The sequence below is a fragment of the Strix aluco genome, chromosome 2, assembly GCF_031877795.1.
Source record: "Strix aluco isolate bStrAlu1 chromosome 2, bStrAlu1.hap1, whole genome shotgun sequence".
Classification (NCBI taxonomy): Eukaryota; Metazoa; Chordata; class Aves; order Strigiformes; family Strigidae; genus Strix; species Strix aluco.
In genome coordinates, this window is record NC_133932.1 from 114,331,388 (window position 1) to 114,475,566 (window position 144,179).

General features: G+C 42.7%; 1 protein-coding gene across 1 annotated transcript; it reads left to right on the forward strand.

Moving 5' to 3' along the window:
• The first annotated feature begins 54,333 nt into the window (after positions 1-54,333).
• UBL3 (ubiquitin like 3) lies at positions 54,334-112,280 on the forward strand. Its single transcript, XM_074815892.1, has 5 exons — positions 54,334-55,294; positions 101,703-101,811; positions 105,455-105,541; positions 110,027-110,104; positions 110,507-112,280. Exons 1-5 carry the CDS (start codon positions 55,268-55,270, stop codon positions 110,557-110,559), a joined length of 354 nt encoding a protein of 117 aa, XP_074671993.1. The 5' UTR covers positions 54,334-55,267; the 3' UTR covers positions 110,560-112,280.
• Positions 112,281-144,179: the final 31,899 nt, after the last annotated feature.

Genomic DNA, 144,179 nt, shown 5'->3' on the forward strand with positions numbered 1-144,179 from the left:
TAAAGGACAGCAGAGCCGGGGAGCAAACTTTTCTGGCTTTGCCCAGAGGCAATTCTCTGATTTTCATTTCCAGATTTCATGCGTTACTCTAAGGGGAAGGTCCTGAGTCAGGTGCTGTTTGCTCCAGGGCCAGCTAGAGACAGGAGGATTTCTTCTTGCTGTGACTACTGCATATGGGTATTTACTATTTGATGTTTAATCCAACAGAAACATGCATAAATGTAATTATGGTAATAATGATAAAAACCAAACCCAAACGACAGAACACAAGAAGACACCAAATTAGTCTGAAATTAGTCAGATTGTCAAAAATGAGAAAAATGCTAGATGTCAGTGGAGTCTCAATTCCCACCCACCTCAGGTTGATGCAGGTTGACAGTCTGTAATTGCACCGTGACACACCAGTTTGTTCGCAGGGCTGGGGTGGGGGTTTTCAGGAGGAGGGAGGTGGCAGGAGAGGAGAAGCAAGCTTCCTGATGTGGGGCTGCTGAGCATGGCCAGCAGTGATGGTCACCCCAGGGCCCAGCTCCAGCGCAGAGTCCTCTCCTGCACCAGCCATGGGTCTGTGTCTGGGACCTTCAACTCCTTTGCTTATCGTCTTTCTGCCTTTACCATCCACCTCCAGTGCACGGCTTGGTCTTGTGCACCCAGGTAATCCCTGCACAGGCTTTTTAATGATTAATTTCCTCACAGGTGCTTCTGCGATGCTGCATCGTGACAGCAATCTGCAGCCACTAATGATTCTGTCTCCTCTGTCCCCTTGCAGGGTCAGGCAAGCCTTCCCTCTCAGTTTTGCAGCAGGGGAGCTGGGGTCGGTCTGCCCATCATATCTGGGACACTCAGGACAGGATATTTTCAGTGTGCAGAGCACATTTTGGTGCAGCTGTGTGTGCCTAGCCCTCCTCAAAATCACATGTCCGTCTCACTGCTTACTGGGTGTCTGGGAGATGGGCAGGTCGGGTCATCTTTGGGTTGATGGGCTGGTGACATTGCTTAGAAACACCACAAGTTCAGCAAGGGCAGAGCCCTGTTCCTTGGAAGAGCCATCAGCTTCTTTAACTGGTCACTTTAGCAAGTCACTGCCCCTCTTCCCCTTTCAGTCCCCTTCTTCTCAATTGCATCACGCAGGCAGGGATCCTGCAGGCAGGAACCTTTCCTGTGCACAGCCCAGACATGTTCTCAGATCATCATTTCGCCTGTAACAGATGAGAACAAGGGTCTCAGCTCCAGTATGTGACCATGTAATTAATTTTCCTCATGCACAGGTTAAATGAAATCTGCACAAGCAACTTTACCTGGATGCTGCTGAAGTACAGCTAAGCAAGAGTGATAATATATTGCGTTTGTGTGCCTTAGACTAGCTATTGGTTATATCATATACCATGCTGGTAGAAACATGTTCTGAAGGATGAAACTAGTGGTTTAAAATGCTGATTTATCAGTTTTTCTGAGTACTTTGATTACTTTTTGTTTTCTGTTTGCACAGTACCATCTAAATCCAGCTTTCCCTCAGGTCTTAAACCGCAAAAACTGCAAACAAGTCCCACTTATATGGAGGCCCAACCCTTCAAAATGTTCTTCAAAAGCATGGCTGCTATGGCGGAAAGACTACAGATGATCCTCACTGTCCAAGCAATGATGCTGACCTTCATCAGTCCTCCCAAAGCAAGGAGAAACACTCTGGCATCTTCCCCATCTCCAGCTCTTCCACGGTGGTGATTTCATGGTGCACTTCATCAAGCCATCAGTTTAGCAGGAGAATTATCCACTGTGTAATGATACCTTCCAGCCTGGTGACAGCAGTCTTTCTGCACTTTCTTGTAGTGGTGTAAAGGCCACAGATGGGTCATTGGGATGTAGCTTTTTGAAAGCTAGTGGACAAACTCCTGCTGAAAAACAGCAGACCTCATCTGACAAAGCCATAGGCCACCCTGTTAATGGATGCCTGGATGAGGACTCTGGTATGAGACTGGGTGGAGACAGGCACTGTGTGGGTATAAATATATATAGGATAAATATGAAATTACTTTGTAGTGGGGACAGGTGAATAGAATGTAAAGAAAATCATGTTGATTACTGTCTACCCTTGGATCAGACCCAAGGAGCCCCTGTCACTCAGGGTGCTCCAGCTGACTACCAACCAGTGGTCCAGCCAACCTCTCCTGCGGACCCGGCTCTTCAGTCACAGATGAAAGGCTGCTTGGAGCTTCACACTGCCCCTAGAAACAAACCCACCCCTTTTTCTTAGGAGAAAATCCTCTCACCTTCCCATCTCCAAGCATTATTGATTTTCAGCTTATGCAGGGAGCAGTTTTTGATATTCCTGCAACACCTTTTTGGCAACATTGATGTCCCTCAGGAAGGGAGGCTGGGTGCAGTCATCCCCTGACCTGACAGTAAGCAGTATCTTTAGCAACTTCTTTAGTGCTTAACTAAGGGATAAACATCTCCTGCGAGATGCTCTCTCCTCTTAACATAATAATGTTCAATGCTTCAGTGCAACAGTACCTTAATACCATCACAAGGATGGATCCTTGTGATGAATCAAATGCTGTGGCCATCCTGATGCAAAATATTCAGGATAAACTCACTGATGGGGCTCTGCATGGTGCAGGCAGTGATGGACGGGTATCCTCAGCTCTTCCAGTGCCAGTGTGTCCCTCCGAGTGACCCTGCACTGCGCTGACCTGGCATTAACAGCGGTGGACTTTGCAGCCTCTCCATAAATTCAACTTTTGGATGAATGAGTAAACTGGCAGCTGTTCTTTATTTGTGAACATTGAGACATTGCTGGGGCTGGGCTGAGCCCAGCCGTGATGGTAATTGACCACATTAGGATGACGGAGGTGTTGGGGTGACTGACCTCCAACCCCAATGTTCGAGGGGTGCCAAGGCAGTAACTGGGGAGCGGGAGCTGTGGGAATCCACCTCACCTAGCCAGAGATGTACAAAGAACACATTCAGGTGTTGTGAGCAGCTTGTGTGTGCTCTGAATGTCCTGTGCCAGACACATCAGCAGCTGTAATGGTTTATAAATTTATTTCCTATGATCTTTCTTTGGCTAGTCTGTGAGGCTGCATGGCAGAGGGACTCTGGAGTGGTAATGGTGGGAGGCGATCCCGGGTCACTGCCAGCCCTACCTTGGGCACACAAGGGTGCAATGAGTGTGCAAAGTGGCCCAGCTGGCTGCACACCCACAGCCATGGCGGGGAGCACCCTGCACCTGTGTGTCCCTGGCCTGGGTTTGGTTCGTCCAGCATGTTGATTTTTTTTGTTGTTGCTCTGGGCACACTAAAACAGTTCAATATAAAGAAAATGAGGATCAAAATGAGAATTGAATCTTGGGGGGATTTTCCTGCCCCAGATCTGAGCAGTGGCTGAAAGGGGAAGCAGCTGAGGCTTGCTGCTGCTGCTGCTGCTGCTGCCACTGCTCTCTGGGGAGCAGCCGTGAACGATCCCCCTACTAACCACCCCTGAAACCCACTCCCAAAAGCAGGAGTATCCTGATCCTCCTTTTGGCTGCAGGAAACATTTTCATGGAGAGGTAGTTGAGGGCAGAGGTGTAAGGAACAAGTGAGTCAGTGGTTCTCTGCCATGGCAGCCCTTTGCCATGAATCAAAAGCCATGGCAAGCGTGTAACAGGGACAATGAGCGTACTCTTCACACACACTTCCTTTCTTGAAATTAAAAGCTTAAAATAGCTTTTGCTGCTGTGGTGGAAAGCCTTGGTGGCCCCACAGGTGCACTGCCATGCCTGGACCCTGGTGATTCAGTGGTCCACCACTCATGGTAGCCATGGCTCCTCTTCCTCACTGGTGAAGCACACCAGTGGGAGCCCACTTCGTCCTGCTGGGGCTTTGGTTTAAGCAGATGGATGTAATCTACTAAAACCAGTGCAATGGTGAGCCCAGAGATGGAGCAAAGGGGAGTCCCTAAAGAAAAGAGAGCAGCTGTCACTGCCGCTGCTTACCCTGCTGCTGCTGTCCCACCACATGAGGTTGGCCAGGATGGGTGCCGGGGCCCAGCTCCAGAGACATCCGAGCATCACTTCCACTAAGCAGCTTTCCTTACAGCTCCCTATGGCAGGGATCAGCACTGCGGATGAGCTGAGGCCGCCTGTGCGGTGCAGGGTCTGGGGGCACCATGTCTGGTTGAGGGTTCAGCAAAGTCCTTCTTAGCAGGGAGCTGTGGGCAGCTCTGGCCTTGCAGAGAGCAGGGAGACCACAGCCTGGTGCCCCATTCGGCATGGCCATGGGTCTCTGCTGGCTCTCTTCCCACTGCCACAGCCATTTAGTCCCTTCCCAAGGGAGCCAGAAAGGCTCTTGCAGTGGGTGCTTGGTGTATCGCATCCTCCCTGGGCTCTGTCTGGCCTGGAAACAGGGGTGTGTGCTTAGCCTGCAGCTCCCCATGCAGTGCCAACCTGCCCAGTGACCCCACTGTTACCCTGAAAGCCCCTTTTCTGATAGCACAACCAAAGGGTAAATAGTAAAACATGGGCAGCTTTTATTTTTCTTGTTTTATTTTTATTTTTTTGCAGGGCACGACTGTCTTGTACTGTGTGCTGCATGGTGCAAACAAAATAGATGTTATTCAGGGCTGCAGGGCTGCCTGGCGGGGAGCATCTTGGGGTTGGCTCTACAGTGCAGCAGCTGTCTGTCTGTCTGTCTGTCCATCTCTGGAGCTGCTTGCAGCTACGTCCAGCATGGGAGGCCTCTGGCAGTGATGCCACAGCTTAGCTGGACCAGCAGGGGTCCAGCCCAGCTCGAAGGTAATGGGGAGGAGCTGAGGCCCTGACCAAGCTGGAAGCTCATGGTGGATGAGGAATTGCCCTTCTGCCTTGGCTTTTGTGACTTGCCCTGCATGGGTGCCAGGGTGTGCAACCTAGCACAGGGCTTAGGCCCTGTCCCTGCATGCTGCCAAGGCAGCTGAGAAACCACATGCCCCATGTGCTAGAGTAAATCTGAGGTGTAACAGCGTCTTGCTCAGGGCTGGGGGTGGAGATGCCCTGCCTGCCTCATCCTGACCATCCCAACACTCATTAGGGTGTCCCCCACATATCCTGCCCACAGGTGATAGCAGCTCCAGCCCCAGAGCTTGGGCTGGGGGTGGCTTTTGCTGGCATAGACTGAGGAGGGGACCCAGGGGCCAAGAGCAGTACCCAGGGGAGGTGTAACCCAAACCTGTCAGGGTTAGGCACCCTCAACCCCAGCCAGGCCAGAGGCAGCACTCAGCCCTGGGATGTGGTGGTGGTGCTGGCACTGGTGTGCGCTGCTGCCAGGCCCAGTAGAACTTCCCACCTCCCAGGACACCTGCCTGTCCCTGTCATGTCCTGGCTCCATGCGGGACAGGGCGTCATCCCAGCACCCACAGAGGTGTGCACCCACCAGCACCATGGCTATGAGCATTTTAAGGAGCAAGGGACCAGATGTCCCCTTTTCCCAAGCTGCCTTTTGTGGCTTCAGGGATGTTCATGACAGTCAGCACCAAAATTTTAATTTCTGCAGGTACTGAGCCCTGCCATCCATTTAACACAGCCCACAGCTCCGTCACCTGGTGAAATGATGCCACCTCCAATGGGTAATGGTTGTGGCAATGATGGCGTGATGTGCCCTGCCTTCTGCCCCTCTCACGGAGACACTAGTTAAGATGTTTAATGGGGGGACAGTCTTACTTCAGACCAGATAAGCAGCAAATTTGGCTTCCAGGGAGGTGTGGCAGGTTGTGTGTGGTGTGATCATCCCTCCCCTTGGCCGCACATGCAAATATTTAAAACTGGGTGATGATGAGTTTTTGGTGTAGCCCTGAGGCATTTCTTATTTGCTTTGCGGTAGCAAACACTCATGTCTGACAAGAAAATCTCTTTTGATAGTTTCAGGTTTTTAGCAGCACACCTTTGGCATTTCCCAAGGGCCTTGGAAAAGCTAATCCTAACATCCCAGGTTTCAGCTACCACCCACCACATGTGAATGCTAGGTAGTTGGAGGTGGCACATACTCTTGTCCTTCCACCTTTTTTCTACCAGGAGAAAAGCCCAGGCCCAGGAAACACCTCTTGTCAGGGAAGGGAACAGTGCTAGGCAGATGATGAGGACTCAGAAATCATCACTCTTCCTTTAAAGGAGGGGACTTAAAGCCATGCCTGGGTGATGCACTGCCCCATGCATCCTGAGAGGGGGACACAGGAGTGTGGATCACTTCATGCAGAGACATCTCACTAGTCCAATGCAAAGGCCAGGCTAGTTAGCAGACTGCCACAAAGCCAAGAAAACAAAATATTCACCCTGTCATCTGTTTTGGCTTCCCTCAAGCTGCCTTGGAACATCTGTGACACTTGCATCTCCCACTAAAATGCTGATTTTTTTTTTCCGTCAGGCACCTGGAGCTGGTTCCTGGGTGCCAAGCCAACTCATAAGTCACTGTTTAATTTGGTGTGGGACATGGCGGAGCGGTGCACGGTGGGACCGGGACGACCCGACCCCACTGAGACTGCGCACATGGGGAGAGGAGCATGCTGGAAAGGTAAAATGCATGAAAGGACAAAAAACAGGTGAGGAAAGCAATATGGGACTTTTCAGTACCTGTCCGTGCCCCTGGCATCATTCTGTTAAGATAGCAAGAGTCAAAGATATTCTTAGCAAGCAGAGCAAGCTGATAGAGCTGACAGCAGAGCTGGAGCTCAGACATGGTCTCCCCAACCATGCCTGGCTGATGCTTGGCTCTCAGGCACCCAATGCCAAAGCAAATCCTCCATTAATGCATGTAGGAGTCTGGGCAGCGCTGGGAGAAAGTTAGTGCAGACAGAAGAATGCAAGGACGAAGACAAGGCCAGCAAAATAAGGCTGGCAAAAACACACAAGATAGCAGATAAGTGAGAAACACCTGTGGTCAGCAAAAGCACACAAGTCTGAGCAAAACAGGGTATGAGATAAGGGAGTTTTGGCAAGTTTTGGGCTTTATGTGCTAATTGCAATTAACCAATGCAAATGCTTGTAGAGGCGCGTGAACAGCGCGTGTAGATAACCTGTAGCCTATTAGAAGATAGATGAGCGCATGTACGGAACTTAGTAGAGTATAAATGTAACCAGAAAAGGAATAGTATATAACTATAATAAAAAAGATGGACGACCTGATCATCACATTGGTGTTGCGTCGTTTCTGTTCCCGCACGGAGAAATAAGGACCCCGGCTAATGGTGACTCCGACAAATGCATGGTGGGCTCACGCCTCCACCTGGGACATTTCTGGAAAGAAAATGGTGGGTTTATTGGGGGGAGAGGAGGCACACTGGGGGTTGTCCCAGTACAGTGTGGTGTGGCTGCTCCCACATACAACGTGGTGTGGCTGCTCCCACACAGTTCCTCCTCTTTCCCCATCCAGCCTGGAGCCATCACCCCCAGCACTTTCCTGACTCACTCACCTGCACAATCCACCCCCTCCCACCCTGCTCCCGCAGAGCTGCAGTGCGAGGATGCACGTTTAGCAGAGGTGTGATGCTAATAACAAGGCGTAGGGTAATGTAAACAGGAAATCCTGCCACGAGGCACCTCTGGCACTTAATCAGGCTTTCAGAGCCAACCATCACCCCAAAGAAATGGAGCAGCCCTATATCCGCTTGTAATGTCAGGTGGGAACATTGCTGTGGGGGTGACACAGGACTGTGCCTGACCCGGCTGCTCTGATTTGGCAGCCGTACCCTCATGAAAGTGAATGTGAGTGGGACTCAGATGCCTGGCAAATCCAAAGGAGAAAAGTTGACTTGCCAAAACTATTTAGTCTGTTCAAGGCAGAGTAATAGATGCTTGTCTGAGTTGTGTCTACTATTAGTGGACCTGTTCCAGAATGGTAGGAGATGTGATGAAAAAAAAGTGCTTCCATTTTAATAACTAATTAAACAGGCTAACTCAGCCAGGGACCGCGCAGTGGAACAGAATCCAAAACTTAAAAGAAATAGAGGTAGCTATTGCCTGAAGCCTTAGCAGTGAATGAGTGATAGAGCAAAAACATCTGTCCCTTGGAAGAAGGTCAGAAAAGGCTGATAGTCCTCTTCCAAATGGAGAAAAACCTCTCCAGACCAGGAAATAAAACTGCTCCCATTGGACCTGTGCCGCCCAGCCCTCGACAAGCCAGCCAGTGTGGTGGCAGATGCTCCGTCTGCTGCTGTGGTTCAGGCATATGGCTGCGTGTGGGCTACAGTGGTCGGAGGTTAGCACGAAGCTGGGGGGATGCTGTGCTGCTGTGAGAGCGGCCAGACTGCCCCAGCCCAGCCCCAGCCCTTCTTGTGGTGTTACTGGTTTATTAAATCATCGACTGGGCTGACAGCTCCCCAGCTTCCTCGTGGTTTTGCCTGCAAAGTTGGCTTAAATCCTGGCCTTGAAAAAGGCTGGGAGCATGGCATGTGAAGATGTGCAGTTCTCAGCACATTTGTTGGGGAAAACCAGGCCTTTTCCATGAATGTTTGGGTCATCACACAGCCTCCCTCATTATATTATACCTGCACTAGGGATCATGCTCACCTGGGTTTTCTGATGTTGCATTGATACCAGCTTTTTGTGCAGCTTTCCCCAGTGCAATTTGTACAAACCTGGTTAGCTGGGTCACCTCGCTGCCACAGTGGGCTGAAATTGGTCAGTAAGGTCAAAAATTACTCCAGAGAGGAGCAGAGAGGCAGGAACAGATGCTCACGCATGTACACACCCACAGGAAAGCAGGCTGGAAGTGCAGAGTGCGGTGCCGGGGTGCTGGGGTGCATCTGCTGGTGCAGGGGGCACCAGGCCAGGGGCGTCCAGCAGCAGCAGCCACCAAGGTCATGGGCAGAGAGCTCATCCCACCTGGTTTTGCATCCAGGACTGTGCAGCTAAATCAGGTGGAAAAAATTGCCTCAGCAGGTGCATTTCACAGCAAAACCTGTTTTTTGTTTTTTGGGTTTTTTTTATTCTGACAGGTTCCTCAGGCAAATCTGGAACAACACAGACAGTTTGAGCTGGATACAGTTTATGCTTAAAGTGGGCAGTCATCTCTCCAGTGATAGTGTCTCATATCTCTCTGTGAGCACAGCTGCCACGCAGAACAATAAATCTTTCAGATGGAAGTACTTGGGGTGGACCTAAATTTACCTTCCTTTCTTCAAGCCTCTCAGCTGCGCAGCAGCAACTCCTAACACTACTCCCAGCCCAGTTATCCGTGTGCAGAGCCTTTTCAGGATACTAAAGCCAGGCTGCCTTGGGTCATATTTACTCCTGCTAGTTTGGGATGAGGCAGAGATAAAGCAACTCTCCCTGTGGGAGTCTTGCACATGTTTATTTATTAAAGGAGGCCATTCGGCATGCCACTGCAGCTGGGCCATGCTCGTCTCCAGGAGGGATTTGTAGCATCCGTTTGACCCACGGATGCACATGGAGCAACCCCGGCACAGCCCCGCTGCAGTGGAGGACTGAAGCCACCCCCAGAGCTGCTCCGGAAAGGATGTTGGAAAGAAATTCAGCGCTGGGAGCAGTGTGTGCATGTTTATTCCACAATAATCCACAGTGTGCTGGTTTTGGTGCTTTGGGCTCTTGGAGATGGGGTTTGCTCAGCAGCCTCTTCTGACCTCCGGGCTGCCAGGGTAACAGCTTCTCTCCTCTTATCTCAGCTGATGCTATCACTTGTTCCTCCCATGCCCACAGACACATGTCATGTGGTAAAAACTCCCTCTGGGGGAAGCCGCCTTCTCAGCCCGGCATGATCCTTCACCTCAGAGCGGGAAGGGAAGGGGTCAGAAATAGATGCTTCTCTCCCTTTTAAAACATCTTTGACCCAAAAAAGCCTGCACGGTATCCTGCCCTTTGATCTGTATATGAGATCTGGCAAAGGAAGATTTCAGCTTAAACCCCTCTTAGCCCAAAGCACAGTGCTGGACTCTGTAAATCTGAACTGTCCTGCTGCTGGCTCCCTCTCACCCTGGCATCTCTTTGGCGTACAGGGACAAGGGCAGGTGTGGCCCTGCAAATAGGGGTTTGCCTTCTTCCCTTTTGCTGAGTGGGAGACACCGATTCTGTGAAAACCGCATCCTCATGAAACTGGTCTTTGGACCAGAGCTGGATACCCAGGTCATTGCCTGTTTTGCCACAGAAAAAGTCCCTGATAGTTGTACACGTGTGCCTGCATGCACACAAACACACCCTCTCGTGTGCACTCTTTCTGCTGTGACACTTAGGATTTTTCCTTCCATGCTGGTATTTTGCTGAGCTCAAATGGCCCTGGCAGAGGGAGCCTTAGCAGCATCATGCCCGAAGGGACCCAGAGCTGGCAGCAGGAGCCGAGGAGGGAGGAACAGTGGAGGAGCTGCAGCACAGCTTTCTGCTGGCCGACAAGATGAGTCATTTGGGCTCTTCCATTCTCTTTACCTTTCAAAATAAGGTGGTGAGTAAGCCTTGTAATACTCAGCTTAAAAGACAACTCTGCAGTTAAAAAAAGTAGATGGCAGGTTTGCTATATATACTTCTTATTGCTGTTTTCCTGTGTGCCATAATTGCTTGGTGTATGTGTCCAAGACAAACAGCTAAGAAATGGAAATATTGGTTTCCTGAGCATATTGTGTGCAAGGCAGGCGTGGGGCGGGGCAGTCAGGGGGCAGGTGGGCAGATTCACTCCTCATTACCCACCTAGTGATCAATAAAGTCTCCTAAGATGCTGAGGCAATGTTCAAACATCCCAAGCAGATGGGCTGAGTGGCTTTTCTGTGCAACAGGATTTTGGAGAGCAGCCAACCATCTGGGCTCAATAGCCCTCCTGCAACACACAGGTGAGACTCAGGGCCAAGGGCTTGCTCTGGTCTCTTGATTATAAAGGATGCAGCATCCCAGAGGATTTGGGTGAAGGTCTGATGATGGCAGGACTGAGCCTGGAGTGAAGGTACATCCTGTGCTTTGTGAAATTAACTCTCAGGCTGCAGCTGGTGGGAGCAGGACCCAAGAGATGGTCACCTTGTCCGGGGTGCTGCCAGCTGTCTGTAGAGAAACCTCCCAGGGTTGGGTCTCTTTCTCTCTATGTATATCCCATGCAATGTGCGGATCCTTCTCGGGTTTCTCCTGGTGCATTACTTTGGAGAGATGTGGGTTTGTGTTCCCTTGGTCCTGGCTTTGTTCTCGATTTGGCAGGGGTAAAAATAGTAAAAGAGAGAAAGGGGGCTTGTGGGAATGGTCTCCTTTTCATGGTGCATCACTCAGCACAGAGGCTGGAGGCAAACCCCCACCAGTCCAAAGAGCCCAGGACCAAGTCACTTCTGAGGTGACCCCTTTGCAACAAAACACCTGCACGGAAGAGCTGCCAGGGCCTCGGAGCTGGAGGTGGCAGCACCCTGTGTGTCTCCTGCCTCCCATGCCCAGCCCCGGCTGTTGGGTGAGGAGTAGAAACCCTTTGCTCCCCGCCCCGCCATGACTCACGGGGTGCCCGCTCTGCTGCAACCATTTCAACATGCACTGTTGTCTGACCTGTTCTTTGGGCAGGTGTCCCCTCAGGAGGTCCCTGGTGCTCCAGCGTCACTTGCAGACCACCCTGCCTAGCACGGGACAGCGGCTCACAGACCACTGCAGTTCTCCTCCTAATGCCCTGTGCCAGACCTTGTCCCTGAGCTCCATGGGGACGCTCTGTGACCAGCTATGGTTGCTCTAGCACCCCCTGTACAACACAGAAACAGGGCACAAGTGTTGCAGAGATACCTCTTTAATTGCTCTGAAAACTACCCCTCCAAATTCATGATCATCCTCTGACCTGTCCGGACAATCATGATGCTATTTTTGCCGTATCTGGATCTGTGCTGCAGTACGTCATATGAATACGGCTTGTCACCGTGATAGCTCTCTTCCTTCCTAATCTCTCATCACTGTTGATGGTTGCACATAAAAGAGTGACTCCTTTCCTGTGACAGAGAAGTGCCATACCTAAAGAATTAGTTTCAGGCAATCCACGGGAGATTCTTCCTGGCAGCTGTGAGTTACCCCCTTTTACACTCCAGTCCTTAAGCCCACTGTTCTGGCTCTCTGGTGTCACACAGAGGAGACTTCCAGGCTCCCTTTTATCTTCCTCTGCTACCCTTCTGGAGGTTTGGTGCTCAGAATCACATGGGAGTTTGCAGGAGCTGAGCACTGCTTTGGAGAAGCAGGGGAAAGCTCCTGGCAGCAAAGACCAACCAAGGGGAACCACCACGAGAGCTCTTTGGGCTTTTGCAGGAGCTGTAGGAGCCAAGAGGAGTGTGTCTGAGTGTCCATGGTTTCAGCTGCTGCCTCAGGTGGTCGCTGGGCTGTCTGGCCATGATCACCATCCCAGAGGGTTTGTGTGAAGCACCCGTGGCATGGGGCAGCCGTGCTCACCATGCCATATTGCCATCTGCAATATTTGTAGAGATCCATGTTGTGGGATCTGTTGGGAGGTGGTGCTGGGGTTCAATCACCCGAGACTCCTCACCACCTCAAACAGCTGTTTACTCCCAGGCCTGCCTCATTCACAAGGCAGTAAAGAGCTGCGGGCATTTGTGCCATGCCTATGCCTACATCTTCGGTGTGGCTGCCAGGACACTTGGTGTTCAGAGAATCACCAACTGGTGAGACACAAAGGACTCCCTGGGTTTGCGCTTGGCAGGAGGCTGAGTGGAGCTCCAGGACTTCTTCCAACACCTCAGAAATGCCATAGTCCCCCTGATACAAAAAGCTTATCTAGAATAAACATGTTCTGCTGGTGGGAACCTGTTTTTTGAAAGCTCGTGGGTTAACTCTGTGTCACATCAGGGGACATCTGTCCCTCTGTGGCTGGTGCAACCCTCTGCCACCTGCTTGTCTAGTTTGAAAGAAATGAACCCATATACGTGCCCATGTCTAACCTGGGTCAGATGTGCCCAAATAGGCGATTTTGCTGAATTTAATGATGACAGAGCTGCAGGCTGGGACTGCCCACCCTCGGGCAGAGCATCTTATCCCTGCGAGATGGCATGTGCTCTTTTCGAGAAACCCTTGGGTTTCCAAAGATATGAGAGCAGCCAGAAACACTACCCTCTAAAGAAATTATGGGGTCAATAACCTTTTGGAAGAGAGGGAGACTTGAATCTGAATCACATCCCTGAGAGGTTTCAAGAAAGAAAATGAGTATAAAGGCTGCTGTGAGTGGAGTTTCCACCCTGTGAAGGCAGCCTGAGGGCCTGGGGCACACAAAAGCACCAGGGGAGTTTGTAGCAAAGCAGTGGGAATAAAACAGCTTCCTTGCAGGGGGCAGCGCCCTTGGCTGGCTCAGTAAAAGGACCTCGTGGAGAGTGGGTGCCAGGCCTTTTATCTTCATGTATGTTTGTAGTGATAAGGCTCTGGTTCTTGAGAATATCCAAGATCAAGTGTGAAAATCAAAAGAAGGCTTTATTTCAGTTCCAGGGTAAAAGCAAATAAAATGGCCACCCTGCCATAATGAGTGAGCATTATCATCCTTAAACTAGGTAGCTCCAGCTCTTTGCTTTCACACAGCAAAGGAAAACCTATATTTGATATGTGGGTGGCTAGGGGGACAGAAGTGTCCTGTGAGAATTTGAAAACTCTTAAGGAAAAAAAAAAAGGGGAAAGCTTGTGTTAGGTTTAGAATAAACAATGCTTAGCTATATTTTGCAGTTTGTGTTATTCTCAGGCACAATCAGCAGCAGACTCATCAGACTGAATCATTTCAGAGCTGTGCTCAAGACTGCTGCTTTACTTTTTATTGCCATCAGGATTTGAACAGAAAAACACATTTACTCTTCCTTTTACTTTATGTCCACATCTCTCTCATACTGGGGATCCCAAGAGTGCACACAGCACCCCAGATACAGCCTCATGGATACCAAGCAGATGGGAATTATCATTTCCCTCAATGTGCTGGGTACACTGTTGCTGATGTAGCCCTGTGGCCAGACCTCACCCCCCACTTAGCAGACCTCTAAACAAGAAATAATGTGTTAATCACAGAATTTGGAGGGAAAATGCCATCACTCATAAGAGTTCCTTAAATATTTGACTTCTCAAGAAGCCTAAAATCTGTATTTGCTTAGAATAAGACCAAGAAGATGACTTGAGAAATGAGAAGGAAGGAAGGGGGTATTCAGCCTCAGTGAAAGGTATGGACAAATATTCACTGGAGGTATTAAACAAGTATAGTTTCCATTCAGGTCAAGGACTGCCTAAGGCTTCAGTGGAAAAAAACTAGTCCAGTCATCAGGATGGGCAGTGTTAGACCTGTATGCTCTTGCCCCAAAGTCCAGGCTGCTGCCCCCCAGAGCACCAGAGGAGCCAGCCTGGGAAGTGGTGAAGCTCATGTGCCCTTCCCCTCCTGCCCCTCGAAGCATTACTAACCCACAGAAAGCAGGGTCATCCTCCTTTTCTGCACAAACATCTCAGCACGTGCAGGAAACATCCACCTGAGCCCTGGGCTCTTGCATTCCCATCACTGCCTACTAGTGCTTGTGGCACAAAGTCTTGGGCTGCATCGGTCTTCCCAACAACAACTCCTTGCAAAAACATCTCTCTTCCCTGTGCTGTCTCTTAGTTTTAATCTGTGCCCCAAACATATTTTACCAGCTAGGCTTTCAGCTCACATATGGCATGGTGGCCAGCTGGTGGTGGTAAGGTTGCCACATAGACAAGTTCATGGCATGTAGCAGAGTCTGTCCTGGGACCCCCAGCATCCTGAGGGGGGACAGTCGTGGGAGGAGATAGTGGACCCCCCCTGCCTAGGAAAACATGGTGCTGCCGGGAACAGTAGCCTTTTGGAGAGTTTCCCCCATGCTTAACCCATGCTAAAAGCCCCATCATGCAGAGCACTTTTGAAGTGCTGCCTTGTCTTGTTTCAAACTACTCCATTGCCATCACCTTCACTGTTGTGTCACTGCTAGAAACCTGGCTGGGCTACAGTAGCCATGGATTGTGCTGGCTGGGGGTGCACAGCCTTTACAAGCAGATGGATATCCTGACCAGCCAGTTCACAAACACACACCCTTTTTCTCCTTTGCTCTTCATCAAGCTTCAACAAACCCATGCCCACTGACATGGCTTCTTGCTGATGGCTGATCTCCCATGCACCCTCCTCTCCCATCACAGCTTGGACAAAAATTGCAGAGAGGGAGGCAGGGAAGGTCAGGCACATTTTGTTACCTGCTTGGTTACATGAAAGCATGAGTACGGCAAAGTCTGCACCTCATATCACCACCTTCCCTTCCTCGCTGGATCCCTCACATCACCCCAAAGCTCCCCAGCACTGCTCGCTAAGTCACTTGAAAGCCTTCTCACAACTTGTACCCATTCAGCTAATGGGGGGATGTGGCTGCCTTGCTGTCATCATGTGCTGTGTGCTGCACATCGTGACTCATGTCTGACTGCCCTCTAGTAAAGGCATCAAAATGCTCCAGGCAGGTTCTGTGCTGACCCTCTAATTCCCATGCCTCACTCTTGGGGTGGCTGCAGTTTTCCAGTACTGTTTGCAGGCTGCTAGTTTGAGGTGGATGCTGTTAAGAGGGTGCCTGGATGTACAAGTGTCGTTGCTGAACAGCTTACGGTTGCCATAGAAATCTAGGACACGTAAATCTGGCTGATAATCATCTCCTTCCCACCCTTTCATTCTTTTCTGCACTAAGTAAAGGAAACTGCACAGCTAGACCTGCTTTTCTGAGGGGCTAGACTGAAAAATCTTGGCTGTCAAGTGCTGGTTTCAGATGTTGATGCTGCACGTAGCCATGTGTGTGCTGACAGACAAAGGTAACACTCAGGGAACAGACCTGCTCCAGAATGGGTGATGGACAAAAGCTGGAGAAGGCTTCTGCTCAGCTGGGACCTTATACTGCTGCAGGCAACACAAGGTGGAAGTGAGGTCAGACCCTGGTTTTACTATGCACCGTCTCTTCACCCCCAAAATACGTGAGCTTGTAACAGCAGAAATAGTCTTTCCTAATTAATGTTCCATCTTTGTGTCCACAAAGCTCTGCCAGATATTTCATGACAAATACTGTTTGCACTTTACAGCATGCTATGATATGATCTTTAAGTGTATAAATTTGATTTCCTCCCGTAGATCCTGGATAAGAGCAATATAAGGTCTCATTCACCTTCAGAAATGACAACTGCTTGACTCGTGGCACATGCCCCAGTGCTACTGATTTTTAAGCAGTCATGCTAGTATTACTCTTGCTGCAGTTGTGTTTATAACATGCCTGTTCCTTTTGCTTTGAAAGAGCAAGATCAGGGCACAAATAATTGCACAGCAAAGAAATAACTGTTCAAACATTTTACCAAAGATCATAACAGAAGTGTTTAAGAAAGTGTTGAAGTGTTAAGAATTTAAAGAAATGGGGCTTCCTGCCACAGCCAGAATTATCTCCCCCTTTTTTGGTTGCATGATGTCCTCCCAAAATGGAGCCCTGACCAAACCTGGTGGTTGTTGCAATGTGAGCCGCAGCTGAAACATCCAAGAGGAGGAAGACCTTTGCCTTTCTGAAAACTTTGCTTTTTCTCACCCAAGCCCAGAAGCCACCCTCTGCTCACCTTAGTGAGTCTTCCCTCATGTGAGTGCTGCCATTAATGTCAGAGGAAATGAGTACATCCCCATCAGCGTGGGAAAGCCTTGCACAACTAGGCCTAAATATAAACCAGACATTAAAAATAAAGTCTCCAGTGAATATAATTGTGATAGCTCGGGGACACAGCCAGTTCATGTTAATGTCGGGAGGTATTGGTTCCCTGGCCATCTCCTGTCTTCCCCTCAAATCAAACAGCATCATCAAATTCAGCCCATGGCTGAAAACTAGGATTTTTCTGAATTAAATTGGTGTTTCAAAAGTGCTGTTGTTTAAGATGATGAGCAGCGTGGCTCCTCCCTGTGTAGGGGCAGTCAGCCTGATGTCTGGCAGCTGGTGGGATGCTCGTGGGCACCAGAGCTCATACCTGCACCACGTACACCCAGCGTGCTGGGCTCCATCAGAGGGCGGAAATTCAGGTAATTACCTCCCTGAGAGCAAGACTTCCAGAGCGTATAATTGAGCTCAAATTAAATTGCTCATCAACAGGTAATCAGCTGGTCCACTTGATCTGCTAATAGTCATAGCTGACGCTTTCCTGTGCCTGTGTTTTGTTCTTTGACACGTTCCAGAATTTAAAGTCAAGGTGGGGAGCAATGATCAGTCCATCCTGCATGCCAAAGCCTGGCTTCAAACTCCCGCCTTATAATATCTTTAAATGGCTTTGAGTTGGAGGGTTCAAGTACACACCATGGGTAAGATTGCTCTGGCCCATCCTTTTTCTGACACTCCTCCAGTAGGAGTCATTGCTTCCCAGACAGCTTTCTAGGTAACCCAGCTGCTGATCTGGCACAGTATGGTCATTTTTGCAATACACCAAAATGTCTGCAGTGATGATGCTTGAGCTTTCTTGTATAGCACTTGCAGGGTATAAACTGACAGCAGCAACACATGGATCTAATCCTGTGAGATGCTGTGGGCCTCTGAGGATGTGCTGATGCTCTCACCTGCTGCTGGTGACTTCAGGAGATGCTCCACACCTTATGAGACACAGGCAGCTGGCCAGGCTCTTAAAAAAACCCCTTCCAAACATTAAAACACTGCGTCGGTTTGTGGCCTGAGTTTCAGAGGGTTTATAGGTGTCAGTATTGGGACCAGTGTTGTTTAATATCTTTGTCAGCAACATGGACAGTGGGATTGAGCCCACCCTCAGCAAGTTTGCCGACGACACCAAGCTGTGTGATGTGGTCGACACACTGGAGGGAAGGGATGTGCCATCCAGAGGGACCTTGAGAGGCTTAAGAAGTGGGCCCATGTGAACCACATGAAGTTCAACAAGGCCAAGTGCAAGGTCCTGCACATGGGTTGGGGCAATCCCAAGCACAAATACAGGCTGGGCAATGAGTGGATTGAGAGCAGCCCTGAGGGGAAGGACTTGGGGGTGTTGGTTGATGAGAAGCTCAACATGACCCGGCAATGTGCACCTGCAGCCCAGAAGGCCAACCATATCCTGGGATGCATCAAGAGAAGTGTGGCCAGCAGGTTGTGGGAGGTGATTCTCCCCCTCTACTCTGCGCTTGTGAGACTCCACCCGGAGTGCTGTGTCCAGCTCTGGGGCCCCCAGTGTAAGAAAGACATGGACCTGTTTGAGTGGGTCCAGAGGAGGCCATGAAGATGATCAGGGGGCTGGAGCACCTCCCCTGTGAGGACAGGCTGAGAGAGTTGGGGTTGTTCAGCCTGGAGAAGAGAAGGTCCCAGGGAGACTCTGTAGTGGCCTTCCAGTACTTAAAGGGGGCTACAGGAAAGATGGGGAGGGACTCTTTATCAGGGAGTGTAGTGATAGGACAATGGATAATGGCTTTAAACTGAAAGGGGGTAGATTTAGATTAGATATAAGGAAGATGTTCTTCACTGTGAGGGTGGTGAGACACTGGAACAGGTTGCCCAGAGAAGCTGTGGCTGCCCCCTCCCTGGCAGTGTTCAAGGCCAGGTTGGACGGGGCTTTGAGCAACCTGGTCTACTGGAAGGTGTCCCTGCCCATGGCAGGGGGGTTGAAACTAGATGATCTTGAAGGTCCCTTCCAACCCAAACCATTCTATGATTCTGTAATTTTAATACCTTTCACACTGGTTTCAGTGAGAGAAATATCATCCCGCAGGGTGGTGGTTTGCAGGAAAATTGGTGTGGCTTGCCTGTGCATCCAGGCAGAGTTTCAAAGGCAATGGACATCAAAGGAAAAGGTTTCAGACAAAGCCACAGCACCAGGTTCTAGACACGTTAATAATTTAGAAACAGTCAAATGTAAGAATAGTCAAATGCAGGAACTGAAGGAGTCACAGGGCTTTGAAGGTGAGTACAGCCCAAGGCAGGAGGCAGGCACCAAGGCAGGGAGAAGGCTTTTGCTGCCTGGCTTTCTTTGGCTGCTTGCCAAGGGAGGCAATGGATGGTCCTCCCTTTCCAGAGGGCCTGGAAGCATAATGCATATGGGTGAGCACGTCTTTGGGAATAAAAATCTCTGATTTTTGCTGGGTGTGTATGCAGAGCCTTCAGAAAGTCATGAGTACATAGACTATGGCCCGCTGCCATTCATTTTGTGCATGTGTGTGACCTGAGCCTGAGTATGCTGAGCATGCCCAGCTGATAAAAGGCATTTTTCTGGGTGATGTTTAATGATTGTTAATAAATATTATTAGGGGGATGTAATGTTTCTTTGGAAATAAAGGATTTTTAATCAAGCTTTAATTACCGTGTGCCACAGATCTTCCGTTAACTGAAAATAATGAATTTCAGTGTGAATTGTATTCTTAGGTGACTAATGGGATATTGGAAAACTCACTTGGTGATTTTTAGGGATGAGTGAGAGAGGGTGTAAACAAAAGGCCTGTCAGAAAAGCACTTGTAATCATTCAGCACTGGCTGCATGAAGAGATGAAAATGGGAATCTGAAGTGGAGCTCCTTTATAAAGCTATCTCACAATATTAAGGTATAAATTTTAGAGGCAGCCCACGTAATGGCTTTAAGTTTCGAGTCACATGTATGATCCATTTTTAATGGCACTATTTTTGCTGTGGTGCTTCTGACAAATGGTCAGAGAAATGTCAGTCTTCACAGTCCATAAAATTAGCAAAATCCCCCTAATAAAGCTAAAAGCAAGAGACATTTTCTGAACCTGTAGGGGCCAGAGCAGTCCAGGGTGTGAGGCATGGCTCAGGCTCTCCAGCACTGTGGGGATGGCTCTCCATGGCACAGGAGGACCTCTCCAGGTCCTTGTGCCACAGCACTTGCTCCTACTGGGTGTGCACATCCACAGCTTCTTTGGGTAACCTGTCCCAGCATCTCACCACCCTCATAGGAAGGAATTTCTTCTTTATATCCAATCTAAAACTACCCTCTTTCAGTTTAAAACCATAAAAAGTCTTTGTCTTTCTTATAATCCTCCTTTAAGTATTGAAAGGCCACAATAAGGTGTCCCCAGAGCCTTCTCTTCTTCAGGCTGAACAACCCCAACTCTCTCAGCCTGTCCTCATAGGGCAGGTGCTCCAGCCCCCTGATCATCTTCATGGCCTCCTCTGGACCCACTCAAACAGGTCCATGTCTTTCTTACACTGGGGGCCCCAGAGCTGGACACAGCACTCCGGGTGGAGTCTCACAAGCGCAGAGTAGAGGGGGAGAATCACCTCCCACAACCTGCTGGCCACACTTCTCTTGATGCATCCCAGGATATGGTTGGCTTTCTGGGCTGCAGGTGCACATTGCCGGGTCATGTTGAGCTTCTCATCAACCAACACCCCCAAGTCCTTCCCCTCAGGGCTGCTCTCAATCCACTCATTGCCCAGCCTGTATTTGTGCTTGGGATTGCCCCAACCCATGTGCAGGACCTTGCACTTGGCCTTGTTGAACTTCATGTGGTTCACATGGGCCCACTTCTTAAGCCTCTCAAGGTCCCTCTGGATGGCACATCCCTTCCCTCCAGTGTGTCGACCACATCACACAGCTTGGTGTCGTCGGAAAACTTGCTGAGGGTGCGCTCGATCCCACTGTCCATGTCGTTGGTGAGTGTGGTGGTTTAGCCCCTGCCGGGGTCTGAGACCACGCGGCCGCTGCCCCTCCCCCACAAAGGGAGTGAAATACAAAGCCCCGAGACTGAAATAAGGAAAGGTTTAATACAACAGTGCAATAGCAACACAACCAACAACAACAATAACAGTAATAGTGATAGCAATTAACAGAGCAAAATAGCTACCAAATACAGCAGTTTGAAGCACGATGTACAAAACCACGAGTGCACCACGCTCAGCGCCAGGAAAAATGTGACCTGCCAGGATGTGACGTCCGCATGGTATCTGAATAACCTGGCTAGAGCCCCCCCCACTGCTGGGGAAACTTAACCCTATCCTGGTTAAACCAGGACAGTGAGGATATCAAATAGTATTTGTCCCAGTACGGACCCTTGAGGGACACCACTTGTTACTGATTTCCATTTGGACATTCAACCATTGACTATAATGTGTTGGACACAGCCATCCAGCCAATTCCTTATCCATCTAACAGTCCATCCATCAAACCCACATCTCTCCCATTAGGGGCAAGAATGTTGTGGGGGACAGTATCAAAGGCCTCACGGAAGTCCAGGTAGATGACATCTGTAGCTATTCCCTTGATGACTGATGCAGTCACTTCATCGTAGAAGGCCACTAGGTTAGTCAGGCATGATTCGCCCTCGGTGAAACCACAGAAAGTGTCTGTGCCCATGGTATACAGATGGAGCTTTTGGGGTGAGGGTTTCCCTTAGAGTAGCTGCAGCAGGGCAGGATGCATGATGTCAGAGGGTGAGGTGTTGAAGAGTCCCAGAGCTGGTGGATCAGTGAGGCAGTGGATGTTGCAGCTTCCTGCTGCAACTGGCTGCTCCAGACCACACAGAGGTCCCTCGTGGCCTCCTTGGACTTGAGCTGAGACTCGCTTTGCCAATGCAGTCTTATAACATCGTAATTGCTGTCTTCTTCTTCAAGCACCAACAGAACACTAGTGTCTTTGAAACAACCCAGTAGAGACCCTGCCTTCACTGCAAGGCTTGCACAGTGCAAATGTGCCATCAGTCCTGGGCTGAGCCCGGGGTGCCAGCAGCCTGCACAAGGTGCTGTGCATTGCCATGCCAGGCACAGAGTAAGCCCCCAGGAAGGAAGGCCAGGCTGGGGGCAACAGAGGGAAATGTTTACTCAGCACGTAATCTAGAAGTTCCTTAAGGTATGGCCTACACACACACATACTTTTATATATACATACTTATACAGATCTCAAATCCAAAGTTGAAGTGCAAAAGCTCTTTAAATCTAAAGATTTAAAGACTCCTACTAGGAGCGATGTTGATGAGGGAGAAGAGAGAAAATAAAAGTTTGCCCTGGCTGGGGGAGAAAAAATGCAAAAGAGTCATCATGGGGATGCCCTGTGTCAGCTGCTTCTCCTTTCCCAGACTTTTTGTCTACACATGAATAGCAGTCAGTGTCAGTGAAATGGGGCCACTCTGCCTCTTCGCCACCATGGTCCCTAATGTCCTCTGCTCATGGACTGCCCCTTGATGCACAGCACAGCAGCAATCCTGCCACCTCACACTATTGCAATAAAGATAACATGAAATAACAGAAAATGAAGCTTGGGTCAATAACTACTGATCAGAAGTAAATGGAAGGGGAATTCGGAGAGGACTGCTGTCAGGTAATACAGCCAAGAGCTGATGCTTCAGGAAATATTCATCAGGGAATGTGGGTTTTTTCCTTCTCTTTTCTTTTTCTCTTCATCTTTTTTATTGATCTGCAAGGGGAGAGAGTTCTGTGGCTGTGATATCTGAGAGCTGGTGGTATTGCACACCTTTATCTGCAGCCCCCATCTCTGTAATTGTTTCTGGCTTCCTCTGTACTGCATCTTGGGCTTTCTCCGGGACACCTTCCAGCCATCTGAAATTAAAGCTGCTTCTTCATCAGCCCTTCACCTGAGCTCCTTGCTTCCACTACTAAACAGCATTTTTCTCAGCATCCTGAATTGATTCATCGGAGGTCAGGTGTTTCAGCTGGAAAAAGCCATTGGTGGCGAGGCTGTTCACCTGTTCACCTTCGGCCTCAGCCCTCCTCCTGTTTCTGTATCAGTATCTGTATGCTCAGAGCCAAAGGAGGGGAAAATGTTACCCTGCTCCTTGTGCCTTCTCCCCTCCTCTCTAACCCTCCATCCTCCATGTCTGGCTGGTGTGGGCCTGCAACAGATGGCTGCTCAGTTTGCATCAGCGTTCAAACCCAGGGACACCAGTATTTCCCAGGCAAAGTGGTAACCGGACGCAGAGATTAGCTCTGGCACATCTCCACGTTTAAATGAACTTCTCCTAATTAGGGAAATTGCCTGCAGTGACAATTCAGATAGATCCTCCCTGGAATTATATTCATAAACTTCTCATGCACTGCATTACAATTTGAGCCACAAGCTCAGCATGAGCTCCAAGCTCCTGCTCACTCCCACCTCTGCTGTGGTGGCCAAGTCAGTGCCCAGGATTTACGCCCTTTCACACCTTCTTTGCTCACTGGATGATGCTCACCTTTTTGGCTGGAGATGTTCAGGTTCCTCTTCCCCCACCTCTCAATGGTTATTCTAATGCCACCAAAACCATCACTCCACACCTAAACTTTTATTATCCACCACCCCCTGCTCAAATCCCACTGAAATCTCTACCAGGCCAACTCATGATGAAACTTTCCCTACCTCCTTTTACTAAATGTGCATGAGTTGTAGGAGACCTTATGGAAGAACAGCTTAAGGGGTCTGTGTGTTTACATATTGCCACATTTTTGCTCAAAACAGACTCTTTTGGGATATGGTGAAGACTGTGCTCTGAGACAAATTAAGTCTGGGAAAAAAGAAAGAAAACCAACCAAATTAAGCTTGCTGAATTTTACAGTAAACCACTGCAAGTCTGAGGCATGACGTAAAAGGTGGGGTTTTCAAAGGGCCCTGAGGGAAGCAGACCTGGGGCTGACACTGAATTTAATTTGCTCTATGCTGAAGGAGCCCGCTTTGAAGAAATGCCCATATGCATACTGATCCCTCAAATAGATGTTTTACCAGGTTTAGCAAAAATCACATGCTCCAGAGCAACCAGGGATTCCTCATGCTGGATGGAGAGCAGCATCCAGTGAAGGGGTCACTCCACCCTGGTGCATGGTGGGGACTCCATAAGCACCATGGCTTATCTTTGAATAGAGATATTACTTCTTCTCAGGAGATATAAGGGGAATTTCTCAGTGTACACAGACAAGAGAAAACATTTTCAGAACAGAAAAAAAACACCCCAACCCTCAACAAATTGCAGATGAAATCTATGTAAGAACAGGAAATGAATTTTCTGTTAATAATCCTTAAGGTTAACAAACTCCTAAGAACCAGAGGGTGAGAACGTTGCCCGACTCTGACATCTGCCCTCCAAAGTGCTTTTTATTTTATGTCATTTTTTAGTTGAATGGATTTTTCTTTTTCTGTTCTTTGAATTGTGGGTGATGCTTTGGACAGCCTAAAGAGGCACTGAATTAAAACGAGCTGGAATTGGAAGAGAACTGAGGGAAAAGTGGAGCTTTCCTGGTTTGAGAATATTTCTTTTTAATGTGGGAAGAGACAAACCAAACAGGTGGAGTTCCCTGCAAAGGAAAAGACACCAAAACCTAATTCAAGTCCTGGCTTCAAAGCCTGGTTCCTTATCTAAGCAGCAGGATTTGTCATCACAAGTACGGTCACACAGAGAGCAATAGAATAATGAGTGAAAATGTATTTAGCGCTTTTAATACAGTGTTGTCAATCTGAATTACTGCATCTTGAATTCCAGTGTCTGGAGCTTTTGTTAAGGACCAAGACACTGCAGCTGTGCAGCTTTAGCAGCATTGCAGCTTCTCATTCCAGATTCTTCTTTCTCTCTTAGATGTGGGGAAAGAAAGCCTGAAACCCCAAGTCCTGAAGATCAGGCTCCAAAAAGCTTGTGAAAGTTGTCTGACTGCTGTGGATTTTGGGGGCAACCAGATGAGCGTCTGGGGCTGGCCAGCATGAGACATGAAGCAGCATCCAGGGAAGGTGAAGCATCTTCATCACCCCTTAGCACGGAGGAGGCGCCAAGTGGCCACGCAGCCATGCTGCAGGAGCTTGGACACCACAGTGCCATCCTCAGGGTGTGTGCTCTCCCTTACAGCCTTGCTGGCTCTGTCTGCAACTCCTGCCCATTTTTTCTGCCTTTGAGGAGCAAATCCACCACCCTCCCTTCTACAAGGACCTCACCCCAGGCTCCTGCCTGGGTGTTGAGGCAGTGTGGGGAGGGCTGCTGCAGAGGGCTGCAGGGCTGGTGAGGGCTCCCACGCCACCTGCATCTAAAGAAATTTGGAGTTTTGCACTGGCTTATTAGAAAAGCAGGTTGTCACAATGTGTTGGAGCTCAGAAGGTCCCTGTCACTCTCGATGAGTCTGGGCCAGCTCTGAGTTTCGCTGTGCCTCCACACAGATCCGTTGCCCAGAGTCTAGCTGAGCATCTCAGTTTCACTCCAACCTTTGGCTTCATGGTTTCAGGTAAAGAGTGAAATCATGCACTGTAACCAAAAAGCAAAATAAAGAGAGTGCCACGTACAGGATTTTTTTCAAATAGAAGGAATTTATATCAACTTTGTGATGGGAAGGAAATGGCCAGATATTGGTGGCTGGCAATCCTGCCTTTACCTACATTTGTCCCAAAAGCAGGATGACATGAATGTGTTGGAGGGGACTCTTAAGCCTGAGGATGAAGTTTTGCCTCCATGCAGGAAGGGAGGGAGTAGGGTGTCTGTCCTGCCTCAGGCAGACCTTTGCTTCTCCAGTGACATCCAGATGCTGTTTTGGGGGCTGTGTATCAATGACAGTGTCTCTCCCAGGTAACAATGTCTCTATGCAACCAGGCAGAGCTTGCGAGCTGTCATGCAAGGGCCTTGTCTCTCCCCCGAGTACTTTTGCCTGAGTTTGCTTTGTGATTGGATCCTTGTTTGGTGGCAGAATTTAATTTAATTAAATTCTAAATTTGTCTGGAAATTAATCCAGTTCCTCCAAGCACCAGCTATTTGCAAAGAAATAATGGCGTCCTGGGTTAGAGTAACTCTGGGCCCCGTGATTAGATCGCCAGCCCTCCCTCTTGCTTCACACGACACATGATGAACACGGCATTATAATGTCAATATACTCGGTACACTTTTCAAACCCACTGAGTAAACACTCGCTGAGAGTGCGCACCAGATAGGCTTGCTTGCCAAGGGCTGTTGCCTCTTTCCTTAGCTGTGTTTAGTGAGTACATGGTTTTGTTTAAACAGGAAAACACATTAAGAGGCACTTCATCTTTGAGTGTTCCTGTCTATGTTGCCTGCATTCCTGGCTGGGATGTTTAATATATATTAAGTGCAATGTGCTTGTGGGACCCTCTGATTAAAATGCCAGCAGGCCAACAACGCCACGCTGGAGTAATCGGGGTGACTACTTAACTAAGAAAAGGCCAGTTATGTTCAGTTTTTCACCACGTTTCTTTTTCCTTAGGTTTCATGTCCGTTGTCCGATAGTCCATATGCTTCCCATAGAGCCCCTGGTGGCCACAGGGTTGGCACCTGGGTTAAAATCCACAGTCACGATTTTCAAGCATCACTCCTGGGGTTGGGGTTGGGTTCCTTTAGCTTGCACCATGTGAAAGCTGACTTGCCTCAGACGATCATCTGGGTTTCTCATGCAGCCAGGACCAGTGCCTGGTCAATGAGCCAATGCTCTCCCCATGACCGTCTTTCTGTGCTGACCGTGGACAGGCACAGGATGGCTTATGGAGGAGGCAGGATTCTGGATGTGTGAATCCCAGCTAAGGTTGCTCTATATTCAGATGCTCAGGTTGAGAGGGGTCAAGGTGCCTGGCCTTTGCAGGTCTGCTCAGCACCAAATCTGGTGCCCTTACAGCGCGTTGAGTTGAGCAAAGACACTCATCATCAGGCCAGGCTCTCATCCTGATTAAATTTATAGTGGAAACCTAGTTTTATTCTCTTCTGCTCAATGGGTAATACAGATTTACAGCAGTTCAAGGCTTGCCCAAATGTGAAAATTTATAGATGCAGCTATTCCAGAAGAATTACGCCGAAACCAGTTCTTGACTATTACACCAAAACCACATTCCTCCATGATGTCCTGAAACAGATACTTTGGCTGTATGTAAGAAGCTGTCTCCTTACCTTACTGAATTTGAGTCCCCAAGCATCAGATCCACAGTCCCACAAACATCTCGGTCTGCAAAGAAGACAGCAGACCTGTTTTCTTTTGCCTGCTAAGCATGTCCTGGGAAGGATTTCTGTCTGCTCCACCTTCATCCCCAGAAGACCCCCTGCCCTGGCCCAGTGATTAGTGATGGTCCTGAACTCACTTGGCACTAAGTGAAACCCTTCCAAGAGCTCCCACTATGAAAGTATGGAGAGGGTCTCACACAATTTTCTCTGAGTTTAGCTACTGGGGATGAGACATAGGTTGTATCTGTAAAAAAAAAAAAAAATACAGAAAGAAGAAAAGAAAACACAGCCACTGACTCTTTCTAATGTCTTTCCTCTCTTCTCATGGGCCTGTTCTGGGATAATTATCTCAAACAGTCAGATTTTCTCATCTCCATCCAATGCTCTTCCATGCAGCCTGAGACACTTCTCACCTTCAATCATTTTTTTTCCCTAGTAATTAAAAAAGAATCCCTCTAGTACAAAAGGGAGATTATTTTGCTTCCTCATTAGATGAGGTTGTTGAAGTGGTTTTCCATTAGATGTGCCATACCCAGCACTAAAGTTAACAACTGCTTTTTTTGGTTCCGTATCTTCTTCCCAGCATGTGTTGCAGGTGCCAGAGACCTCCTTCCTCAGTCCAAGGTTGATGTGTCCTTGTGGAACATCAGGGACACAGCGATTTAAAGGACTGTCCAGAAATCTAAGTTGTGCCTTAACACTTTCTCCAAGTGATTACAACATACAAGGCAGATTGAACTAAACTAGGGGGAGAAAAGGGCACCAGACCTGGAGATAAGCATACCCATATTTATATCAAAATAAATACTTGGAATAACTTAACAGAGCTTATCCTGGAGAACATGTAGAACAATTTTCTGGATACATTTCCAGGAGGAAACAAATCAGGCCAACAAAATCCATTTACACATCTTTTTAGGACAGGTGTGGGGAAAGACTTTGGAAATGAGGAAGGATCTATTTGCTTGTCCTATAAAGATAAATATTTTAGGGTTAGTGGCTCTGATTGTCAGCACCTCAGCTGAAAGATTGCACAGGGGCCCATTTGCCAATAATGATGATCGAGTTACAGGATTACAAATCCCTGCCCATGAGAAAACCAAGCAAGGAAGGTGGTACTGTATGGCATCTCCCTGTGTGCCTGTGCAGATCCAGGCAGTGCTCTAGTACTGCGCAAACATTGTTGTTAGTTACAAAAGCAAAGTGCCCCACAAAGAACCAGTACTGGGTGAACCAGTTGACCAAGGAAATGGAGACTGTTGTAAGGAGAAACTTGAGGACTGTGGTGTACCCCAAGAAAGGCCAAGAGGAGCTGTCACTTCCCTCTGTAAATGCCTGAGAGAGGAGGAAAAGCTATTTAAGGTAAACACTGGCATCAGAAAATAAATTATAACCTGTCTCCACAACAACTCCAGCTGCAGAGGGATGATCACTCACCATCAGAGTGTGATGTCCTGTGAAGTCCCTGAGCTCCCCAGGGCAGTCGTGGAGGCTGGGAACCCTTTGGTGAGCTTCAGCCTGGAGCTGCTGGTACGTGGCGGTCACTGCTGGGCAGGGGCTGGCCCGTTACTGCAGTACTCCCTCCAATGAGGGAATTGTGGAGCAGAGTAACGTCTGCTTATGGCACTGAACAACCAGCCATTGTTCTGGGGTTTCCAGCCCGCAGGGATCCCTGAGATAAGCTGCTGGCTGAAACCAGATCCTGGACACTGATGATGCCTGCAACGTCCATCAGACAATAAAATCAATTGATCTCGTTATCATGGAGGCGAAAAAACCCAGAAGGATTAGTCCTGGGAATTACGCCCCAGTCACATCTCTATTCCAAGACAGAAGTGAGTCTCATGTGTGAAAATAATGTAGCACAGCAAGGGATGGCCAGTTTGCAACATTGGAGCAAGTGGGGACAAAGCCCAGAAGAAGCAGTGACCGGAGACATTGCATCTGGCAAACCCCAGTGAGTCGTGCAGCCCCTGAAGGTGCCAAGGGAGTGGGTAGAGAAATGGCAGGAGGCGATGCAGCAAGGGTTACCCCCAGAGACCACCCTGTGCCCCAGGACAGCCTGCAGCCCTGGCTGGGGCTGGTGGCCACCTCCCGGCCAGCATCCCCCCGGGGGAGAGGAGCCTCCTGCCCACGCACAGGATCTTTCCTCTAACTTTCCTCAATTTAAATCTGGTTTTATACTGACAACTGGTCTAAACAGGTCTGATAGCCTGCAGTTAAATCCTGGCCCTAGGATTTCTGGTGGCCCAGATAGAGTTGTCAGAGGAGATTGCAGTGACCCCATTTATTCCCTGGTTAGCAGTAGCAAGAACGGTATGTCCATGTCAATTCAGCTATATCCATCTCTGCTGCTAAATTTTCTCTCTGGAGGAATCTAAATATTCATTTCCCCTTGCCACTCACAAGGGGTTGCTCAGAGCTGGGATAGCCTCACTGATGTCCATGGATTGCTGGGTTAGAAGGAAAATAGTCCCAGGAAGGTTGGCTGTGCCTGGGTTTTCCACATACTCCACCTGGTTTGCATGATGGGATTTGTGGTTTTTGTGAATGTGTGGCAGTGCTGGGGTTTGCTCGGGCCTTCGAGGGCTGCTTTATCTCGCAGGGACCATGGCAGCACCTGCGGGGAGATTGGCAGGGCTCTGTCGGGAAGGAGCCCCCTGGAGCTACAGGAGATCATCTGCTGGAGCCCACTAGGCTCTGCCCAGTGGAAGGAGCCTCCAGGTCCCAGGACAGCCAGTGCCTCCTTCAAGCACAGTGCACTGTACACCAGGGCCCGGGTTAGGCTGGGTAACACCTTTTACAGGGCACCAGCAGAGATGCTTTGCCACTCCACAAAGTGTCCAAAGCTTTTTTTGTCCATGTATACTCATGTTAAGTATCGTACAGCCCAAGAGTAAAGAAGGCAGGATCATTTCTTCAGTCACAGTCAGGGTCCTGAATGGGGATTGAACACATGTTTAAAAATGTGATGTAAAAGTCATTATTTGCATCCAGAGTGATTACATATAGTACCACTAGATATATTTATAAACTGAATAAAATACTGTGCTTTCATTTAAATTAACTCAGAATTGCTCAGAAAATGGGAGAGATGAGGGCAGTTAATAAGCAGAATGAACTAACATTAATGAAAAGGGAGTAAGAGTCCTTTCAGACATATATTTAGACAAACTAAGGGGAGGATGATGAAGGAGAAAATAACTGATAAAACACTAAGGAATTAAATTAGTGGGAACTAACTAATAACTGAGATCTGACTTTTTTCAACTTTCCTCTAGCAAAGAAACATGGCTTGGCCTCCAAGACACCATGAAGTAGGTCACCAAGATTTGAGGGATTGTGTTTCTGGAACTCCTAAATCCGGAGTCAGATTTTCCAGGTCTCTGATGCCGCAATCAGGAGTTACTTGACAGAAAGAGCTGTACAAAACAAAACATTTCAAGAAGAGTGAGGTTATAAGGGGCTTGCCTTGCTCAGTCGGAGCTGACAGACATTGCAAAAGACCTTGCCACCAGTTTATTATTAGTGGTACTGCAGCAGTCCCAGGACCATGTCAAATAAATAGGGAGAGCCTGGAGGTTTTGAACTCTGAGCAGACCAACACGGAGCACAGAGGTGAAGGGACTTGCCCAAGGTCAGAGTGCAGGTTAGAAGGGAACTTGGGCAAGGAGCTCAGATCCCCTCGGCACCGCATGTTCCTGTTGCGTGTACAGTTAGGCAGGGCTGCTTTTTTTTTTTTTACATACTGTGTACCTTTTTGGCCTGGTTGCTGCAGACTTAAGCTTTGACTTCTTCTAGCAGCGCCATGCTCCCCTCCAGTACCCAAGTGGGAGGTTCTTCCTTTCACTTCTTCTTTCCCCAGCTGCACACAGCCCTGGGGCAAACGGCCAAGAATGGTAAGTTCTTCTTTGCAGCTTCCTCAGCTGAGTTATGCAAGCAATTAAACGGGCTATGGCCCCCCTCCTGCCGCCATTTTCTATCTTGTGACTTTATGCAGGGTATCTTTCCATCAAAATTAACAGCCAGCTATATTGATAGTGTTCTCCAGAGCTGCTGACCTGCTGATCTAGCTCCAATGCTGCATATACTGTGCTGGGGCAGCCTGGCTGTCACGACCCTCTAGTCCTCAACATAGCTCTTTGCAGAAGTCATAGACAAGATGCCAGTGTTTCACGGGAAGCTGAAGTGGTTGCCTTCACTGAGTGCCCAGGCCATGGACCAGCTGTGTTGGAGGAACCTGTCTCCTCTGGACACGCTCCCTCTTGCTCTTTTGAGCAGCTATTCCAGCTGCCAGGCAGGAGCCTGTTGTCATTAATGAAAGCCATACCCATGAGAAAGGGCAGTAAGAAATTGTTTGAGGATATTTTAAACCAGAAACTATTTTTTATGCTTCCTCTTGACATCAGCCAGTCTCTGCCCAGGCATGAAGCACCTTTTTCCTCTTCCCTTTCTCCTGTGCCACGCTGGTCCAGGAAGGTGCTGGTAAGGGCAGAGCCAGTCACTCAGCTCCTGGGGCTTGGGAAGCTCAGGATACTCAGCTCTCCCAACACCCTTGTAAAAAGTAGCAGGGTGGTGGGTGGAGGTGCCCACTACCCTGCTGTGAAGGTTCAGGCACGCAGCACAGCATGTGGGAGTCATTCAGTGGGTGCCTGCCCTCCGTCTCGTGCTGCAATCCCATGGTGGTGCCTCATGCTCCAGACCCCTGTCATTACATGCAGCTGATTTACAACCCAGTGGGAGAGCATGGTGACACTGCGGCCACCACCTGCACGGGGCTGTCTCCTCCCCTGGCTCTGCCGCCCCCCTTCTCTCCCTCCCTCTCATTCAGCTCAGTGGGGTCGATCCCAAAGCACTCCTTCAAGGTGAATATCACTTCCAAGAAGTCTGGAAGAATGACCCAGGATTTTTTCAGCATTCCACATAGATGGGTTTCCCTGTATAACCCTTTTGAGAGTTCCTAGTTGTGCTGGAGGGCTGGCAGCTTGGCTACAGGAGATTTTCTGTATGCACTTTACCATCTACTATTTCTTTCAGAACTGTTTGCTCTGAGTAAGAAGCTGCAACATCTTTATTGTGCCAGAGTGTGCCTCACCCACCAAATACAGATCACAATGCATGTCATAGTCTTTGGGCAGACTGTAGGTGCTACAGCACATTGCAAACTGTATAGGGTCAAACCTTCAGTAACTCTGGAATTACTGCATTTTCCTCTCCAAGCTCACCTCTTCCACCTCTCCCATTTTTAGCAACATAGTCTGACCAAAGCATTTGGGAGAGAGGTGCAAACAAGGCCTCTGAGGACAAGATGAGAGAATAGGCAGGAGCACATTCAATCCCAGCCCTGACCCTGACTCCATGTGTGGATTTGGGCAAGTCATGCACAGGTAGATGCACATGAAGTCCTAGGCAGCACTGGCTGCCACTGGCCAAAATGATTTGGTGGCCAGAAGGTACATTGTGTGGTTCCTGTGGTCTTTGGGGGTCTGGAGGAGAAGGTGTGCCCATCATGCCCATGGGACAGGAGGGGCCCTGGCACAGACATGCTGCCCACCTTCCCTTCCCAGCATGGCTGGTGCAGCTGCGCAGGAATGAGAGGGTTTACAGCTCTTGGGAGAATCTCAGAGATGCTCATCATCTGCTTGGACATGACCTGTAAGGTATAAGTGAGCCTGGAAGGGACTGTGTGGCTGTCGAAATTGTTTCCCTCTGCCAAGACAGCCAGACACAGGAGGGAGGAGAAGAGGATCTTGACTATGCTGCTGAGCAGGCAGCAGACCTGGTAGGGCAGGAGAATCATAATTTCCTGTCCCTGCTTCTGGTCTTGTTTCTGAATTTCTCTTTGTACCATTCCTTATGAGCTTCTGCATTACCAAGGGGGACTTCAGCTGCTACCGATGTAAAGCCATGTGTTAGGGGCTCACAGAGGGCCCGTGACAGAGGGAGAAATTGGAGACAAGTCCCCATCGTGCCCATGGAGATGTCTGAGCAGAGATCCTCCTCCTGCCCAGCATGCCCCCATTTCCACCCGAACTCAGCCACACAGTACACCCTCTCATGCCTTGTGACCGCACGGGTGCGGACCTCTGCTTCCCGGGGAGTTCGTCATTGCCATCGGGGTGACTCGTGACCCAGCCGGCTGCGCTGCGGCTCCCACCCGCACAGCCCGTTCGCTCCGCCCGGCACCGGGACACCCACCCGGTGCCACGTCTGCGCACCCCGGGGTTAAAAATCACAACAGTGGAACCAAAGGCTGCGCAGTACAAGGAGCGCGGGCGCGGAGGCTGATGCAGAGCCTGGCGCTGGGCGGGGGGGGCGGGGAGGGGACCGGACTTTCTGTCGCCAGCAGGTGGCATCGCCACTCTCACCGGCCTGCCCAGGGAAAGCAAGCAAAACAACTTCATTTTATTTTTTTTTTAATTTTTAAATTTTTTCTTTGTTTAAGTGCAGGTGAGCCCAGACCTGCAAGGGCTTGATGGGTAAATTTATAAAATAAATTTATTAAGTATGATTTTTTCTAAAAGGTCTGTTCATGCAAAACCTAATGAAGGAATGCTGCCCCGTTTATGCCTGGAAAATTAAGGGCTGGGTGTGCAATATGCCAAGCAGCCCTACATCCTCCCAACCTGAGGAGCTGAGGGTACTCCGCGCCCTGGGTCAGGCCCAAGAGGACCCAGCAACACATCTCTTGTGCAGCATCTCCGAGTGCCTGTGAGGTGACAGAGAACCGCGCTGGATGCTGACCACAGCCTGCTCGCCTGCCAGCTCCTACATTTCACCCTGCCTGAGCAAAGCGCTGCCCAGGGAAGACAGGCTGTGCCTCCAAAAGCAAAGTCAGTGAGTCAGCAAAATAAGGCTGACTAAGCACTTCCCCATTAGATGTTGGGCATCAAGAACAAAGCATCAATGACTTTGCATTTATTAGGGAGAAATACTGAAGTGGCTACAAGCTAGCAGCCTTAAAGTACCCAGTTACTCTTTTTCAAACGCAACATCCTTACAAAGCTCAGGTGATAAAGGTTTCAATTCCTTCCTTCCCACAGCAAGGCAGATTTGTCAGGCAGAAGCATAAGCCAATATATCCTGTCATCTCCACTTACATGCTTCTTCCACCACGTCAAAGGGTCAAGTATGTTATGTTTTGCACATACCATTAATGATTAACTGTTGTCTGTAGAGGAACTAGTTTTTCCCTTTTAAAAAAAGACCTTGACAGATGAAATGGAAAACCAGCCTTGGGTTGGCTCCAGTGGGTATTTATGACTATGGCAGTGATGGTACAGAAGATTAGAAGGCATTTGGAATCTCAGGCTTTTTTTTTTTTTTTTTTTTTTTTTTTTGCTGATCTGTTCCTGGTAGGTTTGAAAATGGTTAGAAAAGCATGAGAGAAAAAAACAGGCTTGTGGTTGGGGCACATTATTTCCTGGTCTGGTTGCCAACTCTGTGTGACCTTGAACAGGTCACTTGGAGAGGAAAGTGAAAAGGGAGTATCCATCACTTATGTTTTTAGGCTTTTACAAGTTCAAGTCCAACTCCTAGCAACAGCAAATCCAAATGAGGTCATCCTCTGAGCTCTGGGGCCAGGCCCCACAAATACCACAGGCTTCCCTGAAGGTGGTTGTGTAGGTTCTCCTTACAGCTGATGAAGGGTGAGTCATGCCACCTATTTTGGGATGGGATGAAGTGCTCTCTGGAAGAACCTACTAAAAAGAATATTTTAAAAGGGATGTTCTTGCCTTTGCTTAGCTGCCTAATTTTGAGATGGCTGAAGATGGCTAATGTGAGTCCTAGCCCCAACCTCCTCAGGACCTTGCCTTTGAATTGGGAATAACTATCCCTTCCACTGTCTTATCCCTTTGTATGTTAAGATATTCACAGAAAGGACCAAGTCCTACAGTACAGTATCAGGGGCCTTGTTCCCAGCTAGATGCCAGATCAGGGAGGGCCAGCCTGACCCAGGGGAGCTGGGGGAGCTCCTGACACCCGTGCTCAGGGATCCCCCAGCATGCTTGTGTGCCCACTCATGCACACCCATGCAGAGCTCTCCAGACACCTCTCGTGGCTCTTGGCTGCATGAAGCCCTTTGGTACATACCTTGTGGGATCACAGAGGTTTGGCCAGCCCTGCTCTAGGCACTGCATGAATGTGGGAACAGGTAGCTATATCACTGGTAGGAGAGCAGCAACACTGGCTTATAGGCATGTAGCTCAGCTGGATGAGATCTGATAGCTTATCATTGACTTCCATCTCGGTGGCAAGGGTTGGGCAGCACGTGCACTGGCAGCCCATGAACTCACTGGGCTGGGGCTGAGGGTGACTGTGCAGGAAGCTGGCTACTGTGTGCAGCTCTGCCATGGCCATGGAAACCCCCTCCCAGTGGACATCAAAAGGACCACAGAAATAACCTCCTCCCAGAGAAACATTGAATATTTTGGGTTGGAAGGGACCTTTAAAGGTCATCTACTCCAAACCCCTGCCATAAGCAGGGGCATCTTCAACTAGATCAGGCTGTTCAGAGCCCCGTCCAACCTGACCTTGAATGTTTCCAGGGATGGGGCATCTACCACCTCTCTGGGCAAGAGGTCCCACCTCTCCACAGCTCAGCTTTCACACAATAAGTATCCCCTGATGATAAAGGAAAGTAAAACTGGTTACAACCAAATTATTCTTTCAAAGACACCCTCTGGACATTGGCGGAGAGACGGAAACACGAATAGAGTCACAGATCAGTTAGTTGCTGTGCACAGAGACTGTATTGATGGACACGTTAAAAATATCCAGATGGCTGTAAGCCAGAAACCATTTTGTGTCTAAAATGGGATTTCATTTCCTTTTCCTTTCTTTTGTTTCTGTTCCACTTTTTCTGAAGGACCCTTTCCATGATTCACTATGTCGGCACTTTACCCTTCAGTTGTGGGGAGTCAGGGAAGGGTTTTTATCTGCTAAGGTTCTTACAACCACATTTTTAATGGTATGATATGGACAGACTCACAGGTACGATTCTGGTTCGCTGCTGCAGAGAGTGCTGCACCAAGCAGCAGAAGACTGAGCACATCACCTCTCCCTCCAGCTCTGCAGGGAGCTGGTCTGTCCTGGGGAAAAAAAAGGGTTAAAAATCATATAATCCTAGAAAAGGTCAGGTTGGAGGGAATTCTGGAGATTATCTGGTGTGAATTTGGATTTTCTAATTTGCTAAGCACCGTGGTAGCCATCCACTGCACCGTCTCCTATTTTCCAATATGTCTTTTGAACTGGGGGCACCAAAACAAAAATCAGGCCCATGAGCTGCGGAGAAGTGTGCAAGTATTCCATCACCTGCTCTGCCAGCTATGTCCTCACCAGTCCAGCCCAGGAGAGGGCTTGCTTTTACTGCTGCAGGGGCACGCTGCTGACTCGAATTTGGGAGGCTGCATTTCTGCTGCTCAGAAGCAGTTTGGGAGCCTGATTTCAGGGATAGGTACATACTAATACATATGGATCTGTCTGGGAGCAAACACGTGCTGAATAATTGATATAGACTGGGTACAGCACTATAGTATAATCTATACTGGATGCAACAAGAGTGCTGCAAAAGAAGCAGGAGCTACAAGTATTTAAAATCATCATTCAATGAGTTAAACCTTTCCTTCAAAGCAGCCAATTGTATTTCAGCATATAAACACAGTGCATTCCTCAAAATGAATATAATAATCAGAAAGCTTTTACCAAAGGTTCCCAATTAGCTTTTGGATATAATTTCACACTGCAGAATTTCAAGACATTGTGTGCAGAGAGCAGGTAGATCTTCTCTGGCATAATGGTGGTCCTTTGTGAGACGTGACAGCTAACTCCCTAATTAATCTTTGAAATGTCAGAGCCTGCTGGAAGTAATTGGGCCTGACAGTTCAAGGGCTAATTAACTTCAAACCTTGAATTTTCACTTACTTCCTCCACAATTCTAGGTCACTTATTTACTTTCTTTTTACATGATTTTTAATGTTCTGGAATGTGTCTGTTCATATATGTTTTTCTGGACATGAAGGTCAAGACTGAAGGTATTAAGTTGGGTTTATTGCACTTTATGAATCCTCTTGGAGTATTTTGACTTCACAGGGGAAGAAAGTTGCCGTAAGCAGAAGACTGGTCCCTGGGGAGCAGCTCGCTGTGGGAGATGCTGGCTGCAGCCTCCTGGGGCCTCCAGTTTGCTGGGAGGTATCAGCAGTATCCAGGAGCAGGGAGCAGGCAGTGTTCCTGAGGCCAGGCATCCTGCAGAGTGGAACCAGTGTTACTCATCATCATCGCCATCCCAGCAAGGCAGCAGGGAGCAGTTTTATGGGCCCCATAGCGCTGCAATTTCACTGCTCAGCTTTGTGAGCTGCATTAGGTGTACTACAACCTGCTGTCTCGGCAAGCCTCTGCTGGCCTCCTGCATCAGATCTCCTGGGGCTGGTGTCCCATTTGTCTTTCTCTCTCTGCAGTCTTGTTTGACCCTTGGCTGAAAAAGATGAAGGACTTTTGCAGCAGAGGCTCCAAATCTCATACCTTACTGTCCGTACCCATGTTGAATGACCTTGTGGCTATTACTAGAAATGCATGAAAAGCCTTTTCTCTGGTTGACAGACTCAGTCTCTGGTCATGCACGGATATAGAGCACATCTTTGTGAGAGCAGCATGTGTGTAGACTCCTGAGTTGATCCCTGCATCTCTTTGGTTTCCACATTGCCAATTTACAAGGACAAGTGAGGCAAAGAGCTATTTGGGAGGCATTCCCCATAGGCACATCTGTGCCAGGAGCTGCAGGGCTGCCTTCTGGGTGACTGGCAGCAGGAACCCAGCGGTTGGGAGCAGGGTCCTGTGCCAGCCCCTGACCTCTGCCAGCACTGAACGGGTCCCAGCCAGGGCATGAGAATAGGGCAGCAGCATCACTTCTCTACCTCCCACTGCTGGAGATGGAAGTTGCAAGTGCCAAATGATTTCAGTCTCTTTCTCTTATGTCTCTGGCATAGCTGTGCTGATTACATTTGCCCTCAGTGTAAGAGAATATGAAGAATGGGAAGGAAAACCTATTAAATTGCAAACTATTTGGGGAGAAAAGACAGTTTTCATCTGCCCAGGTCTGAGCACAACAAAGCTGCAATTTGTGTCTCTGGGTGACTGAAGTTAAATCACAGCAGCAGCCATCTCCTATTTAGCCATTAGCTTCAGACACACATGGCTCATACCTGAGCAGAAGGATCATCTGCTTTGGAGAACAGGGGCTGGAAAAGCTATATCTGATTTCCTTGCTCTTTTTTTAATCCTCATTTCCTCTCAGCTAGGGCTTCCTTACAGCTGCCGCGTAACCCTCTCCAGACAATATCTAATCTGTCTGTCACAGACTTATCAAGATGTCCCTTGAGTGTGGTACCTAGTGATGACTGACAAGTGTCATTAAGTGCTACTCCTCAAACGACAAGGCTCATTTTGTTAACAGGATTGCATAAATTCAGCCTGCAATCTCGGAAGGGAAAAAAAATGCCATATGTTCACACAGGACTTATATAATGTCTCCTTTTGCAATCCTGTCATTAAGCAGACCAACAAAATGAAAAATATATGATACTAACCATATATTTAATACATATTTTTAATGGTTTTCTTTTAAGTGTTCTGTCAGAGAAAACAATGTTTGATCTTAGTCAGGCTGTTTTCTTTGACTAAATGTTATCTAAGTCACTGCAAGTTGTCTGAGCCAATGAAATAGAGGTGAAATGTCAATGGAGAAGAGGTTTCTGAAAAGTTACTATCTTATGGTAAAGGGGTGGTGGTGGTAGAAAGCAAATACAATGAACCAGAGAGCAAATGGCAGCATGAATCCTTTCCATACAAATATTGCAATATTTCCTCTTCACACTCTTCTAGTAAGGCCATATGAAAGCACTATTAATTTCAGGTTTTCCTAGTCACCTTCCTATCCTGTGCTGAATGATGCTGTGATGACAACACTTCAACACCACCAACCGAAATCAGCTCTGCTATGAATTAAACTACTTATGCAAGTTAAAGAAGTCAGGGGTTCATCAGACACAGGAATCCACTGTCAGAAGTAATAAGTCTTTTGTTCAGGCTAGAAAGGTTCCAGAAGTGTAAGGAAATCACCTCCACCAGCTTCCCTTCCCTAGGGTTGCAAACAAAGCACATGGAGACACAGCAGGAGCCAGGAATACTGAAGGAGGGGGAATGACTTTGAGCAAAAAGTCCAGAGTTTCTTGCCTCTGTTTGCATGGCTGAAGCTTACATTTGTCCTTGCTTCACTCTGAACACCCTCCACCCCCTTGCCTTGCCTACCCTGCCTGGCTCTGGCAGCCAGGACAGCCTGGAGCATCCTTTGTGTGGGTGATGGAGCAACCCCACACAGGGTGCTCTCATGCAGCACCTCAGTACGTTGACCTTCTGCTGCCTTGTGGCTGCATCCTTTGCTTCTGCACAAGCTGTACCACATGCAAAGATAAAAGTCAAGTGAGGACCGTTTCTCTGTGAAGATGTTGGTATTGGGCCAGGACTCTCCGGGGGTATTTTCCTTAGTGAGGACCAGCTCTGACAAAGGCAGGGAGTCACTCTAAAACACGTAGGTGCTTTCAGCAGCTGAGATTACTGTCCCAGGAATTTTGTAGGCCTCTAGGATCATTTTCTTCCTGACTCCATGTGAAATATTGCCCCCATTAAACCAGCATTCACCTTTGGGTTTAGCCCAATTCTTCTTCTGAAGATAGTTATTTCTCCCCTCTGTGTCACTGATGTATTGGGAGGAATTAGGGGAACGATGAGGGTATCTGGACTCCTGGCTGCAAGTATGAAGCCTGGCACACCAGTAAGCCCATTCAGATACAGACAACCATGCTTTGAACTGGCTGTCAACAAATCAAACAAAATGATGGTGTTTTCACGTGAAAGAACTTCACATGCTCTGGAAATAACCAGGGAGGAGAGCAGCAACTTGCAGTCACGTCTCTAGCAAGCATTGTGCCTGCAGGGATCTGGATCTGGGTACTGCTACTTTTTCTTTCTTCACTCTCCATCAAATTCATGATTTTTGTTGCTTCCGCAAGCAGAACCAGATTTTCATTGTGCTTTAAAAGCTGGAGCAAAACAGCAGCATGCGGCAGTGAGTGGGACTGGTAATATTTACTCTGACCAGTGCTGCCTTGCCTGTTTTATAGAGCTTCCCTGAAGGAGGATAGGAATGACAATGGACATTCTGCTGCTGTCTCTAGTGAGAGGAATGGTTTTGCAGGCACTTACATTTTGTTAAATGGAAACCCCAGCATCACCTGTAGTGCTGTGCGCTCACTTTCTAATGAGGGGCTCAGGCACCTGGCTTTTTCCTGATGTCAGCACATATTTGTCCTTTTCCTCTCCTCCTGCGCTCCAAGGACAAGCGTGAAGGTAACCAGAGAAGGCTTTCTCTTCTCCAAGCTGGAAGGCAATTGGGGATAGTGCTGGGAGCCAAAGCCAGCATGTGGCTTTTCTGTGCATGAAATGTGAAGTTCAACATCAGGGAGAAAATCCTCATGGGTTCCTGTGCCTGGGTCTCATTACAAAATTAAGTGATTACATTTTCTGCTTTGTGTGTGTTTAGATTTTAAAAGGCATAAGCACTTTCTGGTTTCAATGTGAGAAGCAATAAATACACTGGTAGCAGAAGAGGTTTTTTGAGTGTTTCTTATGGTCTTTATTTTCAAGCAGAGTATTTTAGCTCCTGCATAAGGAGACACTGCCAGCTTTCGCTATACAGGATATGCAAGCTACCCGTGGCTCTGTGTTATTGCCCTTCCCCTGACTTCACTGTGTATAGATGAGACTATTATTTCCATAATATACAAGTAAAAGCACATTGGTAGCACAGGCATTTCCAGTGATTAATGCTGGAAAGGTTAGGTGTGGATCCCTTGTTGAGATACCTCTGTGCATTATCAAGGATTGCTTTGCTACTGTGTGCAAAGTGGCTTGCTCTTTTAAGAACAGCAAAGTGTTTTGTCGCTCCAGTATTAGGAAGGTTGTTTTATTTCAGCGTACTGGCCAAAATCACTTGAGCACTCCGTTGTTCTCATCCCGAGGCTCCTCACTGCTCAGTGTGCAGCTGGCGGGGGTATTTTTCTTTTTTTGCATATCAGCAGAGCACGACTGCTCTGGCAGCAGGAATACTACAGTACCACATCTCAGTTGAGAGGCAACAACTTTTTAAAATTGATCTGGCATGACATGAAGTGCTTTTTTTTTGGAAAAGGAACAATAGTGTCTGTTGAGGGACCCAGAGCGACTCAGTTTGTCTTAAGATTAAAAATGTAAGGTTGGGATTCCTATCACCTAAATTCAGCTTTTTGGGAATTGGGCATCTAATGTAAGCTAGCCATGTTGGCTGCCTGTCTGATCAGAGGAGAGATGGGTTGCCAAAATACGGTTCATCCCTCCAAAGATGGCTGCCAGCGTAGATGGGATGACTTGCCCTCTGTTCTTAACTTTCTTTATAGTTCATTTGAACCTTAAGGTAGACACCAACCTTTCAGATGGCCTTGAGGGGAATCCCCTTCTAAGTATTCGAAGCTACTGTAGAAGACCTCTCTGAATTGGGGAACTGATATTTTCTCCATGAGATTATTTTGTTGAGGTGGGTTTTTTGACCAACATGCTTGCAACAAATGTGAAAACTGTTCAAAAATTAACCGATGGGCTTTTCTTCTGGCTTGGTTTGTTCTTTTCAAATGTATGTCAGTATTTTCCAAGGGAGGTGTTTGATCTGAGACAGGCTCGTTATGTCAGAAAAGGTTTGTACTGACACCTCAGAAAACAGAATTCTGGTTCCCCCTTGGGTAAGAGAGGGTGGTCACAGAGCTGAGAGCAGGAAGGTAAAAGAATAGGGCTCTTGGCATCTCCTCTTCCATTTACTAACGAAACAAGCCTACCCAATACTTAATTTGGTAGATTAACAAAAGAAGCTATCCCTGCAGAGTTGGAAACAAGCTTCATTATGCCACGTCTTTAAAATTGCCAACAAGTCTCTACAGGACCTAATTTAACACATTCATTTGCTCACAAAAGTGCTTGAAGAACAACAAACCTGTCCTGTACAAGGACAAAGAAACTCTCTATTCCCATACTTTGTCAAGCTGAACCAATCATAAAAGTAACAGTATCCTTCTCTGTTTTATTTGCACATGTATAACTGATTCTGTATGAGTGAGAGTACCTATAAAACCTCTCTGGGGACCCAGAGTGCTTTGGACTTTTAACTAAAACACCCCAAATACCCTTCACTAGAAGACCCCAACAAACATACCAATTACTTCTAAAACCCAAAATGCCCAGAGGGCTGAGCACCAGGTAATAATACTTGCAGGCATGGGATTTGGGGAAAAAGAAACAATCAGCTTTACTCATATACATACACAGATATACTTTTATTTTTTTTTTTTTTTTTCTATGTTCACCTATCTGATCAGCACTTTTCTTTTGGCTTCTCCAAGAGCTGCTGTTCCCCAGCAGGAGGAAGTGGATGCCCAGACTCCCTCAGGAGGAATTATCTGATCAATACGTGACAAGAGCATCCATCACACATTGCTCCACTGTACACAAATTCCCTGACAGTGAGCCAAGGTCACAAGCAGGAAGAGACTGTCCCCATGGGACTTCTGACAGATCTGGTCACCTACTGTGTGAGAAAAGGGCAAGGAGTGAATCAGAGTCCCTGTTCTCCGCAGCTGCAAAGCCAGGACTTGGTCTGGAAATGAGAGAGTAAAAACAGGGCTGCCCCCAGACCTGCCACACTACAGACCTTACAAGCAGAGACCATGCTGAAACATCTAAGATGGACTTAAGCCAACCACTTGAGTCTGACATTTAGACCAGACCACCTGAATAGCTCACTGATCTCCTGAATTGCCAGAGCAGGTGCTGAAGCCTGTTCTCCAACTTCACAGTATGCATGACCCAAGGGCTGCCTCATACCCACAGGGAGAGGATGTTTTCTCCCCACCCTTGGCCAGTGGAAGTCAGCCCCATGCAGAGTGCACATGGTATAGGCTTTCTCAGGAGATCCCCTCATAGTCTCAGCACAGGCCAACAAAATACTGCAGACTGTGCTTCATTTCCACACATAAACAGCCTGGGATTAGTGATGTTCTTGGTATTAAGCATGTGCGAAAATACTTTTGCAGAAGAAGGAAAGAGAGAGTATGAGAATGGAGGCTGGTGATGAGGAGACAGATGCAGTCTCTGCTAGCTGCTTAATGCAGACAAAATATTCAGGACAAGATTAAACACATGCTGCCCAAACTATTCAGCTCCTTGGTCATCAACCTGTAAAACATCATGTCAAATCCTGTTAAACTAATTGGAAAATATTTTTGAAATGGGAAAACTGCTCTCACCTTTTCATTTTTTATAATAATTTGTGAGTCTATAGAGATCTTGTCTCTACCATCACTTTAAATGCTTGTTTATATTTGCTAGCATGTAAATGCACTTAAAGAAGTCACCTGTCTTTAGATTAGAGGGTTGAATGAAAGGCTTAAATGCTGAAGAAATCAGCACATTCATTTATTTGTCAACATTCTCCAATGCAGCGATCCTGTGATGCATCACTTGGATGCTCATTACCGAGAAGGAATGGCATTGCAGTCAGTGAAATGAAACTGAATCTAACAATGCATGCCAGCAGCAAAAAAAACTTGGTTTGCAAAAGAATTTATAAGCAAATTGTTTAAGTTATTTGTTTCCTCAAACCAGTACAGTGTCCGGTGTCACCCACCTTTCCTCCTTGTTACTCTTGATACAAGTTGCTACAGGCTGTTGTTTATTTAAGGGTTCAACTGCTGGAAAGGAAAAACAAATGTGGAAAAGAAAAAAGCTTACCACTTTGCATATAAAAATTCAAATTCTACAAAATGTTACCAATGGCTTAGAAAATACAGAAAATGCAATGGTCACTCTCATGGGTTCTTGTGTAATTTCAGGAGGGCACACACTGCTGCCATGGCTCACCAGGCAGGGAAGTGATGATTCGGTGCTGGTGAGACTATGGCAAACTCATGATCCTCAACTCTACACTAATCTTTCAACTCTGTACCTGTATTAGTACCTGGGCAGTACGTAAGGACTAAGTCAAAACCAGACGTAAGAATGGGCAAGGTGGTGTTGGTAAATGGCTGCATTTTAACAAGAGTGTATTGCCTTAGTCCCTGAGTTTATGAATTGCTTAGCTACGTGTTCCTCTTTATTGCTCTTCTCCATCCTACAGGCTGTGAGCTACTCTAACTTAATACTCCTGCATTTCCATGCTCACACTGTTTTTCTCATGTCTTTTCTAACCTGACTCATATTTGCAACATTCTAGGCTCGGATGTGATTAAGAGTTGCCAGATGGTATTACTGGAGATGGTTTTGCTGATCTTATTTAAACTGACTTATTTAAGACCAGTTCCTTCCTGAAGAAATGTTTATGGCCAAGCATGATACACTGCCAGTCTCAGTTCTGGAGAGGCTGATGAGTAAAATCTATTTTGTCTAAATGAGGGTTTTTTTCAAGACTAATGTGTGGATTCTGCCTGTTGGTTACATCTATGCAAGCAAGCAGCCAGGAGCCTTGTAAATCCAAAGTCAATCTATGGAGAAGTTTGCCTATATCATTAAATTTGCTGCAATCCTAGAAAGAATTGTAAAGGTCTGATACTCTTGGGAGCTGGAAAAGTCAAAGCAGCGTGAGATCTCTGCTGGATCACTGACAGCCTACAGAAATGTGCTGCTTTGAAAATCGGTTCTTTATCAAAAGGTTTGCGGGCATATATTGCCTGTGAAAGCTAAAATGGAAATGCATTTTTTGTTTCATCATGCTACACACAGTAATCAGGAATAGAACAATTCAGTCTGATGACAGTTTTCATTCCTTTTCTTTTAGGGGAAAAAAAAAAATACTGAATGGCTTTTTGTTTTTCAGTACTTGCCTTGTTCCTCTACTCTAATGTACAGCTTTCACCCGCTTTTTCAACTGCCACTTATACACTTTCTAAAGCACAGGAAAATTAGTTTTTCATACAAAAGGGAAGAGGTGTTTCATAAATAAGGACAAGCGGGAGTTCACTTTTACTGCAGTCATTTGTCACAGAAAGGGCAGGGAAAGTGAACAAGATCTTTGTTTGGTGGCATTTCTAATACTCTTGAAAACACTCTGTAATATTCTGTGTAACCAGTCTCTGTTTAAGAACTACCTCTTGCTGCATCTACAAAGAAATCTGCAACGGTGAACTAGAAAGGATACACGTTACACGCCATATTAAAGCTATGAAGAAAAAGAGATCTAGACATGCTTCCTCCAAGCTTTCACATCCTCTTCATGTTCTCTTTCAACAAGCCTTTAATGATCACCTCTCTCACTGTGTCCTTGGTTTCCTATATAAGGATCCTTCTGGAAAAATTAAAGGTTTTCAGACCTGATGCAACTCTCACCTGGGTAGTGGGACTCTGCCCATATAGTTTATAGCAGCCAGGCTGCGCCCTGAGGACCTGACTTCACAGACTCCAGAGCACCCGCTGTGATCACTGAGTAGCCTCATTTAGCAGAACAGCCAGCCCATAACCTTCTCACCTTTCTCAGGAGAGCACTGAGGTGTTTCGAGTGATGCCACTATTGTAACGCTTCCAAAGTTACTTCATCATTCATCAGTTTGAAAACCAAGTTAATTAAGTGACAATAGCAAGTTTTGTGCTGCAAAGGAAACAAAAGAAGAACATTTTCTTGCCTCGAGGTGATTATTATTAAAGCATTGGTCCTGCCAAAGTTTATGCTTAAGTATGTAACTAGTTCTGCTTGCTGCTAAGTAATTCATTCAGGCTGTGCCCACTGATTTCAGCCACTGGGGTGCCACTTTCACGCTGAAGGTCCTGCATAAATGTTTGCAGCATCCCTGGCATTGGATCTCAGCACTCCGGAGCATGAACAGTGCCAAGGTCTGGGTGAGTTGGTGCAGAACATCCCTGAGCAACAAATCATGGTTAACTTTCCAGCTAAGCAGTGTGTGGAGCTGAAAACACCGTGTTGGTGGGGAGAAGTGGAAGAGATTGGAGAGAGATTCACCATGGTTATCTTCAGCTGTATAACACTGAAGCATATAGTCTAAACTAATTCTGCAGGGTTTAATAGTCAGTAGAGTGAAGTTAAGCGTCTCATCTAAGAGGTGAAGGTGGTGGACGTACCTTGCTCCATCGATGACAGATGGAGGCTGGACAAGTAGCTTAGATAAGATATCCAGTATTTTTAGAGGACTAAATTGATGTGAATTGAATCCCACCCTTAGTGTCTGATAAAGGGAATCTGAAAATGTGCCATAAGGTTTTGTACATGGACAAACATCGACTCTATTGCTTCTCATTCATTTGTTGTGCCCGCAGCTGGCACTCAAGACACCAGCCCATTGCCAATGACAGACTCAACATAAGTGAGTAGTGAGGCTGATGTCTGACAAATTCTCTTTTCATTTAACTTTTAACTAAAATTATTTTAATAAATTAATAAAACTAAAATTACAAAAACCTAATATAGATCTTTAACTGGAACTACACATACATAGAACAAACTCAAATGTGGTAAAACTGTCCACTCAGTCTTTCAGACTCTGTTGCTCTCTTGCTGACAGTAAACCAACTAGATGATTTTTAGTGCTGGCTATTTTGGGAGCAGTCGCCTATACTACACAAACACCTATTACTGTCTACATAGGCCTTGGGACTGGAATGAGAAAGGGGGGGCTAGAATTAAATCAGGCCCTCCTGGGTTTTATGGTCATGATGAGCGAAAGAGAAAACAGAGAAAAAAATTAACCCCAACACTGGCAGCATTCAGGACCCAGGTGAATGTGAGCTTGGAAGTGATATGGAATTCAGGTTCCTATTAATTCGCCCAGTCCTTCTCCCACCTTATTGTAAACCAGGAATCATTCAGATTACGTCAATGGAGTCAAACTCGTATAAAATTAATGTAAGATCTCAATGCAGCCCAATGTGTCTCTGTTAAAAAAACCCTCCTATATGCAAGACTTCATTCCCCAGAGCTATTTTTTCCGTATTTTCCCCTTTAAATCTGAAAGAAAGGCAACCATTCAGCAAAACAAAAAGCAGTTATTCAGTGTTTCATATACTGACAACATTCATCCTCAGGAAGTCTTTGTCGATTGTGCCTCGCATGTATAGTAATAAAGTAAAAGAAACACAAAACTGTGGTGTCTCCATATCCTATAGATGACATGAGCCTATTGTTCCGTTATGTTTAAACAATGCGCCGCTGCTCATGGAGAGTCTCCCCAACAACAGTAACCAGTTACCAGAGGTCAAGCAATCTCTTTAGCCAATTAAAAATGGCATTTCTAGACACTGCTTCATTCAAATATTGTTTCTGGTTTGGAGACTAATGAATGATAGAAAATAAGGTAAATTAAATATTATATTACATTGACATAATGTATGTAAACAATAATTATCTCCTCAGTGCAAATTCTGAGATGGGGTTTTGTTTCAGTTCAAGTAGCATACAATCAGATTTGAGTGTATCTATCTGAGTGCTACAGATAATTTAAAAAATGTTCAGAGAATTAATACACATGTGTGCATATAGATTTAGAGCCTATATAAACATGTTTATATATATATGAATATATACATGTATGAATATGTATATAAGCAACAGCCTTAAATTACAGACATATGAAGATCCTTAAATTAAAAAATCTGAAGAGTTCTAACATAGTGTAGATAACAGACATGAAAATTGAACTAGCAAGAATGATCTCTTACTTCAATTTAGTATTTTTAGTACTAATTTTATAAATAGTAAATATGAGCTATAATGGGAGCTCACTAATGTTTAGCTGCCCACAGGAGACCCTTACAGTAAAAAAAAATATATATATAAATGAACCTAGCTGCCTGATAATGTAAAAAATAACCCGCTGTAGTCAGCAGGACTGAGGGATGATAAAACACAGTCAGTACTCCAGGGTCCCTGCTGAGTTTGGCTCTGTGAAGCTAATAGGCTACACTCAGCCTTGGGCTGCAGCAGCTCCTGTGAGGCATAAATGAAGGCTGGGATCCTGGTAGCACCAACAAGCAATTTGAGCTTTAGCTCTCGCATTTAGCAATTTTACAAAGTTTTTTTACATTTTCTTTCTACATCCTTGGTTGGACTGAGAGTGATTTCTGGTGCTCTTTTACTGTCCTCTCTTAAACATTTACTATGTGTTTTTATTTAATTATTTTCTAGACAATTTCTTTTGCAACGTCAAGTTTTGCAACAGCCATTCCTCAAAGTCACGGATTCCTGTTCCTTTTTCTGTAGAGCTGCCATTTAATTTGATACAGCACTTCTGGGGCTCTTTGATCTCCCTCTTCTCTGGCAAATTTTAATAATTTTTGCCACCACAACACTTATGACCGGTTGTATAGGACTTCTTAATTTCCAGATATATGATTTCCTGATATTAAAAAGCATTCTACTGCTATGTTTTTTATATTCTTCGCTAAATTCAAGTTTCAAGTTCAAAGCTTGAGCGTTATTTCAATGTTCCCCTTAGTTCCTCCTTGTTGTCAGGAAGCTGATCCAGGATGGATGCTTCTCTGCTAAAACTTCTTCCTGTTTCTTATCTATTATAAAATAAGGAACTTCTTCCAATTGTTTTCAGGGTTATTTTTCTGTACAGACTGGACAGATATATCTGTTAATTCCTAGATGTATGGATCGTTAAACCACCTCAAGAACACTGGTGATTTGGGCACTCTCTAAAACACGCCTGGGGACTTCTTGTTCTTATTTGTGTTGTTCTTTCATTCTCCTTATTCCACCTTTGTACCCTCCTCTATCAATCTTCACACCTGTTCTTAGGAGTTTCCTGACATAATTTAAGACATCAGTAACTGTAACACCACTCTGTCGCATCTCTGCTACACCCACTAGATTGGCAGAGCACGGTTCCTGCCCGGCTCAGCTGCGTCAGGAAGGTCAGGCATAACCTCTGGCACTCAGTATCACTTGGTTGTTCCTGTCATCTTGTATTTGTACACAGGTACTGCAAATATGAGGGGGAAAAAAATAAATCCTTAAAGCATATTGGGGCATTCAGGGGCATGATGTGAGTTGTTTTAAATAGCTGTGCATTTTTATTTTCCAGCAAGATCAGTCTGACAAGTAACTTAAAAAGTAAATAAATAAACCATGATTCTGGCCAGCCGTGTGTATTATAAACTCTATAAAACCTCAGAGGTCCTTTTGCTGCCTTCCTGCTGGCTTTGAGGCAGGTGAGGATTGCTAAACGCTATTCCCAGAAGCCTGCTGGCATCGACAGAGAGGCTGTTAGGACCCACATGCTGGTTTGGCTTGACACAGAAGCAGCAAACAGGCAAAATTCAGTGTTCTTCCAAAGGGAAAAGAATCAGTTTAGTACAAAAAAATATCTGAAAACACAAAAGCTGAGGTTTTTCCAGAGGCCAGCATAAGAAACTGACAGTGCACAGGAGCAGACAGCGCTCAGCAAACACACTGCAGAATGTGGCCCTCATTTCCAGTGCAGCTTTTTGCCTGAATCCTCCCTTGTAAGGGGCCTGAATTCAACAGTACTGAACCACACTGAGTCAATGCAAACTTGGCTGTGTAAGAGTTAAAAAAAATTACGATGTGTTTCTACAAAGGTATTAAAAGTATCCTGTTGACTAAACCAGTGTGTTCCTTGCTGCCCTGGATATCTTGCCTCTGTGGCTGCCAGAGAGGGAAAGAATCCTGATCTGTCCCATGGCCAAACCCCAGAGAATTAAACCCTTTGTCTCAGGAGCCTTTCACCTTCTCAGGCTGCTCTGAAAATCCAGAGAGAAATCAGAAACGATGGATGTTCTTGCCTTAAAAGAAATTTCATGGTGGTGCGTTCCTTCTCCTGACAATGCTCATGTTCACAGCCTGCCTCAAAGGGAAAATGCTGGAGCAAGTATAGAGCTGAAAGCTTTTAATGTGTAGGTTTGACGTGGTCTCCAACCCCAGCAATAGCAACCGTCAGGGGAAAGCGTCGCTCTTTTGAAAAATGTCAGTCGGTCTTACATGTTATTGATGGGTTATTCTGCCATTATGCCTATAAAGGACATGAAGTTTTGTGCTTCAGGGCATAAACCAGCCTCTCCAGCAGCTCTGGCAGCAGTGGAGACTTAGCAAATAAGAAGATTATAACGTGATTGTCCATTGTGGGGGTTTGTGTGTCTTTCTCTGAAGCATTTGATGCTGGCCACTGCTGGAGACAGGATATCACATTGGCTGGACTACTAATCTGATTTAGAATAACAGACCTTTTATTCCTATTAAGCACGTCTCAGTACAGAGTCAGGTTTCAACTAGTACTGATGGCCATGAAACACTAAAACCGCAGCCCAATCTACTTGTATATACCTGGCACAATTCTTCTCAAAGGGAATATAGCATGGCAAAATTCTACTTAACTACTCATGCTATGTCATATTTTTCAAATGAGGAGCAAAATATTGGTTGTATACTTCATCATTTTCCCCCATAAATTGCCAAAGTAATGATGATGAATGATTTTGTACCTGGACAGCTAAATTCACATGACAGTTCTGCAAGGGACGTAGTGGAAATAAGATTTGTGCATCTGAGTACAGGATTAGGTCCCAAAAGCAGAATAGTCTTTTTAGCTCTCTGTGTTGCTAGCATTCCTCTCAAACAGCACTTCCCTTTTTGCTTGATCCTTGGATGTGGGAAAGATCTGTTTTCAGATGTGTATGCCTGTAGCACCTGCTTGGGGTTTATCTGCAAGCTGATCCCAGACTCAGACTGCAGTTATGCTTTTGCAAGGTCCCTTGTTCCAGCCAACTACTGCTGACCACAAGTCTCATTTCTTCTCTGCACAAATGTGAAATGAATACTGTCATAACAGCCTTTCTTAATACATGCCAAAGAGAAAAGATCTTTTTCTGGTTTATATTTGACCACATTGCATTTCAAATATATGACCTCACCTCTACAAAACCAGCGGGATTTACCCTATTGTCATACAGAGTACAACTTCTACCAGGATCACCATGCAGCAACTGTTTTTACTCATTTTCCCAGCAGACAATCTACCTAAAATGATCCCCAGCATGTACCAGCTCCACTGGATCCTCCATTCATTTGTGTTGGGTCATCATAGCTGAGAGCCAGGGGAAAAAAATCACTCAAATGTGATATAAATCTCAACTGTTGAGTAAACCCATCAATATGAACCTTTCAGGACAGAAACTGATGTGTGCTTGTACTGTGCTGTGCCTAATACAGTGGCATTCTGGCCTGCACTCGTAATTGTAGATTCAAGTATGTAGTAGTAGTAGTAATAACAGTAATAATAATCATAAAGATAATTCTTCATGACACCTCTTGGACAGCACAGTTGTGTGTCAAAGAGAGAAGCTGATCCTCATTTACACAACGCTCTTTAGAAAAGTTGACCAACTCAAGTGCGTACACAAGGTAGCAAGAACAGTCCCCTGACTCCTCCTGTACTCCACTGCTTCATCAACACGAAATGCACGGTCCTTCCTTTTAATGGACTGTTAAATTCGAGGCAAAAAAGCAAAGGCCATAGAATCATGCTGGTTTAGGTTCTATGTCTTCTGTATTGTTTCCTATGGTTATGTCCTATGGATGTGCTCATCTTTATATGCCACAGATGAGCTCATCCATATAAATAATTTAAAAGAGCCATCTCCAATGCAGTGGATGTGCCCTGCTGCTGCCTACTTGCCTTGATGACCCCTCATTCAGTTTGCCTGTGCTTGTTGGTGCCCTTACTTGCCTGACTTGCGTGGGCAAATGGACTTCTTGATGCTCAGTCAAAGGGTATTTCTATATAACCTCTGGCAACTCACTCTGCCAGCTGTAAACGATTACAAAGTCCCGCTGCCTGTTCTGCCTCCTTGTAGCAGAGGAGGTGGGAAGGGCCATGCACCTCAGCTGCCACAGTGCGGCCTAGGACATAATTTTGAGTTGCCACCGATTTCAGTTTACATGAGGAGACAGCTGTGAGCTGCAGTGCCTGAAAAGCAGCCATGGTGCCTATTCTCTCGCCTCTACTATGAGAGTGCAAGTGGGGAGGACATGGGCAAGGCACCTCCTAAATTACCGTGAGATCACCTCGAGGCACGGCTGTCTGCATGGAGTGAAGGGCTGGTCTGCAGGGTGGCCTTGGAGCAGGTCTCAAGAGCCTGTTTAAACTTAAACTGTTGTATGCAAGGGTTTTTTTTATTCTTTTCAGGGAAAAGACCACATTAATAATGTTCTAAGTATAAATTCTATTCAGCAAGGTCTATTTCTAATTCTTCAGTCTGTCACTGATTTAACCGGAAAGTCATATGTGTCCAGGAATGCGTGTTATTTGGGATAGAGAGACATCCTTCAGCAATCAGCCCTTGGACCCTCATCTGTGAGTATTATTATTTGGATGATTTATGAAAGTATAAAACAAAAAAAGGAAAAAGCATGAGGAACCCTTGCACTTTCTCTGTCCCTCAAGGGTACTGATTGGAGAAAAAGTAAGCAATACTTCAACAATTTGCTATTACTCCCACAAAACCAAGCTTTTTTATCCCATTGGTGACTAGAAGACCTGACTGAGATTGGGGATGATGATGTAAGGTACCATAAAAACACTTATCAGGGGAGACTCACAGTCACAGCATCATTCGGGGTAGAAAGGACCTCTGGAGGTCATCTAGTCCAACCCCTTGCTCAAGCAGGGTCAGTCAGTGCAGGTTGTCCATGACCATGTCCAGTTGGTTTTGAGTACCTCTACAGACAGAGGCTCCACAACCTCTCTGGGCAACCTGTGCCAGTGTTTGGTCACCCTTACAGTAAAAAAAGTCTTTTCTCATGTTCAAATTGAATTTACTGGTTTTTTATCTTGTCCCCATTGCCTTGTCCTGTCAGTGGGCATGGCTCCCTCTTCATTCCCTCCCACCAGGCACTTGCACTGATGAGATCCATCTGAGACCTCTCTTCCCGGGGCCGAACAGTCCCAGCTCTCAGCCTCTTTTCCTGTGAGAGATGCCCCAGTCACTGCCTCCCAAAAATGCACCATCGAAGCAAACTAGGCTGACAAGGGAGGGAGTGACATGCCTAAAGTTGTACAACGTGTGACAGCACAGGATCCACACAGAGGCCACGTGTGTGGGGCCACTTCTGCTAGTCCCCCAACTCTTCTCCCAGGCATCAGATGGGGCTGCTTGCTGTCAAATCTGTCTTCTGAAATTGGTAGCTTTGTGCTATTTTGGAGCAGAGTATGAAGAAAGAATTATAACCTCTGCAAGGGACGGTGTCTTACCAGGGGTTGCCTTTGCCGCATGAAGTTCTGAAGAAGAAAGGCAGCCTCAAACTTTTAGTATTAAAGGGAACAACTCTGTCTTAATTTCCTGTGGTTTTACATGAGAGCTGTCCCCAAAGGAACCAGGCTGCATCTGTCACAAGCTCCATCTACTTGAATTTTTTTTTTTTTCCTTGGACAGTTTTACAGTAGTGCCATATGAATGTGTCTTTCCACACCCCTCTCAAAAGGCCTACTCATTTCTTCAACAGACCTGCACCTTGTGTAGGTTTTTTTTGTGTCTTCGAGGTGGGATGCATTTTTCATCGGGGACAGCCTTTCTCTGTTGGATGCTGGTATCCAGGAGCAGCCTGGAATAAGGAATAAAATGCCCGTTACACGCACCATTTTGGATAACGTAGATCCATAAGGAATGTGAAGCTCTTTGGGGAGCAGGATAGCTTCCGAAGGGGGCATTTTACATGCTAAGGCCCTTTCTCCAGGTGCTTCCAAGTTGGAAGTCATAATTCTCACCATAAATCTTACAGGAGCTTTTTTCGTTAATAAAACTACATAGTTTGGGGAAAAAAAAACAAACCAAAACAAACAGGAAGAACTTTGGTATTTCAAACTCTAAAAAATAATGTAGGAAATGAGAAACACAAAGAAATGATATACAGGCCCAAACTTGTGGATTTGGGGAGCAGTAACACAAAATACTTTTTTTGGAAGCCGTCTGAGGGTGCAGCACAGGCCCACACGCTGGGGACGGCATCCGTGGAGAAAGGGCGGTAAGGGGAGCCCTAAAGGCCCTGAGGAAGGTGCAGCCGCCCTTGTGAAAAGGACGGTTTATGTGGTATCTGCCCGGGTGGCAGGGCGGGGCGGGGGGGGGAGACGAGGGGCACCTCCGGCGGGCGGGGCGGGGCGGGGCGGGGCGGGGCGAGTGGCCCCGGGGCCCGCGCGGAGGGAGGCCCCGCCCCGCCGCGGGCCGCTTTCCCGCCCTAGCAACGGTTGCTGAGGAGCGGGGGCGGGGCCGCTGCCCCCGGCAGCCTACAAGGCCCATAGTGCCGCGCGGCGGCGCGTGACGCGGCGGGAGCGGCGGGAGGAGGCGAGGGCGGGCGGGAGGGAGGGAGGGAGGGGAGGAGGGGGGGGGGGTCTGTCCGTCCGTCTCTCTCCTGCCGTGTCCCCTTCCTCGGCTCGGCAGACGCCATGTTGGTTTGAGCCGAAGATGACAGGGGGCGGCTGCGGGCGAGGATCGCGCTGAGGACCGGCACCTCCAGCTCGCAGCGGGGCGAGGCAGCGGGGGAGGGGGGGCGCCCGGAGCCGCCGGAGGACGAGGCGGGGGAGGGAGGGCGGGCTGAGGGAGGAGGCGGCGGCGGCGGCGGCGATGCGAGCGGAGACCTGAGGCTGCGGGAGGCGGCCGCCGTTGAACGCCCCCCGGCCCCCGCCGAGTGCTGTCGCCGCCGGAACGCCGCGGGGGAGGGCTTTCCCACCGGCCGCCCCTCAGGCAGCCCTCCCCGGCCCGTCTCCCCGCCAGACCCTGTTGAATGTCGCACACCGCCTAAGGGGGGCCGAAGCCCGGCGTCCTCCCCAGCGGCTCCGGGCCCACCCCGGCCGCCCCGCCTCCCTGCCCCGTCGCCGAGGGCAGGAGCGAGGTCCTGCCTGCTGCCTGCCTGCCTGCTGCCTGCGCGCCCGGGTCGCCTGCGCTGACTGAGGAGGTGACTTGGACGCACCATTATCCCGTGAATCATCCCGTCGTCATTTGTCAAGGCTGGGAGAGAAGGAAGAGGGAGAGAGGGGGGGGAAAAAGCCCGCACGCAGCTCATGTGGCGGTGTAGTCCTGCCTGGTCTACCTGGCACCGCTGGTGCTGCTGCTGCCGCTGCTGCTGACAGGGATCTGCTGCCATCTCTGGTCTCCCGCTGGCTCCTCCGGTACAGCCCCGGCACCGCTCGCCCCTGGATATTTCTCCTCCTCCGCCGGCCGCCTTCCCGCTGCACATCGGGCACCTCTTTTTCGTGGGGGACGTGGAAGTTGCTGCCTCCGTCATTGACACCGGTTTTGCTTCTTGAAGATTGCCGTCGGGCAGTTCTTGGTGCTTTTTTTTTTTTTTAAGTTGATTTTAAGCCATTTAGGGTAACATCAAGATGTCCAGCAGTGTTCCAGCTGATATGGTAAGTCTTATACTTCTTATTTAATAATATTATTATAGAATCACATCTATTTCCGCCTGTTTTGGCAGAGAAGATGGAAACAAGAGGGTCGTGGGAAGAAAAAAGTCTCGGTTACATATTTAAAGAACAAAAAGTTCCCAGTTAATACTCTCCCCCCCCCCCCCCCCCCCCCCCGCCCCAGATGCTAGTTCTGCTTTGCTTTTTGGTAGCGAGTAGGAAATCTGCAGCGTCGCCTTCTGTGTAGCAAGGCAAGGGGAGATGTCAGCTTTCTGTTACCTATGGCAGTTAATATCTGACCGCTCTTGCTTATTTCGTGTAGCATTGCTGTTCAGCTCTGCCGAACGTTTTTTGGGGGAAGAGAAATGCGAAGTAGAACACTCAGAATGATTTAAACCAGCCGTTTTGTTTTTTTTTTTTTTCTTTCTAAACCAGCTGCAATTTAGTCTCAGCCTTCTTCCTTTTCTTCTCTGAAACTTCGCTTGTTTCTTACCGACGCTTTGTCTTCCGATGTTGATGGGAAGTTAATCTCTTCACTTGCTGCCGGGTCAAGAGCGAGAGAGAAATTCTTATGCATTTATTTACATAACGAGGTCCTTTGTGCACTAGCTGCAATCTGGACATTTTTCAAGGGCACTCCTAGTACTTCTTATGGCGGACTGTACTTCAGCCTGTATTGGATACTCGGCTTGGTACATTGGAAATAGGAAGGTATAGCAAGGCATGAGGGTCAATCAGGTCTGCTGGGTAATCTTTCTGTTCAGCGCGACTTTCGGCGTTTGTATATATTTCCATAAATCACTTAACTGGGGAAAAAAAAAAAAGTTGTGGCTGCGGTTTGATACGTTAGTTCTTTATTCTCATGGCAAAATATTTTCATGTATCTCCCCACGATTCTTCACATTTAAAGGTACTTCTTTTCTAAAAGCAGGAGACTTGTCCGTGCTTTTATTTTCTTTCAGGATGAAGTTTTGAGAGTAAAACCTGTCCCTGTAGGGATAACAGTGAAATAGAGTAGCCCTTGCTTCAGCCATCGTTATACAATTAATGCTGCATATGTACAACAAATAGACCATTGAAATAATGGTATCTTTCAGTTGCTTACTTTCAGTGTTTCCTTCACAGCTTTTGTACTGCAGTCAAAATGAGTGAATTTGCCAAAAAAGCGGGAACATTAAGATACAGAGGGTAATCAAACACGGTTTTAAGCTCACCTTTTTGTTTTCTTCCTCCCCCCCTCTGCCTTTCTAAAATACTATAAATAAATTTTGCCCCCCGGATGAAAAGGGGGATGCGGAGGCTATTGCCTCTGACTTTAAATCCTTTCAACTATGAGCTTTCATATATTTCCTTTTAGGGTCTCGCTGGCTGTTAGAGTACTCTGAACCCCCTTCTCACTTGCACGTGTCCGTCTAGCGTTATATCACAGAAATCCTCTCCTTAGCTGTTGAGGGTTAGATGCAAATCTTTCAGTGCTGCTTGTTAAATTGCCTGGAGGAGTCCCTTGACGGTGACATGAAGCACTCCTCTTCCCTCTCTGCCACCTCCACACTGCTTCTAGGTCTTGCCTGCCTGGCACTTGCGATGTTGCTGCTAGGCTTGTAGTGTTTGACATTTGACATTTTATACAAAATATACAGATTTTAAGATAGGTAGAATACTGTTTTGTTTCTATGAAAACTATTTCCTTCTGTTGTTATGATGTAATGAGAATACCACTGACAGAGATGGCTAGGCCTAGTGATGCTCTGTTTCTTCAAATCAGGAAGAAGCTTGTTATACATAGTGATGTTTAAATACTGAGTCATTACAAAAACATTTGAATGAAGAGGTTACAATGTCGGTAGAATATGTCTATTTATTCAGTTAAATTCTGGTCTGTGTTAGGATCGTTTAGTTGAGTTTCTGCATTATTGGCTGCAGTTTCTCTCTGAAAGTTTGAGGTGTGTTTTAGAAATTCAAGTTATTAAATACAGCTAATAAATATTACTTTGTAAAAAGAGCACTTGAAATCTTATTTTGGGTCTCCTTTTGTCACCCATCCTCCTTATTTTAAAGGAGCTTGTTCAGGAAAGAAAATGGGATTGTTATTTGATTGGTCTTTAAAGAGGAGCACTTACCAGGCTGTCACCTTGTTTATGTATGTTTTTATTTAGTGTAGGATTTTGCAGTTTGCATTTCTCTTATCCACCCACTGTGTAATTTGCATTTACAAAAAAAATGATTTGCCATTTCTGTAGGAGTTGGCATCAGTGTGATGGAGTGTCATGTTACGAAGACTCCATCACACTTAGTAAATCAGCTATGAATTACTTATGTATTATAATAATTATGTTTCAGACTGTCAAATTCATGAATTAACACTCTCATAATAATAATAATAATGATAATATAATTGCTGCTTCTTAAAAATGTGTTAATTTGTCTTCCTGGCCCACCTTTGAAAAGGATCTGCTATACATAAATTCATAGTAAATTATAAATCTTAAGTAAGCTTTGTGCTTGTGTATAGGTGTAATTTGATCCAGCCTCCTTTTCTCTGACGTTTAGTTGACTTTTTCAGAACTACAGCAGATTTTTACCAGCTAACCATTTCAACATCACTTCTTAAGTAATTAACACAGTACTTTATCATTTGCATTCCACTAATAAATTGGATAGTGACACACCGCATTCCAGTTACTGTATGTTTGTGGTGCATTATTCCTTAGCAATGTGTGCTACTTACAGGTTAAAACTCCACTCCTGGAATGAAACCTGCTAATATTGACCTCTCTACTTGAGTAGTTCCATTAACTTAATTAGGAGTAGACATGTATGGGGCAGTGCTTGAAAACTATACTGTGTATCCAGAGCCTAATTTTTCACATAAATACTGGCGATTGTAGTGCCAACAGGGCATCTCTGAATATGTTCAATAATTTCATCAGGTAATTTATCAGCTTTACCACTTGGTAGCCGTTAGAGTTTGACTGTGAATAGCAGCAGGGCTGTTTGCAAGTTTTATTTCTTTTGTAATGATAAAGAGACATGAGGTGGTTTATGGACTTGTGGAGTTAATCTCACCAGTTTTTTTGAGTGGACCAATGGAAATGGTTTGATACATCTTTAAACACTGTAGTTGACTATTTTAAAACAAGCTATGAAAACCTGTGCTCAGTCCAGAAGTTATTACTCAATTGAATAATCCCCTTTATTTCAGCGGAGTTATCACAAGAATCTGGGAAGCTGCATCTCTGTGTTCTACGTGCCTATGATACTTCTCCTTACAGATATAATTCTTCAGGGATCTTAGAAGTTCACAGTAAGGGGTCCAGTATGACTGAAAACTATTACGGTGGCTGCTGTTTCCTGTATTGGTGTGTTTTATGTACATATGAAAAGGCTCTGCCAGCACTTTCTTCCTGGGCAGTTATTTTCATGCCTTCTAGGATATCAAATTCTTTTTCTGTCTGAGTAGTGATTGAGAGTGATGCTTTTGGCCTATGGTGGGTTTTGTTTGTTTTGGTAAGGGTTTTTTTGGCATTGGATAAAAAGCAGAACACTGGAATCTATCAAACAGTTAAAGGTTTTCAATTTTATTATGTACCGCTCTTGAATACATATTCTATATTTAAGAGATGTAGACAGTATGAGAGAGATTATTTTTAATAAAACTGGATATCTGGTGCAAGGCATTTGCAGATGTCCAAGAGGATGGAGTCTATGGTCTACACTTGTACACATGGACAATGTTAGAAGGGGGCAATAGGTGGAAGAAGAGTAACAAATAGAAACCCTGCTCAGTTCATGCCTTGTTAGTGTCAGCATCTTTAGTGGAAATGTGTATGTGCATGTTTGGTTTTAGGAAATTTAGTATAGAATGGTGATGAATAGCTTAACATATATAAGGACTCCCTTTTTAATACATATTAATGGAGGCTAACAGGGGAAAAGATGGACGTGTAACTGATGCTACATCAGTAGGGGAATCTTGGCATCCAGGAATAAGAATTCAGACAGGAGGGACTCAAAGGAGTATCTGGTTGTACAGCAGTTGAGTGTTGTTGTCCATCATTGTTTAGACAATTCTTTCATTTAAGAATAATAAGTGCAGTATCATCATAATACGTTTGGAACCCAGAAAGAAAATAATCTGTTCACTCATAGCATTTTAATGTATTGGAACAAAATGTAAGAAGTTATGCATCTCTGTTCTTCAATTTTAACTGCTTTTCCTCTTGCCTTCAGTAGATCCTTCTTCCAGGTTTTGAAAATGATTGTATTCCTGGTAGCCTTTGTGCACATAGTCATAAGTTAGTCCCTTAAGGGTTTTTTTTATAATAAAGATCCAATTATTTCTCTGTATTTTTGTACCCCCCCATGTTGAAAGTTCTAATTCATTACATTCTAAGATAAAAATAGCTTATCTTTTTCTGTATGGATATTTTTTCCTTCCCTCTTCTGATTTCCACCACCCCCCCACCCCCCCCTCAGTTGCTTGCTGATTGTAACAGATAGGAGTACTCTATCCTTTGTCATTCTCAGTGTTTTGTTTTGGGTTTTTTGCCTCCTTTTGGAGAAGGAATTGGTGGGACCTGTGTTAGAAGATATTGAAGAAGCTCCTTCCTGACTCCTTATATATTGAGCCAGCCTTTGTAGCATATTGCAGTGTTTCTTGTAACAAGATGAATAACCTCCTTCTCTGTTATCTGCAGCAGTGGTGAGGGATAACCTTGTCAGAGCTGATGTTGAATGTATATATTTCAGTATACTTTAAAATTATTTGTATTTACCATTGCTCCCACCCACCCACCTTTTCCACAGATTAAAAAACATCTTACCTATTTATCCAACAACTAAAATGAAATATCGTTATTATGACTGACATTTTTATGTATGACACTGTAGTAGAAATTCCACAGCATCTTAACACAGTAAACGTACTGTGAAACAATGTTTACGTGTCCTTCATTTCATTTTCTTCAGGGATGAACAGCTGTAACCTGTGGATGGGATAATGATTGATATTTATGCTGAGCCTTGGTGCAGCACTGTACTTCAGATGGAAGTGTAGGCTGGCAGTGTAAACTCGCTCTTCCTTCCTGCCACCCACTCTTGTTGTTGTTGTTACCTGAATTGGTTTCTCTCTACTTTTGTTGTCTAACTCCGTGAAATACTGGAGGAGATGTGTACTGGAGGACGATTAACTCCTCCCTTGTTGGGAATGCTGGGAAGCCAGCAGTAGCTGCTGACAGGTTTCAGCAGGGCTGAGGCAGAAGACAAATGCTGAGTACCTGAGTGTAGCAAAATGATCACCTGTACAGCAGGAACATTGATTTCTTCATGTTAAAAAATTGCCAGACGTCATCTGCGGGAACTGGACAGCTCAGTCAAGACCTGAATGGAGACAAGTTGCAGCTCTTGGTTGTGATTTAGGGACAGCTTCAGGTACTGGTAATCTGTATTTCACCTTGGAGCTTGTGACTGCTGTTCGTGCATATCTGACTTAAATTTTAGATCATTCAAGGCCCATAGCTCTCTTCCTTGGCTTGGCTTGAGGCTGTAGCAGGAAATTAGCCTGTCTGAATGCGGTTTTTGCAGCAGGCTTGGTAAGCAATACTTCTATAATACTGTAAACAAAATGACTAAGGACATGCTTTTCTGTTTTTAACTGAGAGTTCTTCCTAAGAATTCACTTCTGTGAATGTTGAAAGCCATGGTCATGGTATATACAGTAAGTGGGATTTACTTGTTTTATATTTCTGGTCAGCTTTGCTTCTCAGTAGGTCAGAATGTAAACTTTTGGTGATGTCCTTATATATGCTTATGCAATACTGAGCAGAATGGAGAGCTCAGTTCTGACTCAGCCTGTGAGTGCTACTCTAGCTTGCAAGAATCCAGAAATATCTGAAATGTGACTAATCATTCTTGTGGTTTTATGTAAAAGAGATAGTACAGTTTATTTTCAATCTTTTCTTTGTACAGTATTGCATCCACTAACTTGGTTATTTCTCGTTCTAACTATGGTGAAAGGCGGAGCTGCTGATCAATACTCTTTTCCATATTAAGTCCGTTTTTGCAGCAATTAATTGAGCCTACTGAAGTAGCAAGCCTTCCCTGCCACAATTTTGCATGCATAAACTTTAGCTCACCATAATTATTTTTCATTTTAGAAGATACTGAAAATGAGCAGAATGTCAATGAGAAATTTTAATGTCCTTGTTCTCACATCAAATCTAAACTGAGACCCCAGCTTTTCATCAGTTTTAACATAATTTAGAGGTCTGTCTTTTGAAATTCAGTTATTGTTAAAAATTAACTTGTAAATTTTGCTAGAAGGACAGCCTTTAATTTTTGACAGCTTCTCTTAATACAGGTGTTGCAGATGTTACAGGTGTTGTTCTCTTAATACAGATCTTAAAGCAATGACTGGAACATTTTTTGCTTGGTATACCTCCAGACAAGTTTAAATTCACAGATATACCACTAAGTGTTGCAAGCAATGATAGTAGAGAAATACTGAGGGAAGAAGAGAATAAAAAGTCACACCCTGCAAGAATTGTTTAAATAAAAAAAAAAAAGTAGAAAAAGGTTGCAGAGACATGAATTAAGGTTCTGCAAATAGCATTATGCACTTCAGTACTATGGGGTTTTTTTTGTATCTGAAAAGAAATTTGAGGGGGGAGAAAAGTTGCTAACAGGCTTCCTAAGAATGTAGAGAAAATTATTTAGGTCTGCTTATTTTTGAGAGTAACACTTAAAGAAAAAGTTAAGACCTTCTTACCTGTAGGTCTGCTGGGCCTCAAAAGTATAATTCTGCAGAAGTACTTAAATGCTGCAGCTGAGTAGTCTTATGTATTTGTGGAAATTTGGTGTATTTTGCGGTCACTGACTGGGATTGTGTTTAGCTGCTTGACAAAGGGTAAATTTGTTGCTGCCTGTAAACCACAGTGAAGGCAGTCTCTTCATTTGTATTAAGACTCTGCAAGTATGTTGAAATCGGATTTAAAAAAATGTAGCGTATGTTTTCCATAACTAAAAACTTTGTGTAAAATGAAGATTTGGTAGATTACACAATGGTGACACTGCCATCTGTGTCCTGTAGTTTTTTCTGCTTTCTGTAAAGGAATTTGAAAACAGCTTCCTAGTAACAGGATTACATTTGTGGGTTTGTTTTGGTTTGGTTTTTTACTTAAAAATTATTTGGGAGATTCAGTTTAGAGTTAAGTGGAAAGTTTGTGGCAAAGTTTAGCTGAGACTTTGTTCCATGATACTGTTGTTATGGAGACAGAAACAAGCAAGAAACTCCTTGAGTTTTATGTATCCCATGTAAATTAACCAAGTAAAACCAGAGATTCTGTCTAGGAGTTTCGTAGGTTTGTTCTACTACCAAAAAATGAATCTATGCCTTAGTGGGATTTAGGTACCAAAATGGTACTTCATGTTCAACAGCATGGGGATGCAATCTGGAAATGTTTGTCTTGGTGTCTATGTACTGTGACAGTTTCAGTTTCTTTTGAGAGCTGGCAGATATTACTGTTCAGGCTAATCTAATTTATGTCAATGGCTTGGACCACTGCAGAGGAACCAAGGTGGGCTTATCCTGGAGTGCTCTTTAGCTGCAGCTGAGGATTTGGATTTTAGTCTGTGAATCTGTTGACAGTTTGGATGGGAATAAAAGCTTAGCTTTTCTTTTTTTTTTTTTTTTTTTTTAAAAAAAAGGGTGGTCCTGGGTTCTTCTGGACACTTTTCTGTGATCTTCATTATGCACTATTCGCTGTTTCATGTTGCATAAGAAATTCTCTCAAGCACTTGATAAAAGTGTAGTACCAATTTCAAAATAAACACAAGGAAACTAAATATGTTTTTCTTTCAGAGGTTGAAAAGAACAGTGTGTTTCATCTAAAAAGGAATAATACTTCAAAGTTATATACTGCAGCATTGGTCGGTATCTCCTCAGTGGAGTTATGATATGGTAATGCTTTGTGGCCTGGCAGAGATCTACATCACTGTAATCTGTTTCTGATACTTAACATATATTCTGGATGGTACTACTTAATCTGTCTCTGGAATCTGACATGTTTTTAATACAGAGAAATAACGTAATAGTGGTAAAATAGTGAAATGCAGCGTTAGTCAAAAGTCTTTCGTAGCTGGGAGTGTAAATTTAGAATTCTCTTTGTAAATGTAGATTAATGCCAATCTACATGTGAATATATGTGGCATACACTAATAAGCCTCAGGAAAATAATTATAAATCATATTACTGTAAAATAATTCTTCTAAAATACTAGCCCTTTTCAATATTTCTTTTAAAATTAAATACTGTCCAACCCTTTTCAGACATGCTTATCTCTTATATACTATAAGGGACTGACTAGAAGCTTTTGTATACTTTAAAAACCTGAAATACCTAGTTGCAGTATTTTTTTTTTAATTATAGAATTCATATTTGTGTGGGCAGTAGCATGAACATAAGAACAAACTTAATTCTTGGGATAGTGTTCTGTGGTTGTATTTGACGCACAACACACTACTTAAGGCATATTAAATGTGAATATTTATGTCATTTTGCCTGTGAGTGAATATACTTTTAATGTGTGCAAATGAGTTACATATAACAGCTGTGGGGTATGATAGTGAAAGCTGAGCTCTCGCTTCTGAAGCTGGCTTATTGATCTGTGATGGAAACAAATTTTATTGGACTGCATGTTTTAGCAATTTATACTTTATATCCTTGTATAGCTATTTTTGGCCAATAAACCCCAAACTTTCAAAAAGCTTTATTAAAAGATTTTAAGTGAGGGGAATAAATCCCCATTTACTAACTCCATATGATTCAGTAATAATGAAATTAACATGAAATCACACACAAAATTAGTAACTTCCAATACCCATATTACGGCACATAAGTGGTGATGAGTTACTGTATGTTTGAGAATAATTAAAAAGCTGCTCTCTCAATAGAGTTGTGTGCTCTCTTACGAGGATTTCGTAAGTTTTCACTTGCATTAATTTTCTGGATTTTAACTGTTGGACTGCAATGTCATATATTAAGCAGGACTCACTGTGCATGGCATCATGTGCACGCTGTAGCTGCCCCCTGATAGTTGCTCGGCATGGGTAGTGCTGCAGGTAAATCCCTGCTTGAGGTTGGCCTTGCACAGGTTGGTGTGGTTGGGACACTGGAACTGGTGGTTTAGCTGTTCTTGTGGACACCTAAGGAGATGCATTGCTTTCCCTGTTACACAAAGGTCATGGTAATATTTCTTGGAGTCTTTCTAGTTTGTATCTCTAATCAGGAACTCCATGTTTGTAAGGTGGGGTTTATCTGGCATGTTACCTTTGGCCATAAAAATATATAGGGATTGTTTGTCTTGGATATTCAAAAACGTACCAAAATATGCTGTAATGTGTATTTTTCATGCTATGGATTTCCAAGAAAAGCTATTTTAAAGACCACCTTTACAATTTAAAGATGTCATAAGTATTTTATGTGAGTGTCAGCTCTATGCTAGTTTACTTGAAGCTCAAGTACAAAGGAAGGGAAGCTTTTATCTCAAAAAAAAAAAAAAAGTAAAAAGATGCTAGTAAGTATTTCTAGTTGTCTAGACACAAGACCTGGAGTTTTAAGGTACAATATGTCAGATCTGGCACCAAGAGAACAGCTTGTTACTCAGAAATTTGACCGTCTTGGGGATCTCATTTTTATAACTAATGGCAAGATGACTAGGAGCTCTTATTAAAGAGAAACTGCAACTGATTTCTGTCTGCTTATTGCCTCTGGCCAGTATAGTATACTAAAAATTAGGATTTCCTGTAAATCTGGAAATGGGTAACTTACTTTTTTTTTTTCCAAATTACGTATGTTTAAAATTATTTGGAGGTTTAAAATATCCACTGTAGTGGGTGGAATGCTAGGTAAACTGTAAGTGGGGTTGTGATGAGGGCTCCAGTGAAGGTGTCAGTGGGTATTTGTAAAATTGTTTTAGCTTGGAGATGGTTGCCTTTGAATTGTTTCTTTTCACTAAGAAGGGAATACTGTAGAAGGTGGTTCAGGGGAAGAGTGTACCTGCTCGAAATAGGGTAGCAAAGGAGTCTGGTGATGGGCTCTAATGCTTCTTCACTAGCAAGGATCTCAAAAATTCTAATTTTTCAATTTCATTGTAAAAAGGAAGGTTGAAGCATGCAGTTTTGCAGTGAACTGTCATCACTCACCTCAGCTGGAGTGATGGGACTCTAACTTTCTTCTACACGCCATTTTCATTCCCATAAGAAGTGAGGCCTGCGTGCCCATTTCTTCTGCTTTGGAAATAGCCAGGGAAAGGTGCAGAATAATTGTGTTCCAGCACTCTGATGCTGGCACTTGATGGTGCTAGCATATGTGCTCTTTGTGCTTACTGCAGGAGGTAAGTAGGGCTTGGAAAGATTTTAATGGGGAATCTATAAAGTTTTGGTGGGTGTAGACTTGAGAGCTGCAGCTCTATGTCTCCCTGAATTGACTATGAAGAGTGTATAGGCTCTATAAAGAGCCTGACACTTCTAAGCTGAGGTTGTCTTTTTCAATACAGATTTGTGGCTTTTAAGAAATACAGTTTATCTCTTTTATTCCCATGGTGAATATGGTGTATGTACCATAGCACGTCATACATGAAGAACTCAAACATTAAGAGGGAACGCTTTCACGTGTAAAATGATGTACAAAACCAGTCATAAATACCAGGATCAAGACTGTTCAACAGTATTTATCCATCCTGTGGTATAAATGCATAATTGTCTCTCCTTCCAGAACCATGTGCTTTTCTGCCTCACAGGATCCCCTCCTTATTCAGCACCTCCTCATTGTTCAGGGGCTGGATCGATGCCTTACCTGCCTGTAGTGCTCAAACTCTTCTTGGAGGATAAGTTTTAATTAAATCTTGAGACTTTCTGTGATACTAGTCTCCTTAACAAGCTCTTCATAAAAATCCATTCATTTTTGGAAAATCTGTGAGATAAGAGGGTATTTAACAAAAATTGTGGTATGTAATTTCACTTAAATATACTCTTTTACTAGATAGCTCTGCAGCAGAGTTGCAGGGAATGAAATCTTACAATTTGAACGGCAGAAACAAAATTCAAACAAGATCAGGATTTTCTTGGGGTTTTTGTTTGTGAGTTTGTTTTCTTTTAATGACCTATATTTTAGTCAAATTTTGTTGAAATTTCTCTGGCCAGCTCTGCTCTGGTCCATCTTCAGTGGTTGTTCAGTCTTGGTTGTTCAGAGTAGTCGTATTGCCTGACTGTACCAACATTGAAGTTAAGCCAGTGTGCTCTTTGCTGATGTGAAGGTTTTATTCCAGAAGACTTGTTGTGGACAGTGAGTTAATTAAAATGATGCAAAAGTCAATAAAATATTTAGATATTGCTAGATGGTCCCAAGAATATTTGGAGAAAGGTTGTAACTATATTTGTTAACAAGTTGTAAAAAGCAAGTTTTGAGGTTAATCCTTTGGGGGAAGCTGGTTTTCATACTCACTTTGTTGTAGAGCTGTGTTAATATTTCTTTCAACTCTTATTGATTGAGAATCACATGATTTTGCTGAAGTGTTTTTGTTGATATTTCAAAGAAACTGAAATTCTGAGCACTTTATCAAATACTGCCTTAATATAGCTGTCAATTTTCATGTTTCTACTTTTCAAAGAGCATGCTCTCAGTTTAAATCTGAAGCAATCTCAAAAGACGAAAACAAATTCACAGCAGTTTCTGATGTTCAAGGACGTGGGGATTTAGTTTTATTAAATTGTCTCCCTCAAATTCTGAATTTATTTTTTTAGGAAATGTAGGAAAGACAGCTTGCTCTATCCATAGAGCACAGAATGATTATCAGTCAGTACTTTTATCTGCAAATGTGCTGCTTGGTAAATTTCAAACTCGGCTTAAAAAAAAAAAGGCAAGCAGAAAGTGAATAATTGAGTGCTGGCTAATGCCAGATAAGGCAGAGTGAAGGTAAATAGTTTCCTGCCTTTTATAGTTGATTCTGCTGCTGCATATCAGTCCTGACTTTGATGCTTAAATAAGTGTCCTAGGTTATGAATTTTATTTTTAATGAACGTGTGGTTAGGAGATGATTTTGTTCCCCTTTGTTGTTCTCTTTTGCAAAAAAAAAAAAGTTTTATCTTGTAGTTCTTAGCATATAGGAATGAAGACTAGAGGGAAAGAAAATTGGTGTAGTTAGTGCCTCTATTAGTACAGTTTTGAAGTTTTTTTTCTTTTAATAGACTTTGTTTTGCAGGAGATGCAAGATAGAGAATTATACATGAATAAACATGGCATTTTCTGCAGTCTTTTGTATCACATAGTAGTCTTTCTTGTAAAATCAGACTGCAACATGTTCCAAAAATAGGATACAGTTTTTAGGAAGAACCATAGCTCCTTCTTGTGGGATTTTGAAATTTCCTATACAAAAATCACTTATTCAGAATCTTAAGATATAGTAGTCCTGTATTTTTGTTCTGTTTAACTTCGTGGTAAAGCCAACAGTTATTTTGTCCTCTATTGGAAGCTGTACTGGCTAACCCTAGAGCGTCTGTGGAGCTGTTGGGATAGGAAGGAGAAATCTTTTGAATTGTTTCAAAATAGTTCTTGCTGGGTTGCTGGAAAAGATGGCATTTGCTTTCTATTGTAGGCATTTTGGATGGCTGTAGCAGTTTGTAGGATGGGTGATGGTAGCAGCTGGAAGGAGTACCAGGAGAAGCCAAATCTTCATTACACAACCATCTAGTGACAAAGGTACATGCACTGAACATAGCAGTGTCAAAGCCTTCAGGCTTATTTATGGACAATAATTTGCTGTACAGGCACGATGGGCAGCTAGAAATGGTCAAGGAGTCGTCATAATTTTCTCTTACAGTGCATAAGTTTTGTACTCTTACTTATTAAATTCCATTAATGAAATTTTTAATGTGTCAGATGATAACAGGTTTCTGATCAAGGACATCCTCGCCCTTCCTCTCCTTGCCAGACACAAACATATCCAAATCCATCCCTTAATATTTATATTTTTGGTACCAGCGCTGAATGGAGATAGAAAAGCAGCATGTGTTACTTTACTGGGTGGAAAAATTATTGAGATATGTCTGTATAAACATTGTTTAACCTTCTGACAAAAGTAAATCTTCCATTGCCAAATATAGGCTCTAAAGCAATGAGGCTTCAAAGACTTGATTCAGTTGCCTAAACATGGCATTTAGTGCCCATTTGCACATGCCAGTGTGTCCAGGATGGCCAAAGAGAGCAGGCAGCAATGACAAGAGTTATGGCAGACCTGAGTCCTTCAGGAGGAGCAGCTGCACTCTATGGGGGGAGTACTTCACATGGCCTAAAAATAGGACTAGATGTATACATTTAGGTAATTCTTTTGAGCTGTTGGCGCTTTGTAAAACCTCATTTGCAACACTTTCGTATTGGTAGGTTGTCTTCCTAGCTTAAATTCATTAAGTAGTGCTTCCAAATCATTAAATGTTTTAATTTACAGTAAATCACAGTTCTGTCAGCTTTGTTATTTCCAACAGAAAACTTTCACATCTATGGTTGTGAACACTGCACTAGAAAGAAAATTTTCCAGCATTCAAAATACATTTCTTTCCTTTTAGTGTAGCAGATACTCCCCTAATTACAACTACATGGGAATTTGAATAGTTGTAGGTGTACTACTGCTTGTTGTGGTAAAGTAGGTACAGTGTAATTGCAGACCTCTGCCAAGCGTGATCCAGTCGAAGCTGTTGCACACAACCTGTTAAAAAGAAGAAAATAAAAGTTTATACACGTTACCACAGTATATTTAAAAGCAATGCACGTTACCAAATAAGTGAAAATTTCTATGCAACTGGGTTAATTCTGAAAATTGTCTGAAGTCCTCAGAAGTGCATTATCCATCCTCTTTGTAATTTGTTATATAAAATTGGACTTGAATAGTCTATTCTAAACATCATAGCAGAAGTGCTGCGTGTTTTTGCCTAAATGTGTAATCACACTTGTGGAGCAGGAGAGAAAATACTCCCTATACAAATGCTATGTTGCTTTAATGGTACTGAATTTTTTTATAATGGAGTCTTGCAAAGAAAGTCAGATATGTGGGATTTTTTTTATATTGGATTAAAAGAAGGCGGCTTATTACTTGAAGCTTGACAGGTCTCTCCTGACATTTGGCCTGAAACGTTTGCAAGATATTTCATATCCTCAGAGCAGAAATGAATATGAGTGGGTTGAAAATTTATGCTTACATAATTAAATAATGAAGATTCTTTGGCATTGTATAAGATATGAATGCAAGGAAGCTTGTTATCATTGCTGTAACAAGTTTCTATTGTATACTGGAGTAAATTTCATACCTGTAATTTGATAAATACATTTTAGATTTATATTTTGGAGGTCAGATTTTGATACTTCTGTATTGCTAAAGGTTGAGCTGTGGACTGAATTAAGCCATTATGCTGTGTTTCATATTAGCACTTTTTTTTTGGTCAATTTAAGTTTTGAAACATTAGTTTTGTGTATGTGGTGGGTTTTTTGTTTTGGTTTGTTTTTTTAAAGTTAAGGTAAAAATCTAATGATCATAAATGAAACCTTTACAGCATAAATTGTTGTAGTATTTGCGAAAGAGGAAACAGTATCCAAACTATTTCATTATTATCTTGAAAGAAAACATATTTCATCTCTGCATACTTAAAGGCTACATCTTATTTTGCTTAAACACTTCATGTTTTGAGGAATTTCATGTAGAAGAATTTTTATATGGTAACTGTGTAAATAGATATATATCTAAATATAGTCTTCATTGCTTTGACAAGGCTAATCTTTGTATTTGTGCTTCTTTTGGATGGCTAGCTTCCATTACTGAGGAATCAATCAAACAATTACGAAGTAGAATTGATAAATCAGGAACCATGGAAATAACACTTGACCTGAAGTGTCAGATTTTTTTTTTTAAATATAATTTTTAAGTATAAAGAAGCAAAGTAGCAGCAGCCCACATTTGTTCCACTCCATCCATTTTCTGCTGTGGATACACGGGGCTGTTACACTTTATAATGCAGCTTCTATTTGTGGATGAGTGTATCATGATTGTTGAATGCAGGCAGTTTATTCAAAAGACTTTTATTGTTCAAACTAAGCTGAAAATGATCTGCAGGATAAAGCTGTGACCTAGTTCTGGATTTCCATGCTCTGGAAAGCATTATATTGCCAAATCTGTGCACGTGTATGTCTGTTTAATTATCTTTCCTTCTCTTTGAAGATCAATGATTAATAAATTATTTTTAGGTTAATAGTTACATATCTATGAATAGAATGTGCAAAATACTCTACTTAATGTTAAATTGTAGGGTTTAATTTTTGTTGGAAGATAATTTTTCACCCAATGTAATGTATTAGAGAGATGGTCAGCCTACCTAACTCCTGCTGGCTCTGAAGTATCATGAACATTTGTAGCATCAGCACGCTATATACATAGGGATAATTGCCTAATCTATAATGATAGGTATTTGAATTTTGTCAATTTAATAACATTCACATTCTTTTTCAGGAATGGTCAAGTCTCTATAAATGAGCAAATTTATTATTAAACATGTACACATATTATAGGTTTTTAAAATTAGAATGAAGAATTGCAGTTAAGCAGTTATGTTCTGTGTTTTGCTTTGCTTTTGAATTGGTGAAATATAGGGCTGTGCTACTTTTAATAGTAGCTTGATCCCACGTTGAGCTTGACTTCTGTGCCATTGAACTTCCTGTTTGAGAGTTCACAGGACTGACAGACATTTATTTGTAAGTTTAAGAAAAATCCCTAATATAAAACAATGTTTTCTGAGAAGATACATTCACTTTTCCCTATACCATGTGAAAAGGTTAAGACTTTGACTTATGTAGTAACAGAAGGGAATTATTCTTGTTATTTAAAATAAATCTTCTTTCCCCCCCTAAACCCTGTGATGTAAAACAAAGATCATGGACTTACTCTTTTTCTCTGTGAAAATTGGGTGTGGTGGTATGGCATTGCATGCCAAAGGAGTACATATAGAAGGCAGCTTGGTGGATATATGAACAAGGGGAAATTTTTTATTGTGGGTTTTTTTTCCTAACAAGCTATATAATATTCAAGTGTGCCGCTAGCTTTTTTGCTTGGCATGCCTCTAACTTTTTTGCTTGAGGTACAAGAACATAACCCAAAAACTCATTTTTCTGAGCATGGAATTTTTTTTCTCAGACAGCAGAAATGTGGAATATGATATAATCTATAGAAACATGGGTTTTGTTCTAAACATAAGTGTATGTACCACTTAGTTTTATTTCATTTGAGAAATATTCAAAGGCTGTTTAAGTACTGTATCTCCATTATGTTAAAAAGTTATATTCGGAGACTGAAGCAAAGACCAATTTCATAACCTGTGCCACCATCTGTTAAGTACACCAGAAGCTTATTTTTTTTTTCTGGATGGGTTTAGCCAGCTGTCCATTTTGCACTGTTGCCTGGATGGAGGCGTGCATTTAAGAATAACACAGTAGGCTTTCTGTGAGTTAACAAAAATCTTTTTTATTTTGATCTGAGACTCCTTTAGCTTGTCTGACGCTTCCTTATATTTAGTCTCTGGCTGAGGAATATATTTGAAACCTTTCCCCTGTTGCACTCCTCTAGTCTGTGCTTTCATCTTCTCCCACTTAGGTCTGGAGTTGCTCCACAGGACAAGACATGTGCCTTCTCACCGAACCCTCTGCCAGGCATGTGGATGTATTTGCTAGCGGCAACCCAAAGTTCATTCTAATCCTATTGACATCTAACCCAAGTGGCATTTAGTTGATCTACCAGGCACTCTCTTTTCTTTATCTGACCCTGTGAATGTAGCTTCATTTTCTTTTAGATGAGTGGTTTGGGATGGTAATACATACCAGTAGAGTTTGCTGAAATAATTTTCCCTTTTTAAATGTTGTCTTCATGATAAATAAGACCTATTCAATAATGGCATCAGGGTGACCTGGCAGATTTTAGTGTTATGTTGTTGTTATGCTTAATTATAATTTATATAAGGGCTGATGAGACACAGAAAAAATTCGGTGTTTACAAAAGTCTGGAAAGAAAATTGTTGCAGGTCAGTTAATCATTCTAGTCTGCTGTTCAGTTTGCAGTAAAACAAGCTCTATTCAGGAAAAAAAATAATTCCAGAAAATGGTTTAGAATTAGAAACCAGCTCTTTGCTGACTGCATTTTAGAGCTGGCTTTAAAACGTAGTTTTTAGAAATTAATCTTCTGACTTCCTCAGGAATGTTGCTTTTTTAAAATTGTAAAATAATGCCCAAGGGAAGTTTAGCAGAAGTCACACTGCTTGAGGCAGTGCACTGTATTTTCTGATTTGGATTTCCATGAAATTGTGTGCTGTGTCTGATTGCTCACACTTAGAATGGCCAAGCTCCTCTTGTTGGCTCACTCCATTCCTTCAGGTTGAGACTGTTGAGTTGGAAAAGGATTTGGCTTCACTTCATGTGGAAATCCTTGTTTGTTTATTCATCATCACTGAGTTAGCTAGAGGTGTCTGCACCACTTAAAAGCATGAAACCTCTGAATTCAATGTTGTGTATGAATACCCCAGTATATTCTCACCCTGTCCAGCTTCGTTTTCTGATCTCAGAACAGCAGCACTCTGTTTTGGTGCTCGATGGAGTAGCATTTTGCTGTCTCTGGAGTGTAGATAAGCATATGAAAGGGGAACAAGAATTTGTCACTATTGTATGGAGAACATCTGTGCTACTAATCAAGCTGTGGTATCAAAATATTTGAAATGCTTGCTGTTCTTATATGCATGTGTCAGTTGGATAAACTGAACTTTAGAATTAATTGCATCTAGTCTCTGCTGTTTGTACATGGTTTGCTTTGGCTTAACTTTATTGGCCCAGCTCATCAGAGGCTTATTCTAGGAAGATCAAGGACCTTAAATCTATGCTTTTAAAACTTCCTTTGCCCTAGCTGTTGTCTCAAAAGTCTCACTGGAAGCTTTGTAGCTAAAATCAGGGTATATAAGGTGATTGCAAGACAGTCCGTTTCTCTGTGTTCCCAGCAAGTGGACAGCCAAACCAAGTGCTTAATGCCTTCATTCAAACTGAATTGAATTGCTGATGACACCAAGCTGTGTGGTGAGGTCAACGCACTGGAGGGAAGGGATGCCTTTCAGAGAACCATGACAGGCTTGAGAAGTGGGCCTGTGCAAACCTGATGAAGTTCAACAAGGCCAAGTGCAAGGTCCTGCAAAATAGCTCCAGGCAATCCCAAGCATAGATACAGGTGGGGCAGAGAATGGATTGAGAGCAGCCCTGCAGAGAAGGACTGGGGAGTAGTAGTGGATTGAAAACTGACTATGAACCAGCAATGTGCGCTCACAGCCCAGAAGGCCAACTGTATCCTGGGCTGCATCGAGGTAGGTCCACCAGGGACCTACCTAGGTCAAGGTAGGTGATTCTCCCCCTCTACTCTTGGTCTCATGAGACCCCATCTGGAGTACTGACTGTATCCAGCTCTGGGGCCCTCAACTTAAAAAGGACATGGACCTGCTCAAATGGGTCCAGAGGAGGCCATGAAGATGATCGGGGGGCTGGAGCACCTCCCTTATGAGGACAGGCTGACAGATTTGGGGGTGTTCAACCTGGAGAAGAGAAGGCTCCGGGGAGACCTTATAGCAGCCTTCCAGTATTTAAAGGGGGCCTACAGGGAAGATGGGGAGGGAGTCTTTATCAGGGAGTGTAGAGATAGGACAAGGGGTAATGGCTTTAAACTGGAAGATGGTAGATTTAGATTAGATATAAGGAGGAAATTCTTTCCTGTGGGGGTGGTGAGGCACTGGAACAGGTTGCCCAGAGAAGCTGTGGCTGCCCCCTCCCTGGAAGTGTTCAAGGCCAGGTTGGACGGGGCTTTGAGCAACCCGGTCTAGTGGAAGGTGTCCCTACCCATGGCAGGGGGGTTGGAACTAGATGATCTTGAAGGTCCCTTCCAACTGAAACCATTCTATGATTCCATGAAATGTTTTGATGAACCAGTGGTCAAAATTGTGCTATAAGCTCCGTTTTGGCAATTCAGTTTTTCTCTCTGCTTTCCCCATCTAGTTGTCATGTCTATACATGACTAACCATGTAACACTTGCCCTCCACTGGCCATGTTTCCACCATGTCCTTACAGTACGATTTAGTTAGTGGTCATGCAGCCAAAAGAGGAAGTAATCCAGCAGAAATTCCCCCAAAGCTTTTCCATATGTCCAGCTTAAAACCACTCATCTGATGATATTAGTTTCTCTAGATCTGAGCCCAGCAAAGGGGGGAAAGTGGGAGCATCTCTTTCGTTGATTACCTGCATTCACACAAGTTCAGATGTAACAGAAAATGCACTCTTTATGAAAAGACAAGCTAGCTGAATGTTAGCGATCCAAGCGTGCTTACATTTATGTAACCACCGATGCACTGAGACAATACCAATCTTCAAGTAGGGTCGTAACAATGAACATAGCTTAAAGGATTAGTTGCTTGTCAGGCAAAACAGCAGCACTCCTTGAAATTTTTTTTTGTGAATTGAATATTAATACTTGAAAGGCACATGAATACCTAAATAGTCTTCATTTTAAATAGTTATTGCTGTTGTAAACTTCAGATGGAATTGAATATCCAAGAAGAGAATTAAGGAAATAAATTTCTTTCATTTTAATACCTTTTTGATGCAATATTTACTCATTCCTTTTCTCACATTCCTGGTGCCATATTTATCAGACATTAATCTCCCTACTGGTGCTGCTTTCTGTGTGGAAATAAATCAGAGGAACAGTGAGAAATCTGTAGCAATAAAAATCCTTTGGCCTGACAGAGGACATGAGTTTTAATAAAGATACAATGTGCACGTGTGTGGGAGGTGTTGGAGGTGTTCACATATTCCTGTAAATTCTTTCTTTTGTTTTGTTTAGCCCTTCAGCTATCAGTTGTAGTAATGAGATAATTGTTAAGGTAGAATAAAATATTTTTTTCCTTTTTAACTCTTGGAGTCTCACAGAAAATTTTTGAGTCAGAGGTTGTTATAGAGAGATATAGTTCTATACACATAATAAATTATTTTTCCAGAGTTTACTAGTTGGGCTTAAACCTGTTGGTGGGGCTGCCAAACATGGTCTTTGAAGCTCTACTCAGTTTAGCAGTGCCTTGATATAGGGAATGCGTTTAATTCAAATGATACTCAAAAGTAAGAAAATCCATATTTATAGAACATGCAGTCTTAAGGTTAGAAGAGACCTCTGAAGGTTGTGTATCCCAAAGCAGAGCTAGCTGTGATGGTGGTGCAAAGCAGGGATAGCCTCAGACTTACATCACGTTGCTTAAGCCTTGTCCACTTGAGTTTTGACTGTGTCCAAAGATGCTAATTCTGCCACCTCTCAGGGCCAGAGCTTAAACAGAGCTCTCTGTGCCAGAGCTTAAACTACCTTCACTGAGAGGGTTTATCTGCATGTGCAGTGGGAATTTCCCTTGCTGCAGCTTGTGACCATCAAGATGGTACAAAATGCTGTTAGATGCCTTAGCTCTTTGAATAAGAACTTGCAACCACACTACATCAGAATTCCTTGTATTTTAAAGTCTGTGATTGATCTGAAATTTGTAGCAGATCGGGAGTTTTCCTGTGCATAGGAGTTTGAAGAGATACTTGTGAGGTTTTTTTCAAAATAACCTATCATTATGCATACCTGATTTCTCTTCATTAGGGTATTTACCCTCATCCATAGATGGAATGGTTGTGATTGTATAGATTTTTATTGAAAAACAGGCTTAGATGAAATACCAAAAACAATTGTCCATCTCAGTTATTCAGGTGAGAGTAGAAAAGAGAAAGTAAATTTTTTTGGGGGATTAAGAAGGACTTAAAAATAGCAAGACACTTCAATTAAAAATATATAGCTAAATAGGAACAAAGAAGAGAATTCTCCCCAAATGCAAACCAGGCTCTTGTATGTGTGAAGCTTTGGAGAGGAGCAATTGATGAGATTTTTGTAAGGCAAAAACAATAAACAAGGAAAAGTTTCTTTTCTCTTTGTTGTTGTTCCTAACAGGAAAAAGTATGTTAAAGATATATGCAAAGTGTTGTGTTCTCCCTTCCATCTTTTTGGGTCAGAAGGTAACTGTTTGTTCCTTGCATATATAGTATCCTGCATTTTGTTCACTCTTATACTGTTCAATGTATTGTGTGTTTTTTTTTTTTAAATTTCATTTTAAGCATTCAGGCTACTGAAAGAAAGAAACAGAGAAGACACCATCAAAATGTCTTATTTAATTTGAATGGTGTCTGATACTAAAAGAGGGTGGGGAAAAAAAAGTAAAAATTGTGTTGTTCTCTGAAATGCTACATTGCATGTGTTTCATAAATTTTTGAAAACGGATATTGCAAGAGAGGTTCTCATCTCTGAAATATGCATCCTGGTGGAATTTGGTACTAATTGCTGGGAAGAAGGAAGATCTTCTGGAAGCAAATACTGCCCTTAGTTTTTGTTGTGGAAGAGGAACAGGGCATCAGTGATCTCATCCCTGTCTGGGCAGACGCTTGTGTGCTTCACTGTGGATGCTCCACTTGATGTCCACGCTGTCACTATACCTTGCTATTTGTACATAACAGAGACTCTTATTTGAATATCTGTTCCCCTGGCTTTATTTATGAAAAATGCTTCAGTTTTCTGAAGTGTGATAAAACACAACTAACAGTTTAATCCTGCAAGGCCATTGGAATCTTTGGAATTGGAATATCCCATACGGATAATGTCATGTCAAATGTACATTACATCCATCTGTATATTATCAAGCAGCGTCATACAGCAGGTTGTGAAATTGCCAGGTAGTATTTCAGATGATGTGACAGTATTTTAGATAACGTTCTTCACTTTATGACTACTTGTGTGTGTCCATCTTGTTATCTAATTCTAATACCAAGTGTAAACAGGCAATGAGTCAATGAAGAAAAGCATGTTTATAGTATTTGCATATCAAGAGAATGTGAATGACTGCTTATACCTGGCGACTTTTTTGATCCTTTCAGAGTTACAGGAAAAAAATATCCATGCCTGTCACTCAAAGAATTTCAATACTGGAAATAAAGTTATAAGAAAACACCCAAACCACGCAAAGCTTTGTAGACTCAGTAAAGGGTTTGGGTAATATTCTAGGGAAGTGAAGCTTCAGAAGATCTTAATTTTAATGAAAATGACAGTATGGTTTTTTTATTCTCCCTTCAGATAGAAGTCATGAAGAGTTCATGCTGCTTTAATGAAATATAAAAATGACCTTTTGGTAATCTTAGTAGTTACAGGAAGAAATAATTAAAAAGTACAAAATATACCTTCAAATCCCAAATGACTTTCTGAACAGATATTTATTCCCTGCAATATGTTTGTCTTTCTAAACAGATCCAAGGGTTGGTTTATTAAATTTACATTTAATTCCTGGTGCCAAGAGAGGATTATGAGTAAAATGAGAATAGTTTTTAAGTAGGTTTATATACCAACAGTTGAAAACATTCTGACAAGACGTACCTTTCTTCCCTGGACTTTTGCCTGCCCTAAAAGTCCTAAAATACCTGGTCTCGTTGTGCAAAAAGCTATGTTAATTCAAGTATTATGTAGACAGCCATATGATAAGATAAGAAACAGGGGGATTTTTTTTTTTAAATTAGATAATGGTGGAGATACCATAGACTGCAGCATCCTACAGTGCCAGCTGGAAACTGTGCTGTGCCCCTTGCCAAACTGCTGAAGCTTCCCTTTTCTGAGCTTTCTTCATCAGGGCCTTTCACAAGTTCCAGTTCCTCTAAACACAGGGATAGTCTATACCAATAATCGGGGAAAATGAGTAGTTGAGCCAGTAGATTGTGCTTAATGGTTGGTCTCCTACCTGCAGGTTGGTTACAAGCAGACCTGCAGGGCTCTGTTGTAGGACCTAGATTGTTTAATATCTTTTGTCAGTAACCTGGAAGAGGAGACAGACTCATTAAGCTTGTGAACAATACTGTAAGAATAACTCATGGCATTATGGTTTTTTGCTTTTGCATTCATCTATATGAAACTTTTTTGACCCATTCATAAACTTGCTGCACATCTTTAGTGTTCAGGTTTACTTTCCTCTGTCTTGTTGCTTGCTAGAGAAGTATTCTGGTCATAACAGTTAGTAAAAGAGCTTCCTTCTTTTCCTGATCCCTAGTGAACCAAACCACCCTGTGCAACTTCTGAGGGCAACTTCTTTATTGGATAGCCAGCAGAATATGCTGGGAAGTAAAGATGCTTCATAAATTGGCCAAATCCTTAGGCTGAATGACTGCTTTGTTGTTAATAAATTACCTTGAAATAATTTTTAATTAAATTTAAGCTAAGGTAAAATTCAAAGCCACACTCTATTTATAATATTTCAAGTACAAAACATAAATGATATAAAGAACACAAAGAAATGGAAGAGAGTGTTATTTGATTTACATTAAGATTGAATCTGGAAGACATCCCTCTTCGGTCCAGATGGTTTACCACATTTTATTTCTGGAAACCCACCTTGACAGGGATGCTGTCTTTTTGTGTTGTGTCCCAGATGTAGTTGCTTCTCCTGGAACCTCTTTAATTCTTTTTAATTTTTTTTTAACTCCTGGCTTTGTAAAAATCCTGAAAGGCTGTGAACATATTTAATCTCTCCCTTGAAACATCTTTATACTTAAGAGAATGTCTTCTGCAGTGCTAATGCAAGTACTGTCTTGCTTTCCTGAAGATGGAATTGCAATTTTGTTTTATCCAGTGTCATTTTCAATTGACTTTGCCCTGCTAATAACAACTAAGGAAGACTTAAAACTCCTTGTTTTTCCTTCTGTGCCTGCTCTAATGCCTGTAAATCTTTGAGAGAAATGTCATCTTCAACTATACCATCTATCTGTGTCCAACATTCATTAAATAACACACTTGTTACTAACATCTAAATGAGATAAATGTATGTATCTCACTATTGGTTGTTGATTTGGGATAAGGCATGGCAATAAATTACATCTTTGGGGTGATAATGGATATGATATAGTCTCTCCTTCAGAGATGCTATAACATTATTTTCCCTTGTTTTTTTCTGCAGCGTCTTTATTGCATTCTCTTTAGATGACTCTTAAGTCTTTTACTCTAAGCTTTCTTGCAGAGGTTTCACAGCACTCAGTCCTTGGTACTTTGCTCAGTCACGTGTGTGCACCCATCTCTGCTCTGTCTCTCCCTGCTACAACTTTACCAAACACTTGTTCACAGCCAGAACCACCTGTTGCAAGGTTTGTATGAAAACCTCTAGTCCAGGCTTGTCTCCTAGTCCAGCTAAAATCGTCTGTCCCTCTGACACATCTTTGATTAGCTCAAGCAGGACTGGACCTAAAGCCATCCACTTCTGTTCTGGTTTTGTGGGCAGTATCAGCTTTCTGATCATCACTTGGACCTATAATCTGGGTGCTGTTCTTGAATGGGTGCCATTAAAAGGCCTTCAGTGAGATCTTTATCTAAATATTTCAGATTCTTGTTTCATAGCAACTCTGAGTAACTTACGTTCTCTTTACTTGTCCCTACAGCTAGAAGCTTCCAGGTTCTCTTCATCTCGTCTCTTTTCAGTTACTGCAGCATTCTTTTCTCTGACCCCTCTTCTATGCTTCCGGAATGATCTGCAAAGATATAATGTTTGCATTCATATACGCGTTCTCTATCTCTTTCTTGCCTAGTTCATGAAAAATAGATTGCTTATCTTTGTACCATACACTTCTGTTTTCTGCTGGGTTGTTTGGCTCTCAATGGCAACTGCTCCTGCACATGCACTTAATGGTCCAGTGAGTACATCTTGACCTTTATTGCATGCTGCCTATTCTGTTCAGAAAGAATATCGATACGTCTACTGCAAAATTTACTTTTCTGAAAATTTACTTTTCTGAAAAAAAAATTTCTGAAAAAATTTTGACAATGCGTAGATGATGTTCTAAGACCACTGACCCATAATAATAGTTATCAGTGCTGTCTTTGCAGTTTGTCTGTAGGATTTTTGTATTTCCTTGCCAACCTTGAGTTACAAGGGATAGTTTCTTTATTTTGGTCACAATTAAGCATGTTAGACTTTGGTTTCTAGGCAATATTGCGATACGTATAAGTAAGGAAAATGTGGACAGTGTCTGTCTGTGTTTATAAATACTGAATGTATTTATGTATGTCTATGTTTATAAATATGGAAGGCAATCTGAAAATTTTAAGGTGTGCCTGAATGATGAAAGTCCTGGTCAGCAGCTACTCTTAGCAGTCAGAAAAATGGGACAATAATAGTAGGTACAAGTAGAACAAGAGTTTGAAATAAAATATAAGCATACTTTGGGTTATGCTGAGACTGAGCTACCTGCAGATGAAATGAAGTGTCAGATATGTAGGAGACTAAATTGAGAGAAAGTCGTTCAATGTATAATGTCAGATAAATGTGTGAACACAAATGAGTCACCTTGGACTTGGGTGCTGGTAAGTAGAAAACACTGCTGAAAGGGGGAGAAGTTAAGAAAATAGATAAGAAGATTGATAGGAATCTGAAGTGTTTTAAGAGGTAGGGAGGGCAAAGAGCACATGGGATCACAGAATTTCAGAGGAGACTAGGAATTAAACAGAGTCATCAGAGTGTTTTATTGCAGTTCTTTTTCACTTTCTGGAAATAAATTGAGTTTTGGCTTCCTGACAAGTCACAGTCAAACAGGAAGGGTGATGTAATATGTGTTTTCTAGTGATTTGTGCTGTTTTTTTCCCTAAGAAGCAAGAACTTACCCACCTAGAAAAAGTAAAGTTAATGATATAGGATGATTCATAAGGAAAGCTGAATATGATACGTAATGCTCATATGAAGATTTCCTCAGCGTTGTATACTTACCTGTATTGCTCTGGATGGTTGGTTTCTTAAGTTGTATTTACTTCTTTATGTAGTTGCAGCTACTTCATTGTGAATTGAAGTAGGAAATAAACCTCATCTACAGATAGTAAGGTTGGCCAACGAATTAATAACTGGAAAGCTATCAGCTAAAATGGCATCTGCAAAGGGTGACTTGTTGCGAAGCTTCCATTTAAGATGTAACTTTTTCAAAAGGAGTAAATGGTGTGTTCTGATATGGTTTCCAAGGAAACTGTAAATAGATGAATTTCCTTCTATTAAGATGGAAGGTAACTATGTGTTAGATCATCAGTTAATGTTGAACATATGGTACATCGCTCAAGCCTTTACCACCGGACCTTTAAATTTATTTCCATTTGTCTTGATACAATTGTTTCAAACTTAAAGTTTCTTTTTAAAAAATACGTGGAAGTGCTGCTCATTTTTCCTCGTCCCTTTACTTCTTTCAGAAGTGGTCATTTCATCCTGGTCCTTGTGATCAGTGGTGGAAGGCTTCAACAGAAAACCTTGGTCAGTGTTAACTGTCTCTTTCCTTCTAACACTGTATGTATTACTAATGAAGTGCATGTGGGTCTGTCTCTAAAAATGTTTTTCTGGACAAGCTTGAGGTGGATGTACAACCTGCAGTTTTATATATCAAAAATGTAATCTTACTGTTTCAAGAGCAATTAAAATAATTGTGACTTTAAATACCAAAACAACTCCTCTAACCCTTTGTTGTACATAAAAAGATCTAATCTATAAAGATATTATTTATTTATAGTTCGTGAACACTTAATACTTTTATGGAAAGGGAAGCAATCAGTGTTAATTCAAGAAATTATTAAATTAAATATTTGTTTTGTTTTGTACTTTCACACCTGAGCATGCGTAAAGGGAAAAACATTTTGATTAGTAATACACTTTCTATGCTAAGCACATTTTAAGTGTTAAAAAACCAAAAGAAGTTAGTGTAAAAATATATTAAAACTCCTGAAGTACCGTTGGAATAACTGAACATAGTGTTTACCATGGTGCTGGTTTGATTAGGTTAACATATGTTGTAGGAAAATCTGTTAATTTTGGAAGCTGATGGTTCAGTAGTTTTATTCTCTGTGCAGTGAACCACTGCCTGTGGAAGACACTGGTGAAAACCGTTTGGTTTTTTTTTTCTTAAACTCAGACTAAGCATGTACTTAAAGTAGTACTTTTACACTCATTTCCAGGGATAATATGTCTAACTAAAACTATTCAAAGTGTGCACAGGTACAGCACAGCTTTCAAAAGGGAAGTGGAAGGCTTTCTTAGGTTGAGGCTTATGCCTTTGGCCTGTTGTCATGAATTTATGCTTTCAATTGTTAATTTTACTGCTTTGCTTACAGGATAGTTTTTTTCCCCCTGCATGTATTTCTTACTGTTTCTATCTGCAATGATTTTTGTGCAGGAGAAAAATCATATGACAGCATGTGTGTGTGTTTGGAGAGACAGAAGGGAGTGGAAGGGGGTCCATTTAGCTGTTTGTCGTTATTTCTCTTTGGTTTTCTTTGTAAAGCTTTTCTATGAAGTAGTAACAGCTCTTTTGAGAAAACTGTTTGGCTTCAGCCTGTTGTTATAAGGCAGCAGAAGCAGCAGCCCGGGGAGCTGCAAGTCAAACTTTCAGGTCATCGTCCGTCCCCTTCCCCCAAGCACAGAGAAAAATGATGTAGAGGCCTCTCTTGTAATCCCCTCCTATCAAATCAGTGTTAGTTGGACACTCAGCAATCCATTCAGAGGACAACTAGTGGATTGAGAGGTGTGGGGGGGATTAAGAATCACTATAACTTGTCTCCTGTGGTTTGCAATGTCAGTTACACTTCCTTCCTTGATGAAACAAACAGTATAATAAGAAGGGAGTATTAATTACCATTGTAGTTTCCTTTGGAAAGTTTGGAACTCTTTAACTGAGGAGTGTCTGTGAATGTACCTTCTGAAGCAGAGAAGTAGGGTGAAATACTCTTCTGATTTATGTCCCTCTACTCATTTAGCTTACAAGTACAGTCCCTCTGTGCAAGTGCTGTTACCAGACCACAAAAGAAATAATTAGTAGGCAAGAAACATTTGGGTTTGTGTTGCAATTTGCAGAGTTCTGAAGAAACGTGTTTTTTCTGTATGTGCATGTGTTTTGTGGTAATGATTATCAGTATTTAAAGAAAGATCAAAATTTTGTTCTGTAAAACCTACCTGTGCAGCTTAGACTTAATGCAGTTGTATTTGACTTCAACTTTATCTATACGTGGAAGTATCACATTGTAAATTATTTTTACTATTAAGCATTAACTTAGAAAATAATGTGTTCTGAGTAGTTACGAATTGTTATTAGCCCTTAAATTCAAGGAGACGTGTGAAATTCAGGTATATGCCAAGGTAAAAATGCTGGTTTGGTGGTTAAAGGGCACTTTTTTTGATTAAATACAATCTTTCAAACCAGACCAAATTCGAGTGGGCCACATGCTGAATTACTACCTTTTTGGACATGAAAAATATGACTAGTCCTTTGTTTGAGGTAAGAAAAAGGATGGGAAAGTGCTGTAGGAGTTGATACCTTTATAAATTGTCTTCGGACAGTGAGACAGATGAATTGTAAGACTTAAAGAGCATAGAGGTTGTGTAAATGTTCAGTAGAATTTACTAGTTTGTTTTAATGAGGCAAAAGATGTAATTTAATAAGAATTATTGTGGAAATGATTGTCACGACATGTGAAACAGAGCTGTTAGTATTCAAGAGCCAAAAACAGTCACTGAAGGGAAGAAAACATCCTTCAGTTGTGGCACTGTGGAACTGAGACTCCCCATAAAGATTTTATTCCTTTCTCTGAGATACCCAGAATAGGATTGTGTCAAAATAGGACTTCAGCTATGTTAGATGCTTGGAGTGATTTTTGATGGTATTTTTTTATTCCTTTGCTTAAATCACAAAAGGCAAGAAAAGTTGTAAATGACTTTTTGTCTCCATCTCTCTCCCCCGCACCCTGTTTTGCTGCTTTATAACTTCACCCCCGTGTTGCAAAATGATAGAGTACTCTTTTTATATATCTTTTAATTTTAATTTTAAATTTTGCATTAAAAGTTATACGTTGCAAAATTGAATATTTTGGAAACTTCTCAAATTGGGGTAGATTTAGTTGGGTTGACTTTGAGATTCTTATACTGTAATGTAATTGATTACATAGGGCAGCTGTGCTGTGCATTGAAGTACACTGTGCAGAGATCTATCTGCAAGTTAGTATTCTTCATAAGTAGTTTTTATACTGAAAAGTAATACTGAATTTAATAATTATGGAAGTATTTGCTGCTATATGGACTTTGCTCTTTTGTTTGTTTAGCAGAGGCTTTATGTGGGGAAAGGTGGAGGTGTCATTTGCAAAATGCCAGTAATATGTGAGTTGCAAAGGACGTACCTCAGAAGTTTGAGAAGTTTAAACTTGTGAGCTGACAAGCATTCTAGAATGTAAGATTGAAATACTGTCTTGGTTTTCTTTTTTCTTTGTGAAAGCGTGAGTTTTTAATACTGTCTGTAGACTTACACTATTACTATCTTGATTTTTTTTTTTTTTACAGCAGCATTGAATGTGAGTTGTTTTCATTATACTGCAACCAGATTGACTCAATATACGTATTCCAGATAATACTTGAAACACCAGTGTTTTTAACACCACTAGTCACTTTTTCCTTATTTAATCTGTTTTCTTACATGGACTTGTATTTGATCTGTTTTGAAGTTTCAGATCATTTGCCCTTCTCTTACACTGATTTTTTTAGAAAATATCTTTATGGAGGCTTATTGTTTTGATATTTTGTGTATTGAAGATTGTTCTTTTATGTTAATCTGTTATATATGCCAATATAGTTTATATAAGTGTTCATAATGATAGTATTAGTACATTTCTTAATGTAGGGATTTTAGTTTATTATGGATGGAAGTCCATTCTCTTCACATTCAAAGGGAGGAAAACGGATTGTGGAGAACGGATGTGTTCTCTGTTCCAGAGTCTGGACACATGCAAGACTAAGGTCTATGCTGCTTAACGTATGAACGTGCATGCGAACTTTCCTACATTTTTTTAAGGACATGATACTGAGGCTTTTGAGATTTGACTCTTAGCAGGTAATCACTATAATGGTCTCTTCTTCAGAGAGCAAATAGTACCCTGATGATTTTACTGATGCACATGGGGAGGAAGGTAGATATGATCAGCTGGTTCAGTACTTGCATGAAAAGCTAATTAAACTTTTTAATCCTACCTTTGAGGCATGTATTGGAAAAGTCCAAAATGGGTTTTCAAGAGAACTTTTGCTTACTGTCTGTTACAGTTCTCTGTGCTGCAGTTTTTAAAATATTAAGCTAGGTTTTGGCAGGATAGAGTATAATTTTTTTCATATTTGATTAAAAATTGGCTCAGAGGTACTTTGGGCAAGCTTTTATTTGGGGCATAGCATGTTAGGTATATTTAAGTGGTATTTCTGTGAAAAGTTTACAACTTGCGAGGTTCAGATGATTAGTACCTTGTTTTTACTTATTTTTAACTGTTTGGCTGTTAATATTTGTGGCCAGTTACTTTTTGTGACTTAGAGCCTTATAGGCTTCATGTAGCTTTATAAAGACTGTAGCTGACGGCCATCGGTCTCATTCCATGCCAAGTTCATCACCACTGTACTTGATTTCCTTCCTTTTGCTGCTGTTCTGTTCCCCTTCATGATGTTATTCCTGTGTTCTTTGCAGCCTGGAACTGGGTTGGGTTTGGTTTGGTTTTTTTTATTTGGTTTGTTGTTTGTTTGTTTTTTCCAGGGAGACAGATTCCAGGTTTTACAAGTTTTTGTAGCCTGTCATCTTGTTCCACTTCTATGAGTTTCCTTTGTCGTTCTTCTCTGGGCTGACTTGTTTAGTTGCTTTGTAGTGGTTTCAAACTTTTTAATAAAGTCTTAAATTAAAAATTAAAATTTTTGAGCATCACTTACACTTATTTAGACTAAATTAGAACTGAACTGTCCCAGGTGGTATTCTCCTGTCAGTTAGCTGACACACTAACAGATGTATTTCCAAGATGATAAGATTGAACTTTCCTGTAATGTGGTGATGTTTAGATCCTAGGCAGTATCTGGCACAGTGTACACTTACCCAGCTACTCAGATCCTTGATTTGTAGTGTAAACATGACACAGTGTTCATGCAACACTTATTTTGTATAATTTGATGGGCTGTTTATTATAAGTAAACAGTCTTGCCTGTTGAAGTAATCAATGAAATAGTTATATGCATATGAGAATTCATTATGTTCTTTGAAAACTAATTTCTGAATGAGGATGTTAATATGAAAAGCAGATGATGCAATAGTTGTGTCTGGCACCACTAAGTGACAGTATCACTAGTAGCAGGTTGATGCTGATTGACTCTCAGCTGAATAGTTGCCCAAGCCACGGGTAGCTTAAGACAATAGTTTTCTTGATAGCTGTTTTGTATGACAAATGCACTTTTCTTTCTAAATGCCAGATCTTCCTTTCAGCTTTGTATAATGATTTGTCTCCCACACTATTGGGAAGAATGAAATATTTCTGACTATGTGGACTTTCATTCTCTTCCTATAGAGCAGCTGTATTTTCTATACTGTCTTGTGAGTAGATGCTAGACCCTTTGTAAGAAATAGTTATATCTACAATTCTGTTACTGTGCTGTGACTTAGTAATTAGCTAGAAAATCAGTTGGTTGATAATTGGAAACTTTGGAACTATATCACTGTTAACATCAATTTGTATGCACTGAATTGTCATTCAGTTGATACATACATACATATTTCCCCCAAGAAGATTCATACTATAACAGATGTTGTGTCTTCTGACAGAGAGCTTGCTAAATTCTATTCTTATACTCTTCAAAGATATGGCATCTTTCTTTCCTGTAATGAAAAGATGTTTTCATTTCTTTTTTTTTTTTTTTTAAATAATTATTTTTGTTAAAGGTTGGTCATCATAGCTGACGTGGACATCTATCTACAACTGAGTTGAACGTGTTGAGTCCCAGTAAGAAAGGAGACCTTCTGGCTTGTTTGTTTTTGGGAGAGAGTGTTTGCTGTTTCTTGTAACACCAAAGTAATGCTTCAGTTGAGATAATTACAAAAGTTTAGCAATTGTCTGGGAAATAATTCTCCATTATCTACAGTTAGTCAGAACCAGTGGTACCAGTGAGATTTTTCATCACATGGTCAGTCATTGATCCTATCTCTATACTGTCATGCCTTTTGCCTTAATGAAAGGAGGGGGTGAGAGGATCTTTAAAATCCATTATAGAATTTGTGGAACTATTATAAAGCACTCTTAGTTTTAAAACATCTGTTCTGTAAATGAGCTGTAGCTTGGAAGTATTATATATAAAGCAAAACAAGCAGATATCCTAAAAAGCTAACAATCTGAGTACATGAGAAATAAAAGGGGAAGGGAGAGACAGGTCATCTCCATGTCTCAGAGAACTTGGACGCGTGGAAATGATGAGTAGATTGTGCTAGATGTATTGACCATGTGTGCTAAAAACATGAGGACAGGCGAGTTCAGGATTTGGAATATGACTTAAGTTTAAAATTATTTTATTCTAGCAAAAGTCACAATGTATGAGGAGAAGAGCCTGTTAAATAGTTTATTCTCCCATTGCCTATGTATATAGGTTGAACCACATTAGTTCAGGGAAGTAATACTAATTCTTTTTTGTTTTAAAGGTAAGAATCATAGATACTTTGGGGAGCTTTCAATAACATACTTCTGTAGTTGTCCATACATAGTGTTTTGTAAACCATAATTAAGATGCAAGCTAGAACACATGTTGCCCCAGATTCACAGAAGCCAACCTTACTCACTACTTTGACACACAGCAGATGGCTTGTTATAATGTAGTTGTTGATGCAGTAAGAACTGAGAGCCATGACTGGTGTTGCTTATAATTGCTACCGATTAAAAGACTGTAATGCCTTCAAGAAGGCATCACTGTTCTCCCTTCCTACTAAGGGTTTAGTGAGATCCTAGACCAAGATGGTATTTATGCTTAGAAGATGCCTGAATATCAATTGGATCTTAAATTTGTGCTTTTTATATTTGTATGTAGATATATTTTTCTGGAGGGCTGAAATGAAGCATTTTTATGTAATTTGATGCTATTTGTGCAGACTCTGGGCATACAAGACAAATGAAGAAAGAAAAAAGATACTAAATGTGTGCTAAAAAGCTTTTCTTATTAATTTGGCATTTTTCTTCTCACTAAAATCTAATTTTCTTTGAGGAAAACTCTTTTCGTGGGTGACAAAGGTTAAGGTACCTTGTCAGGCAGATGCAGTCTGCATTGGAAGCGCTTGGCTACTGTGATGGCAAGTACTTCACAAAACTGTGCGGTAGGCATACAGGGATACTGCATCAGGAACTAGATCATCCAAGGAAGTTGAGCAGTAAGCTAACAACTGGTAAACAGTATGTTTCCGACGCTGTAAAATGCTTGGCAATACCAGAGAAGGAGGAGGCCAAAATGAAAGGGCAGCTTTACCAGTTTTAGTCATTAGTAGACAGTCTGGACATGCTAGTGCTCTTCATGATGGAAAAAGGATAAGAATTACTCTTAGACTGCCTGCTGGCTGGGAGAACACGTGCACTTGACTAGCATGCAGTAACATACAGGTGGATAAGCTGTGCCTTTTAGTATTCAACAGCAAATGCAGAGCACAATAAGTAACTGGATCAGACCTTGTTTGTGATATTACTCCATTAATTTCAGTCAGTTGACTTCAGCAGGTTTAGCTTGGAGATGAATTAGTGCCATGTTTGAATAGAACAAAAACATGTAAGCTTTCTGTAAACACGTCTTACATTTTTGTTGAACACTAAAGGTAACTCATTGAGGAAGGAAAAAATGGAAGGTAAAGACTGTTCATTATTCTGTTCTGAGAAGAACAGGCATAGGTCAAGGTCAAGCTGTTTGCTCTTGGAGAACTGTATTCTGAATAAACTGGCATCAGCATTACAGTCCTTGATCTCTTCTCACATAATTCAGTGTTTTCTCTGAGCTATTTTAGGAGGAAAACAATTAGAAAAGGTTGTGTTCTCATTCATACTGAAGTTGCTTGCTTTCGCTAGAGTAAACGTGATCTGTGGTCATTGAAACATCCATTTCGATTAAAATCTGAACTATCTTTTACATCAGAGACAAAAATATATAATGCCCTGTCTCTTGCCTTTAATTATCACAGCTCAGTGATTTAGATAGTACTTTGGAATGGCAAAACTTTGGCTGACTGCCATGATACACAGTAAGCCTAGAGAACCTAGGAATCAGTAGCTAATAATAATTTAATTTTATGGTATTTCCACCCAAGTGAACTGAAATACAACTCTAAGTCAAGGTACAACTCTCTGCCTCTTCAATGTTTTAAAAGATGTTTAAGAGTTTTTCCATTTTATTATTGACACTCTCTCTCAATGCTTGAAAAATTTAATACTTTAATGCTGACCAAGATACAGAATCATACAAGGTGAAGGACCTGTCAGCGGAGTCCCAGAATGACTCTAGAGTCAGAAACTCCAAACTTACCTCCTATTGCTGGCATTTCCGTTGGGATGTAGGTCCTGAAAAATCTTAGGGAAGTTTTTTTTTTTTAATTTGTACAATGTTCTTATTAATAGCTTAGAGCTGATATAAGGGGACTTCCAGGGGACCATGTCACTCTATTTGTCTTTAGGGTATGACTTCTTTTTTCCTAGAATTTTTCAAGCTGTGTCTAGTTTAAATGGCAAATATTTATATTAGCTATAATCCTCTACTTAGTTGCAGTGTGTTTTTTGTATTGAACAGTAAACTGCATTAAAACCGTATAATACAACAGTTACTGCAACAGAAAATAGATTGGAAGACAAAATTGTATTGAGAAGGTTGTTTCCTTGCTCTTCTATTATTTCTCTTCTGCTCCAAATCAGGCTATTTTTGTACTTGGTTGTCACTGTCCCTTTTTTGGGACCTGAGGAGTAGCACATTTTAAAAATAGACTTTGCGTTGGAGATGAATTTGTTTCTGAGGAAAAGTATCATCTTGTGAATCTTTATGCTTTCATAAGGAACTAAGGGTTGGACCTTTCATTTCCAAGAAAGTGAGGTGTTTGGTGATTGGGTTTTTTTCCCTTTTAAAGTAAATGCATTTTTTTCCTTATTTAAAGATTTTCCAAGGACTGTTCTAAATTGGCTGGTTACTTGTGTCATTTTGAGAACTGAAAAATGAGTGTATACGCTAACTTTGAAGTGATCCTTAATTGCTGTTCTTGTCTTGCATGGTAGAAGGAGGAAGGAGGGGAAAGAGCAATTTGACTTCTGCAATAAAGATTAACCCAGGAATGCAGAGAGCCCAATACATGTTTATTTTCTTTGAATAAGATAAGAAATCACTTTTTAAAACGTCATTTAAAAAAAAAATCAAAACTCAAAGCAAAAAAAAACCCCACTTGTGTCTCCTGAAAATCAGCATGTGGAACAAGATGATATCCATGACAATGCACTGCTTGCAATTGTCATTGTTTTGATTGCCTCCGGTTAATAGTAGCTCCCTTGAAATGTCTATTTTTCCCTTTATTTTTAATGTTTTCTTTGTGTTCACAGTGGTTTTTTTTCTTGCTGAACTTCATTTCTGGTCATGTTGAAGCTGATGTTTGTTTTTATCCAGGGTGTAACTGAAAGATTACTTTCAGCTTTGTCTGTGGTCTCACTGACCTGTTCTGGTTATAAAATTGTAATACCTCCCAATCTAGGTGTATTGTACACAGTTTTTGAAATTTCCATTATGCAGCAGGAAACTCAGTTTTCAGCCTCTGTTTTCTATAGTGCACAGTTTTCAACATACTCTTCCCTACCCATCATTAGTTTTTCTTTATTCTTTGTAACCGTGGAAGAGCTGCATCTGAAACTTCTAGGAATGTGGGTTAAATCAAATTGAGCCTCACAAAATTGGTTAAAGATAGAAAAAAATGATTGGGGATTAAGAAGGGGTGGAGGGTATTTGTCTGCCCCTTGAACTTGGAAAAAGCAGCTGTATATGGAACTAGTTCCTTGGAACTGTATTTTTCTCCTTTGTTAGCAGCAGCAGTAGTATTCATTTTCAAATCTGAGATGTTAGGCATTTCACAAGATAAGTATTCACAAACTTGATGGTCTTGCATCCTCTCTCTTTAAATATGATGTTGAAGTGTTGTCCTAAATAATATTTTAAAATATTATGTAATACGCTCTCTAAAGAATATATTAGAACAAATGTTGAGTTATATCAGAATTGAATTCAAACTTAAGTGCCTAGCATTATTACTGTTCATATTTGTGTAGTGAGCTTCTAATCTTCAAATACCAACTGATATGAGAGGGCAAAAACAAGGTGATGGGCTTATCCAGGGGCAGGTCTTGAGAAGAGATGGCAGGATGGTAACACAGATGGTACATGCTGATTTCACTTTTAAATTCTGGAGTCAAATGTTGGGATCCGTGTCATTAGAAGGTATTTTTAAGGAGATAGGGATTGAAAATATAGAAACAAACACCACCTTCTCTCCTACTCACACTCTTCCCCACTTCAGAAGGAAAAGCTGGAATGCTCTTCCCTGCTATTATTGTATGTATGTTCTGAAGAAGTCACACAAAAGCCTGTTTCTTGCTGCTTCACCACTAACTCCATGTGATACAGGTTGGGGACCCCAAGGATCTGTTGCTCCAGGATGGGCCAGTTTCACCAGGAGTCTCTCCTGAGAGCAGAAGCTCTAAAACACTGGAGTTACCAAACCACCTCACTGTGCCCATGCTCACCAGAGCTAACTGGTTCAGTCTGCAAGCACAAGCTTCTCGTGTGCATTGACATTTGTTGTGATTTTGTTATTATTTCCACTCCTGTGTTTTAAAATGACTGGTTCAGCGGAGTATACTGATTGCTAAAATGATCTCTACCAAAATTTCATGTTAATTTGAGTATATCAGTTTCTCTGGTTTGTGGTTTAGTCACTTTATTTCAAAGTGAAAATACACTTACTCCAACACTGGATTGAAAGGCTGAACTTTGCAAATAGCAAGCTTGAATGCCATGTGGTTAACTCTGTTTTTGCTACCTATTTGTATTAAAGCTCAATTCCAAAACACGGTCTTCTGTATGTTGTAATTTACACATTACAATTATGATGGACTTAGATGTTTTTATCATAACAGGAGAGAAATTGATTTTGCATGTGCAGGGTGAAACTGCCCTGTCTCTGGCTAATGGATTTGCTTGGGGGCCAGCAGAGGACAGTTTAATTCTGTACCCTATGATTAAACATGCACCTGGGATGCAGTAGACAAAATGCCACTTGAGCTGAGAAGACCACATACTTGAGTACTTGCATTATTTCAGGTAATGGAGTGCCTCTGTTATCTTGTACTGCTGGGAGAGAAATTATTCCTGGGTGGGCATTTGTGACTCTTAGTTTGTCAAATCATTGAAACATCTTTTACTGATAGAATCAGTATGTTTCAAGAAAAGGTTATTCTTCAGGTTTTACTTTCTTATTAAAACTGATTTTCCGTGAAAATTCTTAACTAGCTCCAGCTCATGCTTTGGTGTGTTGTGTTTACCTTGCCCCTCTACAAAAAAACCAACCAACTCAAAAAAAACAAAACCGAAAAAACCCAGCCTTGTCCCAGGAACGTTAATAGTCAGGATAGTAAAGGAAACAATATTTAAACTCCACTGAAATCCATTGTATTCTACTGGTTATTTATGATAGTATCTGTATTTAATTTATTTTGAAGAACAATGTTTCCTAGATATTTCTTCTTAAATGGTAAGTCTGGAACTCATAGGAGGATACTGAAGAATACATTGCCACTGTTCCTGTGTTACTTGAACTGAAGTGAGGGAATAGATGAAGTGTGACCAAGCACTATGATTTTAAGTTCAAGAGTGTCGTGGTTTCCACAGAAACAGCTAGCTCTATCGTAGCTACTGAGTTAGTGCTTATAGGATTTTGCTTTTTCCTCCTCTAAATAAAATTTGATTATGCTTCATTTTGTTTTTCTCTTTCCCTTCACTTCAAGTTTCTCTGAAATTTGCTAGCTTTAGTTTTTTTCAGTGCAAATTTACTTTAGCCATTCCTTGTTTGAGAAAACAGTTGCATGTAAAAACATATTTGTTTCTCTTTTGTAGTAATCAAAAGATGAGTATGTCATTGGAACTGGTTATGAAGTTCGCTGTAGTCTTGAATAGTGATGTGGGGTGCTGTCACACTTCTATGGTGTCATGTTAGGATCGCCCCACTTCCACAAGTGGTGTGGCTTTGAATGAGTGACATGGGTCTGTCACCTGGCTGGCAATGAAACTTCAGAGCTTTGTTCAGTCACATTGACAATTTATGTTATTTCTCATGTTCCATGTCCTTTTTTTTCCTGCTATGAAGTATATTTATTATAGGTGCAAGGTATTGTAAGGGTAGAGCAGAGCCCTTTTGTGCATCTAAAGCTAAATGCAGGGATTCTGAGTGTTGTCAAATGTAAATTTTAGCTGTTCAGTTGAGGAAGTGCAGTTAAGTTACCTGTATTCTCTGTAAGTATCTGGTGAAAATAGGTGTGTAGAAATGTGATTCATAAGAACTATAGTTTTATTTATTTTACCAAGTGACTCTTGAACAAAAGTCCAGAATCAAGGATCTCTTCTCTCTCATGAGAATGTTTGCATCGTTAGCCTCCAAATTAATACTTCTTGCTTACTTGCTTTCTTACCTTACACACCTGCATCGCTAGTTTGAAACTACCAAGAAACTACCAGCTAGTTTCTTGGCCAAGAAGGAGCTAATATTCTTCTTCTGGATGTGTCTCTTAAATTCCCAGAAAGCTCTTGAAATCTTCAGAAGACTGCTTGGGAAAATGACATTGGATCCAATGACCACGAGCTGATACAGTTAAAATCAAATAGAAGAATAAACAAAGTAGGAGTGTACATAAAGGCTTTGGATTTCAAGGGGGCAGATGCTGATTAAATTAAGTGTACTGGCATATAAGGAGTATATCTGGAGAGTTTGCATGCTTGGTGTTTCTTCAGGTCAAAGACATTAAAGGTATAAATTATCTGCATGCTAGATGAGTGAAAGGATGTAGAGAGAGATTTTGAATTTGACAGATTAATAACCACCTCAAGAAGGATATTGAGAAGGAGCAGATAAGTAATGGGATAAAATTCACAATATATATTTACCCAAGTTAGGTTATGATGGGTTCATTAGTCAATTTTCTTGGAAGGAGAGTGTTTTTCAGATGAGGGAAATGCAGAAGAGGTGTAATCTGTCTGGACTTCAGTGATAGTTGATGTGTTGGTTTGGGAAGGCAGGGTTTGGTAGGGTGTGACTTGCGTGGAGAAGATGGTAAGATACAGTGTTCAGTATGGAAGTGTCAGACTGACAGTTATGCTTAGTGGACTTTAAAGATGAATTTTGGAACCAATTATCTTTCTGATGTTTTCATTTATGCCACTGACACAAGGAAAATCAGTATGCTGATGGAATTAGTTGATGATGAAAATTTAGAGGCACCAATAGTACAGAAGACAATCATGGTGGTGTATGGAAAAGATTGGATTATCTCAAAGATTGTATTAATAGGAAAATAATAGCATTAATATAAAAATATCCTGTACATCATGGGTGGTTGAAATCAATACTTTGTAATGCAAGCTTGAAGTCTTGTGTCATGGAAATGACTGGACTAGAGCATTGCAAGATTACTGCATTGCAAATGTGAGACAGTTGTGATGTCTGTATGGAAAATGGAGAGGCATTTGTGGACGATTTAAGGAGATTCTAGTATAATTTTATAAATTCCTGAAATATTATGTGTAATTCTAATGATGCATACTTAAAAATGAATCAGAGCTAAAGCGGATGCAGATTAAAATGAATTGTAGAATCACTCACATTGGAAAAGACCTTGAGAAGTTTTCTAGCCCAACTTCCTACTGGAAGTAGGGTCACTGCTGAATTCAGCAAGGTTGCTTGGGGCTTTGTCAGTTGGGTCCTGAAAACCCCCAAGGACAGAGCTTCCCAAAGCATCTCTGGGTGACCTCTTCCACTGCTTTGATGTCCTCAGGGCAAAAACTTTTTCCTTATCACAGTTCAAACCCACTTGTTTCTATTTATGACTGTTGTCTCTTGTTCTTCTGTCTTGGACCTCAGTAAAGAGGTCATGGTCTTGCTAATTTAAGCATAGGAAGGCTGCTAATAGGTGCCCACCAGGCCTTCAGGCTAACCAAGCCCAGTTTCTTTAATCTCAGTTGATGTGCTTCAGAGCTTTGAAGACAGCGATCACACCAAGGGCCAGCCTATTAATGAGGAAAACCTTTGCTTGTTTATTTTAGCAAAGTGTGTCCTTGTCTGTTGATGTAGAAGAAATCCATCAAAACCCCAAGGGAGGAAAAAGCCTGTTATAACTAAAGCACAAAGTAGATCTGGCATCAGTGAATGTAACCTGTCCAAGAATAAACTTATGTTGGGAATTAGGAGAAAGCTCCACTCAATGGAACAGGCAAGTTCTAGAGCAGCCTTCCAGGGAGTATAAAAACTGAAGTTCTTCAGGTGGATCTATTTCCAGAAGGGATTACATGAGATGATACATCTAATTTAGGAGTGAACTGGAGTCTAGAATCTGCAGGTCCCTGACGACTTGGCCTGTGTAATGCTGCTGTTTCACTTGGACTGTTACTCAGGCTTGGTTCAATCTCTTACATGAATCTGGTGGAATTCAGTCAGTAAAGTGTCCTGCATGGTGCTGTGAGGTTTCTTTGGCCTAGAGTCATTAGGAAACTTTGATGCATCTTTGGAGAAAATTATTTCTTACGATTATGAACTTGAATTTGGAAGTAAATGTATTGGATTTTGAGAAGTGAAACTTCAGTCTGTATTTCTGAATGATTTTATCTCATCATTTTCCCTTGTGGTCCGTCATTAGTTTTTAATTCAATTTCACATCTATAAAGAAAAGGAAAAAAATTGTCTTGTGTATGTATTTCAATCTTAAACAGCTGAAGAAAAGCAGTTAGTTTAAACTTGGGGTTTTATAGCATGTGGCGATATGACACTTTTCCTCCTCTTCGTTTTAATTATAAGGTGGAGGAATCTTAAGCTGCTACTGGAGCATAAAATTAATAACAAAATAACTTGTTTAATTGAATAGATGGGAAGTCACTTAAACATCAAGAAACATCCTGTAGGTTGTAAATATCTCATTGTTTGATGTTTAAGTGGCTTCCCATATTTAACTGTAGCTGTGAAATTAGAAACTCTGGTGGCACTAAGACATTTTGTAGTTACACCTTGAGGAATGAACAAATTCTGCAGATGCCTATAACAAACAAAACACAACTTATTCTACATGTGCATATATGTGACCCAAATTTCTGTTCCAAAAGTTGTGGTCATAGTTGTTACTACAATCTTTACATATATATATTTTATTCTTTTTTTAAATTTATGGTGGGGTTGTTTTTTTGGTTTAAAGTATATAATCTACACTGAAATTATTGTGTATGCGATGCAACTGATGGGGTAGTTACTGGAGCTGTAATTATGAGATTGGTGTTGTCTGTGGTGTGAGGGGGAGAGAGGGTAAGGTTTGCATGCTTGAGATAACAAACAGAATGTGCTGTTACATCACTGCTGAGGGGATGTGGTCCACAAACTGTATTTAATCTGACTTCTGATACTGTCGCTCTTCTTAACTGCTTTCATCAGTAACATTGCAGATGGTGCTATAATGCAGAAGTGTGAGAATGTGATCCTTACCAGTTTATTGTAGCAAAAACCTGGAATTCCCTTTGGTAGCCTGAAAAAAAAAAAAAAATATCAGGATGGTCATTGTTATGCCCCCTGTGGAAAAACAAACTTGCCAGGGCCACAAGAATTGCAAAAGTGTCTCGGGACCAAGACTCTTGGCAAGAATAGGTGGAGGGGCTTTAAACATACAAGAGATACAGATCCAACTTCCTTGCTAACTTTTAATATAGGAAATAGGATACAGGGTAGCTAAGACCAATAAGAATCCTTTCATAATTTGAAAAATTAAAATTTGCTGCTTTTGTGTCAAAACTTCTCTACCTAACCAAGATATTTTTTTTCCTGCACTTTCCTTTGAGTAATTCTGTATACACATATGCTTTTTTTAGATATAAACTTTCATTAGTGGCATTTTGCCAAAAAAGTTTGTTTCAGATACCCTATAGTTTGTTTGAAGTGGCATTCTCAGGCTTGCAGAATTAGTACAGCAGTTGCAAGCCATTAAATTTCCCAGTGCTCTTGAGGGGAATGAGATTAGAGTCTAAATTTAAAGGCAAGTTTTGGGATTCTTTACTTCAGATCCTTTGAGGTACTGTGGTGTGCAACTCAAGACTAAGATTCCTTCAAGATTAAGAAATATAAAGATATATATATATATCTTATATATATAGGCAAACATGCAAACTAAATGTGTCAGTGACATGCTGTACTATAAATAAGAAAATACTTTAACCTTTTATTAGAGCAGCTGTTTCCTTGCATTTGATGCAACATCTGCTTGACTTGATTTAAGGATTTATTTCAGGCTTCTGATATTTGATGATATTCTTTTGTTAATGAAGATACTCCTCCTGCATTTTACGCATACTTTATAGTACATCCTGTAAAATTATTAGTTTATCTTGATATGCCTTTTATATTTCATAGTAAGACTGTAGGAAATACTCTTCAGCAACAAAAAAAACTTAAGCACTCTTAAGTTACCCATCTTGGAGAGGTGTGTGGGGGGAAAGGAACTAACATTTTTCACTTTTTTCCCTGTTGCTTATATTGACTTTACATTGTATATTAACTGTAGAAGTGTGACGTAATCAAATTTTCTAGGAAGCTGGGTTAGTTTTGGTCATTTCTTTGTGATATCCATCTCCTTTCTGTATTCACTTTAGCGTGCCTGGTAATCTCAAAACTCAGTAGTGAGAATACAAAGAAATGTGTTTCCTTAAATGTTATGCTAGCTGAAGAATAACTTTAGTTCTATATTAATGCTGTGCCCTAATCATATTTTAAGTGCTAAGCAGGGACTAATCTTCTGGGGTTTTTTTAGTCATCTCCTTGTAGGATCCAAATCAGACAGTTGTAGGGAGCTGATGGTTTGGCGTTATGTTTACTGCTTAGGAAAGTGTTACGACCTTCAAAATAGGTAATCCCCACCACAAATAAACTACACACAGATGAAGGAGAAGAAATCTTTAGACAACCTGCATAGAATCAGAGTTGGGAGGCTGCTTGGCCAGAGGGAGCAAACTAAGGGGAGGTGTCAGGGGCCAGTTAGAGTAGAGGAGATGGATGTAGGGAGATGCAAGTGACAGGCAGGAGGGCTGCTGGTGAAGAAGCTCCTCACCACTAGTGCCTACAGCAGGCACTGCTACCAAATATTTGGCGTTGGTTGGTTTGTTTGTTTTCTAAACAGGCAGCCCATTCCCAAGTACAATAACAGTTTGTGACGCAGTCTAAACCTCCTAAATTTTTGGCAGTATGTTGGTGTTGTAATGAGATGCATTAATGCTTAAAGGATAATTAAAGATAATGAGGTATAGAGAAAGTGGAATGGAGCACAATACACTATGCCTCTGAAAGCTGGAGCATGACTTCTGATGAAAAGAACTTATTCTCTACACAGATATTTTTATGGTTTCATCTGAATATGTACATAGTAACTGATGTGGTGCCGTATTGCAAACTGTTGGTTAAACAGGAGAAATTAGGATTTAATAGAAAAGTTGTGAATGTGCATAAGGGCCTAACATAAAGGACCTAGCTGAGAGGAGCAGGAAAGCAGCTCAGAGAGAGCTCATTATTGGAATAGTTACCGATCAATTGTCAGATCAGTCTTACGCTTCCTGATTCATTTAATGACAAAGGTACATGTAAAGAGATCTTGCAGCTAAAGTTTATTGATACAGGAAGTTAGAAAAATGCTCTTAACAGAGAAAGAAAGAAGTGTTACATAAAATTTTGGGGGTATTCCATAGGTCATGGTCCCAGACACGGGGGAGATCTGAAACATCTTTGTGGTGCAGAATACTTCTTTCCACCTAGCCTCCTTTCCCTGGGAGGGATGGAGTGATGGGTGTGGGATGAAATTTGGAGTCTTGTGCTTTAGTGCGTTATGGCCAGAATGTCAGTTACAAGCTTGGAGGCTGAATAATTAAAAGGATGAAAGTAGAGAACAGTACAAAGTAACTGAGCAAACAGCGTGGTGCAGTTATGAAGGTGTATGTACTCTTAAAATACAATCACAGTAAATGTTTCCAGTAGACAGAGGAAATTACTGGTGGTGGTGTACAAGAATTTGGTGAGACATCATTTAGTATGCTTCAGAAATAGTCATCTGTTTTGAGGAGAAAAGAGAAGAAATTGAAATGTGCAGAGGCAGGGTCCTAGGATGAATGGGGATATCTCACTAGGGAGAGCTTGAAGAGCTTGTCTTGGGTAGTCCAGCTAAAGAAACCATATATGTAAGTATTGTTTATACATACACAGGTGGAGACAGCTAAGAGTGGGGAAACTTCTTCAGCTCAAAGACAATATAAGCAAAACAACAAGTGGACATAGGCTGACCATTGCTAAATTTAGGCATAATGTAGCCAGGTTTTTGGAGTAAACAGGAATAGTGGCACTTGGTCTGCTTCTTCTGCTAAATCTTGGTGAGATTTGAAAATAATTCCTTAATCATTCTGGAAATATCAAAGAAAATAGAACTTTAATGTTTATAGCCAGATGTGTTCTGAATTTTATGAATAATTGACTAATAGCCAGATGTGTTCTGAATTTTATGAATAATGACTAAACAGCATTCCTGCAGCTTCTCCCCTTTAGGTTTTTTTGTGATTTCCTGATACGCAGCGATACTCTTACAGTGGCTGTGGTGCTTTCTCAGAGACTGCTACCACTTGGCTTCTTTCCTGGGCTAATGGCAGAACTCGTATTTTCTGAAGGGTGTTAGCAGGGGAACAGGGAGGGAAGCCTAGCCCTTTTATGCTAACTCTTTTTATCCTTGCTACACTTTGAAATAGACTGAATTGCTTTTTGGAGGGGTCATTTTCTTCACTGACCTTGAAGTGTGCAGGATCATAGAGATTGTAATTTAGATACCTCCATTAGGTGCTTAAAGATAGGTGGGATGAATCCAAGCCAAAACATTCAAGAAAGAGTAGACAATCTGTCTGGAGAGCTACTGAAATGAGTGGTCAGTAGTAGGTAACTGAGTCAGGACTGTCATGTTCAGTGGATATGATGTGCTAAGATTTTTGACCCTGAAGAAGTCTTGAAAATTTGGACATCTCTCTAAACTTTTCCTACTGTATTTGATCTCGAAGACAGTTTTACTGAATTCCGACAAGGAAAGCTTTGTTGCAACTTAACTTAAATGAGAGCCACTGTTTGAGAGTGATTTGGAAAAAAAGTATCCAAGCAGTTAGTATGCTAACTCTTTTTAAAAGTTGGTGCAATTTAGGCTTGTAGGCCAAAACACAAAAGCAGCTAGACTGTTGCTTGCCATGGGCGTTGGTAAGTGCTAGCTACCCAAACATATTTTGTGACCTTGCTAGCAGTTGCTTGAGGAGCCAAAATTTAATCTCTTTTGCATTGTAAATAGTGTCATAGTGAGCTCTTTATACAAGTTATTTTAATGCTATAGGGAAAAGGAATTATATTCAGTGACTTGCAAATAGAGAAGAGAGGAAGATTATAGCTGAAGATGCTGATGGTTAGATAAAGGAAGTTGATTATAGAAAAACTATGATGTGGTGTTATTATGATATTACATGTGGATCTCGACCACCTTGCTTATAGTGAAAGACAGTGATGGAACAGAGTTTTGGGTTCAGAAGACTGGCAGAGGGATTTGAGTTTTGTGGCAGCTGGGACCAAGGAAGGGTGCTGGCTGACTCCCTGGTGTTTTGTAGGAGATGCGGTGGGTGAGATCAGGGCTGACAAATACTATGCTTTTATTGAGACTCACAGGCTGTTCAGGTGCAGATTTTGATATTTTTAGTGCTCTCTGTTGAGGTTAATTTTTCAGGTTTATGTTTTTCCTCTTCATTCAAGAAGATACGCTGCCAGTGTGTTTTGACTGGAATTTTTTTATACTCTGCTGAAAGCTTTTTTTTTTAATGGCACAGTTGATTGAATCACTACCTATTGGAATCTTCTGGTATTTATCATAAGAAATGCCAGCTGTAGGAATTTAATCTTCCCAGATTATATGTAAACAGACAAAGTTTTATTGACTACTTTGACTCTATTTTAACACCATCTTAAACTGTTTTCTCAATTCACTTTGGATCAATCTTCTTCTAAAACCAATGGCAACTTTTTAGTAATTTAAAAAAAAAAATTTAAGTCTTCTCTGGATACTTTCCTAATACTGCATTTTTTTTTTACAGATAAATTTGCGCCTCATCTTGGTAAGTGGGAAAACGAAAGAGTTCCTATTTTCACCAAATGACTCTGCTGCAGATATTGCAAAACATGTGTATGACAACTGGCCAATGGGTGAGTAGCTATGTGGCTTTGGCTTTTTAACTGGCAAGCTAGAAGCTTCCCTGTATTTTCAGACTAAAGTGTCAACAATCTCTGATCTCACTGTTCAAATTAAGTATATTTATTGTGTATCTGGGCATAGATTTATATAGAAATATGATTGTCATCTTGATTTCTTTTTCCATGTTTCTTCAGTTGGGCAGATTTTTGGATGTCTGGACTATTTCCCACTTAATTTCTAAAATTTCCTTCACCAAACTGGAGTACTACTTTCCCCCTATCTTTAGACACTTTTCTTGATCAATTTTGTTAGAGGATCTCGTAAGTGTGAGGACATGTTGGAGATACAAAACCTTTTATGTGAGGACAGATAATGTAAAACATGGCATGTCACAGGAATGCATTAGTGAAATTGAGTCTGAAGTACTTCTGCCTTACTGCCTTATCTTGGAAAGGATCTGTAATAATGCTATTTTTCCAGGAAAAAATCAAATATGAAAGAACATTTTAAGAGACATTAAAAAACTGAGGTTGTATGAATGTATTTGGTGTTATACAGGACTACTAGCTTCAGAAAATGGAATTGAAAATGTAAGATCTGTATTCACATATGTGAGTCGTTCCACAAAAACAAAATGCTTCTGTTCTCCCTGACTATGATTTCATGGGACAATAGCCAAAACATAGACATAGCATTACATACAATGAAAGAAAATGCTTCTTTTGGTACAGGACTTCATCTGGGTTACTGTTTTGATGTTAAAAAAAGGCTACTGTTTATACAACCTACAACATTGCAGTAGCTGTTTCTATGGTGTCTTTGTCAAAGAGGTATGGTAGATAATAATTCGTGCCAAAAAGTGTTGATAATCCGTATTTTAGGCCTTAAACTAGTGTCAGGAAGAACAGGGCTACAGGGGACTTGTTTGCTGTTTGTTTTGCTGGGATGCAGCATTATATGTTTAGTAAAATAAGTAATGAAGGAGAAGGCTTTTAGTCCTCTGAAGTACTAGATAAAGATGTAAAATACACTAAGAAATCTGGTTGATACAGCATCTGTGTAGCTACTGTATATATTCTAATGTGTGCCTGCAACATAGTTGTCATGAACAAATGTTCTTTGTGTACCTTTATCTGAATTAGTAAAGGCAGAACTGTGGTTTTTCTACTCAAGTTTATTCCTGAACATGTGGTCTCATGTTCCCAGTCTTGTAAAGAGCTTGAAGGCTGCAGATTCTGAGCTGAGAGTTGGGAAGAAACCCAGACTTTAAAGTCTCTCTTTTAAAGAGAGGAAAAAAAAAAAATAGAACCGGACATGGAAGCCTCAGTTCAAATACCTGCTGTCCTGAGGGAGTGAGCTAAATCTTGATGAATATTTAATTGCCTGTGCAAAGAAGAATAGTGTCAATTTAAAAGACTGAGGAAAAAATCTACTTCATAATAGTGTATAGGTTTTCACAAACATTAGCCCGCTAGCTGTTTTCAGATTGAGAGTGCTGCTCTTTGCCACAGGGCTGAGAAATCTTGATGAGGACTACAGTTTCCTTGAAATAGAGCGTTTTTACCACCATTTTGACTTGTCATGATCTTGTGAGGAAAAAAGTAATGAAATATCCTCAGTCACATGCTGTCAGGATTAAGGCAAACCTCTCCTCCCCTCTTTTGGCAATATGGTTGTTAATTAAGGATCTCTTGACTTGTAGTGGAAAATGCCAAATTTATATTAATGTTTATCATCTGGGTAGGTTATCTGTTCTCTCCCCTCCTCATCCACCATTTTCTTCTAAATAATATTAACTCTTTTCTTGTACAGCAATTTATCTGCTGAACTTTAAAAAACAAAAAAGTAATAGGTAAATACTTCCTCTTTGACTCATTTAGTCATCAGTGGAAATTAAAATTTGAAATCATGTCAGAAAGAAATGTTTCAGACTGCCAGCCAAGAAGCAAAAATTAAAAGGATGGGTAGATTGGCAGCTTAACAATGAGCATATACCTGTGCCAAAACGCAGTCTGTCTTCTTTTGATTGCTGTTTTACGTCATTATGGCAGCGTAAACTGGCTGAACTTCTCTTCACAGCCATAGTATAGTGGAGTTCAGACTGTATGGAGTAAAAAAAAAAATTTGAAAAATTTGGTATCTTCCAAAAAATCATTTACCCTACTGGCAGTGTGATAATTTAGATCCTTAATGTAGCCCACTTCACAGCATAGCAAAAAGGGCATGTTCTTGAATTGCAAGACAATTGAATCAGACCCAGAGTGTAAATACTTGAAATTCAAATAGCTTTGGTTGCCTAATTTGATCTAATCTTATAAACTAGGCAAATGGCAGCTACCCGGGGATATTGCAGCCTGTGCTGTCGATCCCAGCCCTGCCTCCACTGTGTTCTGGGGCTGCGATGGCTCCTTCTGCCTGCGTCTCTGCCTGCCTGCTTGCTTTTTTGCACCAGATGCCTCTTCGTACACTCTCCACAGCCCTCCACAGCCATGTGGCTTTTGTTTTAAATGCTTCCCCTTCTCCTCTTTTCAGTTCTTCTTTTGCAGTGCCAGTTGCTATTGACTGTATGTTAATTGTACGTTCCCAGTGAACAGGTTGGTTTCTGTCGCTTGTTGTGATCCCTTGCTGAATATTCATTTTGGTATATAAACACTACAAAAACAGAAAGGGAAAACATTTGTGAACAGCTGGTGCCAGATACCTGGTCAGCTAAGAAACAGTAGACACTGTATTCCCAGAGAGCCCATTTAAATTCAACATTACAAGGTTTTATGATATTTGTTCTGAAAGCAAAGTGCATATTTATTTGTTGTTCACATTGTGACAGCAACAGTAAAAGAGTAGGAAAAGATCATTTAAGCTTATAAATTATTTATGACAGCTTAAGCATTATAGGAAATGCATTATAGGAAAATGCATGCTTGCTTTTCCCGAATCACTGTTTGCCACATAAAAACATCCACAGATTGCCCTTTGAGAAGTTCCCTAAAATGTATCCGTCGGCGTCTGCTCCCTGCGAGCCCTCTGTTCCAGCTCTCCGCGGTGATGGTGCAGGGCTGCTCAGGTCACTGACCCCTCTGGATGCTGAACTGGTTGGATCTGGCCATCGTTGAACACCGCTGAGCAGCCTGCAGAGCGTTTGTAGTGCTCTGCTCTGAGAATCCTATTTCAAATGACCCATCACGTGCGCTTTCGCTCTGCGTGTGGCTGCTTCCCATTGCTGGAGAATGGCTCCAGTTAGACAGTTAGCTGGTGAGGAGGAGTACGGCTTGAGAATCTTCTGAATGGGAAGAAAGTAAGGCAGTTTTAACCAAATGGATATTAAACCTCAGGAAGCAACTTGCATTTATGAAATATTTTGTGTAGGACTTGTATATGTGCTAAATACCTGAAAAAACCTGTGAAATAATTTAGTAGTATTTACGCTTGCAGGCATAAAATTACATGTTTCAACGCCCGATTTCAAATCCTAAATTTAAGAATAGATTTTAGGAGTGCTAGTCTTGAATTATCTTTCTGTATATTTAGTCTCTCTCTTTAGTGTTTCAGGCAAGAGGGTCCTGTTCTTGGTTTTCTTCCTGGGTAAAGGTGAGAGAAATAACAAAAGATGCTTTTATTACAATATAACTGTGAAAATTTTCTCACTTTTTTCAGATTGGGAAGAAGAACAAGTCAGCAGTCCAAATATCTTGCGGCTTATTTATCAAGGGAGGTTTCTTCATGGCAATGTGACACTAGGAGGTATGAAAATAATTTTCAACCATGTTACAGCCAGGCAAAGGGCATATTTATTTACAGTGCAGTAAATACTACTTTACTGTTCAAGATCGCAGTAGGGCTTGCTATATATTTTTCCTCTGCATAGAGTGACATTGTATCTTATTGTGTATTTTTCCATCTTGTTACCACTGGTTGTTAAACTTTGGGAGGTATCACCTGGTAAGCCAAGCCTCCTCTTGCAAAAAGAAACAGTAATGCTGCTTTTGTTTGTGGTCTTTCTAAATAGAATACTTTGTTCCACCTGTCTTACGCTGCACTTGCAGGGTAAGCTTCTTCAGAAATGTCTAAGTATTTTTAAAAATTTGATAAAGATTATGATAATTATTTAAACAATAGTTTATATCTTAGTGGAATGAAGGAAGACACCCTATGAATGAGAATGAGGGAAAGCATTCTTGCTGTCCAGTGCTCTCCCAGGGATACAATTGCATAGTTATGTGAAAACAAAAGTAAATGGCTTCACTTCATATGCTAAGGAAATGCAATTCAACTATGCCCCCTTGTGGCAACTTTTTTCCCACAATTAGATATTTTGATGGGTCTCTGATAGAGATATGACACAAATTTGTAACAACAATCTTTCCTTTTGTAGATAAAAATTGCCAGTGTGAATACCAACTATATCAATGACTAAACAAAATTATACTCTCTCCTCTGTGCCAGTTTAAAAATAAATTAATACTCCTACTTTCTCTGTATGTTCAGATTGTTCCCGCATTTGGTACTTGAGTGCAATACAGAGAGGAGAATACAATACAAAATCACTAATGAAATGTTTTTGAAATTAAGATGAACCTGAGAAGACTATTTCTGGACTGCTTATGGTGGTCTTCCCGTGAAGAAGTGACTGGGATGATAGAGCCATTGATTTGCTTTCTACCATTACTGATGTTGGCTAGTGATGTACTTTTAGAATAGATTTACTCTCCATATAAATCAATTTTTAATGCTGCTATATATACCGACAAGATCACTGTCAGTTCAGCTGGGAGAATGCTGAAAATTTTATTCACTCTTTAATTTGTATGTTTATCAGGTGCCAATGGGTGCAGCTAGTAGCAGTTGGAGTAGCATTGAAAGATGAATGTTAAGTCTTGGATTATCTCTGCAATTGTAGAGATGCTAGTCTAACCCTACACGTTCTAGGCAAGGATAGCTAAATGGGATTTTCTTTGCCATTCATCTCTAGGTGTTTCTCTTGACCACCAGTGCTTGTTCCCTTTAGTGACATTTGTCTAAATCTGAAACAACTTTGAATATTTGTTTAATGTATTTAATATATTGTTTAACAAGTTAAGCTGAAAAATAATAGCTGCATGCTGTTGACTCTTGCATTAACTCAGGTCTATGGATTTTGAATACTTCCTTGGATTCAGGGCATTTCAGTACATTCTTAATCATTCATGCATTGCAGTTTAATCATCATGATTTTACCCTAAGGATTTTACATGTATATTAGTGTTTCTCAAATATCTTTTTGGTTTTGTATTGTTTTAAGAAAAAAAAAAGCCTAAAACACTGGCTTACTTCAGTACTAATGAAGTTATCTGGAGCAAGATTATACAGCTGAAAGGGGAACAACAATTCATGAAGTAGCCTGAAAAGACTGTTGCTTCAGTTTATGGTGTTCATTAGATGTAACCCTAAGTGAACTAGTTATCTTTATAAGGCGGGAGGGGAGGAACTTCTTGATAAATACAATAGTTTCTTATGCTGTTATAATACAGTTCCATTAAGCATTTCTATCTGCCACTCTCTATAACTGAGTTAGAGCACTTAGTGTTTTATTTGCTTTAGGTAATTAGGAAATATTGACTGGAATTTGGACCTACTGTGTACTGAAAGTCACTTTATCAACTAGTGAAACAAAAGTTTCCAAGGAAACAGCTTGGTGTTTTCTTTAAGAGGACTCCCATTTTTGTCCCCATTTAAAAACGATATTGTAATGTTCTTGTTGTAACCTCACATGTATACATAGTGCTTTAGGAATTCGAGATTCCTATAAACTAAGCCTTAAAAAAGACAAATTGATAGGGAAAACTGACTCTTGAGGGGAAAAATTTTATTTTAAAGGAGCTGTCTTTCTTGCCAGCTTCTCTGAATGGACTGTCACTACAAAAACAGTAGAGCTAATAGCATTGGAAGTGGCAAAGACAAACAGACCCCTCTGTAAAGCTTGTGGTGCCACTCTTGCCTGTAGTGCTTGAGCCAACACTGTTTTGTTGTGTCCTGCCTGTGTGAAGGGTTGGGGTAAGGCAGAGTTGTTCAGCTTCCAACAGGAATTTCATCCTTTAGCTAAATACTTGGTCTGCAGTTTGCATTTGAGATAATATTAATTAGGAAGATGATACATAATTGACAGTTCTCTGTTTATTGTTGCATAATGGTAATCAGCAACGTTTTACTTCCTTATTTATTGGGGAGTGGGAAAGGGAAGGCAACCCACCCTGTGCCATACACATACCAAAAGAGGGGGTGAAAAGTAAATTCTGACAATAGAAAATCTGAAATAAAAGTGGAATTAAACAGATAGGAAAGAAATTAAGTAAAAGTTTAGTTTAATTGAGAGAAAGGGGTGAGAGAATGAAGACAAGAGCAAGGGATTACTGAGCATAGGTTAAGGTGCTCAGATTCTGTCACAGTGCTCCAAGCAAGAAGCTGGAAATTGCTAATAACTTGTGTGAACTATGCAAACTACTAGCTGAAATTAGTTAGTTGAAATATTAGCATACTTTTACTTGATTACTGTAAATAATTAATCTCCACAGATCACTAATCAAGTCTACTCAAGTGTCTTGATATTACGAAAGATGTCCCTAACATGATTAGTTTGTAGTATTTTGCTCTTTCTGTAATGGCTTCTTAAGGGTTTGTCATGAAGACAATCCTTTTCCATTCAGTTAAGAGATTGTTAATATGCTCTAAGCAGAGTTTTCAGTTGTATCACAGAATCAAGTACCCAAAATACTTCATCATTGTCAGAATTTAAGCTGTCAATAGCTTTTAGTTGCAGGCACAGGCAATGCTTCAAGTAAACTAATCAACTTTAAGACCTGACTTTCTACAGAGATGGCTTTTCCCAAAGTACAGCTACTTCAGAGAAGTGTGTGGCGCTGGGTATCCCTGTGTATGCTTCCACCTGTGTTTTAATCATAACTTGTATTTTTTCAAACAAATATGTAGTCAATGAACATGATTTAATAGCAATGTTGTAGCTAGGCTTGTATTCAATACATGTAGTAGCCAAATACTAGGTTTATTTTTTTCTTACTGAATTTTGAATTTGTAGTGATTAAAATGCTGTAGTGATTAAAATAGGGAGACATTTTTCTCTTCAGTTACCTTCAGGTTTATTGGACATTCACTATTCATTTATTCACTTAAAATGCCTTAGTGCACTGTATGTGAAAATAGATGATGTAAATTGAATTTGAGAGGACAAATTCTACTCAAGTCAGAATGATTTGTGTATTTAGGGTTCAATTTTTGTTACATTTATCACTAATTTTTTTTTCTTTATAAGGAGGGGAGGACAAAACTTAGGCGAAGCGTCTTTACCTTACATTTCTCAGAAAAATAATAAAGAAAAAATCTTAGGAGTTGGAGATAGGAAACAAAACTGAAGTTACATAAAGAACTTACAAAAATAACTTCCCCACACCAAATAATTGGAAGAAGTCGAAGTTCAGAATATTGAATCTGGCAATGAGAATCTGCTAAATATAATGAGCAACAGAGAATCCTTTCACTTCAAGGAGAATAGAAGTTTTGATAAATATACTACAGTGCTAAAACCATAAATACATTATCGTGATGGTATACTTAAATCAGAATGTGAAAATGATTATAGTTTCAGAAACAAGCAGAATAAATTGTGGAAAGCTCCAATTTTGTTGTTTTGTGTTACTAAAGCTCACTAAGGCAATATTAAGAGTTAAAATGTTCTTAATTTTATATTTTTCATATGCAGCTGATGTTACAGATTAATATTAAAAGGCATGATGCAGACATTTTGTATTTGGGAAAATCTGTTATGGATCAAAGTATGTTTTAGGAAAATCTGTTTTGCAGCAGTGGCTCAGTGTTTTGATGTCTTATGTAGTGGCTGAAGTAGCCACGTTTTTGCATCCTTATCAATAAAGCCTGAGTCTTTGCATGAATGCGTACTTCTACTTTTACTCAAAAGAGGAAGGCTAAGTTTCCTAACAGGAAAATCATGTCTCTTAAGAACACAATGTTTTAAGTGATTATTATCAGGTCCCAAGACCCTGATCTACAAAACTTTAGCCAGAAATGCTTTTATAAATCTATTTAGTAAGCAGTTCAAACCTAACAGTATGAACTTTTGAACAGATGCTAATCCAATTATAGTTAGTTTCAGCTGGGTGTTTTAAAGAAAGAAAATAGTTGTAATGTATTAATAAATCTCCCTTTCTCCTTTTGCAGCATTAAAACTTCCTTTTGGTAAAACAACAGTGATGCATTTGGTGGCTAGAGAGACATTGCCAGAGCCAAACTCTCAAGGTACGCTGTGCACTGGAGGTATTTCTTAGTCAAGTATATGGCAAACCGGTCAGATCTCTTACAGGCTTTTTCAGTATTTCGTAGTAGAGAAAAGACAAGTCCTTGTGGTCTTTTGTGAAGCAAGTGATGGAATGCTTTTGTACATGTTGTTTATAGAAAACTAAGAAATTAACTCTGGTTTAGCATTTTTGTAGAATGCAGACATTTACTCAAAACTTAAACTTCTGTTTTTATTGTTAAAAACAACTCCTGATTTATTTTTCAGTTATGTATGCATGTATATAAATGATTTTTTTTACTAAAAGTAATAAAAAATATACTTGTATCATGCATACTCACACACAAAACAATCTAATTGCTTTAGAAATGGCATGTAAGCAAAACTTTCTTCTTGCTCCACAGGTCAAAGAAACCGTGAAAAAACTGGAGAAAGCAACTGTTGTGTAATCCTGTAAACCCTGTTAGCTTTACCTGCTAAGTGTGATGTAATATAGTCTTTGTCTTTCATGCTGCTGGAATAGAAGAGGCCCTACCTTGCTTCAAACACCTGTAGGAAGAGCCTATCTGTAAATCCATGGAACTGAAATATTACACGAACACTGTCTCATTAGTCTTTTTTTTTTCTTTTAAAGAGAAAGATCTATGAACACTCATTTTTGTTTTGTTGTTTTTTTAAAAATTCCTGCTTTTTGTTTGTTGAATAATCTTACAGTACATCAGTTCTTGAAAGAAGTCAATCTCCAGAAAAGTTAATGTGTTCTTTTCCATAGCAGGAATCATTTTGCTACCACAAAAATCTCCATTAACCGGATCTAACCAGTCAAGCTTTCTAGATGCAATTTGCACTAAATATGGTTGACAGTATATTTCTCATCAACAATCTCTAACAATATTTGAGACGCCTAGTAATAACCTACAATGTATAATGCAACACTGGAAAATAGTATATCTATAATTAAATCTCACTTATGGCCAAATCAAAGGAAAAACCGTTAAGTCAATTCTACCTAAGTCAACCTTGGTGGCCGAACTGGCACAGAATACTAACTAAACCAAGTCTAACTATATATATTTTCACTGCAACAAACAAACAAACAAACAAAAAAACTATGTGCCTGTAATTTAAAAGCACTCTGTAGAGGGCTGATGAAACTGATTTTTTTCGTTACTGCGTGCACTCTGATCTCGTACGTTAGTTGAGTGCTTATTCAGACAGCACAAACAAGTGCAGAGAGTGCATTTCCTAGCCTTAATATGGGAGGGGTAATTTCCTGTAGTTCATAGGCTTTTATTATTGTGCATAAATGTTAGAAAACATCATTTACTAATCAATTTTATGTATTTGAATATTGGCAATTGGTGTTTTTCAGTCATTTTCTCATCTGTACCTTAGTGTCCAGTGTCATGCTTACTCATTAGAGACTTCAAAAGAATTATTAAAGTTTAAAAGCAAAAAGAAAAACCTCTGCCATAGTACTAGTTTTGTTTCTTTACGTAATCTGCATTTGGTATTAGTGCTTGCAATTGTATTAAAATCAGAAGCTGATTTTTGAAGGCATACGTAACTAAAAAGGATGCCATTCTTTTATTTCATATCAATAATTTAAACGTTGATATGCTAAAGAAATTTGCACAGCACTAAAGCATGAGCTAGTTTCATCTAAACCTGTAAAAAATAAAAATTAAAAAAAATATAAAAGATTTTATATTTTTTCACTGGGGAGGAATTCTTCCTGGCTGAAATTACAAATATGTGTAGAATATATTTAATAAAAATCTTATAAAATACATAACTATAGAAGTTAAATATAGATTGGCGTGTAGTATAATAGAACAATATTCCATATAAATAGCTTTAGCCTTTAAAAAAATGAGTCACAGGTTGACATTGTGTTCTGTACTTAAGTGTCCACAACTCTTACAGATGTTCTGTGTAATCGTTTTTTCGAATGATTGGCATCATTCAAATGTAATCAGGTTATTTTATTCATTGTTACTGCTTTGATGAAATGCTTTATATGCAGTAGATTTACAAAAATATTGTTCATACTGATCAGAATTAAATTTGTATAGAGCAGAGTTTTAAAACAAATTGTAAATAGCACTAAACATTTTCTTTCTGCAACCTGTACTGATAGACTCTTCTGTAAACTAAATAAAAGAATATTGTAGTGCATTTCAGTGGTGTTTAAGAGTTCTAATTGGGCCTGTAACTACTTCTAATAATACTTCTTAATCTGGAAACTAAGTAAGGACTCACATTTTATTTATTTAAAAAAAGGGGGGAAGGGGGAGTAAAACCTGCTGAAAATTGCTAATGGGATTTATCGCTTCAGTTTTGTTTTCCATTCACATCAAAAGAAGTGGCCTAGAGGGGTTTTTTTCTGTCAGAGAAGAATCCAAGCATGGACAGTTGGAAATGTATAGCAGTGTCACACCCTGGTTACCTCACAGAAGTTATGTGCTCAGACTGTAAGTGTCTGTATTCTTCACTTACTTGTAGCAAAGAGTATACACATGCCTCTTAGGGTGCTGGGAACTCAGATGACAGCATTATTATGTACTCATTGCCTAAATGAATCTTGAGGGGGGATTTCCTTTTACACTGCAGTGTAGTTGCTAAATAAGTAACTATAGGACACAAACCTCATTTAAAAAAAAAAAAAAAAAGCTTGTTAAACATCAAAAAGGTATTAGGACCATGTTATCATCTTTAGCCAGAAAATGAAACTTCCCTTTTCCAAAATGCTGACCACCTTAGTAACACAGGCTCAGATGGGAAATGGCTCTGACGATACAAGGAAAAGAAATGGGTTGAGGCAGGACACGTTTTGTTAGTTAAACAAGTCTTTCAGATGCATTGATTTTGAAAAATGAATGTTTGAACGTAATCTTGGTTTGAAAAAGTAGCTAGGTACTTAATACAGTATAAATACATGAAAATCCAGTAACTTCTAGTTAAAATATTTGGCGAGCTTGAATAGCAAAGTATGTGGAGTTCCCTTTTGTTGAGATGAATTAAGATGCATATATGCGCATGTCCAAGCAAATCCTTAAATGCTGCTTGGCATTTAAAGCACGAGCTTGCCAAAATAGCTCCTGCAGAAAGTGGGTAGCACCGTTGCCTTAATTTTCCTGCAAATTGTCAGAGTTCTGCCCATTGCAGAGCATTTCTGTTGTGGTGTGAGGTGGGTGGAAAGCTGTGGGGGAGAATTGCTAGAAGATTTGTGCTTTTTTTTCCTTTGATGCTTTATAATGTGGATTGTATATTTGCCAAAACGAAAGGAGTCGCTCTTAATCCTAGATTCCTTAGCCTTGCTAAAGTTCACACATATGCTTCTCTTCTACACTGATTGGAGTCAGGAGAATACTTGCAGCCCGTAAAGATTAAAGCTAAATCTTTGCAGGGTCAGGCTGTTGGATGGTCCGATAATATGTTGAAGAGTTTGGCATTTGATTTGCACTGTTAAATAGAAATTATATTTTCCCTGTGGATGAGTGGGTAGATGTCACGAGGGAAGGAGAGGATGAATTAGAGCCCTTCATATTCTGAAATATCATGAAGGGACCACGTCTGTCTCCCATACCATTGCGTTATCAGTCATAAATTAATATTTGCACATGTGAGGAATGATATCTGGTAGAAGTGAAAGTACTCTGTAGCTTCTATTTTCTTAAATGATAGCAAAAAATATGACTTGAAACAGTGTTAGGGATTAGCTCAGCTGCTGGAGAAAGTACTCCCACTGTAACGTTAAAGGCTTGGCTAAAGTGCTGCATCAGTATCAATCCAGTGGTGATCTCTGCAGTCTCTGAATACCTTTCCTTAGTACGCTGCATTTACAACAGGAGGAGCAGTGATTTAATCTAGAAGAAAAATATACGGTGCTCTGAAAAAGCTTCTTTCATCTTATAGGTAAGAAGGCAGGCAGACATTTCTGAGCTGGCCAAAAGTCAGTTTCTGCTGCTGCTCTCTGGGGAAGTAAAGCTTGTGTATTTTGTGGTTTTGTGTGTGCTCTGGTAAGATTCATTACAAAAAAAAAATCTTACTTCAAGAAGCAAGTAGGAATATGGATATAATTCTTAATTTAAAACTCTCTCACTAACTTTATGATAATTAAATGGGTAAGCTTAAGCAGATTTGGGGTTATACGTCCTGTGTAACTTGGTGTTTAGACCATTAATAGCAGTTGCACCATTGAAATCAATAGGACTTCTGTGCTTGAATCAGAAGAAATGCTAAGATCTGTTAAGATTGTTAAGGGAGAGTTTCTACCCCCTTTAATTCTTCTGAAGTACTTAGATTCTTCCTAGATACTCTATCTTGGCTGTAACTTGTCAGTATAGAGCTTATTTTCAGAGCACAATAAAAGGCCTTTGTTATTTGAAAGGCTGACACTAATACATGGTTCATGATAGTTATTAAAAATTCGCATAAGGTAGTAACATACTTGTCCTTCTGTGCCATGTGTACATACCTGTGGAGAGGTTTGCAATGGTAATTTGCTTACTAATTTATTATACTAGACTGTAAAATTACAAAACCCTCTTTATGCTCTGGGGTTTTCCAATAGTTATGATTGACTTCCACTTCTTTTTTAAATTGATAAGGTTTTTTTATTAATCTGGAAAAGGAATGACCAATGAAAAATAGAAAATGGTAAATGTTATTGCAGCCAAGCTCACAAAAAATTTTGTGGTACCTTATCAGGCTGGTGGAATTAATTAATCACAGTGATAAATAAAGTTCAGTTTTGAATGCAGAGGACGGCATAGTTAGAGAAAGCAAAGTACTCGCACAACTCTTGAGTTTTAAGATTACCTGGATCAGTCCAGAACTTGAGTTCTGGGCATCATGGGCCAACACGTTGTACTGCAAGTTCCTTAAGGTCTGGAAAATGACAACAAAAATAATGAGACAGCAGAAATATTATAGAGAGATTGAAAGTAATGAGTGGTTAAAATAGCTACAGTTATGACTAACACAGAGAAAATGGATGGAGAACTTTTTTTTTCTTGTAACTTTGTTGGCCCATTTTTATATTTGTCTTTAAAGCAGAGATGATAAATTCAAGTCCAATAGAAACATTTTTCATTAAATCAATGGCAATCACTTCCACCAGAAGTAACTTGAGGAGAAAAACTGAGCAAGATTTAAAAGGGAAATGGATCACTGTAGTGATGAAAATTGATAAAATCTTCAGAATTATCATAATTAATGATAACAGATTTTTTCTCAAGAAGGTAGTAATTTTTATCCTTCAGATATTACACTAACTTTCAATGAAGAGCCCAACTCTTAGGGGAAAAGTAGTTCTGGCACATTACCACCTCCGTTATGTACAAGGCACTGCATAACGTGAGCCCCAGCCTGCGCAGGGTAAGAGTTTTATCTCTACAGATCTGCTGCTTGGTGAGCAGAACTTTTGGTCAGAGTCAAGGTGATGTTTGTGCTTTCTGGGAGCAGGCTTGAGGGAATAAGTTACTGTTCAGCTGGTGGAGAATGTGAACTGCATCCAGTTCCTTAGGGCAGAAGTTAATGCCTTTTGAGCAGTGCAAGATGAAAGCACCCTGCTTTTATCAATTCAGAGAATGCTGAATTTATAGGTAGTAAATGTTTTGACTTTTCTACCAGAAAATACTCTTCAGCTACTACTTTTTTTTTTTTTATAGAGGCAGGTAGTGGGATGAAACGGAGAATAATTTTCTTTTTGTGCTGTCTTTTATCTATTCTTTGAACTAAAGATGAGGAAGAAATAATGGGAGAAGTTTGAGATGCCTACTATAGGATCAACCATTAAATGGCTGATCAAAATTCACCTACCAGCAGCTATCCATGCCACAAAGAGCAGCTGTGGGAAAGAGGTGACCACTGCCCACAGTGTGGCAGCCCTAATTGCCAGGGTGATGTGGCTCAGGTTGTGAATGAGGGACAGAAGGGGGTGATACTTGGTCGCTTCATGAAGGTTTTCAGTTGTTGCCTGGCAAAAAAGGAGATTGGGATCTTGCACTAGTCATTGTGGGGAAGAATAGCAGAGTGAAACTGCCTGTAGAGGTTAGATTTTAAAAAAAAAAAAAAAAAATCCATGATACTGGAAGTCTGTTGTGACGGATGGATGATCCTACAATTCCAGACCAAGGCAGGGAAATACGTATTGGTGTCTGTGTTACCTGCATCTGTCTGTTACCCGTGTTGGCTAAGTTAAAGAAAGATTGAGTTTTGGTTCTTTAATTTCTGCAACTCACACATGTCCCTAAATAAGGATCATTAATCCCTGGTGCTGCCAAGGTTACGGCTCTGCCGTGGCAAGCAGCTTTAACTTAGCTGGCAGGGAGCTCGCACCCCGCAGCCTCACCGAGTGAAAAGTCAGCGCCACAGCTGCGCAGACGGTGCAAGATGAAAAGCGCGTGGGGCTTAAGTGGGAGGAAATGTCAGTGTGGCAAGTCAGCGAGTGCCCAGGCAAGGGAACTCTACTAAATCCGTGCGACTGTACCAGCAGCTGAGTTTTGTGTCAGTGAAGTAAATTCAGTGGGTATTCTTCTGGAAAGCAAATAAGCAAGAATCTTCTCTTGCACTCTTGTGTTAACTAAGCGATGTCGGCCAAATTGTTTGGTTCCTGATCACCCTGAGTGCCAGCATTCCAGGGAAAAGTCTTCTCTCAACAAAAGCGTATGAAGGCAGCCTCAGACTCTATTTTTCTTTTCCTCTGAGCAATGACCATCTCTGTCTTCATGCCCAAAGTCTTCAAGCATCCCATTGTTCTGATTTTCTCCCAGCCTGGTGCTTCTGGCTGCAGACAGCAGTGATCGCCACCGGACACCTGCTCTACTGAGCTGGGTCCAGGGCAAGGACTGGAAAAAGACATCGCTGATGTGGATGCAGTGTGCCTCTACAGCCGTCTTTGCTGAGCTGCAGAGAGGACTTCTCTGTGGCTCCAGTCGTTGATGGGTAGTCTGAACTGCCTAGAGGAGAGGAACGTGCTTTGAGTTTCCAAGCCAAGGGCAGACCCACCATTCATGACACTGTGGCCAGGCCCCAGTTGCAGCTGTGTCTACTTCTTTCAGGGTGGGCATGACTGAGTGTTGCAGCAAAGAACCTCACTGGTGATCAAACTGGTAGGAGCTGCTGCCCCTCCTGCAATGGGGAGGCTGTAATCTCTGGGGTGCTCTTCCAGGTCTAATTGTAAGAGCAGACGGGGAGTCAGGAGTATCCTTAGTTCTGCCCCCACTGCAGAAGCGAGCACCATGCTGGCACAGGGCTGCCCCTGAGAGCATGGGAAACAGCCAGAGGAAGAGAGCATGGGGAGGTGGTTTGGGACCTGGCCTTGCTCCTCCTCTCCGCTGCTGGAGCTCCTTGTCACAGCAAGCCAGGGCTGGGACCACTGGGCCCAGCTCCAGCACCCCAAGCTGCCCTGGGAGGGACTTACCTGGGGGCTGCTCAGCTGCCAATGCAATTTTACCATCTCAAGGATTGTGATGATGAGAATAATCTTCAGCTCGCTGCTGGGAGGCCAGGATGTCACTGCGGGGCTGGGATGCCCTGAGCCAGCCCTGTCCTTGGAGAGCCGCTGGGGAAGTGCAGTCAGTGCAGATCACTTCTGCCAGCTTCCCGGGCCTGCACAACTGCTCGTCTCTGCTTCCAGCCTATTTCAGAAGCTGACCTAGATTACTGCAATGCTACATGGCTCAGCCTGACTACCAAGGAGCAGCCTCGATGCCCCCCCCTTTTCCCCAAGAGGTACTGCCACCAGCAGGATGGGGGCACTTGGGCTTCCAGAAGGTCTTGCGGGGAACCAGGTCTGAGCCCATGGCTTTCGTTTGCCTTGTTGGCCCGGCAGTTGCTGCCAGCCAATGAAGGCACCAGCCTCCCCACAGGCTTCCTCCGGGCAGGGAGTGGAGGGGTGGTGGTGGGAGTGACAGGGGTTGTTTTACTTTTCAAAGATGTAGTTTCTTGTGTCTGGTGGTTAAAAGCTATGAGGAGGCTTTTGTTTGTGTTAAATATTGTATGTGTACTTCTGTGCCTGGCTGTTTTGATCAACTGAAAATTAATGGTTAAGCCCCAGAGACTGCAGCCAGACATTGAGAAGCCTCTTGTTACCTCTGGAAATTCAGGCAGCTGGAAGGTGTGGTGACTTGCCGCCTGTGTATGTGCCAAACGCCCACCCTGCCTTTGAGGAGGTCTGTCTTGTCAGTGATGTATGGTTGTGCTCCCTGCACACATGGAATGATCCGGCTGCGGCAAGGCCTGCATGCACAAGTTCATGGTCCCCTTAAGGAAACATGGTCTTAAAGATGTTGGGTTGGTGTAGTGGTATCTTAAATCTTTAACTCCCCTTTGATTTAGCAAAGAACTTTCCTCCCGTTTCCTGGAAAGGGGAACCAGTGTACAGAAGTTATTCAACTCCATTTTTTTTCAGATAGTAGTTCTGCTGGAAATAGTTGCCTGGAGGGCAGATGTAAGTATTCCCCTGTGCTCCAAGAGGGAAGAGTTGGCCAACAGATAGCTAGTGTGGAGCTTCCTCACATCCTCCTTAAGGTGAAACATAGCTGCTTCCAGGGAAAACCTGAAGGGTTCCTCTGATCTCTGCAGACTGATTCCAAAACCTGCAGAGATACCTCTCCTTTCTCAGGTAGAAAAATGAAAACTGAAATTATTTTCATGTTGGTGGGTCAGAGCAAACACAAGAGCCTGGAGATAATAAAGCTTCTGAGAGCACAACATTATTGGCATTTAATGCACAACTCACCTTTTCAGCTGCTGAGCGGTATTTAAATGTGAGTGGTTCAGTTCCTGCACCTCTGGGACTTTGCAGTCATTAATGCCTGGGACATGTGTGAGAGGGGGAAGAGAGAAGGTGACCTTCTGTATAAAATGCTGAGGGCACACAAATGTAGTGGACTCTGGTAGCTATGAACACTCTCCAACTCGACAGAGCTTTCCTTGAAGAAAGCTAGTGGGATTTGCAAAATGACGGACTGAAGCTTATTATCTGCTGAGTGAGAAGACGATGAGATTTGATAGCCCTCAGGTGCCCCCGGCCTTGCGTCGTGGGCAGCAAGCCTCGGGCAGCCCCAGCCATGCCGGCACCAGCGTGGGCAGGAGGGAGCGGGGCGCTAAGCAGCTGCGTGGTGGAGCGCTCTGCGGCCGCGCTCGCCTGCGTAAGGAGGTTTAAATTAGAGGTGTATGAATCCCTAATTGCATGGTTTGGCCAAATATGTCAACAGGGTTTTCAGCCAAAACTGAAACGTAGTATTCGTGGAACAGAAAAAAGATCATATATTCAGCTCCCCTGAAGCAGAATTGCAGTCAGAGATGCTGGTTTCCAAGGTGAAAGGTAGCATGGTTAATGGAGGAGGAGGCAAAAAGGCTGAGTGCAGTTCGGCTGGGGAAGAAAGCAAGGTACCGCAGTGTCTGGGCATCAGCAATGAAAGGCTAGTTGTAAATAACGCTGGTCCCGGCACTTTGGGATTTTGCAGACTGTCATATTGAGGCTGTATTGATTCCTAGATACAGGTGCTGAGTTTCGACATCTGATAGTCCTTTACAACTGCAGTTCTTGTGCTTTTTTCTTTATAGAAGTACAATTTCTATTGGTGAAAAGAGCTTTGGGTTAAGAAATGCTCCAAGGGAGAAAAGCTGGTTTTATTAAGAAATGGAGAAGTGACTGGTGTGGGGAACAGAGGCCGTGGCTTTTCATCTAACGTTCTTGCCAGCTCCTGACAAGGTGCTAACAGCACCTGCAGATCAGGACTCTCCCTGCTGTACCTGCTGCCATTCCTGCGTTGGGATATTTGTGCTTACTGTCATTTTCTTAAATGTGAAAATAAGGTCTCACCAAATGATAAATACCAAAGCAGGCACTTCTAGTCAGCTTTACAGTACTGTACAAGTAGCTTGACTTTTTATCCTAGTTTTGGCATGAAAAAAGTATTTTTCTACTGAAAACCGGAAAAAAATAATTCTGTATGATACACTAAAGATGCAGAAGCTTGTAATAGATGCTTCTAGATGGAATAGATTCATTTCTAGACTGAAAATCCAGCCACAATGTTTGAACTGATTCAACAAAAATTTACTTTTTCCCATGTGATGTCCTTCCTTTAAACGTCTTTTAAGTACTGATTTCACTTCAACATAAAAAATCGCCTTTCTGTGTAGCATAAACTCTTGGCAACGTTGCACCATCAATCCTGCCATGCCTGTAAGAGGAGCTGTATCTCCTTCTCTATGGCTACTCCACCACTGCTCCCTTTTGGGACTGCCAGCCCAAGCATGGACAGAGGCGCAGGGGTGGTGACCCCTGCCTACTCTTTGGGGTCTGGATCTGTACTAGTGGTCTATGCATTTATATATTCTTTTTTTACGTAGGAAATACTGAATTTGGTTAGCCAGGCTGCAGCAGCAGGAATCGATCTCTTCTCCTCATATGAGGTATGCATCTTTTAGGATGCAGTTGTGTGCAGAGTAATAGCTGCTAGCTGTAATGCAGCCATTACTAAGCAATCATAGGAAATGTTCGGAGAAAATAGCTAAGAACCTCATCCCACAAGTCATGCGGGGAAGGAAGAAATGAGACTGCTGTACTCCAAGACAATATATAAAATACTTTACATTATCGATGGAAAGGTGGGCTGATGTGCAGGTACATTGCATGATGACTGAGTGTGGGCTGGTGTAAATTAACATCTTGGAACCCGGGGACCAAACTGGAGGGTTGCTGTCTGCTGTCACTAGCAGCCATCTCACAGTCTTGCTCATGGTTTCCTCTTCCAGTCCATCGTCTCTTTTGGGCCTTTTGCATTTGGGTTATGCCAAACTGCAGGACAACATTCACATGTGATAAGAAGCAGGGAAGAGAGATTTTCCTACCAGCACGTGTGTACAAGTCTAAGCTCATATAATATCCCTGTTAGGAAAAGGGGAGATAGGAAAGGAAGTTGCACTGATTTTGCCCTATTTAGTTTCACTCCTGTGTTGGTCCCTCAGTGCTTTTTTTGCATCTGTCTTAAAAGCTGAGGAACGCCTTCTATAGACACATGAAGTTCACGTGTTACATGATGCTGTTGTGCAAACTGATCTGTTAAATTTGTCATATCTACCTGGTCTGATGAACTGTTTGAGACCTATGGCTGCCTCATAGATTTTGCTCAGCCCTCCTCAGCCCAGGCTACCCTGGGATTTATCAGCAAATTGGAAATTGCTGTACAATTTCCTCTCTTTCCTTTCAAAGGCTACAAGTTGTGGCTGGGCTGCCTTAGTCAACCATTGGGAGCCATTTGGCAACTGTGTGTTGTCTCTGATGAGGCACGTGCTCTGCTGCAAATATTTTGGAAATCAGAAAGACTGATTCTCCTTTATGTGAAGGACCACATGTGCCGTGAGGGAGATTTCAGCATTAGCAAATGTGAAATTTGGATGTGGATGGAGCCTTCCAGCGCCTTTGTGTTGAACAACGATGCAAAGGACTCCCAGCCCATTGAATCTAGATGACACTCACGCCATTCAAATTGAAGTGATTCCTATTAATGGATGGGGGATAGAGCGTCCTGACTGAGCACCACACAAGGGTAGCAACTGCAAAAGGATAGATCAAGGACCCAAGTACCTTTTGGAGTCTCTTCCAGAATTAATTGTATGAAATGGCCTACAGAGTGCTGGAGACCCAGTGTCAATGCAACTGTTTTACAAACTTTAATTAGCTGAAACTTCATTTTGTCAAGCTATCCTTGTTGCAGGAAATGATAAGCGCTAACAGAAGTGGTCGGCACAAGGCTATTGATTTTTAGGTGTATGCTGATAAATGAGGAGAATGGGAAGCAAGACTTGACTGGTCTCCAAGGATTGCCAATAGGTAGGAGTAGCAAAAAGAAAAAGGTACTGAGAAATGTGGCCCCGTCTGATTCCCACAGAGCTCATGGAAACTTTTCTGTCGACTTCAGTCTTTTTTTTTTTTTTGCATTTGGCCCATACCAAATATGGTGAAAGCTGTGATGGAAGTTTCTCACTGAAAGACTTTGTACCTCTTCTGAATTCGGGAGATCTCAGTCCTTTCTGAGACTAGAGACAAGTCCCTCTGGGATAAGGATCCCTTGGATGTCTGAGTGAGTCAACATCCAGGCTGGGTCAGTCTTCCCTCCCATAGTTTTCCTTTGAGGACCTCCTGCAAGGGGCTAGAAGGGGAGAGTGGTCTTTCCCTTGTTGGCTTGTTCTTTCGCTCTGCTCATGATGCAAATGCAGCCACGGAGGGATCTCAGGACACGTTTATCTGTCTAGGTGGTGATGGTACCACTTCACCAGTGGTGGTGTTGTGTTTTATTCCTCCTAAAACTTTGTCATGTCTACTGCCTTTGAAAGCAAGCTACTGATCTCAGGAAGACTGTTAACACACTTTAAATAATTACTGAAGAGAAAACAAAATATGTGGAGAGGAGGAGTTAGTAGTGCTAGCCATTTGAATCTACACCCTGATTTCTTTCATCAGATGCAAAGTCATGCACATCCTTCTTGCAAAGTTCATGAATATTTGCTTTGAAACATATTCCCTTTAGCAGAGATCGGCTTTGCAAATATATCATCATCTTCTTAATCTCTGTTGTTGTTAGGACTGAAGAGCACAAGGTAAGGGGTTTGGAAGATTTGCCACCATGCTCACCTGAGTGTAACATCATGAGTCTGTAAGTACAGTTTGGAGATGACAGCTGTGCTGATCTTTGAAAGGTCATGGAGACTGTGTAAGTTTCCTAACATTGGGAGAAAAGCAAGTGTTGAACTCATCTTGGTGGAAAAAAAATCCCAAACAGCCAAAAGTATGATCTGGAAACTATGGGCTGGTCGCCCCTTTTTTTGGCCCCTGGGAAAATCATGGAGTGACCTCTCCTACATATTCTTGTATATGTTAGGATGTTATGGTCTGGATAGGTGGGCAACCAGACGGGTAAAAGTAAAAACCTGGTTGGATGATCAGGCTCACAGAGTAGTGGTTAATGGGTTGTGCTCTAGCCAGAGCCCAGTAACAAGTGGGGTACCACGGGTCTATCATGGGACCGGTCCTGTTCCATATCTTTGTCACTGACCTAGAGGAGGCAACAGAGTGCACTTGTCCAAGTCTGCAGGTGACACCGAACTGAGATGACTGGTCAATATGCTGCCATTCAGAAAGACCTAGGCAGCCTGGAGGAACAGGTCAGCAGGAACCTCATGAAATTAAATAGGGACAAAGGCAAAGCCCTCTTCCTCTGCAACGATGCAAATCAGAGGACTGCCTGGCTGGGGACAGCCAGGCTGAAAATGCCCCTTCGCGACGTAACCAAATGTCCCCTGTGAGGGTGGCCAGGCCTCAGAGTGGGTTGTCCAGGGAGGGTGTCCTGTTTCTTTGTTCTCAGAGGTTTTCAAGTCTCATCTGGACCCTGAGCAACCTGTCTAGATGTCACAACTGACCTTACTCTGAGCAGCTGGTTGGACTAGAGACCTCCTGAGGTCCCTTCCAGTCTGAAGTATCCTATGGTCCTAGGATCAATGAAATGCTGAAACATTGTCAGAGCTACAAGGTATAGCGTGGTGCATTACCCTCTCACACATGCAGCAGTCCCAGTCTCACTTGGTACGTATCTATTTCCAAGTGGTTTCCTGACAGTGGCAAAAACATCAGAGATATTTCCATTAAAAATTGCCCCACTGTGAACAGTAATATCAAATGATGATACTGATTTCTAGGTCCAAAGCTATTCATTTCTAATTCTGCCAGAAACCTTCTCACTTAAAACCAGGGAGACTATAAAAACTAGATGGCACAGTGCTAGGAAAAAAGCCAGTCCCACTCTGAAGTGGCCCTGGGGAGGATGGGAGGATCAGGAATGACTGAGCATCCTGCAATGGGGCTCTGCTGGGACAGAGGAGGAAAACTGTGACATGTATGCACTGAGGAAGAGGAGGAGGAAGGCCCTCTCCAGCCCTGCCTTGAGTGATAGTGGCTTTGCTGTAAGGACCCCTGAATACTTAAAAGCTTTTGCCTTCTACTTTGGACTGAGGCAGGGAATCCATATTAAGATAAATGTAAGAAAGGCCAGTCTGAAAAGGATAATTTATTTTCTCTGTTGTGCATAGCAATGTCTCCATTTCAGATGATACTGCCAAAAAAATACACAGGTAATGAGACAAGTATATGAGGTGGTTTGTTTCCTATCCAGGCCATCTTTTTCCTCTGGCAGGTATCTCACAGCTTTAAAAAAATTGTACAGCTTCAGCTAAACAGCCCTGGCTTTCCTGTGCATCCTCTGCCTGAAAGTGGTCTCCAAGCCCCTAAATCAATATATTCCTTCCTGTCCCTCTGAGATCATTTATCTGCAGTTACTTTGCCTCTCTTCCTGCAGACTGCTGAGCTCATTGGTTTGCCTACTGAGCTGGGCCCGTTGAAAGAAAGCGTCACATTCCTGTGCCCCAGCTCAGTTTGCCAGTTTGAAGTTCTCTCCTGTCACAGCAAAGCCCCGTCCCTGGAATCTGCAATTCATTCTGCTGCTCCATCCCCTGGGAGGCCTTTTGCCATCAGTGACATAGCAAGAAGGCAATTCCTGATGAATAAATGAGACCTTCTTTATGAATGACCCAAAGTGCTGTTAGGCTTCACTACAGAACTATGCAGTGGAAAGCCAGTGCTTATTTTGGAGGGTTCAAGCAGGGACAGTGCTGGATCCCCCTCCTGCCCCTTGCTCTGGGGCCTGGATTGCTCATGGGCACGTGGCACACACCACTGCTTTCACAGGGTTGAATGGTTCACTTGCCTGCTTGTAAGGAGAGGGAGAAAAACAAATGCATCGGTTTTTCAGTTTATGCAGCAGAGCCAGACATCATGGTGCTTCAGGGACAGGGACAGCCTGAGCATCAGTGAGTGCAGACAGACTCAGGGGCACCTCCACCTCGGGGAGCAGGGGCTGAGTGTGCGACTGCACAGCCATAGCTCAGCCCTGGCCTTTCCCCAACCGTGGACAGGTTTGTCCTGACACTTCTCACCTAGGGGTGAATTTCATCCTCAACACAGAAGGCTTCCCAAGCCAGAGGCATCGGCTGTGTGGTGAAAGGTTGGCTCCAGGAGGCCGTGCTGGCACCTGCAAGCTTGAAAATTTTCCCTCGCCCTCATAATTGACATAATTACCCAATTACAGGAGTGAGATGTCAACTGAGATTCATGTCAAAGGGGGAGCCAGGAGGATGGCTGCAGCCAGGTGAAATTATGGCTGAAAAGCAAAATCCCTCAGCTGTGGCTTCTGCTTGAACACCAGAAAATTTCCCCTTGTCCCTGCCATTTGTCTGAGCCACTTCTATTTTCCGGTGTCCCTGGTTTTCACCAGGAACTGACTGGGGGGCCTGGCAAAGGCCATGCATTATTTTGGGATTTCATGATCACGGAAAGCCCGTTAACATGTCCTTGTCTGGCCCTGGAAGCTGGGCATGTTGCTGCCATGGAGAGCATCCCGAAGATGGCATGTGGGTGTCGGGGTGCAGCATATGCTTCATCTCCTATACACCATGAAAAAGAGGGAGAAGATGGGGAGGAAATCCATCTCAGCGGTGTGTCTTACTCATATGAAAAATTTTCTTTTATTAGCTATTTAATGCTGGCAGGGATGGCTCCAAATCAGAGGGCATCTTAGATGCTCACGCTCTGCCTACAGAGGCTGGCACAGCTGGATGTGATGACTGCAGGTAATCGTTCCCTGCTTCTCTGAGCAAAGCGTTGACGTCTCCTTGGTGCCAGCAAACTGCAATGAAAAACAAAAATGGGTGGTTGTAAACACCACTGGCAGCACTGAGTGTGTCAGTCACAGTGAAGTGGGGGAGTGCTGAACAGTGGCCACTTCCATGCCTGAGGAGAGGCCCCTGGGTTTTGCTCATCTATTTTTAAAGTACATTTTATTGAGACTTATGTGAGTGCAGTGACGCGGATCCGCAGCTGAGCTCTGAAGAAAAGAAAGCGTTTGGGCTCCTGGACAAGCTTTGCCAAAGATGAGTTGCCCAAAGTGAGGTTCAGAGGGGCTTCTGGCCCCTTCCCTGCCTGCTGCTGCCAGCACAGCCCCCAGCATCCCTCTGCCCGTGCTGGCCTACTGACCTGGTGGCTGGACACAGGAGATGCTGGTCTCAGCTCATGTATTGGTATTTTTTAATTTGCTTTTTGAACTCTTTTAGTGCCATAGATCTAAAAGGTTGTAATCACCTGGCCAAAGCCTCCTGTGCTTCCTCCAAGGAGAACTGGGAGGATCGGGTTGGGATGAGCTGTCTTTGGGGTAGAGGGGGTGGGCTGGTCTGCCCAGACCCCCGCTCACGATCACTGCACGGCATTGCAGGCGTGCTGGCTGGGAAGCACCCTTGGGTGTCCCCCTCTGGTCTGGCAAGTGGGGTGGGAAGGATGAAAGCAGAAAGCTGCACCTGCATGGACAGCTCAGGGGGCCTCTGGGCTAGGGACCACCTGCACGTTCTTAGCGTCATTTTGCTGTGACCACTGCCAGATGGAGCAGAAATGAACAGAGCAAGAGAACGATTGCTCTGCTCTTCCCCTGAAGTCGGAAACATCCCACAGATACGCTGTGGGCCAGTACAAGCCTGGCAGACAGCAGTGCCGTGCCTTTGAGTTGGGCAGTGGGGGCAAGTCCTGCACCCCAGCCTTACTGCTTCAGGCCACTTGCATCCTCCCCTCCACAGTAACATGAATAAAAAGGACAGAACAGGCTTTGTCCTGGGCCTAAGTGGTGCGCAGCTTTTTCTGCAAGGGGGGATGAACTAAATAAGGCTTAACTGACTGTTTTTTTAAGGAAGCTGAGCAAGGGTGGGCAGTAGGTTGGCTGGGACCCAGCACTGCATGAGTGAAGGTCCTGCTGGCCATGAAGACATCTCTGTGGGGCTCCCCAAAACACCAGAAGTGTGGAGGGTGGGTGGATGCATAGCCAATGGGTGGTAGACAGACCCCCCACCCACCCTGGGGCTGGGCAGGGGCATGGGGCAGGGGGTGCCAGCTCAGGAGCATAAGTCTGAATTCATATTTAAAGGCTTTCCAGCCTTATTTTCTGTGACTCTGCTTCTGTGCTCAGGAATGGATTTCTTTGTCAGCCATAGAAATAAGGAAGTCTGTGTTATTAGGAGATTTTTATTGCCAGATATATGTATCATTTGACCTTTTGCTCTCAGTTGTCCAAGACATGTAGCGAGCCCAAAGCAACCTTTTCACACCATCATAGAAACTGCTGCTGTCATAGCATGGAAACTTAATTTTAGCTTAGATTCCTGAGGAAGCAGACTGCACATACTCACGTTAGCTATCTGTCCATCTGACTCTCCAGCCAGGCAGCCAGCTGGGTCTTCCTGCTCTCAACAGCTTCTGATGCTGTTGATCAACTCTCTCTCAATCTGACAGGCAGGTGATGGTCCCAGTGGTGAGAATCTCCCACAGGTGATGTGAGGAGTAATGGCTGGGTGGGTCAGAAGGATGGAGACCCAAAGTGGGAAGGCAGGAGTGTGGGCTGGGTTATTCGTTGCTGGTTTGATCCACCAGTGGCCAACACAGGGAGCTGGAGGGCATGACACCAGCCTGTGGAGATGGCCCATCTCCCAGTGGAGTTACTGAGTAGATGATGCCAGCTGGGGATGGGGGTGGGGGAAGTAGGACATGAGTTATGTGATAATGAGATGAGCAACTGAAAGGTGAAGACCCAGCTGGGTAGGAAATCGAACTTTGCTCCTTCTGCTATCCCCAGGAAAATGGGCTACTGCAAAGCAGAGCTCAGGCTGGGCAGCCAGAAAAGGCAGAGGTGGGGGAGAACCTGCCCAGGGCTGCCCCTGAGGGCATAGTTATTTCCCCATTATTTCATGTTATTTCCCCATGGTCAAATCAGGGCAATACATTTGCATTTTGTGTGAGGTCCAGGAACCAGGCGCTTCACCTCCCTCCCTGCCTGCCCCTGCCTCCCAGATCTGCCTGCCTTTAGGAGGCCACATGCTCATTAATTTAACTATTGTGCAGGCTACAGCTGCAGCTTGGGAAACCCTGATTTATATTACCATTGAGTACCAATCACAGCAGATAGAGACCAGGGCACCATCTGGCACAGAAGAGGGAGGCAAATGGTCCTTTTTACCCCCGTGGATGTGCTCCCTGGACTCAGGGCACCCTCGGGTTCATGGGCTCCATGTGGCAGGAGGATGGTGAAGTGCAGTATATATTGAAGAGATATATATGTAGTACATATATTCGGTATATATTGTATAACTAATAGTAACTCCTGCCTTATTTACCCTCTTTCCTGTCTTTCTGGCCCTTTAAACATGTAGGCTTGTTTAAAAAAAAAAAAAAAATCTTTGTGAGATTTTACCCTGAAATAATTCTAAATGTCATAAATTCAAACACACTAAGTATTCTGTTTCCAAGCATCATAAGCCCCACTGTGAGGCTGCAGGGGGAAGCACATCTAGATATTACCAGGGCTTGCTTTGTCACATCGCAGGTTTTATGGGGATAAAACTGTGCTGCAGACTGGGCTCCAAGAGCCCATGGCATAATACCTCTAACTTTCTCTAAACTGTAATAATAAACATTTTTAACAGATCCCAGGTGAAAAGTAACTTTCTCTGACTTATAGATGCCATTTTGCTTTGTCCAAACATCTAGTCAATATTTACAGATTTTTTTCATCTGGAGAGAAAACAGAGCTGGGATGGTATTCAGTGTATTTCAAGGGTTTCTTCTGCTGTTGCTTAGCGTTTGTGTCTGTTGCCCATTGGTCTTTTTACCTCCATCTTTAGAGTCATGCCTGTTCCCACTTGTGAATAACCAGGCAAACCCATTCCTACAGTTTGTTGTCTTCCTGGGCCTTGCAATGATATTGCAAGAAAGGAGCTGTGTACTTCTTATATTTGTCTGGAGTGGTGGCTTTCGTTCCAGCTGACACCAATGGGACCTCCAGGCTCCAATGTGACAATATAAAGGGGAAACTTTTCAAGGGCAAAAAGATGACCAGGTTGTAGGTTGGTCACTTCCTGTGAACCAGATGCCAAAAAACACAGGTTTGCAACCCTGAAAGACCTTTCAACTCTGACAGACGAGGCCAGCTCTATATGCATCTGGTTGCATGATGTGACTGGGCATCGGAGCCCCTCAGAAGAGCAGCCTTCCTTTGCTAGGACTTGCTCTTTCAGGAGTCTTTTTTCCTTCCTGAGCCTTTCAGAGTCAATGAGCTGTGAAGCAGACCCCCCTACCACATCCAGGGAGTTTATGACCCAGCTGCACACACCTCCCAGGGCTTGCATGGCCTCTTACACTGGTGTTCACCACTATAATGATTTTTGAAAGTAATTTGGGGCAACTATATGTACCCTTAGTTTCATAGGAAGCAATGTCATGATATGTTGGAGCCAAAGCCTGTCACACAAGGACTGGTGTTGGTGGAGATGGGGACACACAGGTGGGTTGATCTGAGCTTGCCATGGTCTCGCAGCAGGGGTCTCCCAGAGACACCCTCCTCTTCCCACCTTCCCAACCCAAGTAGTTTCCAAGCAGCAGCAGCACTGCAGACCAGCCGTAGGGACGTCGGCTCTCACCAGGCTGTGAGAGGAAGGACACAGCAAAATCAATGGGCAGTGTCCATTTACTGTAATGGGCTTTGGTTTGGGTCAATGGGTTTCTTCCTCCTATTAATCATCATTGCAGTCCACCGTGCAAAGGCAGTGCTGGGAGCTAAAAGGGCAATAATCCTGTCCCTGCAGAGAATGAAGACAACCCAATAGCAATGCACACGATGGTCTCTCGCTTGCATTTGCTCTGTCGGTCTTTTAATTGTGACCAGGGTTACAAGTGGTGGAAGGGCTGGGCTCAGTTTATATATCCATTTTTCATTAAAAGGATTACTTGGAAAGAGGTGTCCTGTGTACAGGTTTCCGTGATTAATCCCTGACATTTCTGAGAGTCAGAGGTCTCCCTATGCTATTGAGCTTCCTGACAACCTTTTCTTCTGGCTTAACTGGTGCTGAAATTAGATTTTAAAATTACCTGGTAATCCATGTGACTCCTTATGGAGAAGTCTATATCAGGAGTTTGCACAGTGATGGGAGCTGGGTGAAGGCTCCCAGCCGTGCACCACGATCAGCCCGTCATCCCCCGCTCCCCTCAGAAGCCCCGTGGGAGCCGGCTGCCACACATGCTTGCCCAGCCCAGCCTTGCTGGTGTTTGTGCTCAGTGATGGGGAACGGCCAAGCTGTCTCCACAAGCAGGTGGGAATCAGATTTTCAGCCCCTGGGGGATTCTCTCCCTGGCTTTTTCCAGTGGAGGGCATCAGCAGCGAGGCATTGATATGGGGAAAATCCTTCATCCACCAGTGCCGGCCCTGGGTGCAAGTCGCAGGTGCTGGTGGGACCCAGGCTGGACTTCCACAGGGCTTGGCTTCCCCCAGGCTGAGGAGCCTGTAAGTGAATAATGAAACTGTTGGTGATTAATAGACTTTTTAAATGGGGCTAGGACTTGGAGGCAGTCCAGGGAAACACAAGCTGCTCACGGCTATGCCATGACACACAGAGGAACTACACTCATCAGATAAATTATTCATTGCCACTTTCCCAGCTCAGCTCTCGTGTTGACCTGGTATCACTAATGAAGAAAGGTCTGCAGAGAATAACTCACGAGGTGGGATCGAAATAGCAAAGTTTGGATGGAGGCTCAGCATGCAGGTAAACATGTCAAATGGAAAACAATGAGAAGAGGCAAAGATTGAATTGGGAGGTGAAAAATGAGGATTAGCTGAAAAATCTGGTGGAGAACTAATGACAGAGAGGGCTGTAAAACTGGCACCAGGAGAAGCACAGGGCTAGAAACTCTGCAAGGACTGGACCGTGCTCCCAATGTTTTGCCAAAGCCAGGAATGAGCATGTCTAAGACAGCTCCACTGAATGGGTCAGGGTGCTGGAGCATAATAAATGGCATTGACCCAGGGATGGGGACCGTGGAAATGAGCTGGCTGGAAAGAAGGCTGACAGGGCCGAAGCTGCAGAAAATAAAAGATGATGTGATGAGAGAAACAGCTAACATGAGAAACTGCTCTGCTACTGAAGAGTTGAAAAACACAGCTGTGATGACTTGGATGCATGTCAGTAATGGCCCCTAAAAGATACCCTACATGGCAACGCACATGGGAGTGTGAGGCGCTAGAAATAGAGGAATACTGAGCACAGGGCAGGCTGAGTGAAGAGCAAAACTGAGCTAAATGGTTTGAAGACAAGACCAAGAGCAAAAGAGTAAAAAGAAGTCTCTTTACTGAGCTGTTGGACTAGAATTATTAAAAAAAACCAAAACAAACAATTATCATTTTCTTGGTTCAGCTAATTCATAGAAGCGTTTAAATCTTGATTTGACTCGACTGAAGAGTACCTCTCACCCAGGCGGGGTTGGGCAGTGCCCCGGGAGGGCTGGGAGGGAGCTGAAAGGATCTGTCCCACCCAGGGAGGGAGTTAGGGTCCAGCATTCTCATGCAGCTTCTACTCACAGCCAGGCCACCAGCGTGCACTCATGGTCCCACATGTGCTTGGGGGATGCAATTAATGGACAGGCCTGGATATGTTACTGAAACCTGTGAAATAATGGTCTCCAGACCGTCTAGGCACCTACATTCCACTGTAATCCTTGGAGTACGGGTTGGTGCTTGAAAAGCACCATCCTTCATTTTTTTCTACCAAGGAGGAACCACAGGGCATCACAGCTGCCTGCTGGGAGTGGGGACAGTTCAGGAAGCTTTTCCATGCAGCTCTTTGATGGCTTTCCGAAATTCCTCTTTGCTTTGATTTACGCTGAAATTTGTATGCACCTAGCTCATGTTTTGGAGCTTTGAAGTGTACTTCAGGTAGCAGCAAAGGGGCGGCGGATATTAAATGAATAATTAAATGAGGAGAAGCTGTTAGTACAGACACAAGACAGAAAGCACTGCTATACAAATAAATGATCCCATCGCTCTTCTCATAAAGATAAAACACGTTCCTTATGCAGATCAGGATAACTGGCTTTCAGGAATTCAGATGGGATTGACCTAGTTGAAATAACAAATAAGACCAAGAAAGAAGGCAAGAGCTTTGATTTACATTGTTGAAGGAGCGCTCTTTCTTCAGAAGGATGGCTTGCACTGCAGTGGCTCTCGTGCCTACCAAAACCAGAGGAGAACTGTGCCTCTGGGCACAGCTACCGGGGAAAACCAGGGGCGGTAATCAGTGCGTCAAGTGAGAACATGGTTGCTTAAAATTCATTAAATGAAAGCAGTGCTTTGCAAGCAGTGGTGTAGGCTGTGTAGCTTGCGCTACCAATCAGCTTTGGGGAGACACCCGACAACCATGAACTTCCACCCTTCCTGCCACTAGCAAGGTGGACTCTGTGGTGTGAGCACCCAGGTTTGCAGGACCTCCTGGCCGCAGGCACATCATGATTTATGGAAAACCGAGGACATAGATAAAGTGTTTGTATTTTTTTCTTACTGATGAAAACCTGTAGCCATAAATACATATGCAGAGCTGGCCTGACTGATAGATCCATCAGGGCTTGCTCTTCTCCAGGATTTAGCTGTCAGCCTGTCAAAGGCAGCTGCTCAAAGGCTGAAGTTTGTTTCTGCTCCTACAGTCATCAAATTTTCAGTCAATTCCAGCCTGGATGGCTGCTGTAATCCTTCACCACATCGGCTGTGCCACCCTCTTTCCCCTTGATGAGGGCACTGGCACAGAAGGGGAGCTTGGGCAAGTGCTGATCCCCCTCCCAGGTGCCACCAGGATGTATCTCCAGAAATTCCCAGGATGGGTGGCATGCAAAACCTAGGAGAAAAGAAAAAGCATCTTTTTTATTTCCATAGGGCTGTTTTTCAAGCATTCAAGAAGTGCTGGAGAGGGACTTGTGGCTGAAAAAGCAATAAAATTGCTTAGCTTTATTAGCAGTAGTAATTCAGGAGAAAGTATTTTTTTTCCAGCAGAAAGTATCATTTTAAGGGAAATTTTTTAAAGGAACATCTAAAGAAAAACATTGAATGAAATCCTGGAAGCAAGGAAAGAAGCAGTGCACTAAAGTAATAAAATTACATTGATTCAACCCTTCCATGGTGAAATACTTGGCTTATTCTTTTGTGAGGCAACATGTTGTTCTGAAATTCATTTAATGTAAAAAAAAGTCCTGTCAGTTGTTGAAATGACAACAAACACTTTGACAGGCATCAAAGGATCTGCTCATCTTTCTCAAATTTAGTTTCATAGGAAATTCCAAAACTTATTGGTTTTGATCCAGAGAGAATAAAAGCCCATTGCAAAACTGGGGAATTCCCCACAAAAATGGAAATTCCAGCTCCCACATAGCACTAGTTACTCTCATTAGCTTTAGTTTCTTGCTTGCATGCTCCCCAGTTTCCCTCTGCTTCCCAGGACTCCCTGAAGTAAATGCACAAAGGCAGCACAGCGCTGCCAAGCTGCATATGCTCTGTGCCCTGCCCTGCTGCAGCCACAGACCCCCAGGAAAAGCACCAGTTCAGAAGAGTAAGGAGGGACTGGGAGCTTGCCCAGCATGGGAGAAGGTGCCCATGTTTCTTTGTGTTTTGCCACCAAAAGAAGTCCAGGAAGAAAGCAGAATAGGACTGACAGTTTGGCTGAACATGGTCATGAAGGCTGGGAGTGTGCTCGTACCACCGGGAGGGGACACCTTACTGGGGAGGAAAAAGCCCTCCTCCAAACTTGCAGGCAAACTGAACTAAGGTTTGGGCAAATTGTCTGCAAAAGCGGAAAGTCAAAGCCCTGTTGGAGCTGCAGCATGAACCAAGCCTCATTCCTCCCAGGCTTGTCCCTGGCAGAAGTGTGCCCACGTGGATCCTCTGCCTCGGCAGGAGTGAATTCTTCTTCCCTACCTGGACATTTATATCTATCAAATGAACGGGATTACTCCTACCGCAGCTTATCTCTGCTCTGTAGTTAGGATATTTGTTGAGGGATGGACAGATGGATGTTGAAACACTTGTAGGAAAACTGCTTTTCTCCCTCCCCAGCATGGCTGTGCCAGCTCATCCTCTTGAAAACTTGGCTAGAAGGGGGTTGAATATGCAATGATTTAGCACTGGATAAAAAAACTCATGGGAAAATTTTTCCCACCCCTAGTATTTTTTTTCTCTATCTATCTGGTTTCCACACTCCATCATCACACAGAGAGGTGCTTTCCATGGAAAAAACATACTCACCACCAGGAAAATCAGCTTTCTGCTCTTACAAGCAACAGAGCTGCTTGCCCAGGCCAGGAGGTTGCTGTTCCAGACGTGCATTTGTGTGGGCTCACCCTGGCTGGACCCAGGCACGCAGCCACAGGGAGACATATCCTTCATGGCCCACAGATCCTCAGCACAAGCAGGTCCTGTGTGCACCTGAGTGTACCCATACATTCATACTTTATTCCTTGGCATGCTTTGGGCCCTTTGCAGCAAAATATTTCAGCTTCCCTTTAGCATGAGAAAGAGGTTGCACAAGAGCCCCAGCTGGGGCTTCACATTGGAGTTCTTCAAAACATGCTTGCATCATGTATGTAATTTTTGCATAGTGCTGGCAAACATTTCTAGGCACTGCTGCAGCATGCATGACAGCAAAGTGTATCACAACATTCGAGAGCGTCCCCACTGGTCCCACCTGCACGTCGCACCACTGAGTCCCATCACCCAGTGATGAGGGGGATGCACCGGCATGCAGACCTGGGGCAGGACATGCCTCCAGTCAGGGGCAATTCAACAACTGTTATAAACTAAGAAAAGAAAAGAACTGGGAGAGGGAAGGGAAAAGTAATGAATGGAAAGAATAAATTCATTTGATATGACAAAAAAATAGTTCTTTATTGTTAAAGAACACAGCATGGTCTAGTTTGGTTTCTAGTTTGGTTTGTATGTCCTGTGATTCACAGACTGACTCATATCAGAGCAATGCCAGTTATATAAAGGGATATATTCTTGAAGATATGTGGTGGCCTGAAATCTTCATAATGAATAAAATTCAGATTGAGGCCTCCACTGTGACACTGCTGGATCATCCTGGCAGTGACATACTACAGAAAGAGGCAAGAACAGGCTGAGGTCACACAAACCTGTACTTTAAAATTAGGAACCCATAACGTTTGTCCCAGATCGGGCTCCCCTGCAAGATACACTCCAAGTACTCAGTCACTGGCAGCAAGGCAGCTAGTCAGAATTCAGATGGGTATAAATAAGACTGGGGCTAATAAGCCCTATTTCTGCTTCCTATTGGAAACATCCAGGGAGATTGAGGGCTGTAGGACTGATAGGACTCTTCTGGATCATCAAATCGAACCTCCTTTTGTCTTCAGCGCCTCACTACCTAGTGCCATTTATAAAGTTGCTGTGCTTTAGACCCAGGTGGACGTGGGGCCCTGTACGCTGGGTCAGAGGCTGCTCTGAGCCCACTGGGACGCTTGGTGCATGCCCAGCTGAAGTGCATGCACAGCAAGCTGCTACCAGTTTGCTCTTCTGACAGCAATGGTTTGCAGTTCAGAAAGCTTCTCCAGCCTTCCTGTGCTTGCCCTTGAGGTATGAGGAGAGCACTCACAGCCCCTCTCATCAGGCTTGAAATGCCCACTCCATCAGTGTCCTCTCCAGACGGGGAAGAGCTGCTCCCCCAGACATCTGGCAGCCATCTCTGCTGACTCCAAGTGGTTTTGTTTGCCTTGGGCATGGCTGAGCAGAGCAGGCAAGGGTTCACCAGGGCTTCAAATAAGTTTTTCCACCCCTTATGTCAAATGTGGGACATGTAGACCTGCCCCACACTAGCACCTCAGCAGAGACACACAGAGTTTTTTGCCCCACTAGCTTTCACACCCATCACCACAGGTTACTGCAGACATCACTAGTACCCTGCCAGGGCACCTCTTGCACACTGTGCTGTTGCAGTGCATTCCGTTTCTTCTGCTGTGGTCCTCAAGGTGAAATGATCAGGGTTTTGGCAGAAGATAACCATCTGAAAGAGCTACATCACCAAACTTTGCAAGTTGTTAGTGTCTCACCCACAGGAATGGATATTCTCCACTGGATGTGGATAGTCCCTTGCATTATTCAGATACTATGAAGCTTGGAGGCACATGGGCCCTGAAAAGCCCCATCCTGAGACAAGGGCTTTCTCAGAAGGGATCAGGGCACAAGCAGCACCAAAAGGCTTGTGGACCAATGAAGCTTTTAGTGCTAGACAAATACATCTAACTTGTAGCTGCTGATGCTGATGCTAGAGCCACGTTCCTCATGTGGCTGGCTGCTGGGATCGGGGTTTAATATTTAGATTAAGTTTTTCTTTAGAAGAGTAGTTGCTTCATCTATTTTTTCATTTCATGTTTCCATTTATAAGACACAACTATTGTCAGCACCTGGAATACTTAAAGTGAGCAATTAGGATAATTATTTTTATTAAGATAATACCAGAAAGCCCTCAGTGAGGGTGAGGACGCTATGATTTCATGTGTTGTTCAAAGATAGGGCAGAGACTGTTTCTGCTCTACCTTGTAGTCTGTCTCTTGATTGTTATTTATTAAGGTAAACAGCAATCAATCTCCTAAATAACCCCAGAACAGAGACTGAGCAAGAGTCGAGGATTTGGACCCCTGATGTTGCTGCACGATCAGAGCCAACGCCATGGAGAGTTATCCCTGAGAATGCAGTTTCCTTCCAAATGAAAAGCCCGGGGAGAGCAGATGGGCAGTGTGCATCAGAGATTGCTGGGGTGGATGAATCGCTGCTTCGCTGGCTGCGGAAATGTTGCATCCGGCACCACCATAGTGGGAAGCGCGATTCTCATGGACTGAGCTGCGCCAGAAGTAGGATGCTGCGGGCTTGCAACCTCATGTTGATGCAGAGCTGCTTTGGAGGCCAACAGAGTGGGTTTTTTCTCTGCAGAGAGGGTTGTGGCACTGGACTCCAGCTCTACATAGGCAGTAAAAATGAAACAACCTGCAATAAGAGCAACCTGGCTTGTTATTTATGAAAAAACTTGCTCCACAAACAGTGGTATTAAGGGCTGCACCTTAACATCATGGACGGTTGAGCTCTTAAGTGTCCTGCTCAAGTGCCTCCTATGACATTGATATCCAAGAGAGTGGTTTAGACCCCTGACTTCCCAGTGTTGGCTCTGTGTAAGCTGGCTGAGGAACAGGGCCTATATTCAAAACATAATCTACAGGTACCTCCGTAGGGTGTTTTGATGGCTTCTCTTTATTGACCACGTAAGCAGGCAGGGTCTGGGAATGCTGGATAATTGTGGTTTGAATTGCTCTCTGCTCTCTTGAACATAGACTCCACAGTAGGCACCAGTGCCAATTGTCAGTGTCATAGAAAATGCCCTGCATATCATCTTAGTCTCTTTTTGAGACATTTGTCTAAGTCAAGACACCATTGATCTGGACAGAGGTTCTTAAAATAATTATTTTCCCCAAACAGAACTCCAAATAAAATTCCATGATTAAAACGTTAATTATTGCCTAAACAATTTCAGCTTAATTGCCAGCTCCAGCTGAACAGACCCATTGAGACATTAGGGAATTATAGCTAATGCAAACAGAACTCTAATGTATTTCTTCACAATATTGTGTTAAATAAAATCCTTGAATTCTTCCAGTGTTATTTTAAAGAACTGCATGTGATAAGTCAACTTGGTTATGTGCTCTGTGTGAAAAATTGCCAAATATCCCACAGGGCAAATATGAAAAAGCAGCAGAGAAGACATTCTGAAGAAATGAGACTATTGACTTTTTTGTCCCACCTTCAAAGGCCATCAATCATATATTGTGGAAGACTGTGATTTCACAATTTCATTGCGATTCCAGAGAGTGGGTAGTAAAGTGAATCTCATGTTGGCATATCACTGATTGTGTGATTTTTCTTTTTGAAGCAAAAAAGAAACAAAGCAAGGGAGAGAACAGTGATGGAGAACAAGGAAACAATGAGAGTCCTTGATTCAGTCCCTTCTGATATCAATGACAGCTAGTGCTGGTCTATCACAAGGACAGGATTCACACAGAAAAGGAATCAGATGGGAAAGCAAATTCATTATCAGGGAAATTACTTCTGAGCAGATCAAGAAAATCTGGATCCCATACTTGGGTAGGTTTTGGGTTTTTTAAGCAGAGAAATAATAAGTAGTGACACAGGTATCTATTTAGTCTACAGTATATTTTTCTTGATCTTTTCTCCTTTGCAGTTGCCAAATACTGCTGTTCCAGAAGATCAAAACTGAATAGGGCTTTTACTCTGTGCCATATCATGTTTCTGTTTTGCAAGTGGTATGTCTTGAATAGAAAAAACAGGATATGATAAACCTATTAATTCACAGAGGGCCACCCACTGTCACAGCTGAAGTTCAGCAGTAAAACTCCCAGTAATGAGTCAGTGAACAGGAGCACGGCTGTCCTTCATGGGCCTCCGCTCACGCACAGTTGCACTGGCCTTCTCCATCTATCTGACCATGAAGATTTAGGGGCTGCTCTACCATCTTGTTTCTACCATCCTCTCCAAACCTTTTGAAGTCCTAAATCACACACTCCATTATCGGGGGCCACCTTGATTATTCTCTTAGCCATATCTCTTGTACTTCAGGGGCCAGAAGTTTTTGTTTTCTTTGTAACTGTTTAGACTCCATATAGACTCTATCAACATATTTTTATCTATTTTTATCTATTTATGTCTATTTTTACCTATTCCCAGTGTAGTCCCTATCTCAAAGAACTTACACTCTGAGCTTGAGAACAGATATCCATACCTTCCTGTGTCTTAAATGGCCTTGAGCTGTTAATTTTCAAGGACTACTTTGGACAACACCAGGTGAGGATCCAACACTGATAATTTACAGAAGCAATAATTTTTAAATGCAATCTTCTAAGTGAGTTTGTGATGTGAGCAACAATGGAAGAGGAGGAACTGGGGAGAGCTGTGTGCCAAGGAGGCAACAAGGGACACCAAGGATGAACGAAATTTCATGTGAAAGGGTAAAACTCATGAGGGGCCAGGTAATAAATAATGAGGTAGCTTGTGCTATAGCACCCAGGTGTGGCTGAACTGTTGTCATGAAGTGGTGTCACAGGTGAACCCAAAACATGCCTTTAGAAGTTTTCCTGGGATCCTGTTTCCAGATGTTGCTTCTCAGGGTTTGGGTCCAGCTGGAGATGGGACAATATTAGTTCAAATGCTGCCAGTCATTGATACTTCTTCCTGGAAGGCTGTGAAGAGCTGTTTTTCTTAACATTTCAAATGAAATGTCCTTGAAATGTTGGTAAGTGTGACAGTGTGATGAAAAGGATTTACAGCAGAGCTGCCTGGAATGTGTATGAGGGGACAACAACAAGCAAGGAAGAAGAAAAGAAAACAAGCAGAGCTGTAAATGAGTGAAAATATAGTTTATTTATTAACACAGAATTTAACATCCCAGTACCAATACAGTTGTTCACTGTTACACCAGAATATGTGTGATACATCAGTGTCTCCCACAAGGCTGTTTCTCTTAGCAGTGGGAGCCTTTCTTTCCTGCTAGACTTTGAATCTGATTTCCAGATTATTTTAATTACTTTCCAACTGAGTCAAGATACTGGAATGTTTCTTTTGGAATTGTCCAAAATAAGCTTTTTCTTCTCTTCTTGGAGATTCACTTCTATTTCTGTATAGAGTTCATGAAGTGCCTAGTCTTAAAATCTTCTGCAGCTGACTAGATTCAATAGCAGCCTTGCACACAAAAGGCTTTGTCTGAACAGACCCTTGCCACTGCTGTGGATGAAATGCATGAAATGATCTATGTGAAACTGCCTGATTAGACTAGTATTTTCCAGTAAACTTAAAGGGAGGAGAGTATCCAAGTTCCCTGGACAACTCTGACCAATTTTCCAGCTATTTCTGTTGTGACAGTGGCTGACACGAAAGGAAGTGAACGATGGGGAGATGCATTGAGCTACTTATCTCTGTCATGTCTTAATTAATACAACTGAAAGGCAGAAGCTATAATTGAACATGGGGTCCCATGCTGAAGTCACTAACAGACACGTGCTTTGATGGGAGGAGAGCAGATAGGTCAAGTTGTATTTGGTACGTGAATATTGCTAAGTATTGTGTTTACCTAAGCATTAAGGAGAAAAAAAAATTGAAAAGAAAAATGGGCTCTTCTCTGGGTTTAATATATTAAACAGAGGCTAAATAATCAGTTCTAAGCTCTGAAAAGCCTGCTTACATGAGTCATTGACAAAGTGACATGAACCTTATTTAATGTATCAGTTCCTGGAATGGGACTTTGGCCTTTTTACTACAGAAAAATGTTCCCTGAAATAAACTGCTTTATCAGTGGGATTAGCACCATCCAGAGTTAACTCCCTACTGAAGTCAATGGTCCCTCATGAGAGGTCCAGGACAGTACTTGGCTCTTGTGAGCAGTTGTCCTTCCTCGTGCAAAGATGCTTAAAACAGGGAGAACGTAGCTGGGTGATGTAGCTATAGTTCACGGGACTGGATTTATCTGTATGCTGGGGAATGAGGTGATCAGTCTACTTTTGCACCAGCTGATTTATTTTGTGTTCTTGTTATGAAAGTAATTCTTAAGGGGAAAGACTTCCTGACTGCAGTTATATTTGTTCTTATTACAGAGCCTTTCCCCATCTTGTTGTGTTTAATTTACTTTCCTAATGTTGTCAAGTTGCTCTCAAAATTAGAATCCAAGTTTTGATACACCAAAAATATCAAGCAAGACTCTTCAAAGTACAAGTAGTCTGAAGCCTGAGTAGAATCACCACCCTGGAGACTAGTGAATTACTGGAGAGAAATTTTTAGAAAAAGATAACGAATAATAGAGCTATTTTTGGATGCTCTTTTAAAATCAGTGGCTGTCTAAGAACTATAGCTTTTAGCACAGGCTTCATTGTAACTGGAAAATGGATCCATCCACAGAGCTCAATCACACATATATCACACAGGATGACAGGTGACATTCTATTACCTTTTTTAATGCTGCATTTCTAAGTGATAATTATTTTAATGGGTGATTATTCTAGTTTTGAGCAGTTCAAGGAATTTCTGATACAAGTAAGCAGGTGTAACTTTTAAAAACCTTTGCTTCATATAAATTTGCCCTATAATTGATCATATAAGTCTCTGTGATATAATCCGTAGAAAATGATCCGAGTAACACCTATGATTTTATCTCGTTTAAGGTACTTAGATCCATTAGACAAGGTTCTCAATTCTCTCTTTAATTATTTGTTCTGGCAATAAAACGTTGGGTGGCTGTTTAAGAAATAAATGTGGAGCTCAAAAACTCCCAGTAGGAACTGTAGTGAATATAATTTCATTATACATAGTACAGAAAACATATTATTGTATTTACTGAACCCTTTGCGGTCTATTGGGAGAGTCCTGGAACAGAGAGAGGAAAATACCTCCTTCTATGGGTTGCAAATTAGATCAGATCTAAGTTTTAATTTTGAGCTCTGAGACACCAGTGCCAAATGAGTCACTGGCCAGATGAAGAAGAAATACAACAGACTCTGATTTTCTTTTCTGTTTGTCAGTCTTGCCCTGACCCTGTTTTGGACACGGGACAGACAGATGCTTGTAAAAACCTCCTCCATTCTGCAGGAAACCACAGAAAGCAACTGCAATTTTGGTGGTCATTGATGAGAAAGAAAGGCATAACCATGGAAGCTGTTCACACCATGTCTGTCAGGAGAGAGATTCCCATAAGGGGGAATGTCCCTGCCAAGCAAACTGCTGCAAGTGGGTACCCAAGGAAAGAAAACATCTGCTTTCCAAGAACCATCATTGCATGGGAAGGCTCTGGGTCTTCTGGTGCCTCTGCTTCTCCTGGTGAAGACTGGGGTGGAGGTGGATACATCTGTGTTGGATGTTTTCCCACTTACTGCCATTACAAGGTAGGGGATTACCCAAGGATTTTCCCTATTCTGAATGGTCACAAAGGCAGGTGTGTGAGTCTGTGATGAACACATTGGGAAAGGGGAGCTGTTGCAAACCACTGTGCTCCCTCGTTATGGTCATGGGGGAGGAGGGCAGATGGGTCAGGATCTGGTCTTGTCCTGTTTCTTACGACCCACAGAGAGAGTGGCCAGAAAGAGGCAAGGCAAGGTGTGGCAAGGAGAGGAGAGGAGTATATCGTTTTCATGTAGAAAATAAGACATATGGGATCCTGACATTTTCTTTGACTTGTCCCTGAATGTACATATCAGCACCAAAGACTAAATTGGCCCATTTGCTATTAGGGAGGCCTGTGGTGTCCAAAATATGCATAATTTTTTTCCTATTCTGGTTACTTTCTTACTCCTTATGAATATAGATATATCACAAATGTGTGACAAACTGGAATATATGTATTGGTAAGACAGGACAGCCTTCCCTGTCACAGTAGGACATGACCAGTCAGTAATGCCTGTATGTGTTACCAGCTCCTGCTAGACAGACCCTCATAGTCTTTATTACTGTCTCAATGTGCTCTGTGACAGGAAGGTCTCCAAGTGATGTGGCTAAAGCTGCAGCCTTTGTGAAAAGTCAGCTCTCCTCTGGCATGCTGTGTCTTGCAAAGATGAATTTTATGTGATTAAAACCAGTATTAGGAAAAACCTCACCAAGTGTGGCTGGCTCAGAACAGTGTGATACCCGTCGGATGTGAATAGACATCACTGGCTGGTCAGATGAAACAGGCCAGCTCCTCTTCATTGACAAGGATGCTTGGAGAGGGCTGAATGGTTTGGGCTCCTCTGTTGTTCCCAGACACCTGACACTTAGATCTGTACACAGCTCAGAAAAGAGGTCTGGCCCTAGGGCACTGTGTGGTTACAGACCAAGCACTCTGCAGTGCCTCAACATTCCCTGTACAGCCCTGGGAATGTTTCAGCCTGCATGGTTCTTAGATGACAAAAAGTACATCATTGTCAGCTCTCCAGGAGGATGGGTGATCTTTTGTCTGCATTCCTAGCTGAGACTCATTCAGTGTCCTGAAGGGCAGATATCCTTTGATCATGTTTCATCAGCTTGCTTTGCTGAGCAGGTTTCAGCCAACTTTTGATCTGTGGCTGCTAATGCAGTCCTAATTAACCAGCAGCCAATTCTGCAATCAGATGTCAGCCTCTGGCGTCAGGCAACGGGCTTCTTGAGAGGGCACCTGCTGTGGTAAGAGTCTTACCCTGGGCTGCCAGGACCACAAGCTACTGCCTCGTCATGCACATCTGGCTTCACTGCACTCCCAGTATGAGCAAGCTGGGACATCCTGACAGGAAGAACTGCTTGTGGTCAGCTGTGAGAGCTACACAGAAGCCTGTAGTGAAATCTCAAAAGCAATTAAAACACCCAGTCAAATGCCAGAAGAGCTTTTCTTATCAGCAGATATATTTACTCTCTGTGGGATAGCATTCCTGAGGCATATGCCATCAGCCCAGTCTCATCACGTCCTTTCTCAGTAGATCTCCTCTTCCATGTCATGACAATGGCACATTTGTGCTGGCAGAAAACAGGTGAGCTCAAAGTAGACCTAATGATCGTCTTGTAACATAAGTCCTCCTATGCCCACCTTCATTTCCATTTCTGCACATCAGTTAAAGCACAGCAATTCAAAGATTGCAAGGTGCCAACCATTTTGGGATACCTTTTTTTTTTTAACAGTAAGTTGGTCACACCCAGATGGTCCATGGTACTGACAGATCCACCTGCTCTACAGATGGCCTCAGCCAGCTCTTGCCAGGGGAGTACTGGACATGGAAGTGAGTGCTTTCTCTTGGGAATCCACACCTGCTCATGTTTGGGTGAGTCTGGCTTCTTGAAACAGTCATGGCATTTTGCTCAGGTGATCATGAAGCATCTAGACAATAAAGCCATGGACCAGGATGCAGAGAAGGCCACACTTGATGAAGACTACAGTGAGTGGCTAATTGTCTTTCTAAAGGTCTTGGATGCAAAATAAATTTTAAAGAATGAATATCTGTGTCTGCACCCTTGAATGCAGCTAGTAAGTGTTTAGAGAATAGCTCAGACATGAGAGAGTGACAGCCACACAATGCCATTGAGTTTAGCA

What these genes read in the sequence shown, in the direction of transcription:
- UBL3 (XM_074815892.1), top strand. Translation starts at nt 55,268, where the DNA reads ATGTCCAGCAGTGTTCCAGCTGATATG. An exon ending in GCAGTGTTCCAGCTGATATG is followed by an intron (nt 55,295 to 101,702) that starts GTAAGTCTTATA and finishes TTTTTTTTACAG; the next exon opens with ATAAATTTGCGCCTCATCTT. An exon ending in GCCAGAGCCAAACTCTCAAG is followed by an intron (nt 110,105 to 110,506) that starts GTACGCTGTGCA and finishes CTTGCTCCACAG; the next exon opens with GTCAAAGAAACCGTGAAAAA.